The sequence below is a fragment of the Lepisma saccharinum genome, unplaced genomic scaffold, assembly GCF_977018435.1.
Source record: "Lepisma saccharinum unplaced genomic scaffold, izLepSacc3.1 HAP1_SCAFFOLD_639, whole genome shotgun sequence".
NCBI lineage: Eukaryota > Metazoa > Arthropoda > Insecta > Zygentoma > Lepismatidae > Lepisma > Lepisma saccharinum.
Genome location: NW_028143310.1, coordinates 1 through 139,000, shown reverse-complemented (window position 1 = coordinate 139,000; position 139,000 = coordinate 1). Strand labels below are relative to the sequence as shown.

The 139,000-nt window shown below is 37.4% G+C and overlaps 7 protein-coding genes across 8 annotated transcripts; 1 reads left to right on the top strand and 6 right to left on the bottom strand.

Annotated features, from left to right (window-relative positions):
• Positions 1–50,162: 50,162 nt before the first annotated feature.
• Positions 50,163–58,524, bottom strand: LOC145983092 (uncharacterized). The gene is made up of 2 exons (XM_083116365.1): positions 58,396–58,524; positions 50,163–51,737 (listed from the first exon to the last, which is right to left on the bottom strand). The coding sequence occupies exon 2, from the start codon at positions 51,717–51,719 to the stop codon at positions 50,460–50,462; it is 1,260 nt and encodes a 419-aa protein (XP_082972491.1). The 5' UTR covers positions 51,720–51,737; positions 58,396–58,524; the 3' UTR covers positions 50,163–50,459.
• A 7,645-nt stretch (positions 58,525–66,169) lies between these two features.
• Positions 66,170–90,581, bottom strand: LOC145983089 (uncharacterized). The gene is made up of 2 exons (XM_083116361.1): positions 90,459–90,581; positions 66,170–67,478 (listed from the first exon to the last, which is right to left on the bottom strand). Exon 2 carries the CDS (start codon positions 67,436–67,438, stop codon positions 66,170–66,172), a length of 1,269 nt encoding a protein of 422 aa, XP_082972487.1. The 5' UTR covers positions 67,439–67,478; positions 90,459–90,581.
• On the bottom strand, positions 78,812–90,698 carry LOC145983090 (uncharacterized). The gene is made up of 2 exons (XM_083116362.1): positions 90,570–90,698; positions 78,812–80,148 (listed from the first exon to the last, which is right to left on the bottom strand). Exons 1-2 carry the CDS (start codon positions 90,578–90,580, stop codon positions 78,858–78,860), a joined length of 1,302 nt encoding a protein of 433 aa, XP_082972488.1. The 5' UTR covers positions 90,581–90,698; the 3' UTR covers positions 78,812–78,857.
• LOC145983091 (uncharacterized) lies at positions 86,909–107,579 on the bottom strand. 2 transcript variants are annotated; one of them, XM_083116364.1, is made up of 2 exons: positions 107,487–107,554; positions 86,909–91,893 (listed from the first exon to the last, which is right to left on the bottom strand). In XM_083116364.1, exon 2 carries the CDS (start codon positions 91,866–91,868, stop codon positions 90,603–90,605), a length of 1,266 nt encoding a protein of 421 aa, XP_082972490.1. In that variant the 5' UTR covers positions 91,869–91,893; positions 107,487–107,554; the 3' UTR covers positions 86,909–90,602. The 2 variants fall into 2 exon arrangements, with proteins under 2 accessions (XP_082972490.1, XP_082972489.1); XM_083116363.1 differs by lacking the exon at positions 86,909–91,893 and adding an exon at positions 99,478–101,371 and having other exon boundaries at positions 107,487–107,579.
• A 4,886-nt stretch (positions 107,580–112,465) lies between these two features.
• LOC145983088 (uncharacterized) lies at positions 112,466–113,197 on the top strand. The gene has a single exon (XM_083116360.1). It carries the CDS (start codon positions 112,466–112,468, stop codon positions 113,195–113,197), a length of 732 nt encoding a protein of 243 aa, XP_082972486.1.
• A 2,142-nt stretch (positions 113,198–115,339) lies between these two features.
• Positions 115,340–136,985, bottom strand: LOC145983086 (uncharacterized). The gene is made up of 2 exons (XM_083116358.1): positions 136,885–136,985; positions 115,340–119,642 (listed from the first exon to the last, which is right to left on the bottom strand). Exon 2 carries the CDS (start codon positions 119,630–119,632, stop codon positions 118,367–118,369), a length of 1,266 nt encoding a protein of 421 aa, XP_082972484.1. The 5' UTR covers positions 119,633–119,642; positions 136,885–136,985; the 3' UTR covers positions 115,340–118,366.
• LOC145983087 (uncharacterized) lies at positions 134,123–134,752 on the bottom strand. The gene has a single exon (XM_083116359.1). It carries the CDS (start codon positions 134,750–134,752, stop codon positions 134,123–134,125), a length of 630 nt encoding a protein of 209 aa, XP_082972485.1.
• Positions 136,986–139,000: the final 2,015 nt, after the last annotated feature.

The following is a 139,000-nucleotide window of genomic DNA, read 5'->3' as shown; positions in this document are numbered from 1 at the left end:
TTCGATATTTTAGACGCAGGGAAATATGCCATATGCAATTGCTTATTAACCCGATAATAGTGTTGCCCCCTCAAGAAACACCACTTGAATTCGAAATTATCGCATTCCTGCATCCCCATTATAATAATTAATGTAAATTACTATGACTGGAATCAAATTATACGTGTGAAATATATACTTTTAGCTGACATTCGTTTTCCAAAGGGGAGAGGTGGCCATCCTCGCCCCCCTTCCAGATTTCCATGCCCCTATATTATTATACTTTAATTAAGACATTTAGGATAGAGGCATCATATCGCCGGTTATTAAACGATATTATGCTCTTGAAGAAAATGAAGTATTTTGTAGCCGATGAAAGTTCACAAATGAACAACGGCGGAAGAAGGTGCAGTGGCACAACCACAGGGGGCAGGGGAGATTAGCCTCAAACTTGTACAGAAATCAATTCTAGGAGGTAAGGAAGGCAAACATTGGACTATAGAAAGAAAGGTTGCAGAATCTAAGAGTAGCAAAACAAAAGGATACTCAAGATGGATTTAGTTTTCACGTCTTTCGTGCACTATTTCTTCCAGACGGCCAAGAGCACCTGCAAGGGGGTACAGAGGGGCAATTGCCCCCTCTCGATTTCTATCTTTATACCAATTTAAATAAAGTTATATAAACTTGGACAGTTGCTGCTGATTACGGTGTAAGTTTTGCCCGTGTAAGGTAATAAATAGATTTATTATTAATTTTTGAAGCCGCACCGTTCATTTATAAACACACTGTATGTGAGCCATTGTGAATTCGAGTCAATTTAAACATGTTGCGGTGTTGCGAGATTATCTATTAGGATAAAATTTGGACATAAATAATCTAAGTAGAAAAAGTGCAACTTGTATATCAAAATTGCCACGTCCATCTGATCTCCGAAAGTAGTGTTTAGCACGTCACATTTCAAGTATATGATTGATTGATTTGGTGTCTTGAGTCCACTTTATGCACAGTAAGGCTAATCGGGACTGGACCTTCAGTTTGAAGTGGAATCCGAACCACTTGTGCCTCCACCGGGTATCGAACCCGGGACCCCTTGATTACTAGGCGACGACGCAACCACTGCGCCATCGGGGAGGCCATTTCAAGTATAGTCCATGATTGTATCTAGTATATGAACGAGATGTGTCCCTCCTCTCAAACAATTCGTGGCTTGTCCCCACCGAACGAAGTGTGTCACTTATAAATTAAGTTTCCGAAAGCAGGCATTATGCATGAACAGAACAAAAAATACTCCTGAGAAATTACAAAAATTATAAGCCAGTTCGTGACCGGGAGTTACTGACGGTCTCCCCCCCCCCCAACCTATCCGCTTTAGGTTCCGGGTTCGAGTCCTGGTCTGTAAATATCTTTTTTAGGTGTATCTTCATTAATTTCATCTATTTATCATCCATCTTCATAGTTTCGATTAATTATAAAAGTGACATAAAAGCGAAGCAAAATAAGAACAAATAAAAATAATTGCAAAATGATTACAATGTCAGAACTACATTTGAAAAATAAAATGCGAACAGAAGATTCATTTTCAAACAGGTATTTGGGTAGAATTGTGTAGACAGACAGCATGCTCCCGAAAGTTGCCAATCCACGTGTAGCATGACCTTCGATACTGGGGTTGCGCTTTTTCAGGAAAGTTTTCTCGACCCTCCTCAAGCGTCTTATCAAGAATGCCTCGGTGTTCGCAGCATTGCCAACTTATTTTCCGTCGGAAAAAGTATTTTTCCTCCTATTTAATCTGCGGTTGGCTCTACAATACATCATATTAAACAAGATACAACAACTGAATTACGGCGAAGTAGGTTAGAAACCCTGCGTGCTGAAGAGCAGCTTCGATAAGGCACCTGAATTGTTTCGAGCTGAACCAGGAAATGGGCGATCTTTATTCCCGAAGGCCATTCCGTAAAACTAATGCCACAAGAATTTTTCTGTGTGGATTTGAGAGCATGAAATTGTAGGTTGATGATAGTACTATACCGCGTTTGTTACAACCTGTCCCCTTTCCCGCGCTAGGGAGCGCTCGACAGTTTCGGTGCCAATGAGAAACGAGGAAAAAATCGTCTGCTGGACAGCGAGGAGCGAATGGAAGCCAGAAGAGAGGCGCTTACGTAGACGCTGTTGCGACGTTGCGTATTTTAATTGGCTGCCTGGCTTTGACTCTCCCCAGCACCGAGAAAAGCCAGGGAGCAACTAGCGCGGGAACCGGGACAGGTTGTAACAAACGCGGTATACAAGACGTCAAGTGGATTTTTTTTCTGTTTCGTTATTTTATATAGCTTTGCTACCTATATAGTTTGAATAACTAATCAATCATTTGATGAGCAGACAAACACGAAGAAGCCGATTCCGTGGCAAATTACTTAGCGTAATACACTGCGAAGTCTAATGTCGGATTAGAAAATATGGATGGGTCATTTGTCTTTATACCACTTCCATCACCTATCACATCCTTTATCATCGCGATTAACCGAAAGTGGTAGACGCGAAATAAAAATAGAACCTTTGCATGAATGTCCGAAAAAGAGGCAAGGACACGACCCAGCTGGAAAAGGAAAGTCAACCAAAAATTATATATATCGCGCAATTGCATTTTAGCTATAATAATAATGTTAATTATTGCATGAACATGATAACTTCAAATTAAAGCAATGGCTTTTGAGGAGACAACACTGTTATGGGGGAACATGCACCTTGTTTGCCCCCCCTGGAAAAAAAACTACCTTGCTTGCCCCTCCCTGGAAAAAAAAATCCTGCAGACGTCCATGAACCTTTGGTATCGACTTCGGAGTATAAAGCTGCAACGTGCCACCATTCGTAACTCCAGGGTATGCCGAATTGGCAACACACCGCTCCTTGCTCCGGCTGGTCAGTTGGGAGCACCAGTTCTCACCCAGGGATCGGGATTAAGACGATCCACCCTTCCTCCAGGAAGGAAACCACCGAATTGCGACACGTAACAGTAAATAAAATTCCAAATACTTTATAATTAAAATGTCCAAAATCTTTAATCACGAATCGCGCGCGTACATACTGATTCGCACAAGTTAAAAGTTATAATTTATTGGGTCATGCACGCTCGCAGGCAGTCATAAGCAATTTATTTAACACGAGAGTCCGCGCACCGCCTTCACAGTTAATAGCAAGACCTCAACTGCTACCTCAAGCGCGAGGCGCAGCATAACAGATTGTTCTAACTTACAATACAAACTCATAACATAAAATAACACAAGAAAAACTGATAATTTATATAACACATCAATGTTAATTAGCGATAGTAAGCTAAAGTTAAGGTTGGCAACAATTAAAAATGCCAACGTGGAAGTTTTTACATCGCCAAGAACACGAAACGTGGTTCCCCTACTCCTAACATAAACAGCCAATAGGAAAACGATATTTTATTGAAAACGAGGGAGAAATACTTTGCTATAATATTACAATATTAAACTATATAGAAATAACTAAACTGATTTTATCAAATAAATCATATTTGCCCTTGTACATAAAAAAATGATTAAATAAAGATTTAGTTTTTAAGGAAGACAAATTACTTCAATCTTGTACATTTTGAACAAAAATCGATATTAAGAAGAAATGTATTTAACTTGTGCTTCAAAAACAATGAAAACGTTGCATATATTATTTGGGATCCTATAAATTCTGAACAAATGTTGCAAAAATACGCGAAAAAGAAAGTAAAAAAAAAAAATACGTGAATAATATTATAAAATATAAAGAAACGTAATATATACATGAATTATAAAAACAATTAACTATAAATAATTTAATCCAAGTTCTTAACTTGAAAATATACGAATAAGACAAATGCCAATATACAACTGAAATCTGCCCAACATGGCGGTCATTAGAAAGCATTGTTTCTTCAATGTATAGCGCGGCAATAGACCGCGACAGCCTCTTATTTGCCAGGAAATATCAACACGAGAACAGGGATAGGAATTCCTCTTATTTTAGATTTTCTCAAGCTAATGGAGTGCATACATTGCTCTAAGCAGGATGCTCTCTACCTTATGATGGGAGCAATGTATGCGCTCGAAACATTGGACGCTAACGCCGATTTACGCTGGCTCGCAAGCCGAGAACACTGTTCGAATCTCCACAGGAATATAATAAAAATGTATCATACCCAAATGCCACATCTGGTGTAATACCTAACGTGCCAAATTTTGGAAAATAGGAGCTGGTAGCGCCACTTCCCCAGGATTATTATCCTTGGCCTGCAAGCAAGGTTCTTGTATGTGTGACTTTTCTGTTTCTCAGACTACGTGTGACTACCTACACATTATGTGAAACAATAACAAACAACTTCCCGACCGATTTCCAAGGCTCGTTTCACCCTAGCTACAAACTACCACTTCGATCACTGCATGCACGAGTGAGTAGTGGTATTCGCGTGTCTTCCCATCTATCAATATTCCTTGGAGATATGAACGTAAATTTGCTGAAAGATGACAAAGACTCAGATACATTAATGGAAACGTTATCAGTCCTAGGACACAAACAACTCGTTACTCTGCCTACAAGAATTACGTGGACATCCGAATCGTTAATCGACCACATTTATTCCTCGAACCCTCACTTGCACACAGTCACACGAACTGTCTATGAGGACATGAGTGACCATTTTCTCGTTTACACCACACTCAAAATTAATATAACGCGCACGCCAAGGAAGCTAATTACTACCCGTAAAATTCATAAAATATACGAACCTGATTTTTTCACCTTCGCGTCGTCTCTTCCGTTCCACGCAAGTACATCTCCCGACTTAACCGTGGACGACAAGGTCAGTCATCTGCAGTCTCTCATTTCGACTGCACTCGGCGAATTTGCTCCCTTGAAAACTCTCAGGGTGAGAGAAAGCAGGAAGCCCTGGATCACCCCTCAAATTATTAAATTAATTTCACAGAAGAACCGCTTTTTCAAGAAAGCGGTGGATCCTTCTTGTGACTATACGTGGGAGCAATACAAATCTTTTAGAAATCATTGCACAACAATTACTAGGCAGGCAAAAGTAAACTACTACAGAGATATGGTGAACCAGACCACTAGCAATAACAACTGCAAATGGAAGGTTATCAATGAGATCACGGGTAGAGAATCAAAAACTACAATTAATCATTTACTAGTCGACAATGTCCTCTTAACGAGCCCGTCCGACATAGCTCATTATTTAAATATTCATTTTTCTAATATATGCAAAGCATCGGCGCACGTTAATCCTCGCAATTCGAACATAAATATTCTAAGAAAAGACCCCAATTCAGCTGTTGTCCAACAAATTGAAGAGTTCTCATTAAAATCTGTTACGGTCGATGAAGTTTTGGTAATTCTTAATAAATTAAACGTAAAAAAGGCAGGAGGTTCGGACGGCATTCCCAACAGCGTTCTGGTGGTGTTGGCCCCACTTATAGCGGAGCCCCTCGCCGACATAATAAACACGTCCTTCAAACGTGGCCAATTTCCAACGAGCTGGAAGCACTCTATAATAACTCCAATTCACAAATCTGGATCTCCTACCCTAGCGTGTAACTACAGGCCGATTTCCTTAACCCCAACATTAAGCCGAGTTATGGAAAAATTAATAGAGAAGCAACTGACAACTTTCCTGGAAGCCAACAATCTGATGTCTGATCGACAGTATGGATTCAGGAAGGATGTATCCTCGGAATTATTATTACTTAGTTTAATTAATGAATGGCGCGAGACACTGGACAAAAAAAGCAATTCCCTAGTTGGATTAATTTCCCTGGACGTATGCAAAGCCTTCGATACCGTTGATCACAATTTGCTAATAGAAAAATTAAAGAACAGATTTGGTTTCAATAGCAAAACAATTCTCTGGATGGAAAGTTTTCTCGCAAATAGAAAAATCTCAACGAAAGTAGGATGTTCACTTTCCACCGAGCAGTCAGTGTCTGCAGGCATTCCACAAGGCTCTATACTTGGCCCAAAATTATTCAACCTATTTATTGACGATATCACACTAATAAATTCTGATTTGTCGATTACTCTGTACGCAGATGACTGCCTTCTCGTCCATGTTGGAGATACGTACCAGGATGTAAAGGAGAAAATGGAAAACTCATTCCCCAAAGTATTAACGTGGTACAACATGAACAACCTGAAACTTAACGTTGCAAAGACGAAGGCCATGGTGCTTCACACCGGTAAGGGAATCCCTGCTAACACGATAGATATTACCCTTAATGACGCCAGAGTACCTTTGAGCAATCATTTAAAATATCTCGGAATCATTATCGACCCTCAGCTAAATTTTAATTATCAAATAAATAACTATATTCGTAGAATTTATCACCATATTTACATATTTCGAAAAATTCGTAAATATCTCAATAGAAATCTGAGTAGACATTTCTACCTTTCATTTATTCGTCCCGTATTCGAGTATGGTGCTAGTCTTATTTTTGGCGGTAACATAACTCATCTGAAGAAACTTGAAACTATCCAAAACAATTGCTTAAGAATCATACACATGCACCCCCAAGAATATAATTCCCAACAATTGCGCAAGATTTACAATATACCTACAGTCACTTCGAGAATACATTACATCTACTTGAATAAGGTATTCCATAGCATACATAACAAATCATCTCCATTGCATCATAGGATTAAGCTCCGCTCAGAGTTCAGCACCCGAAACACCAGATCGTCCTTACATAGAGACCTTGTAATCCCCAAACCCAACAAAAGCAGATTTGGTCAGAAGTCTTTCTCGTACTTAGCAGCGGTAACCTGGAATTCACTCCCGACGAAGATCAAACTCAGTACCAGCAAAGTGCAGTTCTGTCGTCTTCTACGTCCACATGTCTATCAATTCTAACTCCAGTAATATTATTTTCAGTGCTTACCCACCCCCCTCCTCACCATCCCCCACCCACACACATATATTTTAAAATTTTCATCCTTGTACTTCGAACAGCAATTCCATACACACTCATATCCAAACCCACACACCTTTACACTTTCTTTTCTTCTAAATGTGTATAACTCTCAAACTTTCTTTATTTCATTGCTACTATAGAACACTATATATACTAATGTAAATTCATCACATTTTCCTTAGATGTATCTTTGCATCTTTTTTTTTACTATATAGGGCATCAAGTCACTATTTGTATTAATTTTGTTCAAAATGAAATGTTGTATGGCTTAATTGTAACCCTATGGAAATAATAAATAATAATAATAATAATAATAATAATAATGCAAAACCACAATTTGCTCCACAGCATGCTAAGATTTTCGAAAGCAATACTTGTGTGTTAATTTAAATTTTGCCCTATTCATTCATCTATACAGTATTTACTACTTCCAAATTTGTGTGCCTGTCTTGAGTTTGCATTCTCGTGGCTGCTGCCATATTGCGTAGATGAACGAAAAACACACTCAATATACCAAATTGCTTGTATGTAGACATCAGACGATAAGAGATGAAACAATTGCAGCCTACAATTTCCCTCAATCAACTACAATTGCCATTTGAGTATGAGAAACCACTTGCATTCTAACCGGGTTCGATTCCTGGTGGAGGCACAGTGGTTCATTTCTCACTTTAAACTGTAGGCCCACTCCCAATTAGCTTATCTGTGCATATAAGTGAACTTAAAACAAGACAAACTTTCATTTTAACCTCAGTCAATTGTGGGAGCTGCTTAGAAGTAGTAGTGTTGCTGGCATGGTGGACTTCGGTTCTTACTTTTGCTTTTAACATAGATACATTTTGAATAATAGTGAAATCAAAGTAATCGATTATTTTACCGAATGACAAAGTTATAATGGAATTGTGTTATCTCCATTACAGAACAACTACCTAATCTCATTCAATTCCAGTGTTCTATCTGGTAGATAGATATATCAACCTTTGCAATGATGTAAACTTTCAGTGCAATGGCGACAAAGGTCCAATAACTATAATGTCAAACTTTCAAGATTTCCTGACAAAATAAAAAATGGACAGATCATTTACATTCTCAATGGACATGTTGAAAAAAAGACATATTCATTTTTTAATTTTTTTTTTAGCGTAGGTAAAAGGAAGTCACTTGAATAAAATGGGAATATAATCAAAATGTCCATCAGGTATTCATTGATTTAAAAAAAGCATATGATTCGGTCAAAAGAGATAAATTATATAATATATTAATCGAATTTGGAATACCTAAGAAGCTTGTTAATATGATAAAAGTATGCGCCAGTGAAACAGAAAGTAAAATTCGTGTGGGTATTTATGTGTCTGACAAATTTACAATTCATGATGGGTTGAAACAAGGAGATGCATTATATCCATTGCTCTTTAATTTGGCCTTAGAATATGCTGTTAGGAAGGTAACAGAAACTAACGAAGGACTAAAATTAAATGGTGTGACTCAGTTGTTAGCATATGCAGATGATGTAGACTTATTAGGGGATGATATAAATACAATTAAGAATAATGCTAAAATACTTTTCAAAACTGCTAAAGACATAGGTTTGGAAGTTAACAAAGAGAAAACTAAATATATGCTTACAGGCCAAAACCAAGGGTTAGGTAATAATCAAAATCTAATTATTGATAACAACTCGTTTGAACCAATTTCCAAATTCAAATACTTAGGAGTAATATTAACCAATGAAAATTATATTAAAGAGGAAATAAAAAGTAGGCTTAATTCAGGAAATGCATGTTACTTCTCTCTTCATAAACTTTTGTCTTCTAGTTTAATAACTAAGAAACTAAAAGTTAAAATATACAAAACAGTAATTTTGTATGTAGTACTCGTATTATATGGGTGTGAAACTTGGTCCCTTACATTGAAAGAGGAACATAAATTGAGAGTATTTGAAAATAAGATCCTTAGGAAAATATTTGGAGGGATGAGGAGACAGGTGAGTGGAGAAGGTTACATAATTTAGAACTACATAATTTGTATTCATGTCCAGATGTTATTAGACTAATTAAATCAAGAAGACTTAGGTGGGCAGGCCATATGGCACGAATGGGAGAGGAAAGAGGATTTGGTTTGAGTTGCTGTTTTAAGTCCACTTTATGCACAGTAAGGCTAATCGGGACTGGACCTACAGTTTAAAGTGGGATCCGAACCACTTGTGCCTCCACCGGGTATCGAACCCGGGATCCCTTGATTACAAGGCAATGACGCTACCACTGCGCTATGGGGGAAGCCCGAGAGGAAAGAGGAGTTTATAGGATTCTTGTTGGGAATCCTGATGGTAAGAGACCTATAGGAAGGCCAAGACCAAGATGGAGGGACAACGTTGAGATGGACCTAAAGGAAATCGGTAGGGATGGAAAAGAGTATATAGATCTTGGTCAATATAGGGACAGATGGAAGGCCTGTGTTGCTGCAGTCATGAACCTTCGGGTTTAAGAAAGCTAGAGAGTTAGTTAGTTAGTTAGTTTAAAAGAAAGTAGCTAAAAATGAGTAAATAAAAATATTACTTGGAAGAGTGGTTAGCACAGCGCACTACGACGCCAGGGGTCCGGTTTCGAATCCCGACCTGCACATGAGTGTTCTCTGTGTGTGTTCCTTCATCAGTTTCAGCATTCGTCGCTCATGCTCATCTTCGCTTTCTGAACCGCCAGGTGTACAGCACGTGGCGTAGCGTTTCGCTTCCGAATTCCAGGAACAGGCAACTTACGGTTACCTGACCAAGTAGCGTTTCGTCCGAGGGCTACCAAAGCAAACTCTTGCTAACACTCTTAAATGCTCCATCCAAGAAAATATCTTTTTGTTGTTTTAATATTTCTTTCCCTCTGGAAATTGCAAATCTCACCTTCATAGTTGTCAGATAGTAAGAAAGTGTTGCCATCTGACATGACTAAAATTTCTAGATCCAAGTTCACTTCCTCTCGACGATTTGTTTTGATTTGATTTGTTGTTTTAAGTCCACTTTATGCACATTAAGGCTAATAGGGATTGGACCTACAGTTTAAAGTGGGATCCGAACCACTTGTGCGTCCACCGGGTATCGAACCCGGGACCTCTCTCTGGACAATTTGTCTTGAGTCTGCACTGCGCTGTCTATGCAAATTAGTTCTAAAAGTTGTAAACCGAGGTATACTAGTCACCAATTCCATCGCTGCGAGTGGTTAGTCAAGGTGTGACTCATCATCAGCCAGGCTCGAACGAAACGCAACTCATTAAACCGTCGCAGACGAACTGTAGCATTTTTCCAGAAATGTCGCTTTCGGACGAAACGCTACTGAACCGTACAGCAGTCCCAATGCCTGCTCCAAGTTGCACAGCTGCTTTCGGAGCTCTTGGTTTGGAAAGGGGGTGGGGATGAGGAAAGGGTCTTGATTTTTTATACTGAAGCTCGTTCATTTCGTTCTCCTATTTCTCTTGGTTGAATTTTCTGAGATACGGAATCTACCTCATTTTGCTTTTCATTACGTTTTATTGCATCACCCACGGTACGCTTACATGTACTACTTAACATTTTCAATTTCCCTGTACCCTTTGGTTAGGTACGGTAAACATAAATAGCTGTCATTCGTCAAATGTTGTATTTTTGTTTTTGTTACCCATTTTTCTCGTACTTCAGTCAGGGAGCAATGCTGCTACTGGTAACAAATGTAGTCAGGAAGTAGCATCAATTGTTCCTTCCCCGCACTGTAGTTCACCAGTAAAAAAAAACTATGTAAAGCCTCGTTTCTATTACCACAAATTTGCCGTGCAACATGACGCGCGGCATGCGACGCTGCATGTGCCAAGCATTTGTTGAAATGGAAACTGTCTGCAACATGCCGCGGCGCAAGTGCCGGGGACAAAATTGCCCCAAACGATTAAGACGCACAACTTGCGCCGCGGACAATGGAAACAGCCTGCAGCAAGTTCCTGGGGCATGCGCACTAGAGTAGAAACAGACGACGCGACTACCATCTGTGGTCCAACAAGATTTAATAACAATGCAAAATCACTTACAGTCATTCTTACAAAGTTTTCGTATCCCCTTTGAAGACGTAAGTCTCTCATCAACGAGTTATACGCTCCTTCCGAATTTCTTTTCGCTAGAAAACTTCTAATCCACCATCTAGGTCATTTTCGCCTCTTTTTTTTTTTACAAGTTCATGGTACGCGCCTGCCATAACCACAAAACCCGCCATAGTTGTATTGTTCATCTTTACACAAGTTAAATCACTACCAAATTATTACAATACAAGAGAAGAAACACTGACTACTCTAAAGTACAATGGAACAACGCTACACTCAAGTCCTGCACTCCGGTGTTGTTGCGGGCGTATTTTCCAGAAGTAGTTTTTTATTGGAAACAGTGCACTAAATGACGCGCAACATGCGCCGGCACATGTTGCGCGTCATGGGTCTGGAACTTGTCAGAATGGTAACGTAGCTTAACAGAAACAGAAGGCTTTCACGATTTGTCTGAATATTAAAGTGACCTCTTTTTTCACACACAAACATAAATAACTATTTTCAGATTTGAAAACGTAACAGGGGTGTAAGGGTTGGTGACCTTCCACGTATTATATCCAATCCTCAACTTCATTCCACGTAGTACACCCTGGACTGCTCTTTGCAGACTAACGAGACTCTGGCGACTGGCCCTATGGCCAGTATAATTCTGTGTGTTCTCCTGCTTTCTGTCATATGCGCTGAGTGCCTCTTTACGGCCTCAGCTTTTAACCTGTCAGAATATTTTAATATTTCAGTTATGCGACATTACAGTTATGTTATTTGTTATGGTAAGGGGCTGCACCCCGTATAACGTGGCGGGTGCAAAATAGCCTAAGTGCTGACGCACCCAAAATTTTTAAAAAAAAGTTACATATAACTTTAAGAAATGAGTATAAATATTTCACCATCGTTTATATTTATGTACATGTTGTTAATTTTCAAATATTGTGAAGAAATGCAGCAAGATGCTACGTATTTGATTACTAATGTGAGCCACTGTATATGTTATGTTTTTATTTCATGAACAATGTATGGTCAAACATTACTTTGAGCTCCGTGGCGGAGTGGTTAGCACAGTGCAATACGACGCCACAGGTTCCGAGTTCGGATCACAGCCTGTGCATTATTTTCTTTGTGATGTCTTTTCATCAATTTTGTCATTTCATCACCCATCCTCGTCTTCGCGATTAGCCAAAAGTGGCATAAAACCAAAGTTAAATATAACAAATCAAAATCAAACATTACTTGGCATGACAAGAATGGATAGGTTATTTTGAAGCTGCTGTTATTAAAAGCAAATTGTATGTAGCTTTCCTAGACAGAAGTTTCACACACAGAAACTGATTGATCGGATAACGGCTGCGGATTCCTACTCGAGCAGAAAATATATATATTTCCATTTATTACTTACAACAATAGCAGACTGATTTCATGCTAAATGAAAGAAAATGTGCATTCACAGTTACAAATTGACGTGTTGAATGAAGTTAACTACAGATTTCTCTCACTCCAATTCTGATTAATCGAACAGCACACCACAACGTGGGTCATTATATATTTCCAACTTACTCTCGAGTTCCTCAACTAAAAATATATTGACTGCGAGACAAAAACTCCTCTCCGATAACACATTATATGCAGAGTATACGTAAGTTGAAATTCCATCATAATAATAATTTGAATTCTTCAAGTAGTAGCTAAAAATATAATTTTTCATACATATATTTTGTTAGCAAAATATGAAGTTCCTCACTTCACAAGGATAACATATACACAGTATTTCACAAGAGTTTTTAGTTCGAGCTAGTCGTAGGCCTAATATGAGTATGAACGTCACTTCATTACTTAGTTTAAAAAAAAGTGCCAGGCAATCAGAATTCGAGGGTATGCCTGAAATTATTTGCAGTATCTCATGTATCAAGGGGGCTTTTTAAGTAAAATGAAGGATACATACCACATGCTTTGGTCAATTCAGAGTAGTAGAAACGTAATTATACTGCATGTTGCAACTGAAACCGTAGCCTCGAAGGCCGAAGTCGTTTAGTGATCCACTCATACACTCAGTACCAAACATTTCAAGTTCGAGTAGACATCTGGGATTGGCTGTTTTTTTTTTTTTTGTAAGCATCCCTTCAGAGATTTAATATGATCATCATTCATCTTCATCGTCGTGATTATCTACAAGTGGCAGAAAAGCGATATAAAACATGAATAATACAAAAGTATAACAAACAAAAGAGGATAAAAGGATGAACTGAGTTAATGATAGGAAGTTTTATAAAATTACTGTTTCTTGAATAATCTTGTCCTTTGTTCCGATTGTATTTCTCAGTCACACGTTGCTCAATGTCCATGTCGACTGCCGTTCTTGCGTTCTTGAAAATTACTTTCTTGTCTGTCTATGCCCTTCTTTCAAACGTGGTAGGTAGGCGGGCGTTCTGTCTGTTTCTACACCAAAAAGTTTAATGCACCTCCTGTCCAAGAAGACAAGAATTACTGAAAGTAATTTTCAAAATTGTAAGCGGATGAGGGCCCTTGTAAATGATAAATATACTGTCCTTTTATTCGCTTAGTTTTGAGAATCACTTTCCATACAATTCTTGCCTTCTTGAGAGTCCAATGGCCCTGTCTAGCTACAGACCAGTTGCACAAACGCGGTGTCGTTTGTTTCGTACAACAATTACATCTAACATTTCGTTTCTACGCATTTTCTACTTGCCAAAAGTGCCTTTCATATAGCCCCAAGGCGTTGTCTACTCGGATGCTTCGTGATCGAAGGTCACGTGTACAAAGTTTCAGGATTCAGATTTTCCGATTTTGCGTGGTGCTGCTGCTATCAGTTCTGTTCGCCTTCTCAAGGTCGCGCAGCAAGCAATTATGTTTCGTCTTCCGATAGGAGAAAGCTTGCCTCTCGCTTAGGTGGACGAACGCGTGGCACGGATGATTTTTGGCTCGACCATGGTTGAGAGAGAGAGAGAGAGAGAGAGAGAGAGATAGATAGATAGATAGATAGATATAAACGTTTTCCCTCAACAAACGTTTGCTTTGCTATCGTATAAAGTGAACGTACATGTTAAAATTCATCTAGCATAAATAATCAAATTAGAACAAATTCACATAAAGCGATGTAAATAAATATATTTGTGATAAATACATAGTTAATAAGTAAATTCCAATAACCAGAACTTTAGTCACGCCGAATCTTGTTTACGGATGTTTTCAAACGTTTTGTTTTACAATTTAATTTTTTCACTGACATCCAAAACGAAAATACGTATTATAACTTAGTGACTTTCAAGGGGTCAAAGTACTGTAATGTTAGTATGCTGCCGATCATAATTATGAGGCTTCTTCGAAAACGCCTTCGATAACGGTATTTGCTATTCGTAACGGACATGTGTATCACTTTTTCGAAACAGACTTTTGTGGAGGAAAAGAACTGTAACGTTAGTAGTATAAAAGTATATACTATTGGCGCGATAAATGATGAACCCCCCTCAGGCACATTTGGCTACACTTAAAACTTGCTCAACATGCCCATATGAGCTTTTTGCTCAAGTGTGGAACCCTGTCTAATCCAAGATTTTTGTAAAAATGCCCTCGGGAATTTCCCGTGAAATGATGACCCCTCTCAGATTGATTTGCCTACACTTATAAAAGGCACTTCTGTGAGATTGTTGTCCATAAATTTGTTAAAAATATGCCCCTCTTGATATTTTTTTTGGATACACTTAAAACTAAGCCAAACGTATTAACACACCCACATACACCCACACCCACCCACACCCACCCACACACACACACACACACATACACACACACACACACCCACACCCACACACACACCCACACACACACACACACACACATTTACTTCCGGTCCACTTCCGGTCCACTTCCGGACCACTTCCGGTCCACTTCCAGTTCACTTCCGGTCCACTTCCGGTTTACTTCCGGCCCACTTCCGGTTTGCCTACATCCTGTCCACTTCCGGTTTGCCTACTTCCGGTCCACTTCCGGTCCACTTGTGGCCTATTTCTGGTTTATTTCTATTGCATCATGTTTTGCAACAAATTATTACCCAATATTATGCAATAAATTATTAGGGATGTGTTGTTTTCTGATTGGTTGGTTATGACATAAAATTGATGATGTGTTATATTCTGATTGGGTTATTGTTTCAGATGTTTTCAATGCGGTCCGTGCTTAGGCTATATAAAGAGATTTTGCATTACATATCAGCCAGTATTGTGAGAGTTGTTGAAGAGTACAGATGTGTTGTTGCAGTGCTTCTCATATTTTTTAAACACAAAAATATAGCAGATTTGTATAAATTGAATTACAAATCTATTTGATTTAATATACAGAATTTTTGACAACCTGTCATAGGTTTATTAAGTATAGAGTTTTGATTTGAACCCCAAGAAATTTTATATAAATACCAAAGCCAAAAATATTAACACACATACACACATACACACACACACTAAATATACAAAACACACTGCTGAACCCAACTGATATTTTTATTAAGCATAGAATTTTGATTTAAACCCCAGGAAATCTTATATAATAAACAACAACAAAAATGCCAAATCAAAAATATTGTAATCAATGCAATAAGAATATAACCAGCCCCAATTGGGCCAGGCATCAAAGGAATTGTAATCCAGACAAATGCAGAACTCCCACAAAAATATGCCCTAAATGCCATAGAAAATATAGCATGGAATACTTCACTTATAAACATAAAGGTACTTGCTCTGCACAGTCATCAACATTGCCCCCTCAACCATCTACATCTGGTCTGAAAAGGAAGCATTAAGCACCTGTTAATGCTAGAGCAGCAAAGCAGCCACGCTATGAACCCATCCATAGCAGTTTTAATGGCCAATTAAGGGATCACCGTTTTGTATCAGAGCCAAGATGTGACATTAAGAATTTTTTGAACAGTATAAATCCAGATGTGCAGGCAATTCTAAATGCACAAAATGGCTCTTATAAGCTGTCCCTCAAATTGTTTACACAATATAAGAAGCCAAATGGCACAAAATTTACACAGCCCCACATAACAGAAACTGTACCGGTATATTCAAATGCAAATTCAGACAAAATAATAAGCAGTTTGATAGATCAATTGAATATTAAACACTCTGAATTTGCTGGAAAAGAGTCTTGATGGAGCCTATGCGGATCTTCACACAAGTTATATGTTAATATTTCTGAATTCAACCCATTACAAGGATCTACATATTTGCCTTTACCTGCCAATATTAAAAACAAAAGAGCCGTGGTTAACATAGAAAATAATGATGAGAAATGCTTTTTGTGGTGTATTTTAGCTGCTTTGTATCCAGTTTCAAGGCATCCTGAGAGAATAAGTTATTATAAACAGCATGAAAATGATTTTGATGAAGCAATGGAGGGTTTAGAATATCCAATGTCTGTTCAGAATATTGATAAATTTGAAAAAAAGGCCAGGGATATTAATGGTAAACAATTATCTATTAATGTATTTATTTGTTCTACTGGCCATGGCAATTGCTTGATAGCACCTCTCAGAATCAGTACATTTGATGATGATTCTGCTACTCCAATTGATCTGCTCTTAATTGAAGGGGATGATACACACCATTATACTCTGATACATAATCTTGAAGCTTTAGTCAGAACACAACTAGACAAAACTCATAGAATATTCAAGTTGTGCAGAAGATGTTTGTCTGTATTTGATGGTAAAAAAATAATAAATGGGGTTCGGGAAGTGAATGCAGAAATTGCTAAAAACAAGTTAATTGAGCATCTGAAATACTGTGGCAACCATAAACCTGTTCATATGCTTATGCCTAACCCAAATGAAAATGCCAAATTCAAAAAAATTGAAGCCTTGTTGGAACACCCAGCATGTATAGTCTGTGATTTTGAATCAAACCTCAAACCCCTTGCATTCTGTAGCCCAGATCCTGATGAACCTTCAATTACATCATACCAGTTACATGAACCTTCTAGTTTTTATTATGTGGTTGTACAGGATGGGGTTGTTAGTAAAAAAGATTTATACATGGGAGCAGATGCCATCAAAGAATTTGCACTTACAATAGAAAATGAGTGCCATGACATAGCATCTAATGTCTTATTAAAATCAAAACCCATGTTGCCTTTAACGCAGAAACAGATTGAAGATTTCAACAATGCAGAAAAATGCCCGGTATGTGATTCTGAATTTTCAGATACAAATATCAAGGTTCATCACCATTCTCATACAGATGGTAAATTCTTAATGGCCCTGTGTAATAGCTTTAATATTAAGATCCAGAGACCAAATTTTGTCCCCATATTTTGCCATGGTGCATCCAATTATGATTTTCATCATCTGATCAGGTACGAGGGGTTTGACAAGCAGAATTTAAATATTTTAGCTGAAAATAATGAAAAATATATTGCCATTAGCAAAATAATTAAAGTTAATGGTGTTCCTATTCACTTAAGATTTCTTGATTCATACAGAATTCTGTCTGATAGCCTGGCTACACTGGCCACTCAATTATCTGATGATGAATTCAAAATCACATGTGCTTTGTTTCCAAATCAGGAGCTGAAATTAATTAGGCGGAAGGGTGTATATCCATATGATTATGTTACAGATTTTTCTAAATTTGATGAGTGTTCTCTGCCACCACAACAAGAGTTTTACAGCAAAATCAGAGCATCTGGAATCACTGATGATGATTATCACCATGCCCAGTTGATGTGGAACAATTTAAAATGCCAGACATTTGGTGATTATCACAAGGCATATTTAAAACTTGATGTGACCCTCTTAGCTGATATACTGCAGGCATTTAAAAAATCTTCCATGCAAAATTATAAGCTGGATCCAATGTATTTTTACAGTGCTCCGGGCCTAGCATGGTCTGCAATGTTTTTAAACACTAAAATGCAATTGGATCTGATCCAGGATCAAGATATGTATCTGTTTATGGAACAATGTATAAGAGGAGGCATGGTGCAATGTTCTCAGAGATATGCCAGAGCAAATAACAAATATATTCCTGATTATGATCCAGCACTGCCATCAAATTATATACTGTATGTAGATGCCAACAGCCTCTATGGTTATGCTATGATGGATAAATTGCCATATGCAGGGCTTGAGTGGGTTGAAGATTTTAATATTGAAGATCTTCAGGATTTTGATGACAGTAACTATGGCCTGTTCTTAGAGGTTGATCTGACAATTCCTGATGATTTACACAACACATTTTCTGATCTGCCACCAATTCCCGAGGTTAAGTGTTCACCTGGCTCTAAACAGAAGAAATTGATGATGACTCTAGAGCCGAAACAGGATTATGTCATATATTACAAAAACCTCCAGTTCCTCATGAAACATGGTGTTCAAGTGACCAAAGTTGGAAAAGTTTTGAGGTTCAGGCACTCAAGATGGTTGAAACCATATATTGATACAAACACAGAGCTTCGAACATCTGCAATGAGCCAATTTGATAAGACCTTGTTTAAATTGATGGTCAATTCTGTGTATGGCAAAACAATAGAAAATGTCAGAAAACATATTGATATTAAAATAATTACTGACCTCAGCCGGAGCAAAAAATTGATTGCAAAGCCCAACTTCAATTACAGAAGAATTTATGATGAGAATATGGCACTTTTCAACATGAAAAAAACAAAGATTAAGTTTGATAAGCCTATTTATGTAGGAATTGGCCAAATTACCCTTGTTAAAATTGTTTTATAATGTGTTGAAGCCTTTTTATAAGGATCGTGTAAAACTGATGTACATGGACACAGATAGTTTTGTTCTTGATATTCAAACAGAAGATGTTTATCAAGATATGGCACAGCCTGAATTGTTTAAATATTTTGATACCACTGAACATTCAAAAATTAAACACCACAACAAAAAGGTGCCTGGCAAGTTAAAAGATGAGACACTTGGTGATGTTATTGTGGCATTTGCTGGGTTAAGGGCCAAGATGTACAGTTTTGAAACATGTAGTGGCGCTGTTGCCAAAAAGGCCAAGGGCATTGGCAGAGTAATTGTTGACAAAGAGCTTGAATTTGAAGATTACAAAAATTGCCTCAAATTATGTAGCACAATCAGAACATCAGAATCCAGAATTCAGAGTGTGGATCACTTGTTGACTAGCAATATTGTAAGAAAAGTGGCTCTGGACCCACATGATGATAAGAGATGCATTTTGTCATGTGGCATACATAATTTACCATGGGGTCATTGTGATTTGAAAAGTGGCAAACAATGCCCAATTACAGAGCATGATTTGAAATAAATAAACATGCCTATGAACTTATTTGGGTTCAAAAAAACAGGCTATTATGGACCTGCCAACACCACAACCCTCTTCTGATATGATATCTAAACTAAGTGCTTTGTTAATTATTCATCTGAACAGCATATTTACAGATGTTGATGATGAAACAGGTAAAACATTGTACATATTTAACAATAATTTAAATCATTACCAATTACCTCTAGGTGGTCAATTGCAATTTATTACAACCCCTGAGGGTAATGTCAAGATTTCAGTAGGGAGAAATATTTATAGAATTAAGCACTCAAACATGATTTCTGGCACTGTATATACTGTTTCTGCTGGTGACTGCTTATATATTGAGGTCCCTGGGTCATATGACAAGCTTATACCTTTTTTTATAGAATTAAGAATCAGATATTCAATAATAAATAACCACTAAAACAAAAATGCCTAATGATATATTTGGCCATACAAGACATGAAGATCACAGTGATGAGATTCTAATGCTTGATGTCAGAGTCAAGAAATTAAGAAGTGATTTCAAAGCTTTACAAACCACACTCAATGCCAGTCTTCAACTAGAAATTACAAATTTACAATCACAATGCATGGACCCTCTTCTTAAAATTGACTCAGAACTCAAAGTGCTGCTTCAGAAATATACTGATTTGGCCACATTAGATAATTTTCAAAGTTTAGAAGAAGCTGTAGCAGCTCTTCAAGCCAAATTTAAGATCCAGGCCACCAACTCTGAGCAATTCAAACAGCAATTGGAAGAGCAGATAAATAATGTCCAGACACAGCTCCAAACAATTGTCAAAAGCATAATATCACAAGAAGATTTTGATCTAGTGATTTCCACTCTAAAGGAACAGATTCAATCACTCCAAATACCTAATCTGGACCCTCTGAACAATGCCATAGCCGAGGTTAAAGAAAAAATTGAGACACTTGAAAATTTTATGAACAACTTGCCATCTTCTGATGCTTTGAGTGCAATAACTCGGAGTGTTGCCAACATTAAGCTGCAACTTGAAACATATGAAGATTTTGGAAAAATTCAAAGTACCATAACCCATCTTGAGGGTACAATATCAGCAGTGCAAAGTGATTTGACAAATGTACAAGAATCTATAGAATCCCGCCTGCCTGGTATTGTAGACACACTTGTCAGTGTCCAGCAACAGATCACAAAGCTTGAAAACCTCAACACTGAATCTGAGCTATGTCATTTTCATCACTTGATCGATGATATCCAAACAAAACTTGAAATTTTACAACAATCAACACCCACTCAGGCAGATATAGCTCTGCTCCAAAATGCTATGCAAAATGTGGCTGATGCTTCTGAATTAAATAATGTGAAATTGGCACTTGAATCTTTGCAAAATACTGTAACAAATCTGCCTACATCACAGGAACTTAAAAATATTAAGAGAGCAGTGAATCGCATATTGAAATCAGAAGATATCAAGAATATCCAGACAGAGATCAAACAACTTACTCAGACAGTGGCCACTCTACCAACTAATCAACATATTAATGAACTGCATGCCCTGTTTGAGGATATCAGAAGACAGGTCCATGATCTTACTGCTCAAAATTCAAAATTGGCAGTTATTGAAAATTTGCAACAAATTGTAGCTAATATCAAGCAACAGCTAGGGACCATGGAATCCAATCAAGCAAATGCTCTGTCTGTTTTTGCCACCCAGCTACAAGAAATTGTGCAACAATACAAAAAACTTGTTGTGGACATAAAAATCAAGCCAGGCCATGATGATGTTGTTAGGACCATCAATGAGCACCTTGAATCTGTAACAAGCAGATTGCTTACAGCAGAAAAAGAAATAACCGGCATAATTGAGAATCCAAAACATACAGTAATTCTTGAATTGTACAGCATCCCCAACAAAGAATATGATTCACCATTTAGACCAGGTGGCAAAATATATATGCTGTCCCCTGCTCAATTTTATTACCAGTTTTTTGTTGGGGGCACACTGAGACCAATCAAGATCAAATATTGGCTTCAACCACAGGCACACCACTACCCCACCTTATCAGTAACAAATGCTGACAACAAACCAAAAATCGCCAGTGTAGAGTTAGAGGATTTTACAGATCCCAATACATTAGAAACATCTTTTGCTGAAGATGATGGCTCTCTGGAATTTCATATACAAATAGGAGACAAATTATATTTAGAAAATCCTGTAGTATCAGCTGCTGAACACCCCATAGTTGCAATATTCTTGTTTTCATATTATGTCTAGACAAATTATTGTTGATGAATTACACAGACAAGCCAGACATAATTATAAGAGACTGCCAGTAGTCACAAAAGACATAGATGATTTATGGCAGTGCGACTTGATTGAGATGGCAAGTGGACAGCTGAAAAACTTAGACAAAATCAACAAGGGCTACAAGTATCTACTTACTGTAATAGACACATTTTCAAAATTTGCCTGGGCTGTGCCACTCAAATCCAAGACTGGAAAATGTGTTACAGAAGCCATCAGGACAATCATCAATCAGAGTGGAAGATCACCGCGCTATTTGCAAACAGATAATGGCAAAGAATTTTATAATTCTGTGTTCCAACAATTTATTAAAAGCCAGTCAATACAACATTATTCGAGTTACAGTGATCTCAAGGCCTCAATTGTAGAGAGATTCAACAAAACCCTAAAAAATCTTATGTATAAACAATTTACACTTCAAGGTAATTATAAATGGATTAATATTCTTCCAGAACTTCTACATAAATATAACAACTCGGTTCATTCCACAATCAACATGAAACCCTCTGAAGTAACTTCATTTGATGAGCAAAAATTGATCAGGACTGTTTATTATCCTAGATACCAGCCAACAACAAGAAAGGCCAAATACAAGGTGGGTGATCAAGTAAGAATCAGCAAATATAAGCACTTATTCAAAAGAGGCTTTACAAGAAACTGGAGCACTGAATTATTTACAGTGGTTCAAGTTAAACCTGGGACCCTTAACACATATATAATAAAAGACCACCGAGGAGAAATTCTCAAAGGCAGATTCTATGAAGAAGAACTCAGCAAAACTAAACAGCCTGACACATATCTCATAGAAAAAATCATCCGCAGAAAAGGCAACAAGTTATTTGTCAAATGGCTAGGACTTCCAGAACACAGCTGGATCGATGCAGACAAAGTGATAATATGAGCACCTGGGATGTTTTAAAAAGGCTGCCAGAACCTGAACAGCAGATTAAGAGAAATGGCAAGTTGCTGCCTGAAATTATTAGATGTCTTATTGTTGGGCCATCGGCTTGTGGTAAAACTACACTAATGATTGATAATTTTTTATTGGCACCCAACTGGTTAGACTGGAAAAACAGGCACTTGTATGTTTTCTCTAAGAGCTTGGAACAATTAAAATATCAGCAGCTGATGAAGCTATATGATGGATTGGATATAGCCACTTTTGAACCAGATGTTAAGCCACTCCATGAATGTTTCGATAATTCTGTTGTTGTGTTTGATGACATTATACTGGATAATCAAAACAAGGTTAGAAATTTCTTTACACAGGGGCGGCACAAAAACATAGATTGCTTCTACCTGGCACAGACTTTTTCAAAAATACCGAAGCAGCTGATCCGAGACAACAGCAATTTTATATGTGTGTTTCATCAAGATCATACCAACCTCAAACACATACATGATGAATATGTAGGTGGGGACTTGAGCTACAATAATTTTTCCAAGTTTTGCAGTGGGTGCTGGAACCAGGACAGTTATGGGTTTGTCACAATTGATATGACAAGAAAACCCAATAGTGGCAAATACAGAAATAAAATCAACAATTTTCTAGATATTGAAACATATATAAATAACCATGAAAAGGCCAATCATTGATGATCTTAAATTAAGAGATTATCTTGTAAAAAGATTTAAGGGATGGAAATCACAGAACCGAGGAATTTATGAACAACACAAACAAACAGAACAGCCTATTATTGATGCTATTAGTGAATTAGGTAAAAATATCAAAACTGTTACAGAGCAAAATCAAAATTTTATCACAGAGCTTGTACCTGTAGCTGCAAGGAACATATTAGATTATCCAATCACCCCATTTTCCAGTATTCATACACCTAGTCCTGTTGCTCCTCGAAGAATTGAAGCTACTCTGGATCCTATTGAATTGGGTCTTCTTGCTCAAAAATATTTAAGCACACCTAAAGACAATAAAGATGAGTTCTTTGGCTTATATGCTGACACAGAGCGTGATGGTAGCATCATACATAGAATTGGCAATTTCAGAGTAACATTTATGGGAGATGATCTCATTGTATATTCAGAATCTCATCTTGAACAAAGAGGTGGTTTTGTTAAATATCCCGGCACACCTGGGTTGTGGGAACTGATGACTAGGAAGAGACCTGGCAGCTATACAGATGAAGATTATGAGCATTACAAAGAAGTATTAATAAAATCAGATGCTCTATACCAGAACAATGATCCCACACAAAAAAGAGTCAAGTCTAGCAGTGGAGCAAAATACAACAATTTAATCAAGCCCATATGGTCACAAATTAAGACAGGCAGTGGAATCAAACAATACAACACCCTGCCTAAAGAATTTGTCTGGGTTGATGATGTCAGGAAACTTGTAGATAGGTTATTGGTGATAGCTGGGGAGGAAAATGCTGGCAACCACAATTTTTACAATGAAAATGTTGGAATTATGGACATGATAAGCACCAAATTGTCTAATTTTATAGTAAATGACACTAAGGGGATTGGATATCTTATAAAAATTATTAATACTCTACCACCTAAATTTTGGAATATTTCTGAGGGTCGGGGGTTGGTTAATGACATTATAAACAAGCTGCCATTTGAACTACACATTGCAGGCTATCAGTATTGTGGTCCAGGCACAAAATTGGACCATAGATTAAACAGAGGTGATCCTGGTGTTAATCCCCTAGATGCTGCTTGTAGAGACCATGACATAGCATACAACACACATTCTGATCTAGACAAGAGACATGTTGCAGACAAGAAATTAGAAGAGGCTGCATTTGGTAGATTTGTAAGCAAAGATGCTTCTTTAAGTGAAAGAATAGCAGCATTGGGGACCACCATAGCTATGAACACCAAACAAAAACTGGGGTGGAGGCTGTGAATATGTATATAATAAACCTACAATGAAGGCCAAGGGTGTTATGTATCAAATACCTTATGCAGGTCTTAAATCTCTTAAAACTATTGATAGTCTTTTAACCAAAAAGCAGCGCAAGAAAAAAAATTCTTGTATTGCCAAGGGCCATGGTATGAAATTGTTGCTTAGTACCCCCCAATTAAAAAAATTACAACAATCTAGAAAAAAATCACATGTGGGGGTTTCATATTTACTATCCCGGCCATCTTAGCAGCACTTGGGGCTGTTGGGAGCTTGGCTTGGGGATCAGCTGCCATAGCAAAAACAGTAATAGATGCCAAAAAAAATAAAGCAGAATTAGATGAATTGAAGCGCCATAACCTGGACATGGAGAAACAAGGCAAAGGTGTTAAGAGAGCCATGAATAAGTTTAAAAAAACAAGAGCCGCTTACAAACCAAGATATTGAAGCTTTAATCAAGCCACTGGGCATCAAAAATTTTAGAGGAGTGTACATGTCTGATTCTTTACCAGAGCAACCACTCAACAAAGAGTGTGGCATTGTTAATTTGGATAAGTACAAAAATCAGGGCACTCACTGGATCTGTTATCTTAAATATTTAAAAAATGAGGCATTTGTGTTTGATTCATTTGGAGGTGTTCCACCTGAAAATTTAATAAAATATCTAAAATCAACTAATCTTTATTACAATAATGCCCGTGTTCAAAATTTCAAAGATGTTAATTGTGGACATTTGTGTTTATCTTTTCTTAGATATCTGTCTCAAATAAATAAACCATCAATTGAAAATTTTCAAAAAGCCTTGTGGTATTTAAAACATCATGGGGGTATTCCATCTCACCAGCCAAAATTCAATATTGAAACTCAAATTACATGATGATATAGTGTATCCCAAAACAATAGCTCTCAGAGCATTTTATGGCATGTACTTGATCCCTAATATTACACACCACAACAACAAAATTGCAGTAGGGGATCAAAAAATTGTCATCACTCCAGGGCAGTATAATCTGTCCACTCTAAATGCTCAATTACCCAGAGGTATAGTCTTAACTCAAAATTCTGTCACTCACAGAGTAGAGATTGTATCTGCTACAGAAACAGTGGATCTGGGTACTATAGGAGAGCTGTTAGGCTTTGAGAACAACACAAAACTTGAACCAGCCATCAAACACACTGCTATTAATATACCTAAATTCTTAGCCATAGAGACTCTGAATATTCACTGTAATGTGGCTGAGGGTATGATCACCAAATCAAATGGCATAGGCACTCACAAACAAACTGGCATCCTTGCAACATTTTAACCTAATTCTGAATTTATGGAGCCAATCATCTACACTCCATCCCCAACATTATATTTTCCTGTGTGCCATAATAGAATAGATAACATTGAATTGATGGTCACTAATGAAAAAGAAGAATTAGTTGATTTTGCTGGAGCCACAACAAGTGCAATCATAGAGATTAATATTTAAATAAAAATACATACAAAAAAAATAATGGAAAATATTGAGAGTTATGAGCTACAATCATTCCCCCCAAACAGGAGGACATTTGCAAATTTAAATCAACCCAACACAGAGATTGAGGTTGATCTTGATGTAGGGGATGGCTTTATACACCCCCACAGAGCAGATCTATACATCAAATTTGATGTTGTAAAGCTCGATGGAACAGATTATCCGGCAAATTCAAATATAAGATTGGTAGACAATTTTGTGCCGCATCTGTTCTCTGAAATTGAGATCAGAAAGCATGGTGTTGTTATAAACAGAATAGATTATCCCGGCATTACCTCCACAGCTTTGGCCACACTAAAATTATCCAAAACCGAGGCTTCTTACTACAAAATAGGTGGATTTGAGGCTGGTGATAAAATTATATCTAAGAGCCACACAGTATTGTTTCCTATGCGCCTGTTGCCAGGATTCTTCTCAGATTACAAAGATATTATGTGGAAGGGTGGTTTAAGAATCACATTTAGAAGAGCTGCCAATGATAATAATGCTTTGATGAGGTACAGCACATTAAACTCTACAGGGGAAGCTCTGCCCAATACCCTACCTGATGAAGGCAAATGCATTATTCAGACTATGGAGCTAAGAATCCCAGTTGTTGAATATGAAGCCAGTTATGCTCTTAAATACAAAGCAGATATAATAAAAAATCCACAGATTCCTTTACAATTTTATACATATCAATGTGTACAGAAGCCTGCCGCTGGTACTTATTATGAGTTTCATGCTACAAATTCATTCTCCAGTATACAATACGACATGCCGGATTTTGTGGTGGTTCTGTTTCAGACTGGAAGACACAATAATCAGGAAAAAAATTCAAGTAGATTTGATAACTGCAACATCAAGAACATATATCTTAAAAATGGCAGAAATGAGGTATTTCCCAGAGAAAATTATAATTTAGACATGTCCAAGGATGATTTCCTTAAATTATATGAAGCATTTACAGCATACAGAAGGGCCACTACTGGCAATACTGACATGTATTACACACCAGATGAATTCAAAGCACAGAGACCCATGTTTGTAATCAACACTTCAAAAAGGAAACAAGTTGTGGTTAATGACAGGACAAACATTAAAATTATCTGTGAATTCCACGATACACTCCCTGATGACACCATATGTAGTGTTATTCTTATAGGTGAAAAATCATATGTTTATGATGTAAGAAATGAGAGAGTCACAGAGCAATTCTAGAAAATTTACATTATCTTAATACTAGATATACAAGTTGAGCCTGGTGCCCAATTGAACTTAAACCGGAAGTAAATATGTGTGTTTGTGTGTGTGTGTGTGTGTGTGTGTGTGTGTTAATACGTTTGGCCTAGTTTTAAGTGTAGCCAAAAAAAAATATCAAGAGGGGCATATTTTTAACAAATTTATGGACAACAATCTCACAGAAGTGCCTTTTATAAGTGTAGGCAAATCAATCTGAGGGGGGTCATACTTTCACGGGAAATTTCCGAGGGCATTTTTACAAAAATCTTGGATTAGACAGGGTTCCACACTTGAGCAAAAAGCTCATATGGGCATGTTGAGCTTGTTTTAAGTGTAGGCAAATCTGCCTGAGGGGGGTTCATACTTTCTCGTGCTGGTTGTAGTATCAATTACACTACTAACGTTACAAAAGTAACGAGCACAATTATACGAGAGACCTATGTTATTCTCTCCGGAACACGGCATCGGGCACGGTATTGCACATCGGAACGTCTGTATCATACCAGCTATAAATAACGTTGTTGCTTTAAAAAAAGGAGTGTAACGTTTCTACAACCGTGACCTCAATTAAGTTACTGGTTAATTGTAACGTTACTATCACTTTGCACACACACTAAAGTTACTAGTCAATACTAGTCAATACGTGACGAACCTCTTTTTACCCTGTAACGTTACTGGTTGCCGGCAATGGATGTAACGTTAAAGTGTCACGTGAAGACCTACTCCTTTAGAGATCAGTTATGGTTCGGTACCGTTATGCACACCTGTAACGTAATGTTCATATACCTGAGGTAACGTTTCTGTTCACGAAAAAAGTTATTCTGTTTCTGGTTGTAACGTAACGGAAACCGTAATTGAAAATACCGTTCCATTTCGTTACGTTACGACTCCCTGCCCTCGAAGCCTCCACTGGAGGGTATGGGCTTATGTCCTGGCGCCTTTAAATAAACCAGGACGTCAGTTGCTCCGAATTTATAAGGTTCCCCCGCCTTTTTCCTTTCTTTAAATTCTTTATTTATAATATACAATTACTTATATGTATATTACCAAAGTTAAGAAAATGGAAAAATATGTTACACACATAATTTAGTTATGATATATTTTATGTTATAATAAAGATGTATTAATATCAAGAGTCATTTTGGTATACAGAATAAGTCTTCTCTGTTAGCTCTGGCGTCCGCAGAGAGGGGGGCTGAAGCAGTGGCGCAACCACAGGGTGGCAAACCTTCGACGGTAGTAGCAGGAATAATAATAATAATGCCATTAATGTTTTTGTTGTTATTATTATTATTGTAACATTATAATATATATATATAAATGCCATTATTAATGTTATTATTATTATTATTATTATTATTATTATTATTGGTATGTTTATCCTGGTACTTGCTCCCCTCAGACAAAAATTTGTGGTTGCGCCTCTGGGATGAAGGGGTTACAGCCCCCTTCGAAATTTGGAGAAAATCAACATTTTCAAATTAAAGGAGTGAAGAACTCTGGGGGGGGGGGGAATGCAGAGTGGCAAATGCAAAGCCTCCTTTAAAGACTGCCGTTGCCATTCTGAAAGAGGAAAATTCTACAAATATGAAATATCGTACTGTGTATGCAACCTCCCCCAGAATGCACCCCCACCGTTACAATTTCAGCGTACGCCAGTGTCTGTTAACGTATGGATAGTTTGGATATTTCAGTTTCGTGATATGGGGAAGTCCAGACATACTGTTACAAAGTGATTTTATTTAGGGTTAGTTATTGTATGTATGTTATTTTACGTTATGTTTTAAATTTTATTCTTTGGGGTGTTGGGAATAAGTAAATTGAAATAAAACCATTCAAGGATCCGGAACAGTTGTAAATATGTTGTGAGGGTTGCAATTGAATGAATATGTGGTACTAGGTCCGGTGATATGGTAATTGTTTATTAGTTGGGTTATGTGAATTGAGATTCGTTGGTATTACACTTTGCGACAGGGTATTTGAACCACTCTGGTTTCCAGAGCAGGTCGAGATTTTAAACAAAAGTGAAAAAAGGCGACGTAAATAATGAAGATAAATATACAAATGGGATGCTTTCATTGTACATACAAACAACACCAAGGTGTCCAGAGTTCGATATCCGGTGGAGACACATTTCGCGGTGGTTCGGATCCCATTTTAATCCGTAGACTCGGTTCTGATTAGCTTGTCTGTGCATAAAGTGGACTTAAAACCAAAGGCAAAGCCAATCGAAAGCATACTGACCTTAACTTACCCCTGCCGTACGAGAAACTTACTTACGTGAGTGGGGGGAGGGCTCACAGACCCACACTTTTTTATCACTAAAATTCAAGAAACCATTTTGTTATTGAATCACCGCTTCCTTTGTTCATTACGTATGTGGAGTTATTTATTAATTATTATAATTACAAAAATTAACATTCATTAATAAAGAAAATAACAAATTATTCCATGAGTGTCGACACACATACCTTGCCATTCACTACAACTCACAAATATAATAATTATTCAATAGTGCTATTTCTGTTTATAAAGGTTCAATTATTTATTAATTATGGTCACTGACATGAGTGTTTTGAATTACATGCATTCAAATATGGGGCCTGATAGGCCACCAAGTGCATTTGCCTCCTATTTACATTAAATTTATGTTTTTATTACAGCGTCTTGAATGACGTAGTGTGGAAAACGGCACGGTTCTGCGCTCTCTGGCTGGATCCACTCGAAAATGATCCGCTAGAGGCGCTGGTGTTGGACCCGGTGCTTGGCATTATGGAGTTTTCACTGCAACGTCTGATTCTTTTACATGAAGCATTTCTATGAATGTGATAATTGCTATGATATTTGGTACAGTGATCGCGAAGATATTAACGAACATTCTAGACAGTCGACAATGTCCTGTTATCGTCATACTTTCGTTAATAATACAGGAGAAAAAAATACGCGTGCAATGCTCTTGGCAACTAAATTTTTGTGTATGAATTAGGTTCATTATTTTTATCATCATTCATTTTAAAGATATACACACTGAAGCATTTGTATTTTTTATATTTACTGTCTCTTTCTTCCGCTTTAAACTAATCGCGGCGATGATGATAATGATGATTGCATGAAACGACAAGGGGAACCTCACAAAACTTTCTTAGTGCCATCGACATGAGTGTAAGGAAACTTTCAAACCAATGGGACAAGCGACACGGGATGTTCACACTGTCACACTAGTGACACACACTTCCAGACTGTAAAATAGCATTCATTGCACATGAGGGTCCAAACAGCAAACGATACGTTCATATGGCGTATTCGCGTGCTACTTGTTACTTCGGTCGGAAAGCACCTTAAAGAAAGGGTGCTGAGACCGAAGCGACGCGCTACAGGGGGAGTTCCCAACTAAGTGACAATCGACATGGTGCCTTCAGTCTATTAGCAAGCGTTCGCTGCTAATTGTGCGAACAACAGATAGGCGACACGATAAACCGCACATTACAACAACAGATCTAGTCGACACGATAAGCCACACGTGTCGCTTTATCGCTTGTGCGTCGCTCAAACTGGGCCATTTCCTCAATAGCTTGCAACATGTTACCGTGGTTTGTTGTTCGTGCATACGCGATGCAATGAGTGTCTTGCTTTAGTGAGATTGCGCACCAAAGCGACAAGCGGCACGCGACACTTATCGCTTGAGGATTTCACCAACCGAACGCTAGCCTGTGCTTCCCGTCATGCCGCTACGATGTGAAATGTTGCTCTTGATTGGCTCCTTTCCAAGCAACATATGTCGCTTCGGTATGAAAGTTGCCTTGGACCGAATGACCCGTGTCGCTTTGGTGTGAAATCCTCGTATCGTTTGTCGCGTGTCGCTTTGGTCTAAAATCTCCTTGAGGAAACGGTGCAGTCAGAGCTTTTGTCCCTACGGTTCGAAAGGCTGCATTGATTTCCGACTGCTCGCTTTCAAGCGACACTTGTGGTTTGTTGCCTCGGTATGAAATATCTCTCAGGATACTATTTATTAGGGATGTGACGAAGCTGAAAATTTACCGATGCCGATGTACTCACCGATAATTTTTGGAACCGATACCGATGCCGATATTTAACCGATTCCGATACATAAGATTATTAAACAGAAATAGGATGTTATTTTCTGCAGACAAAAATAAATTTGCTATGTACATTTCTATTGCATATCATATGTATATACATATATATTCTCAAGAGATGCGAATGTACATTTGCATCTACAAAACGTTATGTGAACCTAGAGATTTAACATTAGTACACAAACAGTTCTTTGACATGCAAAATGAATTCATGTTCTGCCAGATTCAACTTCAGAAATACGAGATTTGGAAGCACTTCAGTAAGTAACCTACTTATTCTCTTATCGCTAATCTGTTCAGCAACACTGAACACTCAATCACTGAATACTGATGCAGCAGGTATGCTCAAGTATTTTCTCAGCACTTGCTTCATGTTTGAATACTCATTTTTGAATTTCCAACACAACAGCAGATCCTGGTTCAGCAATGTACTGTCTTATTTCCGATTTATAGTTAGGTTGATCCTCTGAATGAGTTTGCAATAATTTTATTACAAAAACTCTACAATAATGACGAATCATAACCAAATTTTCAATAAATCTTACAAAACTAGAATATAAAAGAAGGTAAAACTCTAGTATAATCTGTACCGGTTTAAATATCGGATTTTTGCCGATTCCGATACCGATGCCGATATGTCAATTTCGGCCGATTTTCATTCATCTGTAATCGGCTTCGGCACATTCCTACTATTAATATTCTAATAACATAGAAAAATAAACTCTAATACACAGTCCAAGACCTGACGTCCGGAATCACATTGCGATGTTTCTTCTTGTGTTACGCACGCATGCTATTTATTTATTCATTTTATTTTTCTTTTCTTTCCAAATTAATGCCATTTCGAGACTGCAAATCACTCCACAAATATAACTGTTTCCATCAATTCACGTACCGCCTTTCAAGACAAACAAATCTACATAATATATTCAAAAAAACTAACTAAGCCGCATTACTTCCATAAGAAAATTAGCACCGACATTGATCGCACTGCCATCTATGTTTCTCATCCGTCTGGGGAACCAGTTTCTTGGGTCGTTTTCCACACTACGTTATTCAAGGCGCAGTAGTTTTTATAAACAAAAGTAGTACAGAAATATTGGGAACACCCTATTGAACAATGTCATTTATTTTCAATTTTTTTAATAAAAAAATTCACAGTTGAAAATTCGTAAAGGTGGTGAGCCTATATAAAGGATATATATATATATATATATATATATATATACTTACTGCTCAGGGACAGATGGTATTCCACTTGTTAATTGGCTTCATTTTGTGCTGTTATTGCTAATTTATAGGTTACTGTTTCCATAATTTTAGCTGCGTTCGTGGGTACGAGATGTGGGCGTGTTGTGAAACTTTTGTGTTAACCAAATTAATGAAGGGGGAAAAACGACGAATGTGGGGAATGTTCGAGAAAAAAATCATTACTTATAATATTTTATGAGAATGACTGTGAGTTAGAGGCAATGGCGGCGATTACGGGGACTTGGGGGCAATTACCCCAAACTTTATGCCACTTTTTTGCCTCGCACCGTGGCCTCTTAATGCAAAGTCTCGTCTAGTAAGAAAATTAACTGCCCTTTCCCCCCATCCCCCCAATGTTAGGCAACCAATCGCTGCTACTAGTTAGCAGTCTTAAAATATTCCAGAATCAAACGATAGTGTTATACATATATAGTAATATTGGGTAATGTTTGTTAGAAGTTTTAATTTAAATTGTAGATGAACTGAATACTTAATACTATATTTATATTTATAAAATTACTGGACAAATGACAAATATACAAAATTTTATTGTTGGAATGAGCTTTAATTTATATGACTGAAAATGTAAGAAGATAACCATCAACATAACTTTCAGCACGCAGTTATTCTCAGAAAATGCTTTAAAAAAATGAGTATTTCACAAAATAATCGTTTATTTTTTAAAAATAGATTTATTGATTTAGTGTGAAAGTTTATACTACTTGAGTAGAAGTTGAATACGCTAAGGCCGGTCGCTATTTAATATTCGCAATTCATTTGCACGTACTTATAACTAATTTGCACGGGTTTTAATTAATTCGCATGTACTTAGAATTCATTTGCACGTAGTTAGAATACTTTACATTTATGTATTTGCATGTTTATAACTTTTTATGAATATATAATTATTTGTTTTATGAAAAATATGTATATAGAAGGTAATTAGAGGTACTAAACGCTATACATATGGTTTTATATTCATTACTGCAAAGTATGAAATGTATCAATCGATAATATTAATGTTTATAGTATTGAAAATAAGAGTTTATGGTTTATGAACCGCTATGAAAGGTGGTAATGGGTGTAGATACAGGTCCAATTACGAAAGAAGATGGTCCCGGTACTCGAACCCGCGATATGTAATGTTATTAATTAGTACTATGTAATAATGTTATATGTTATAAAAGACGATGGTACGAAATGCCCGACAGAATACTGTCTCCGAATCTCGACTCCGCTCTGATGCCAGACAGAGAGAATGAATTAATATTCCGCGCAGGTAGAGGAGAAAGGAATTTGGGGAGTGTGCGTTCAAGGTCAAATGACGTCAGAACGTCAGAATAAAGGAAGAACCTGATTGACCAATCAGAGAACGCGTCGGTAGGTTTTCAGAACCGGTTTTTTCAAGGTTAACCAGTACGCAAGAACAGGGGAAAGCTATGCAATACTGTAGGGCAGGGGAGGGATTCAATCAGACAACAAAGGATGTCTGAGAATGCGCAGCAAGGGTCAAATCTCTGAAGCTATGCGGTTTCCGCCGCCAATTAATATTCCGCTCAGGTTTGCCTCCAAGGCACAGGACGCTTTAGCGCAGGGTTTTTTTATCTGTACTATGAAGAAGGGAGAGCTATTAGGGACGGGGCCTACAGTTTTCACCATTTGCTTTTATCACGGGGTAACGAACCTAGGACCCTTTGATTATTGATTTAGGTAGTAAATGTATGTTACTGTGTGCTATTTAACTTAATTTTGAGTTTATTTTTTACCAAACTTTGACTTTGTCAAACATTTTCACAGCTTATCCTTATTTTTACAAAAATATCACTATTTGTACGATTCAGGCAACATTTTCTATTAAATTTTGGACTCACAAAGACATTTTTTCAACTTTTAATTTATTATTTTACAACTTGATATTAATTTTTTACAAAAATAACACTATTTGTACTATTCAGGAAAGACTTTTAGTTACATTTTCGACACACTAAGTGTGTGTTCTCAATTTCTATCTGTTTATTAGGCTTATTATTACTCAAATAACACTATTTATACTATTCAGGCAACAATTTTTATTAAATCTTGGACTCGCAAAGACATTTTTTCAAATTTTAATTTATTATTTTACAATTTTATGTTAATTTTTTACCAAAATAACACTATTTATACTATTCAGGCAACATTTTTTATTACATTTTGGACTCTCAAAGATATTTTTACAACTTTTTAACTTATTATTTTACAATTTTATACCTATTTTTAACCTAAATAACACTATTTATACTATTAAGGAAAGATTTTTAGTTATATTTTCGACACACAAAGTGTGTGTTCTCAACTTTTATCTGTTTATTTCACAAGTTTAGGCTTATTTTTACCAAAATAACACAATTCAATCTGTTCAGGAAAGACTTTTAGTTACATTTTCGACACACTAAGTGTGTGTTTTCAACTTCTATGTGTTTATTAGGCTTATTATTACTCAAATAACACAATTTCAGCTGTTCAGGCAACATTTTTTATGAAATTTTGGACTCACAAAGACATTTTTTTCAACTTTTAACCTATTATTTTACAACTTTGTTAATTTTTTACCAAAATAACACAATTTCATCTGTTCAGGAAATACTTTTTATTACATTTTGGACATACACACACACACACCACCACACACACACACACACAGAAAGAAAGAGAGAGAGAGAGAGAGAGAGAGATTTTCCAAGTTTACAGGATTATTCTCCACGTTTACTCAAATAACACAATTTAAATGTGTTTTGAATTAAATTTTGTACACACGAAGTGTGTTTCGTCAAGTTTTACCCTTTTATTTTACAAGTTTAGGCTTAATATTACTCAAATAACACAATTTAATCCAGTCAGGAAGGATTTGTTATTATATTTTGGATGCAAAAGTATGTTTTGGCAAGTTCTACCCTTTTATTTTTCAAGTTTAGGCTTATTATTACTCAAATAACAAGGAAAGTTTGTTTATTTTAGAGTTTGCTGAGTATTTTGTTACTGTTGTACTAGGTAAACGTTTTCTAAATATATCAGATGGGGCTCTGTATATTTTTGTTTTTGCTATTTTGGAGATGATGCGATCAGCACCACTCTCCATCTGCTTTTTTATTTTATGTACCCTAATATTATTATTTTGAGGCTTAGTAAATTCTAGAGCCTATTTATGCAGGAGAGAGGGCATGAAAATTTTGATCTCAGATAACCACAACTATTTGTCAGAGTATTTTAAACGATATTTTATATTTATTATGTGCCACTAGAATATCTAAGCTTGCTTAATTTTAATGCCTGTAACGCTGTTATTGTATTTCTAGCTAAGGCTTATTGGATAAAGTACACGAAATGTTTAACATTTCGACTATTTGCCAAATTTTTTAGTGTAACGAAAATTATTGTGTGTCTATAAAGACTGAAATCCCTTTACCGATGGGTCCATAACTGGACGCTTACCAACATTGTTTCTTTTTTAAATATAACCATTTATCAATATATTGACAATTCACAGGACAAGACGAAGTTCAAAGACAACTGACTATATGGACCATAGGTTCACTTGCTAAACTTTTTTCTATGCTAGAAGAATAATTTAGCCTTATAGCCTTTTTCAAGGTATTTTTGAAGTATTACTGGTTTTTTGGGTGCATCAACACTTGGGTTATTTCCATTTGGTTTATTATACGAGGCTACAATCACTATCTGAACACTGAAATCCTCTGATTGAAACTAAAAGCTTAGGCTGTAACTAGGGATTTAGTATGTATATCGACAATTTATAGGACAACACGAATTTTACAAAGGATTGTAGGTGATGTAAGCCCACACGCCAGAGGTTTGTTAATCTGCAAGAAGCTCTTACAGCTAATATTACGAGGAAATGAGGTTGATTTTTTACTGTTTCACAAGAATGCTATTTTTTATACACCCAATATTTGATTTTTCAAGTAACTACATGTACCAGAAGTATTTACAGGCCAACTCTAACTAGACTTCGATTTATATAAATGTGGCAAGAACTATATTTCTGAGGAAGTACGCAAAAGCAGATTACCCGATTAAAGTATCTGAAAAACAGATTTTTCTATGTAAGTATATTATTATGGACTGGATTATTTAACAGATCAAACAGGAGGACTGCAAAATTAATTAAATGTAGTTCTATTGTATAGGTGGTTTCAGAGATATAAAAAAAATATATATAAGATTTCGCTTTTTTTGCTTCTGAGGCTAATTGCGACGCTAAGGGTAAATGGCGAGGAAATGTAACGGAGGAGAAACAGTCCCAAAAGTTATGGGCTGCATGTAAGTTAATACCACAGAGATATTACAGTAGGTGTAGGTTCTACCACCAGAACATTTCTATTATAATAATACTGGTTATGCTGTACTGTTAGCTAAAGATGCTTATATTTGAGAAACTTAAAAGCTTTTTGCAAAATTTTAGATAAATACTAATCTGTTAGACTGTAAACATATTTTATATCCATTCTGCAAAAGATCCGATGAAAAAATTTAAAAATTGTTATCGCCCAGACATGGACTCGAACCCTGGACAGATAGGTTAAAAGCCTAACGCTATACCAACTAAGCTATATGGGCACAAGGTATTATTTTCTTGAAAAGTTAGTTATGTTAAGAAATATATTGAAACATTTGAGAACACTCTTGGTCTGGTTCGACAGAGAAGGAGACAACATTTCCAAATTTTTACAGACTAGGTGTATTTTTCCACTATAGAGGCCTTCACTATATGTAATTCGAAACGCTAAAGTTCAGCTAACTTCCAAAATTGAGGTAAAGATTGTGTTTGGCGAGATTAACAAGTTACAATTATATCCAGTTACGGACAAATAAAGCTAAAACTCTCAGATTTACTGTACTAGCCAAGTTTTAGTAACATTTTCCTTCACTATAGTACTAATACCAAAGAAATAGATATATTTTATTTATAATTTGACCAAATGTACTAGTATGTAATTCACAAAGTTAGGTAAAAAACAGTATTTTTTTAAAATATTGTCGCTGCCTTCAAATTTTATGTTATTTAGCCACTAACAACTGGTTTACACTGTTTAACATCCTTTAAATAGCAAAAGAAGGAATTATTTGTTTAGTATTTATACTACTTTATATTTATTTAAGAAAACAATTCTACAGTTTAACTTAATTTTTAACAAATTGTTACTAATTTATATATCAAAGTTATGTTATTTAGAGTGTATGAAGGCGTATAAAGTTAATATTTGTACTTATCAGTGCAACTAACAATTATATTTTACACACAAAAGATAATGTATACAGTTAAATCACTTGAATCAGAGAATAATATTTTACAGTAATGGATTCATTCAGCACTAGTCAGTACTTTTATGCATCAGAAAGTTTTTTTTTTAATTTTCTATTATGCATCCTATTTTGGGCTTTTCTTAAAATGTATTTCTAGGGCAAACTGGTTTAATTTTCTGCTTATAATGCAAAGTTGACAGTTTTCGCACAATGCATTGTACATTTGCTATATTCTCTACTTACAATCCAAATATTATGCTTATTTAATGTATAACTAACTAACTCTCTAGCCTTCTTAAACCCGAATGTTCATGGCTGCAGCAACACATGCCTTTCATCTGTCCATGTCCTGAGCAAGATCCATATACTCCTTTCCTTCCCTACCAATTTCCTTTAGGTCCATCTCTACATTATCCCTCTATTTTTGGTTTGGTCTTCCTATTGGTCTTTTATCATCAGGTTTCCCAACAAGAATCCTGTATACTTTTCTTTTCTCTCCCATTCGTACCACATGATCTACACACCTAAGTCTTCTTGATTTAATCATTCTAATAATATCTGGACATGAATACAAATTATGTACTTCTAAATTATGTAATTTTCTCCACTCATCTGTCTCCTCATCTGTTTTAGGCCCAAATATTTTCCTAAGGATTTTATTTTCAAATACTCTCAATTTATGTTCTTTTTTCAATGTAAGGGACCAGGTATATTTACTGTATTTAACTTTTATTTTTTGTAATTAACAAAAATTAAAAGCTTATGTTGTAGTTATTATATCTTTTTCTATCAGCTTATTTTGAAATTAATATTATTAGGTATAGTCTTTGATTTATAACTATATTGCTTTTTTATCAATTTATCTAAGAGTACACGCAGACAAACACATGTGTACACACTTTTATGTAAATAGTTATGCCTTTTTTCAATATTTTAGTATGAATATTGCACTTTAACTATTCAAGCAAGGGTAGGAAAGGTAGGATTTCTGAGAATTTGTTGCAGGATTTTGTTGTCCAAGTATAGATGAGAACTGAGCTGGGAGGCTGTTTTGAACCTTTTCATGAGAGTTTGCATGTGAACTGTATGCAAATTGAGCACTATTGACTGTGCATGCTTCTAAGTTTTGCTGTTATTTTACATCAACTCTGTGAGACTGTAGAGAGTTTTTCCTTTTCAAGTAGTTTTTATTTGATTGTATTTGTATATGTTTTGGGGACTTAGCAGTTTTATGTTATGAGGCAGTTTGTTGTAGAATATTTTCACTGGATTCTTTGAGATATTGAGTGTCTGCTGTTTTACTTGTAATTATTTTCCTTCTTGTGTTGTGTATTTGACTATATTTTGTCCAAGTTTGTAGTATTTAGAATAATTGTTATTGACTTGTAGATGTAGGGAGTAATAATCCTTTGCAGGATGCCCTATACTTTAGTCTGAACATTATTCTTAGTGTTCACTTTTGAAGCCTTAGTATTCTGGTAGTAATTCATTTGTAATGTAGGCATTTTTCTGATAAATTATACTCACTTAGTTGTTTCAGCAGGTAGAAATTGCATGATGGTTTACTGCTGATGATGCTAATTTGCTCTTCTTATGTACTACGTACGATGTAGCTTATTTGAGTAATTGGAATTTTGTACTGAAAATAAGATTGCTTGTCTATTTTATTCCTATGTTTTTACTCTACCCTATGCCTTGGAAGAATCTAGATATATTTTGTTTGCAGTTTTATGTTTCTCTAAGGTTTCAGCTATGTAGTTTTTTTAAACTGTGCTATGGGTGTGACTATTGATTTCTCTTTCTGGATGCCATGTTGGTTTCTGTGTATTCCTTTTGCTGCTTGAATTTGACTTAGGTTGTTTGCTTTTTCTTTGTTCAGTATTTTTTACTTTTTTGAATTTTAATTATTTTAATTTTACATTAACTAACATATTTTACTTTAACAACAAAAAATTACTCTATTATAAGAACTTCTACTAACAAAAATATACTATTATAACTTTTAATTTTAGAAAATTGTATTTTTAAAAGTTTAACTTTGAAAAATTGAATTTTAATTACTTTAATTTTACATTAACTAACATATTTCACATTAACAACAAAATAATTTACCCTAGTATAAAAACTTTTACTAACAAAAATGTACTATTATAACTTTTAATTTTAGAAAATTGTATTTTTAAAACTTTAACTTTGAAAAATTGAATTTTAACACACTTTGACTTTAACAATGTACTTTGAATTTTTTATGTAAAAGAATATTAAAAAAGTAAAAAATACTGAACAAAGAAAAAGCAAACAACCTAAGTCAAATTCAAGCAGCAAAAGGAATACACAGAAACCAACATGGCATCCAGAAAGAGAAATCAATAGTCACACCCATAGCACAGTTTAAAAAAACTACATAGCTGAAACCTTAGAGAAACATAAAACTGCAAACAAAATATATCTAGATTCTTCCAAGGCATAGGGTAGAGTAAAAACATAGGAATAAAATAGACAAGCAATCTTATTTTCAGTACAAAATTCCAATTACTCAAATAAGCTACATCGTACGTAGTACATAAGAAGAGCAAATTAGCATCATCAGCAGTAAACCATCATGCAATTTCTACCTGCTGAAACAACTAAGTGAGTATAATTTATCAGAAAAATGCCTACATTACAAATGAATTACTACCAGAATACTAAGGCTTCAAAAGTGAACACTAAGAATAATGTTCAGACTAAAGTATAGGGCATCCTGCAAAGGATTATTACTCCCTACATCTACAAGTCAATAACAATTATTCTAAATACTACAAACTTGGACAAAATATAGTCAAATACACAACACAAGAAGGAAAATAATTACAAGTAAAACAGCAGACACTCAATATCTCAAAGAATCCAGTGAAAATATTCTACAACAAACTGCCTCATAACATAAAACTGCTAAGTCCCCAAAACATATACAAATACAATCAAATAAAAACTACTTGAAAAGGAAAAACTCTCTACAGTCTCACAGAGTTGATGTAAAATAACAGCAAAACTTAGAAGCATGCACAGTCAATAGTGCTCAATTTGCATACAGTTCACATGCAAACTCTCATGAAAAGGTTCAAAACAGCCTCCCAGCTCAGTTCTCATCTATACTTGGACAACAAAATCCTGCAACAAATTCTCAGAAATCCTACCTTTCCTACCCTTGCTTGAATAGTTAAAGTGCAATATTCATACTAAAATATTGAAAAAAGGCATAACTATTTACATAAAAGTGTGTACACATGTGTTTGTCTGCGTGTACTCTTAGATAAATTGATAAAAAAGCAATATAGTTATAAATCAAAGACTATACCTAATAATATTAATTTCAAAATAAGCTGATAGAAAAAGATATAATAACTACAACATAAGCTTTTAATTTTTGTTAATTACAAAAAATAAAAGTTAAATACAGTAAATATACCTGGTCCCTTACATTGAAAAAAGAACATAAATTGAGAGTATTTGAAAATAAAATCCTTAGGAAAATATTTGGGCCTAAAACAGATGAGGAGACAGATGAGTGGAGAAAATTACATAATTTAGAAGTACATAATTTGTATTCATGTCCAGATATTATTAGAATGATTAAATCAAGAAGACTTAGGTGTGTAGATCATGTGGTACGAATGGGAGAGAAAAGAAAAGTATACAGGATTCTTGTTGGGAAACCTGATGATAAAAGACCAATAGGAAGACCAAACCAAAAATAGAGGATAATGTAGAGATGGACCTAAAGGAAATTGGTAGGGAAGGAAAGGAGTATATGGATCTTGCTCAGGACATGGACAGATGAAAGGCATGTGTTGCTGCAGCCATGAACATTCGGGTTTAAGAAGGCTAGAGAGTTAGTTAGTTATACATTAAATAAGCATAATATTTGGATTGTAAGTAGAGAATATAGCAAATGTACAATGCATTGTGCGAAAACTGTCAACTTTGCATTATAAGCAGAAAATTAAACCAGTTTGCCCTAGAAATACATTTTAAGAAAAGCCCAAAATAGGATGCATAATAGAAAATTAAAAAAAAAACTTTCTGATGCATAAAAGTACTGACTAGTGCTGAATGAATCCATTACTGTAAAATATTATTCTCTGATTCAAGTGATTTAACTGTATACATTATCTTTTGTGTGTAAAATATAATTGTTAGTTGCACTGATAAGTACAAATATTAACTTTATACGCCTTCATACACTCTAAATAACATAACTTTGATATATAAATTAGTAACAATTTGTTAAAAATTAAGTTAAACTGTAGAATTGTTTTCTTAAATAAATATAAAGTAGTATAAATACTAAACAAATAATTCCTTCTTTTGCTATTTAAAGGATGTTAAACAGTGTAAACCAGTTGTTAGTGGCTAAATAACATAAAATTTGAAGGCAGCGACAATATTTAAAAAAAATACTGTTTTTTACCTAACTTTGTGAATTACATACTAGTACATTTGGTCAAATTATAAATAAAATATATCTATTTCTTTGGTATTAGTACTATAGTGAAGGAAAATGTTACTAAAACTTGGCTAGTACAGTAAATCTGAGAGTTTTAGCTTTATTTGTCCGTAACTGGATATAATTGTAACTTGTTAATCTCGCCAAACACAATCTTTACCTCAATTTTGGAAGTTAGCTGAACTTTAGCGTTTCGAATTACATATAGTGAAGGCCTCTATAGTGGAAAAATACACCTAGTCTGTAAAAATTTGGAAATGTTGTCTCCTTCTCTGTCGAACCAGACCAAGAGTGTTCTCAAATGTTTCAATATATTTCTTAACATAACTAACTTTTCAAGAAAACCTTGTGCCCAGATAGCTTAGTTGGTATAGCGTTAGGCTTTTAACCTATCTGTCCAGGGTTCGAGTCCCTGTCTGGGCGATTACAATTTTTAAATTTTGTCATCGGATCTTGTGCAACAGTAAGTCGTAAGTAAGCTTTTAAGTTTCTCAAATATCAGCATCTTTAGCTAACAGTACAGCATAACCAGTATTATTATAATAGAAAAGTTCTGGTGGTAGAACCTACACCTACTGTAATATCTCTGTGGTATTAACTTACATGCAGCCCATAACTTTTGGGACTGTTTCTCCTCCGTTACATTTCCTGGCCATTTACCCTTTGCGTCGCGATTAGCCTCAGAAGCAAAAAAAAGCGAAATCTTATATTTGTTCTTTTTATATCTCTGAAACCACCTATACTATAGAACTACATTTAATGAATTTTGCAGTCTTCCTGTTTGATCTGTTAAATAATCCAGTCAATAAAAATATACTTGCATAGAAAAATATGTTTTTCAGATACTTTAATCGGGTAATCTGCTTTTGTGTACTTCCTCAGAAATATACACAATCATAGTTCTTTATAAATTTAGCACCTGATATAGAATAAGTCGAAGTCTAGTTAGAGTTGGCCTGTAAGTGCTTCTGGTACATGTAGTTACTTGAAAAAGCAAATATTGGTTGTGTAAAAAATAGCCTCCTTGTGAAACAATGAAAAATTAACATTATATCCTCATAGCATTAGTTGCAACTCCTTCTTGCAGGTTAACAAAGCTCTGGCGTGTGGTCCTACGTCACCTACAATCCTTTGTAAGGTTCGTGTTGTCCTATAAATTGTCGATATACATACTAAATCCCTAGTTACAGCCTAAGCTTTTAGTTTCAATCAGAGGATTTCAGTGTTCAGACAGTGATTGTGGCCTCGTATAATAAACCAAATGGAAATAACCCAAGTGTTGATGCACCCAAAAAAAAAACAGTAATACTTCAAAAATACTTTGAAAAAGGCTATAAGGCTAAATTATTCTTCTAGCATAGAAAAAAGTTTAGCAAGTGGACCTATGGTTCATATATGTAGTCAGTCGTCTGTGAACTTCGTCTTGTCCTGTGAATTGAGAATATATTGATAAATGGTTATATATATATTTTTTAAAAAAAGAAACAATGTTGGTAAGCGTCCAGTTATGGACCCATCGGTAAAGGGACTTCAGTCTTTATAGACACACAATAATTTTCGTTACACTAAAAATTTGGCCTCGTATAAAAGTAAATAGTCGAAATGATAAACATTTCGTGTACTTTATCCAGTAAGGCTTAGCTAGAAATACAATAACAGCGTTACAGACATAAAAATTAAGCAAGGTTTGATATTCTAGTGGCACATAATAAATATAAAATATCCTTTAAAATACTCTGACAAATAGTTGTGGGTTATCTGAGATCAAAATTTTCAAGCCCTCTCTCTGCATAAATAGGCTCTAGAATTCACTAAGCCTCAAAATAATATTGGGTACATAAAATAAAAAGCAGATGGAGAGTGATGCTGATCGCATCATCTCCAAACAGCAAAAACAAAAGTATATAGATGGAGCTCTACCTGATATATTTAGAAAACTTTACCTAGTATAAAAGTAACAAAATACTCAGCAAACTCTAAAATAAACAAACTTTCCTACGTAGCAGGCGTAACCTGACCTAAATAAATACATATAGAAATACAGAACCAAAAATAGCATAGTGGAAATCAGTAAACCCTAATAATAATAATAATAATAATAATAATATATTCTGTGGCTTACATTTTAGCTAAAAGTACTTTTTCTTTAGTGTTTTTGAAAAAAAATGAAATAAATACTAAACTCTAAATTAAAAATTTGTAAATGTATATATGATACGAAACAAAATAAATACAAATTAATACATACCCTGCAAAAAATCAGTAAAAAAGTTGAAAACATCTCTTTGTGCATCCAAAATATAATAACAAATCCTTCCTGACTGGATTAAATTGTGTTATTTGAGTAATAATAAGCCTAAACTTGTAAAATAAAAGGGTAGAACTTGTCAAAACATACTTTTGCATCCAAAATATAATTCAAAACACATCTAAATTGTGTTATTTGAGTAAACTAGAGAATAATCCTGTAAACTTGGAAAAAATCTCTCTCTCTCTCTCTCTCTGTGTGTGTGTGTGTGTGTGTGTGTCTTTGAAAGTCCAAAATGTAATAAAAATGGTGCCTGAATAATATAAATAGTGTCATTTGAGTAAATATTAGGCTAAACTTGTAAAATAAACAAATAAAAGTTGAGAACACACACTTTGTGTGTCGAAAATGTAACTAAAAATCTTTCCTGAAAAGATAGAATTGTGTTATTTGAGTAATAATAAGCCTAAAGTTGTGAAATAAACAGATAGAAGTTGAGAACACACACTTTGTGTGTCGAAAATGCGACTAAAAGTCTTTCCTGAACAGATTGAATTGTATTATTTTGGTAATAATAAGCCTAAACTTGTGAAATAAACAGATAGAAGTTGAGAACACACACTTTGTGTGTCGAAAATATAACTAAAAGTCTTTCCTTAATAGTATAAATAGTGTTATTTAGGTTAAAAATAGGTATAAACTTGTAAATAATAAGTTAAAAAGTTGTAAAAAAATATCTTTGTAAATACAAAATTTAATAAAAAATGTTGCCTGAATAGTACAAATAGTGTTATTTTGGTAAAAATTAACATAAAGTTGTAAAATAATAAGTTAAAAATTGAAAAATATCTTTCTGAGTCCAAAATTTAATAAAAAAATGTTGCCTGAATAGTATAAATAATGTTATTTGAGTAATAATAAGCCTAATAAACAGATAGAAGTTGAGAACACACACTTTGTGTGTCGAAAATGCGACTAAAAGTCTTTCCTGAACAGATTGAATTGTATTATTTTGGTAATAATAAGCCTAAACTTGTAAAATAATAAGTTAAAAGTTGAAAAATGTTTTTTGTGAGTGCAAAATTTAATAAAAAATGTTGCCTGAATAGTACAAATAGTGTTATTTTGGTAAAAAAATTAACATAAAATTGTAAAATAATAAGTTAAAAGTTGAAAAAATGTCTTTGCGAGTCCAACATTTAATAAAAAATGTTGCTTGAATAGTACAAATAGTGTTATTTTGGTAAAAAATTAATATAAAGTTGTAAAATAATAAGTTAAACGTAGAAAAAAATGTCTTTGTGAGTCCAAAATTTAATAAAAAATGTTGCTTGAATAGTACAAATAGTGTTATTTTGGTAAAAAATTAACTTAAAGTTGTAAAATAATAAGTTAAAAGTTGAAAAAATGTCTTTGTGAGTCCAAAATTTAATAAAAAATCTTGCTGATTAGTACAAATAGTGTTATTTTGGTAAAAAATTAATATAAAGTTGTAAAATAATAAGTTAAACGTTGAAAAAAATGTCTTTGTGAGTCCAAAATTTAATAAAAGTGTTGCCTGAATAGTACAAATAGTGTTATTTTGGTAAAAATAAGGATAAGCTGTGAAAATGTTTGACATAAAGTCAAAGTTTGGTAAAAAATAAACTCAAAATTAAGTTAAATAGCACACAGTGACATACATTTACTACCTAAATCAATAATCAAAGGGTCCTAGGTTCGTTACCCCGTGATAAAAGAAAATGGTGAAAACTGTAGGCCCCGTCCCTAATAGCTCTCCCTTCTTCATAGTACAGATAAAAAAAACCTGCGCTAAAGCGTCCTGTGCCTTGAAGGCAAACCTGAGCGGAATATTAATTGGCGGCGGAAACCGCATAGCTTCAGAGATTTGACCCTTGCTGCGCATTCTCAGACATCCTTTGTTGTCTGGTTGAATACCTCCCCTGCCCTACAGTATTGCATAGCTTTCCCCTGTTCTTGCGTACTGGTTAACCTTGAAAAAACCGGTTCTGAAAATCTACCGACGCGTTCTCTGATTGGTGAATCAGCTTCTTCCTTTGTTCTGACGTTCTGACGTCATTTGACCTTGACCGCTCTTCCCCCAAATTCCTTTCTCCTCTACCTGCGGAGTTCACAGTCTCCTGTCTGGCGTCTGAGATCATCGTCTTTCATACCATAATAACATACATTATTACATAGTACTAATTAATAATATTACATATCGCGGGTTCGAGCACCGGGACCGTCCCCAATCGTAATTGAACCTGTACCTACACCCATTACCACCGTTCATAGCGGTTCATAAACCATAGAAAACTTATTTTCAATATTATAAACATTAATATTATCGATTGATACGTTACATACTTTGCAGTAATGAATATAAAAACATATGCATAGCGTTTAGTACCTCTAATTACCTTCTATATACATATTTTTCATAAAATAAATAATTATATATTCATAAAAGTTATAAACATGCAAATACATAAATGTAAAGTATTCTAATGATATGCAAATTTATTCATATTATGCAAATTAGTTCTTAATTATATGCAAATAAAAGACCACCCATGGAGAAAACAGGCCTTGGCGCGTTCCGATACTACTGGTACCGACTAGGGAAAATATCATCCTCCTACAGGTCGATCTTGTTACGAGGATCGAGGGGCATGATTCACATCAACGTTTACACCAAGGTTTATTGGCACTTTATTGCCTGTTCTAGATGTCTAGGGAAGGAGGTGATCGCTCCCATAATCTCCCCACGTTTAGTTGCGTGTGATTTTCCGGTTAGAATGACGTAAGTGTTCCTTTAAGTGTAATAATAGGATCTGCGGTTACTGTTTGTAAACAGCTAATTCATGTCCTCAAATATTTTCACGAAACCTAACGCGATATTTGAACATTTGCAGACACAATAAGTTTGAAATATTATTATACTACTGTCGGATTAAAAATTATAGATACTAGAGTTTGGGCTGCAATTAAAAATTAACCAGTAGACCTACATAGAAACCAGTTACATCAGAATTTAACTTATTCAATTCTGCGTTAATCTATGCTAACCAAATTCTTTTTGGAGTATGGCTCCCATTTTTATTGGCGCGAGAACAAAATAAAAGGGGGGGTTATGTTATTTTCATTTTGCAAATGATCGCTCTTTTTTGAAATTCTATAAATGAAAAAGGGGTTGTCCGATCGTAATGAAATTTTAGTATGGTGCAGGCAGAAAGGTTTCGAATACAAACAGTAATTTTCAAATTTTCAAAATGTCGAAAAACCGTTTTCATCAATTTTGCGAAAAAAAAACTTGGGTAGTCTAGTCCTATAAATACAATATTGGTCTTGCTTTGAAGTTCTTGGCATCGGTTTTTAAAAAGCGCTATCATTGTCAATTCACATTGCGAAATTCATTTTATACAGATTTTTAATCAGCGGAGTAAATGTGTATGCAGAACGTGGCAACGCGTCACACAGCGTTGTCCGTTGAACCGTGAAAACTGGAGGCTGGCGCTGCGAGTCAGTTCTTGTAGTGTTGCCATCTTCCATGTACACAGTTACTCCGCTGAATAAAAATCCATATAAAATCGATTTCGCAATGTGAATTGACAATAATAGTGCATTTTAAAAACAGATGCAAAAGAGCTTCAAAGCAAGATCAATATTGTATTTGTAGGACTACCCAATACTAAGAAAAAGTTGATTCGCAAAATTTATGATAATGGTTCTTTGACACATTTTAAAAATCTCAAAATTACGATTTGTGTTCAAAACCTTTCTATCTGTACCATACTAAAATTCAATTACGATCGGGCAACCCTTTTTGTATTTATAGAATTTAAAAAGAGCGATCGTTTCCAAAACTCAAAATAACCGGCCTTTTTTTTGTTCTCGCGACGACAAAAAATAGAAGGCATCCTCAAAAAAGAATTTGGTTAGCATACGTACACTAACGCAGAATTGTATAAGATAAATTGTGATGTAACTCGTTTTTATGTAGCCGGCCCCCGTGGCGGAGTGGTTAGAACATCGCGCTGCGACTCCAGGGGTCCTGGGTTCGAATCCTGGCTTGGGCATGTACGTTTGTGATGTCTATTCATCAATTTCATCATGTCATTACTCATCCCCATCTTCGCAAATTAGCCAAAAGTGGCACAAAAGGCGAAATAAAATAAAGCAAATTAAATCAAATGAAATCCTTTTTATGTAGGTTTAACTAACTAACTCCCTAGCCTTCTTAAACCCGAAGGTTCGTGGCTGCAGCAACACAGGCCTTCCATCTTTCCCTATCTTGAGCAAGTTCTATATACTCTTTTCCATCCCTACCGATTTCCCTTAGGTCCATCTCAACGTTGTCCCTCCATCTTCGTCTTGGCCTTCCTACAGGTCTCTTACCATCAGGTTTCCCAACAAGAATCCTGTAAACTCCTCTTTCCTCTCCCATTCGTCCCATTTATGTAGGTCTACTGGTTAATTTTTAATTGCAGTCTAAACTGGAGTATCTATAATTCTTAATCCGATAGTAGGCAATAGGTGATAGGCACGGTGGCATATGTCGGCGAAAAGACGAGAACGTCGACCAGACAGATACCATGTGTTGTTGCATTCCAAGGCCGTGTCTATCACCTATTGTCTAACATAACAATATTCCAAACTTTTTGTGTGAAGTGTATTATGTATTATCAGATCAATTGACTTGCATGCATCATAAGTGATCTCAAATTCTATTCCAAACCAACAAGACAGTACAACAGCAAAATTGAAAAATAGTTCACATTCCTAAGGTCAAAAACAACTTTACATCTTTGCAGAAACTGCTGCATATAAATATGATCGAATAATGTGTTAAGAAGAATAGCTAGGCATATTAAGTCCTTTTGTAGTAAGTGGGTATATTCTGGTCTTTTCCCCAATTTTTCTTCCTTTCTAACCTGCCTACTTGGATAGTTTTTTAGTGCCTACAAATCCGTGCTCTGTTGATCACGTAACATAAATTGCGAGTCTAAGAAGATTGTAATCGATACAGCACCTCCTCTCAAAATGCCGTGTATTCTACAGGATGGCTTACAAACCCAGTCCGAATGCAGGGTTTCATTTTGAGAGATGCAAGGGTCGACAACAGTCTGCCTCGGAACGTTGACACCTCAGACACGAATCGCTGCAGTGGAAACTTGTAGTAAAATAACTTGTCAGCTTATTGCTATTGCCAATTAACGCAGTGTGCGCCATTGGCTTTAAAGCAATAAATATATGGAAGTTTGCTTTTCGACATATAAAGTGTGACCTTCAGTCTTTCTTTTACCATACTTACACATACATCACACTGCACGAATCTATTTTGCCATTATATTCAAAATATTAGAACTAACTAGCATTGAAAGTAACAATTTGAAAATACAGTAGTCTTGCGTTAAAAAGAAAATGCATCGTATCTACTTAGCTAAAAAAATAAATATTTACACATAAGAAATAAATATTTCTAACATAACACACACAACGTTTAATATATCAATGACTTTCTTTTTTAAATAATATATAATGTTTTCAAAAATAATTTTAATGTATGTAATTTTTTAGCGCTACTGTACATATAAATGATTGAAAATGAAACAACCTTGATTAAATAACAAAATCGGAGATATTGTACATGATCGACAAGAATATGTTTATTAAATACATTCTAGGAGATTCCGTCTCAATCAATACACTCTCTCCATTATTCTAACACTGCAGAACAGAAAGTTCGATAAACATGACAATGCGCTAATTACAGAGGTAAAGCAGAAACTAAAAGAAATTAATCTTAAAACTTACAAATAATGATAGTGTATCAATACAATATTATATTTGCATGACATTGAAATTAAAACTTTACTCTACCATCTAACTCGCATACAATGTCCCTAAGTCTGACTTTCAATTCTTCATTTTTGAAAAATGAATCAAATTTTTCATTGTCTGGATGTTTCAAATCTTCTTCCGTCAGGGAATCGAAATCAGGAACATCTTCTGGATTTGTTATCACAACAGGAAGAATGGTGCAAGCTGTTACAAAACCAAACAAAAGCTTCTTTTCGATATCTTGCTTCAAATCTTGAAGGGAGAATTCGACAACGAAACCCAGTTCTTCTACAGTGTGCACAAATGTGTTGTAGTACGTTCTGAGTAGTTCTTCCAAGTGATTATCTCTCAGCTGCTTAGTTGTGCTTGTGTAGATGAAATACAGAAGGTCCAACGCTGGCGACGCGTAGCGGGCGATTTGAAAATCTAGGAGCATTGTTTTCCTAGGGATTGCACCGTCTTCTTTATTCTCGTATAGAAACAACATGTTGTTTACCCAGAAATCACCATGACCAATAACAGACAGTGGTTCCTCAGGCTGACAGATTTCTATAATCATGTCAAACATGTTTTCCTTGATACCGTCCATTTTCCTGACAAACTTTTCACACTCCGGTAGAGACTCAAGAAGCGACAACGACATCTGAATCTGTCGGTCTGTGAAAGGAGAATACATCTCCTTATTCTTCTCACAGTATACAGATTCCTTAAAACGTTCTGCCTTTTCTTTGAAATTCTCGAAGTCATCACATTTCATTGCGTAAGAAAGAGCATGAAACTTGGCTAAGTCACTCAGCACCAAGCGGCAGTGCTTGTAGTCCAGTCCCTTCCTCCTGTCAGCCATCTTGTACCCCTGGACAGCTAGATCGTGAAAAACCAGACAGTCCCTCTCATTGTCTAGAACAGTGTAGTAACAATGTGGAACAGAGGAGAATAATTCCTTGCCAATCCTCTCTTTCTGAAACCTCAAGAACTCTGGAAATATTACATTATACATTTCAATTTCTTTCAGAAATAAGCTCATGTCATCGACGAACCCTTTTCTCACCTCATTCTTTGGAACGCACTTCACCACTAGCTTATATTTCCTCTTCCCATTTGTCGCCTGAACCTCGACGGTTGCCCTGTACACGATACTAATGTAATTGTCTCCGACATTTGTCCCAACATGAACGTCACAGTTGATAACTTCCAAATATGGGTCCGATTCTCCATGACGCAAAGCGGCTGTGAAGAATTCCTCATTTAACCATGAGTGATCATTTGGTGGGTTCCCTGTCATCCCGAAGAATTGTTTCGCCTGTAATGATATCGAATTTAGCTGTAAATATTGATATAATTAATTATAAAATATTTACTTAAAGAGGATTGCATATACGAGAGAAACTAAAATTAGACAAATAATTTGGTTATCAAGAGGCAATGAATATTGATTTGTCATCGATACTAGTAGGATGCTGCTCCATTTCCCCAGTTAGTCCTGAGTAAGATGTCGATGATTGATTATGATTCGGTTTAATTTACATCGCCTTACTGCCACATTGGCTAATAACGACGATGGGGATGAATGGTGGTAGTATCAAAGGGATGAAGCGACACATGTTGACAACACAACACAAACTCCCACAGAAGCCTGTACTGACTGTGGGATCCAGGCCCTAAGCTATGATGGAGCGGAAGCTAATATTTCCTGCGTCTTTAGCGCTAGGACGCCAGGGGTCCCGGCCTGGGCATGGTCGTTTGTGAGTGTTCATTCATCAATTTCATCATATCATCACTCATCCTCATCTTAGCAATTCGCCAAAAGTAGCAGAAAAGAGAAGTGAAACAAACTGAATCAATCAATCAATCCAGCCTCATTACTCCATCGAAAGCTATTTTACAAAATGCAACATCAGAGCACATAGGTTCACTATTAACTTAGTGTCTTGAAAGAGGATAACAGGATTTGTATGACGTTACATACAAATTTGAAGGACACTTTTGAATTTTATTTAGCTCTCAACTAATTGAATGAACACACACAGATTTATTTTTATGTCTCGATAAAAAGAAATCAATAATTAAGATCCTGAGTCATTGTCTTGAGGAGATAAACGCTCAGAAATACCCTAGAAATAATAGCATTGATAGTAATCCATTATGAAGTACCCAGAACCTTGACTGTAACCGAAAGCATATTCATGATGTTCCTCTAATGTAAACAACAGGCAGGCACAGAAGGTTGAAGAATTTCATCTACTGGGAATTTTCAGATGGCTTGATAAGCTTTGAAATCCTCATCCTGATAGTTGAATATACCCAGCAACCTTGGGCATATTTGTATGTGCTAGCAACCAGATATATGGTGAAAAAGTACACACAGAAAAGTAAACGTTACATAATACAAATTCGTTCACACAAAGTGCAAAACACATTAAGCGAAAAAGCTGGAGAATGTATTGAGAAAGTTAACTATATTATTTTGGTTGCTTCTAAATGGTCGCTTCTAATTTGCAGAATTTCATTGCTACTGCATCCAACGGAGTGCTAGCTGAACACACAGTTTTTAGTGCATTTCTTTATTTTGTTTCTCCCTACGACATCTTATTATTAGGGATGGTACAGTCACGGACACTTCTGGGTTGTAATGACCCCATTGAATTTCAGTGTAATTGTTGTAATCCAGAAATGTCCATGACTGTACTATAAGGGAAAGTTTACAAATATCGTACTATATGTCTGAAATATGACACATCACGTTTCACCTGGTTTCAACTCATCTTCTTTAGAGAATCAGGCGGGTTAAAGTATTTCAGTGTGAAAATGAATGAATTAACTGTGGTAGCACTTTGGTTCGCTATACTGGGCCCCTAATAAGTGTTCATGTTTCAAAAATGCACCTGAATTGAGTTTTAAACTGTTACTTCTGCTCTTTAAACCCTTAACGGAACAGGCTTGTTTTTGCTGACATTCTTTCGAGATTTAAGGCTTTAAAGCGCTCCCTTTTTTTTAAAAAAAAATATTTCAACAGGCTCTTGGGGTATGTGGATATCTGGGGCTTACAACATCGTGAGCCATCCGTATAACGGTCAAATATTGAGTGACAAGTAATTAATCTAATTGCCCGTTAGTAGGAATTAATTGCAATTGGTATTATTAATATCCGTCGCGAATACAGGTGTCTAGCGAACTGCCTTAGCCAACACTAGATTGCTCAACCACCGTTTTTCGCCCGAATTCGGATTTACATGCATTCTTATGGGAATAACAAGAAAAATGCAACTTCTAAACCAATGGACCGAATTGGATAAGATTTTAACCAGCGGAAGACCACATCATGAAAGTACTGATTCCAAGATTTGAGCCTAATCAGAACAGAACTACGGGAGTTATGAATTATTAAAGATTCAACGCTGAATTGAAAGGGAGAAGCTACCCTACTGAGATGTCCTTGCTTTTCGTGACTGACTACAATGGAGAAAGAGTTAGCCTAATCTCTGCGCGAGGGGCTGCTACCAAAGGTTAAGGACCGGAGTGAGCATTGACCAGGATAGGAGGACAACGGTCAAAGCACCAGAAACAATAAACAAGCACCTGATCATAGAGGGTAGCGCGTCACTACGTTCAAATCTGGAATAAAAGGGATGATTTGAAACAGTTTTACACAGTTTGCCTACAATCGCCACCGGAGTGTGAGCTACGCGCGACCGAGCTGCGAGTTGCAAGCAGACTCGAGGTCTGGATTTGTTTTCCTCGAGTGAGTGTTTCAGAGCCATGGAGTAGAGCAGAATAGAACCAGGGGGTCCTTCTCCCCCTCGCCGTTTACGCATCCGTGCACATACGTGTGGTTATGTGAGAATAACGCCAGACACGTCCACCCGTGTCAATCGTCCGAAACAACGTCCTAAGTAGTGAAAGTTAATAACATTTGATATCCATGTGAAACCGCGAATGGCTCATCGCGTATGTTCGTCTCATCGCCCAAGTCACGTATCTGTACTTACGAGTGACCGCGAAGAACTGACCTATTATTGCGCAAGTTGTCGTATGGAGTCGACAGTGAACGAGTGAAGCCAGGATCCGATGAGGCCAGATGGAGCTGCCGACTGATCCACTTTCGCCAACCAGGATAACCGCGAGGTGCAACGATGGAGTGTGGGGAGGCCTTCCAAAACTGTAGGACCACTTTCACCCAACCCAGGTCAGAGGGAATGCAGCGAAGGTAAGATCCAACCATGTGCGTGTGTGAGAGAGATGACGACAATCTATCGCGAATCTGCGTAAATCAAATCATTGCTTAACTTAAATCAGTGCTATGGCATCCCTAGACATCTGTTTTCCGGCGGAGTAATCAAATGTTAAAGATGAGAGTTTATGTTAGCCGCAAACGACAGTTCATTGAATATATTTATACCTTCAGAAAAGATAGAAGGGGTTCGCACAAGGAACAATTATTCACTTTATGCTTAAAATCCTAAACGATAAATTGTAAAAGGCAATGTAGCCAGACATAACAAGAGTATGGTCAAAGTAGTAATTAATCTAACCTTTGTAATTGTCATATTGTCGCCATATGCCATGGAATGAGAGTATGAATGTGAGATCGAGTGAAAGAGGGCAAGATGTACTGTGTTTTTATCTGTGCTTTAATATATGTGTATATTCAGAAACACCGTAGTATTATGTAACGTCATTTCAGGTATTTAAAATCAAATCCTCCTAGGTTTATTCTCGGTAACTCCGACTGTTAGGCACTTATCCTGACCGTATTATATTTCATGTAATGTTTAATTCGCCCAGCAGGTGAGGCGAGAGATTCTTCTTCGTTGTTGCGTTGCTAAGCTCAGCTCAGTTGAGTTCAGTTGAGTTAATTAGTTATTTATTAAATTAGCAGCCCGTGACATCCGCCTCCCTAGACAGTTAATGTATGGTACATTCCAGCAGAATGTCGACAGGACATTAAAATGTTGGTACATAAATAATAATTAGATGACCCGTGTATGGTTGCAACAATCCAGAAACAGGTGGTAGGTAATACCATAGACCACGTCACGTGATATGTCAGTCATATGGTTCGTTGAAGGAAACGCGTACACAGTTACCCCGACAACGCTCTAAATTTTTTCACCAGGTCCGTAGCGAGGGCTGAAGTCTAAGGCGACATTAAAAGTTTTTTAATTTACTTTTCAAAATGTTTTTATAGAGAGACAATGAAGTCAGAATATGCGACGTGAAACTTACACTTTGGGAGAGGTGTTACTCAACCCTTGTTCCCACTGTGTATTTTTCAAGTGATGAAGTAACTTCCCTCTGGGTGATCACTACCTGAAAATACATTCAACTTGGTACAAGATGTTGTTCCCTATTCAACCACAAAAGGATCTCTATCATATATCCTTTTCGATTTATCAGGTTGATAAGGGGTTCCCCGAAAGTGCAGTGGTAACATCGTCGCCTTGTAATCAAGAGGTACCGAGTCGATACCCTGTGGAGCCACTTGGCACAGTGCTTTTGCATCACACTTTAAACTGTAGCTCCAGTCACGATTAACCTTTTTGTGCATAAAGTGGACTTAAAAGGGCAAACCAAAATCAACGGAAAGTTACAGGGTGTTACCAGAATCCTAAACCTAGAAGTAAACAAGATGTTTTTATTTTTCGCAAAGGGATCTACGTTTTTAAAAATGTTCTTGCGTCCGTTACAGGCTTTTAAATATTTGCCAACGCAGAATGTGTTTGACCTTCTACAGACACAAGATTAGAGCACAATACACACAGGAAATGTAATCTTTCCTTAGGGCTACACATAATATGTCCAATATAGGTTACGTCATTACGAGAAATTTTATATTCCTAGTGCACAATTCAAATTGTAACCACACATATTTCAGAAAATGAACACCCTGTTTCGGTCTACAGTTAAGTAAATTTTTATTACCAATCTTGCATGGAGGCCAGAAATCATATGTGTGCTTCCCTAATCATGGACCTCCGCAGATTTTTTTCACGATGGGAAAAGCAAGATCTTTTTTTCACGGGGCATATTACCCCGATAATAGTGTTGCTCCCTCAAGAAACACAACTTGAATTTGAAATTATCGCATTAATGTAAATTACTATGACTGAAATCAAATTATACGTGTTAAATATGTAATTTTAGGTTGGCATTCGATTTCTAAAGGGGAGATGTGGCCATCCTTGCCATCCATCCTCATCCCCCTTCAAATACTACTCTCTACTTCAAATTATTATTAATAATAGGGCCTCAATGACAGAGTGGTCAACGTCAATCTAGAAGCCCCAGTTCGAACCATGGTGAAGACATACCTTTACTGTTTTCATCGTCGCGTTAACCCAAGAAGTAGAAAAACGACGTAAATAATAGAAAGAGAAGAATAAGTAATAAAGTAAAATAAAGCTCCTTCAGGTGATATTTTATATGTTTAGTACATTTACAATGCATATTATTTTGTCTATTTTGCGGCCCTTTTCAAAGCAATTTTCCTCCAGCCCCTTTGCAGCCGGAAGCCTTACGCTCTGTCCGAAAGGTATATGTATGTTTGGTGTATGGTCACGTGGTGCGTGCTAACTAATCAAATGACCGTTTAAAGTAGCAGACAGGCCTTTGCTGAATCTTCTGAACTTGAACACCGCTTTCCGTCTAGTTGGTTGAACCTAATTTCCTTGCACCACCCTGACATTGGATACACCTGCACTACACCGAGTCTCAAAAAGTGCAGCCAACTATACGGGGCTAGTACGTACTTGGAGTATGGTCTTGGCGGAAGTGACGTCACCTAGTACAGTTCGAAAGCGTCAAGTTCACGAGGTATCAAGACCACAGTGAAGAGCACGCGAAGGTTGCATGCTCGGTCACGTGACAAGCGGACTTGTTGTTCATTTGTTTGAAATCGCGGAAGTAGAAAGCCAGAAAGTTGTTTGTTGTAGTTCTGTGGAAATGTATGTATAAGTGCATTTGCAAATACTATGTGATTTCTGTGGTGAAAAACAAGTGTTTTAAACGTGGAAAACCAATATGTCCTGGGTTATATCTACTGATCGTATTTGGCGCTGCAGTCGAAGTGCAGTTCGAAAGATCTTCACTCCCAGTCCACGACTTCCAGACCGCACTGCGAGACCATTCTTGAAGTATGGTCGCTTCAAGGACGGTCTTGCACCTTTCGGACACGGCCTGAGTTCGTACCCCCAACTTCCTCCCAAAGTCTGGACCTGTGTATTACATAGTCACGTATGATCCTCTGTATCCCCCTAAAAGTAAAGAAAAAATGTATTGTTTAAGATGATTATTTTGTTTGTTTCCTGTTGTCTTTAGCTGGCGGAGCTGTGTGATGGTGAACTTACAGGATACCTCTGTTTCTCTAACCTCAAGCAGCACAGCGCCTGAGCAAAGTCTTTGCGCAAGTGAATATAGCACCGAAAACGACAATCCAAGACAACACCAGACAGGACGTTGCCTACAGATTCATAAACATGAAGGACTGAAAACTTACGAAACCAAAATAGAAATGAAACTATCGTTAGGAGTGTTAGATTTATTGCCGTTCGTAATTATACGTTGTTAGGTTATGATTATGAATGTTAGTTTTGACGCTCATAGAAATTTTTTCGAGGTTTTTACTAGGTTAGAAGTGCTACGTTTGATGACGTTATCATTTGGACGTGTTTGTACGCTATTTGAGTGTGCATACAATCAGTTCTTACGAATAGAAAAGGGCCAAAGTACTCTGAGATAGGCGGTCTTTTTTTTTACTTACTCGGCCCGTACTTTGGGATCAAATATCTCTGTTATCTATGCTTTCATTGCACTAAACACATTTTTTATTACATAAAACTTCGAAATCTATCAATTAAAAACAAATGGGACATAATTCTCGAGGAGGTACAGTCAAGTGGTTTTGGAATTACTTTTAAGGGAATTTACATATCCTTAGACTGCAATATTTAAGAAAAACTTACCCGTAGACCAGTGAGTAATGAAATGACACACAAGAAGCTCCTGCCTTCCTATCGTGGAATTCCAACAGATAATGCGATTAAGCGCTTGGTGCTTCAAATAGCTTCATACCTCAACTGCAGATGGCAGCACGAACGTCGACTTTTATCCCGTCTAGTAATTTGTTCCTCAGGGCTAAGTCCGTGATTGCTGTTATTACGTGATGTTACGTAATAACTTTTTGTCGGCACGATAGATGGGGAACGGTATAGAACAGTGGAAATATTTCGCAAGAGGAGAGACAGCTGAAAACACAATGTAACTTTGCAGACAAATGCAAAATTTACTTTAGGTTTTTTTTTTTTTGTTGTTGGAACCAGGGCCGGGTGTGAGGCAGCGAGTGTAAGGAAACGTTGGTAAAAACTAATGTTACGGCATGTGTGAACCTTAATAGGCGTCATTAATACTACTGCAACTTTGTGAAGATATTCAATGTGTTTAAAAAGTATCTTCCGGTTTCCAATGGTATATCACGCCTTACAAGTTATCTATACGACCTCCCCACCTCCCCTAGTTAAGCGAATGACATCAAGGTGATGGAGGAATTTTTCCATTACTCTCTCCAATATGTCCGTTATCGCTGACTTCTCAGAAGTTCAGATGCGATTTTGTAGCTTATCTGGAGAGTATTGGGCAACAGTAGCGGATACACGGCATCATTAATATTACCAGAAGATAATGATCCGCTGACTTAGAAGGCCAACATCAAATCTGTCGATCTGTCTTTCGAGATCGGAGTTCACTATATAGGCGTCGATTCCCTCAGACATTTGGGGGGGGGGGGGAGCTAAGCAAAGCGTAAAGACAGATTTCTTTCCGTTTGCGGGAGGGGTAGTAATTTTTATTTTATTTTAAAGAATCCGAAAGAGAGACCTAAGAATATACACACTTGATTCAACATTTGAATCTTTGTAATTACAATTACTAGCTCAAACAACAACTACCTATCAAGGTACAGGGTGTTTCAATAAAAATATAACTAAAAGTATCCAAAACACTCCTTATTCAGTTACCATTTTATTGAAACACATTGTACATAGAACTTTATGAGCTAGACAAAAAAAGTCTCAACATTGTGATTACATAGTTATGTAACAATATTTTATCTGCAACTTTTGATTGAGAATTTTATTATCATATACCTATTGTTTACATATTGTACTTCTTCCCACAATCCTTTATGGGAGTTTAATATCTTCGCACATGCTCACACATATACACACAAACATATTTTTTATCGTTGGTTACGCATTATATAAGTGACACTAGCTACAGTAATGCAGTATGAAGTAGCACACATATGTTTACAGGCATCTTGACACAGTGCCACAAAGTTGAGACGCTTCTGTGTCATCATGCTTCGTAAATAGTTCTTGAGGCGATGCAAAGAACAAACTACTTTCAGCCTCGCAAGAAAAATATAGCGTAAAAGCAAGCACACTAGTCTTTCTGCTTTTCTTAAATAGTAGCAGTGAGTATTTGCTACTAGGCTACAGCGTGGGGGCCGCAAGACCAGGGGTTGCACAAAAATGAGACGCTGAAGAAGCAGAAGTGACAAGCAGCGGCGGCGCCAGGATTAATCATGTAGGGGTGCTGAGGGGATGCGGAAAGAAATTTAGGGGGTGCGATGCTGAAAATAAGGAAAACATGAAACACGGATGCAACCTTTCAAAACTGGGAGAGCAAGGTGCCAAAACCCGGGGGGAGGGGGGGGGGGGCAAGGACAGTTTGCTTTTCCTTGGTAGATAAGGTTTAGCATAGTGCGGGGGAAAAAATAGCAAGAGCGGGGGGCAACTTCATCCCTATTCGGGGAGCGGGTGTGAAGGAAAGGACCGGTCCATTTGCAGATTTTAGGGGTAGCAGAAAGTCTTCCGCTCCGGCTTTTCAAAGTGCGTGGGAGTTGATTTGCGTCAAGCACGCAGAGCGTGTGTTCGCAGCAACAGTTTGCTGCTTTTCCTTCAGTGGCCAGAATACTTTTGTATTGCTTATCCTGTGCATTATTTAGACTGTATTTCAAATAATTTTAAAAAAATATACGGCAACGACTTTAGGGTTACCAAATGACAAACTTTAAAAAAGAAGGCATTTTTAGATTGCAAAATGTTGTTAACTTTAGACGAAGACACACGTTTTGTGCTTACTGGTGTTTTGGAGGGCTTATAGATCACACACCCCTGTAAAATAATTTTACTCCTTTTCCGTATAACTAATAATAGGCCTCATTGTAGGCAAATGTCTTAATATTCTAATATTTATTCAGTATGCTCCTAATATTATACGGTTGTGAAGCTTGGTCTCTTACTTTAAAAAAATGGCATAAATTGACGTTCTGCCTCGGAGTTTTTTTTCTTCCAGGCCTAAAGTCAGGAAACCGCTTTTGTAAGACGTCACTAAAAACACATTTGCATTTTGGCATGGTTCAGATTACTGATCGACAGAATTTCACTACTCCACTGCCATGGAACAACAATGTACGGCAGTTAAAAAATACTGTTTATTTCTGAATTCTGCCATGAAAGTCAAATCAATTTAAGCCGCGGCGAATTGCATATTCTTACCTATTGTCAGAAACTTGCTGCTCACCAAGAGCCGCGGTAGATGTCACAAATGCTTTGGAATCAAAACCTCACGAGGCGCGGCGGTGACAACAGAAGAGACGCAAAGGTCCAACAATTTTTCTTTGTTGCAAGAAAAGTTTATTTTCTTTGCGCTTGCAACTGAGAGTGTTGTATTTCTTTACTTTGAAATTGAAAACGGAAACAATATTAATAATTGTTTACAAATAACATTTTGTTACTAATCTTAAGCAGCTGTCTATACCCCAAAAAATAGGATATTTCCAAATTTTCCTAAAAACCCGCCCGGAACATTTATAGTACCCGAAAAACAGGATTTGTCCGGGTAAAAGAGAACCCAGAGAACGTCTGGTAACCCTAAACGACTTGCGTCGCTGCACACGTGTTTTTCACTCAGGGTGCACACCCCCGACCCTAATAGTGGAGTCGCCTGCTGCTACGTCACTTCACTTCCGTCAGGGATCTTCTCCTGAGCGGTCAGCTGCAAGTCTTGGGTCAGCTGTACATAGTACATTAATATGTACCTTCCGTCTGCCACTTCAGGACAAAACGCGAAGTGCACAGCAACTTCGTCTTCGATAAAATCCCTTCTGCCGCACTAGCTCAACGAACTGTAAAATTTATTCGTGAACATACGTATTAACAAGAAAACTACCCTTCACGTTACAACTCGCATTAAATACAATTTCCCGAGCACGACCTCGTGATACCAAATGTATATAGAGGATATCTTTGATAGCAGCTGAAATTTTTGCTTCGGTGCGAGGAAGAACAAGCAGGCGGAAAAGAAACCGTTTATCAACAATGCCAAAACGCAAAAAAACATAACTCACATTAAGTTATAGGCAATTATCGAAAACGAAACACACCACTTGAAGAAACAAAAGAGGAAATATGCTGATCTTATAGATGCAGCTGCCAGTACAAGAAAGTATGTATATTGGAATCTCTTTCAGTGCTTGCCTGTTGCATCAGTACCTAACATTCGGCGTTCAATATGTTTCAGTTGAACTTAGGAGGTGCGAAAGAAAATTAAGGGGTGCGCAATCCCCTCGCGACAAGGACCATCGATTATTGAAATTCCTTAAATTTGTAATAATAGCAAAATAAATCAACATTTCAAGTCCTTTTACTTGCTTTTCCATGAAAAAGGTAGAAGGGATGGTTTTTAGCATTTAAATAACTTATCTTTTCAGTATGGCATTTTAACCCATACAAGTCTAAACTCAAGTCAAATTTTTACTCAGATGTGTGTATATTTTAAAGCTTAAAAGTGTTATTAATACAGAGCATGCAATTAATGGAAATAATGATGATAATGCCCAAAACAAAGAATAGCCTAAAGGCCCTATAGGGGCCTAAATTTTATAAATAACCTCCTGAATAGTTGCTCTAACTATGCACCATGAGTACTGATCGGAACATGCATATCGTTTATAGATTTCTTCCGAACCAAATGAGTATAATATTATAATAAATTAAAAACATGTACTACCTTTCGTTATTAATTTTACCGTCCTTGTTCGATAATTAGTAGTTCAATTTAGATAATTAATGTTCCACGAAATTGTTACTTTTTGGTATTTCCACAAAATACTTTTATTTCTCTGAGATTGGGACATGATTAAGCCATTTTAATGCCATTAGCAGGCGCGAAACCATGCTCCTTGTCTCAAAGACAAGGACAGTCTCTTTTTTTATTGTAGTTATGTATCCCCATATCAGCCACGTACTGTAGGCAAGGCACGTTCTCACTCAAGAACGCGAGGACTACAGTATTCCCATGTTTCTTTCTATATTCTGGTACCTAATCATAATATACCTTGCGTTTTCTTTAATTAACTGTGTATTTGGAAAACTAAATACTGAGTTAGAGCAAAACGTCCGTTTCAGAGCAGAATCCTACGTAATTTCCCACAGAGCCCTCAAATAATGAATTTATGAAATTTCCATCATGCAAATAATATTTTGTTACAAAGTGAAATCGTGTTGAAAGTTATACCACAGATATATCTTTATCTGTGGTTATACATTGAACCCCTTATAGGGTGGGGGCCCAACAGAGAACTGGGGGGGGAGCTCGTCCCCACCCCGGGTTTCGGCGCCCCTGGTGCATTGCTTTCAAGTAGCTTCCCAATTTTCCTCACGATGCAGGGTCAACACCGAAATTTTACAGCTCCCACCGTGACCACTCGCACTAAAGTGTGAATTTTAACAATTTGGCTACGCAGGAACCTTAGACAATACATCACCTTCACACTTTTGCTGGGCGAATTTCATTCTAGCAAACACATTGCGTTTGCTTTGGCTGACATGCAAATTCAACTATAACGACACAAATTCTAACCAGAGCTAACATTGTACTATGTTATCTGCCTAGGGCGAGATAATCCTTGCTTTCTGGTACGTATTTTTAATTGATTTACGATGGAACAGTACGATAAAAATAAAGAACGTCCATACAAATAACACGATTGCATTTAGTTTCCACTTGTGCTTACCTTCTCTTTTATGCACCTATGTAGTTGCCCAGTGGAAACCTAAGTACAACCGTGTACTAACTAACTAACTCTCTAGCCTTCTTAAACCCGAAGGTTTATGGCGGTAGCAACACAAGACAACCATCTGTCCCTCTCCTGGGCAAGATCAATCCAATCTTTTCCATCTTTGCCGATTTCCAATTATCTCAACGTTATTCCTCCATCTTCGTATTTGCCTTCCTACTGGTCTCTAACCATTAGGTTTCCCAACAAGAATCCTGTAAACTCTTCTGTCCTCTTCCATTCGTGCCACTTGGCCTGCCCACCTAAGTCTTCTTAATTTAATTATTCTAATAATGTCTGTAGATGAATACAATAAATAGTACACATCCGTGTACTATAATCATGAATAATAAATGGTCCCTACTCACAGTGGCGTACGCAAGGGGGAGGGTTACGGGGTTTAAACCCCCTCCCCCTTGAGCTTGTGAAATATTATGAAAAATGCTGTGGGGAAAAAAATGGTCAATTTTTCAGTCAAAGATCTGGGACAATAATATTACTATTACTACTTCTACTACTACTACTACTACTACTATTAATAATAATAATAATAATAATAATAATAATAATTTGAATTATTATTTCCATGCAGCATGGAGAAAAGCACAGCATTCCAAACACACGCGTCTTTCAGAGTGATGCCTTGAAAATAAACACGAGTTTATGAGGTTAGGTTAGGGTAACTATGATTTAAAAGAGAAAAAAAGTTGTTTTGTATCTCAGTTGCAACAATGTTCAATACACTGGCGTACGAATAATTATTTTTTTTCGGGAGGGGCTGGGATAGTAAATGTGGATAACACATGGCTTCGTTTTGGAGGACAGGATGCATAATAAAATATTTCGTATTTTTGGAGCTTTTCAGTCTATTAAAATTGTATTCAAAGACAAAATCGGGATTCACTTTAAAAGAGGTTTCGCATTTACACATTTTGATTTTTTAAAGTTCTTAACGGATTTTTATTTGAAAATTCTGATTTTCTCAAAATTTCGGTATGGGCTGGAACACCATCGGCCATCCCTCTACGTACGCCAGTGTTCAACGAACATGTATTTTTTTGTGTGTGAACAATGAGAATTAACTAAATAAAGTTATTGGTACATTGTAAGAGTCTAATGTATAGACAAAGGCTAGGCGGACAAGAATACAGTCACGAATTCGCCTTCCCATTATATTGTTTACCGCAGCACGTTTGAACGTCTCTCTTTAAAATATCTCACCTTGTTGACTAGACAATTATTCAAACGACAATAAGCTTAACTATTGTAAAATGTTTTGTTGGTAAGAACAGCGAGATATACCAGATGTCAATTATCGGGAACATTTATGCGGGGCAAAAGCCGGAAAAATTCCAACCAATTTCGGGAATCGAATCTGGATCTCCCGTGTGATTGTCACTTGTGAGACGCTCTACCGACGAGATCACCGCAGCTACTTGGATGAGTTCCATACTTTGATTATATCAATTTATTTTAATATATTTTCTTGTATTTATCGATCTTCTTCACCCTTGAAATGTCTCACCTCGTTGACCAGAAAATTATTTCGTAACAAAGAAACAAAAAAAATGCTCCCAGGATTTGATAAAAATCGAATGACTAGAAAGTAATTTCGTTCTTCTTTTTTTTTTTTTTTCATAAATACTATATTTATGTAGATCTCTACTACTTAATAGTAGCAGTAGTGGTATTAGTAGTATTATTAGTATTAATTCAGCTAATTGATTAATTATAAGTATTATTAATTAATTGTGATTATTATTTAATTAAAGTATAATACAACAATGGTAATGTGAATTTGGAAAAAAAGTTTTAGAAATAACACCCCCTTGATGAAATCCTGCGTACGCTACTACCTACTCATGCATAGCTACTACATACATGCATTTGGTAAAATATATAATTCTATTTATTACTTCTTGCTTTGCGTTTCAACACAACCGACACTCCAGGACAAGGGTGAAATCGAGAGCGAACTAAGTGACACCCTCATTTAGGTCAACATCATCTTCGTGCATATAAACCTTGGTTTGTAGTGTTCATACTAATACACTGGCCTTGGGAGACCTTGTGCACAAAATACCACAAATTAAAATATGCGCAAGAACTTGTTTTTATTTACACTTAATACTGAAATATTTGTGTGCAAATTAGGTTAATTATTGTTACTGTACAGTTATAATAATATAAATATTCAGCAATTCAGCATAAACGTATGATTATTATATACACATCATATATAAAATTGAGCACCATAGACCATTTGCAATGCTTCAGTGAAATACTTTACAGTTCATTTTTGTCTTATACTCTCATCTAATACAAAATTACAAAAGCTATGAATACAAAGACACATTATTAGAAAACTTTGATTTTGTACATCTCAATCATTACAAAAAATAAATGTAGATCATGTACATCAAAAACTACAAAAACAATATCAACTGTGAAAAGATTCTTTCCAATCTTCATCTAATCTAATCTAATACAATATTACACAATTTATAAAATATAAAGACACATTATTTGAAGAAAACTTTGATTACGTACATCTCAAGCTTGCAAAAAAGAAAGAAATCAATGTTAAACATGCACATCAAAACACTACAAACACAATATTAACTGTCAAAAGCTCCTTTCAAATCTAACTCGCATATAATATCCCTAAGCCTTATAATTAATTCATTGCTTTTGTAGATAGAATTAAATTTCTCACTGTCTGGATTCTTCAAGTCCTCTTCTGTCAAGCTATTGTAGCCAGGGACATCTTCTGGATTTGTCATCACAGCAGGAAGAATGGTACAAGCTGTTGCAAAACCGTACAAAAGCTTCTTTTGAATTTCCTGTTTCAAAATGTCAAAGGAGAATTCAACAGTAAATCCCAGTTCTTCTACAGTGTAGACAAAGGTGTTGTAGTAAGTTCTGAGCAGCTCTTCCAAGTGATTATCTCTCAGCTGCTTAGTAGTGCTTGTGTAGATGAAGTACAGAAGATCCAACGCTGGCGACGCGTAGCGGGCCATTTGAAAATCTAGGAGCATTGTTTTTGTTGGGATTGCACCATCTTCTCTATTTTCGTATGAAAACAGCATGTTGTTTACCCAGAAATCACCGTGATTGAGGACTGACACTGGCTCTTCTGATTCAAATAATACAAGAATCTTTTCAAACATGTTTTTCTTTTCGTTCAAAGGAACAACCTTTTCAACAATCATTTGGCATTCGGGTAAAGATTTTACTAAACTCAATGCTTTGTCAATCTGTTCCCTCAAGTAACGTGGGAATATCTCAGAGTTTTTAGCAGTGAAAGTAGATTCCTTAAAGCAGTCCATCTTTTCTTTGAAATTCGACAAATCATCACATTTCATAGCGTAAGAGGAAGCGTGGAACTTGGCTAACTCGTTCAGCACCAGCCGGCAGTGTGAGTAGTCCAGTCCTTTCTTCCTGTCGGCCATCTTGTATCCATAAACAGCCAAGTCGTCCAGAACCACGCAGTCTCCCTCCTTGTCTAGGACAGTGTAATAACAGCGAGGAATAGAAGAAAGAAGTCCCTTGCCACTTCTCTTCTTTTGTAACTTCATAAACTCCGGAAAAATGACATTATACATTTCAATTTCTTTCAAGAACAAGTTCATATTATATACAAAGCTCTTTCTCACTTCATTGCTTGGAACGCATTTCACCACTAACTTGTACCTCTTCTTTCCATTGGTCGTCTCGGCGTCAACAGATGCTCTGTACACAACACTGATGTAATTGTCTCCGACGTTTGTCCCGAGATATACGTCGCAGTCCACGACTTCCAAATTAGGATCACCTGCTCCATGTCGCATTGCTGTTCTGAAGAATTCCCTGTTCAACCACGAATGTTCATTAGTTGTTTCTGCCATTTCAGCGACGTAGACTGGTTTTCGTTGGCTGTCCAAGTTTCTGAAATGAAATGAAGATATAATTATCCATAAACGTTTCATTAATTATGACATCATAAAGCACCCATGACAGACTAGAACCAGAAGTTTGTCTTGTCTGAAAATATGGGACACTGAGAAACGTTTCATGGTCTCATTTTGCTCTAGACTTTCCCTCTTAATATCTTACTTTTGAATGTACAGGGAAATACACATTCTCCATTCCATTATCTTCAAATTATCAGTAACAAAGTATATTGCTGGTTTACTACTATTGTAATACATACTTTTTCTGTTATTATGACAGAATAGTTGTTTGAGTTTTTTAGGTTCACTTACACACAGAGACAGTGGCGGCGATTGGGTTCCAAAACTAGAGGGCAAGGTACCCAAACTGGGGGGAGGCAAAAACAGTTTATTTTCCCTCGAAGATAAAGTTTAGCGTAGTGCAGGGGCAAAGTGGCAAAAAGTTGGGGAGGGGTCAACTCACCCCCACGCCCCCCCTAATCGCCGCCACTGCACAGAGGCTAATCGGGACTGGACTTGCAGTTTAAAGTGCAATCTGAACTATTTTGCACACAGAAATGGTTAGTATAGACGTAATCATGGGCGTAGGACAGACTGTAACGTAAACGAATGGCTGTTGACTTATAGTTGATTTCTGGTTAAAGTGCTACTATCTGAGCCTTCTGTGTCGTATATAAGGAGTATAATAGGGGTAGAGAGCCGTGAAATAAAGTACGTGTAGCTACAGTGGTTAGAAGTCTCCCTCCATTCACCTAAGTGAGCACACAGAACCTTTCCTGAAGAAGGGCGTGCGCAAGAATTCCAGAAGGGCGCTATGGCTTCTTTTGAAAAATTGTGATATAAAGGATTTTACGAACTTTTCCTGTACTTCACCATCTTTTTGTTGAGTAAAGCTGGCTTGAAAATATTAATACATCCACTATTTTTCAATTAAATATTATTTTCCATGCTATTCCAGTATATTTCACCTTGCAATGACAATACTCAATGATTCGAAATTGTTACTCGCACATTATTGATTTTGGCCATACTAGGGATGATGTGTTCAGCACCAAGCTCCGATAGCTTTTAAGCCCCTCTCCCCGCAGGTACCCCTTATTACAGGCAAGATAAACGCTATATCTGCAATCACCTGAGATTACCCACCCCCTGGAATCGACCTCTGGCCTCCTGCGTGACAGTTACATGCCCTACCGATTGCATTATTGTCTTGACTATTATTATCCGTACCAATTGCCAAATATAACAAATTCAAATGAATTCTTCGCTCTTACAGGTTACAAGATAAGATGAGAAGGTGGAGGTCCTAGAAAACCTGAACAAATATGGAAAAACAAAATTACAGGAACATGGCATGCTCAAGAAGGACTGACATAGCTGAACTGACCAAAGGTAAGAAGAAATGAAAATGTTCACAACATCAATTTCTTTGTTATTTTACTTGTTGTTTTTTCTTTGTTCTCAAATTATTTCTAGCTGTGTGACTCAGTACTAAAGATTTCCCTTAGTGTTTCAGAGAATGAAATAATAATCAGAACTTATATCACGATAACCGCGAAGTTTAAGAAATTTTCGGACGAAAAGCCTGGTGGAAAAGTTACCTGTCGAAAGAAACGAAAAAATGTATCTGCCATTTCCAAGGGCTGTGTGTTTACATTTTCAAATTCCCCTGAAATTTTACTATATTCTCTTCTCCCTTTTCACCAAAAGCACCTGAATTTGACTGCGCCCGGGGAAAATTCATTCATGTTGCAACACTGATCAGAGGTTTCTATACGCTGGTAAAGTAAATGTCACTTCCGGCGCTGTCGCTCCCCGTAATTTCCCCATGCAGTTAATATGGAAACGGATTGCGAGGGATATATTTTGTTGTAGGCTAAGTGACAGCGTTTATCAAAGAAAATTGTAATATGTATCTTACACCATTGGAAAGATTAGACTCAGAAGAATACGTAGATAAAATACAGGTTGCTTACAGGCGACAAGTTTAAGAAGAAATGGAGAAACAAAGCAGGCATTTATCAAGAAAGTGAACGACAAACAATTGGCCGGAACTTACGATTTCTTCTGTTTAGCTACCATAGGCTTGCTGGCGAGTAAAGGAACGTGAAGTCACATTGTTCTTTGTCTGCGGTCAGACATGTATTTCTGCTTTGTGTGTGATTGCAAACATTAGGCACATTTCCTGCCTTCTATACCACTGGGCATTCAAATATAGTACAATCCATTTTCTCGCTCAGAAGAATATATGTGTAGGCCTATATTAGTCCATCATAGTCAATGGATATCCCTAGAAAAACTACTAGTAGTAGTACTAGTAGCAACACAGACAAAGAACATATACTTGTTTGTCTATGGTAGTAGTATTAGCAGTGTTTAAAGTGGTTTCATTCAACAACCTGAACGCGAACCACAATGAATAGACACGACTACTGCCGCTACTATTAATAATAACAACAATAATAAATGCATATTGAGGTAACAACGGTATTATTATTAGCATTAGTACTCCATTCAAAGTAAATACACGTACACACAAGCTCTGTCACGTCTGTCGTTTCACGAAATTTGGTTCCCATTTACATCTTAAAGGAATAGCATTTACCAAAATATAAGTCGCAAATAAGCGAATAGTGACCAGAAATATTTACTTCCATTTCTAAGTGATGTCATTTATCAAAGTACTCAACTGACAATGTTAAACTGACAGCAATAAGAAATAATTCTCCTCAAGAACCTTATCTTCTCGCTTCTGGGAAATTCACCCCCTCTTCCAAGGTATGCATATCGTTTTGGGCATTTCAGGACTATCCAAGGAAAGATTAAACATGTGAAAAACCTGTCGCCCTGAAATACTGGCTCCTGGAACCTACTGACTGCTCACAGACAGCAGACAAATTTAATACATGAACTGTTTCTGTTCCTCTTCCTCTATTGTTTACAATAGGAATTCACGTCATAAAAGATTGACTTTTGTACAGTTATTAAAAAAATAAAACAAATCTACAATGCCGCAGCAGGAACTGATTTACCGGAACGGAGTTACGATGTATTCCGGTGCCCTGAGCATAGGCGTAGCTACGGGGTGTGCCGGGTGTGCCTAGGCACACCCTAATGGGCTGCTTTATCAAAGAGAATTAAAGACAGCTATTTCAATAAGAGAGGAAATAAGCGGCAGTTTGTACGAAGTTGAAAATGTCATTACTTGGTACAAACGTGTGCATTATAGCTGATGAAACGAGTGTCTATAGTTTTTCGATTTTTTTATGTCATTGGAGAAAGAAGATATTTACTGGATTCTACTCTGTACTCCAGCGCTTTTCTTCTATACCTGTCACAAGCTGCACGTGTGAGAGAGCTTTCTCCAAGCTTACCCAAGTTAAAACTAAATTAAGAGCAACTCAGAAGCAGGATACATTGGAAGCCCTGCTCTTGCTATTTGTGGAACAGGAAAAAGCTTGTCTATTGATGTAAATGAAGTTATTGATGAGTTTTATAACATTGTACCCTTTGACAGACGTCTCTTGTTATAGATGACGTGTTTTTTTATGTATTTGTTTGTAACATTTATGAACATTTTGTATGTGTGTGTATTTTCTATGCAATTTGATTTTTTCTACTACATATATTCAGAAATTTCCAACACTGTCATTTATCGAATTTATATTCCTTTACAAACATCAGTGCAGTTAAAGAGCTAAGTGATTGTGTTGCAAAATACGCTATTAAAAAGGTGCAAAACCTCATTTTTCCTTTATGCACACCCAAATATAAAGTTCTAACTACGCCTATGGCCCTGAGTATTACTAATAATTATTATTATTACGGTTATAATTGTTATTATACAAGGACTATTATAAACTCATGGATATGAACCAATTCTATTCAATAACAATAATAATAATAAATATTATTATTATATCCTTCGGAAGATTTTTCTACTCGATCCAGCAGATAAGTGAATAACTAGCACAAATGTTTTTCATTTTTTTTCACATTTCATGTAGTTGGTGTACTGAAATGCGTAGTTATTCTAGATTGTTACTAAATTTGAATCCTAAAGCTTGTGTGACATCTCATATAAAACTCTAATTTTTGGAAGCTGAGAAACCATTTATTCCTTGAATGAAATTGTAGAATGAGAAAACGTAACCTGGTTTCTGTATTTTTCCAACTCAATGCAGTTTTTACTTTGGTTATTCTGCTCTCTATTTTTCTTATTAACAATAACCTTTCTGCTTTTTTTTCCTTACTTGAAATGAACTGTGTCAATTTCGATGGGTGTCCAAGAACCGATTCGACTCCCCTTCCCGACACCCATAATTCATGCTAATGTCATTTTTTTAAGTCTAGCAATTTCGTTCGCTCTATTTATTTATTTATTTACCAGAGAATTCCAAATACAGCGTTGGGCATTTTACATTGGAATGTAAAGACAATGGAAATAACAGCAAAAACAACAATGGAAGTAACAATATAGAATAGTAACATAAACTAATATATGTAGACTATATACGAGATAAAGTGAATTATATGTTGCAACCACCATAGCAACCGGTTGTATACAGCCAACATGGCCGCACCCACGCGCGGGACTAGCAGACGACTTTACCAGCGTATAGAACAAATTTTTCAATTCACGACGGCTTCGGACTTAAAATTATGCCAAGATCCTATTCCTGCTTCACTAACCGCCATGTTTCAAACAGAAGGGACAGTATTAGTGGCGCAACCACAGTGGGGGGCGGCAGAGAGGGCATTGCCCCTCTGATCTTGGACGGAAATCAGTTCTATAGAGGGCAAGGGGGGTAAACATTGACAGCCATAGGCACTTGCAGGGGGCACAGAGAGGCAATTGCCCCCCCTCCCGATTTCAAACTTGATGCAAATAAAAATGGGTTTCGTAAGATTTTCTTTGCTCGCTTCGCTCTCATTGTCTGCTTTTCTTACAGTCTCATCAAGTTCAGAGCTGTAGCTAAGGGTCAGCAGGAGTCGGACCTGGGCACAGATCGATCTAAATTAATAAAGTTGTAAAAGAGAGAATGCCATGGCGTCCCGTGAAATTATTTGCGCCCTATTAAATCAATATTGTTTTCAGTTTGCAAACATTGGATATAAAAATTTTCTTCCTCGCTTCGCTCCCAATTTCATTCTTTTCTCTAATACAGTGTGAATTACTAGAGAGAGAAGCATGACCAAATATGTGCTTCAGACTGTTGCTGTTAAACAGTTTTGTTTTAAATGTATGAACAATTGTTTTGAGGAAAAGCAACACACATGTGAGAGACAGTTTATATCATTTTTGCTGTTGGTGTGTTATGAGGTGGATGAATTGATTATGTAATGTATAAAGAAACATTCAATACGTGCACAATTTAGTGATAGCATGTTGCATATGTATTTTCTTATTTTACGTTGCTCCATGTTGCATATGTGAAAAACATGTTCTACCGAAAATTACACATGTTACATGTATACAAATACAATTATATTAATCATTCTTGTGTTTCAAAAATACAGTTTGTGTGCTTGTTTTCCATTATTAGCTAATGTGAAATTGAACGTGTTGAAAAATCTCAGGAAGAATGCCAATAATAATAATATTCCTATTATTATTATTGTTAAATTTTATAAGTATCTTATAAGTATAGTAAATACCGTAATCAACAATGAAAGTTCAAAACTCCAAGATTAGAAGCATAAATTGAGCATAAAACTAGTCATAAGAAAATACGAATTATTATTAATATTACAAAATATTAACAACAATAATAGATCCTAGGACAATTTAGCGGCATTGAGCATAATTTCATAGTTTAAGTAGCACTTCTTCTTATTGGGAGGTTGGCAATACTGCTTCCGTGCAGGTTTTCGGTTCGCCATAGTGGGCGATGTGCTTTAAAACATTCAGAAGATAGGCTGTAAATGTCAGACGATTTTACAAGAATCTATGGCAGGAATCTCTTCGCTCATATTTGTACATCCAGAGTCAAATTATAGTTTAGTTTTAGCGAATACTTCCTTCTGTAATTAACTACACTTACCTACTAAAATCAGCAACGACAAGCGAAGCAAAATACACACACTTTCTCTCACCACACCGAGCATCACTGATAAACAAGCTTTTCAAGTTTGAAAACTTAACTACAGGTGGCAGCACCGACAACAATCTTTTGCTTTTCGTTTCCAGATTACACCAGTGGATGGGCTGGTGCACCGCTGACGCACGCTTCGGTGTTCCGTATTTCACCGATGCGCACCAAAGCTTTCACCAGGTTAAATCATGACGTCATCAATCCACACCGGCCTCCAGGGCTGGTGAATCAAAATGGCGTCGTCTGCACTGAAACTTGTTCTGATTCAAGATAGATGTTCTGTAGCAGTAGCGAAGCGTAGTCTTACGAAGGAGGCAAGCAATGTTTCAGTACAACAAACCTTTAGTACAACGACATGCCGAGGGGAAAGATTCAAGGTTTATAGCCTCATTTACCCAGTCGCTGGATTTGTCAAAATATCGTAATAAAGTGACTGTACTAAAAATAAACCATATGATCCGCAAACGTCACATTTACTTTTTAAAAAAAATCCAGGTAACGTTATTCATATGATATTAAACGTTTTGCATATGCGAACTTTCCGCATACGACTAAAGGGAGACGGAATTTCTTACTTACTTATTAGTACCTTTATTTGTTCATTATTATTTAATATGGTCAAACGGTGACCAAACCGATTTAGATAAAAAAAAAATGGGAATCATTTGTTTATTTTACGCTGCATGATGTAATTTAGTATTTTTGGGCACCCTAAAAACCGCATTGGAGTAACTTAAACACTAAATAAAAAGTTAAACACAAACAATAAAAAATTCATTTCAAAGCAAAGAAACACATGCATAGGCGATGTACTCACCACAATAAATTTCAAACTCTTGGTGTTGGTCGACCCCCTTCCACGATTTTCATTTTAACACTTATCTCTCTCGAGCTAAACGAAGCAATTTTCAATTGCTCAATAATACACCCGCACTTCACATCCACCGTTCCTAAATACGCGTTCATTCCGATAAATTCACAGCACAAAACACGAAGCAACAAACACTCACACTATCCCACGCGCTTTCCACAACTGCAAATGCAAACATCCACACAAGATCACTTTGAAAATCTCTGAAACAACAGAAAGTGATACCAACCTATTTCCTTAATTTTATCCGTCACAAAGGAAAGATATATCAGTTTGGAGATAAAAATTACGCGGAGGAATCAGAATCATTTCAGCAGAACGAGTATGTACATTAATATTTAAGTAATAAAGTGTCATTCAATGGCGTGCCCGGGGCGAAGGGGGGGGGTGGATGGTAGACATAACCCCCTTTTGGCCCAGTATATCTAAGAAAAAACGTCAAAGGAAGGAAAAGATGACAAAATGGGGACCGTAAAAAGACCCTGGGAACACCACTTGCGTCATAATAATAGAACTTAAAACATATTTGGGCCTCCCCGATGGCGCAGTGGTAGTGTCGTCGCCTTGTAATCAAGGAGTTCCGGGTTCGATACCCGGTGGAGGCACAAGTGTTTCAGATCCCATTTTAAACTGTAGGTCCAGTCCCGATTAGCCTTACTGTGCATAAAGTGGACTTAAAACAACAAATCAATCAATCAATCATTAAAACATATTCTTGTGCTCATAATATGCAGAATGTATACGATTTACTTCTATGCCATGTACAAATATCAGTAGATAGTTCTTTCTCAGATAGCTTTATTTTCACCCCAAGTTTTATTCAAAAGCAGTCAATTTATTGATTGTAAAATTTGTGAAAGAGCTCACTTGAATTACTGCGTAAATAATTTGGCAGTTGCAAACACTGGTAGCGGTCAACACTTCTGGCGTAATTTGAGCTGGACCGACCAGGAAGCAGGGTGCAGGACCAAGGTCCGTCCAATCTTCCCTCCCTCCCTGAGAAAACTCTTCACGGGGGTGCAGAAATTCCACTGCCCCAACTCCCAATGTCAACTTTTTTTACGCGTTTTACATTTCGCGAAATCTAAAATAATTTGTAATATAATATGATATATATATGGAATTTAGAACAGTGATAATAACTTCTTTTAGTTATTTTATGACTAACAATTATTATTATATTTGCGATCTTGTTTACGTGTTCATGAAGACAAATATTCATTACTAGTTTTTGCTGGCAACGTACCCATAGATGAATCCTTCTGCTTTCGGTTGAACTCGGCTATTTTCGGGAATCACGCAAGCTCGGAAAGCACAGCTTTTTGTAGAACCTTTGTGGACGGGTTCCACCAGAATTTCACGCTTCGCCATGTGACTCCTTCGGAGGCCTTATTTTCCCGCAGAACGGCTGCAAGCATTGAGGCTGGTGCTTGCTACAGAGCTGCTGGGGGAGTTTGCGGCCGCATTTTTTCGCGAAATCGAGTGCGATGGAAACTAAATACGGTTAGAACATTAAGTACATTAAATGATATTCGAATTATGCAAGCAGTGCTTGCATTGCTTGTACTATATCTTCGCCTCTGTTCTGTAGGCAATACCCCGCAATAGTACGGAATGTTACGCCGATTTTGTTGCACGGAGGGAGAATAAATTGCTTGCAGGCATAAACTGTCGACATTTTTAATACTACTACTCCTTCACTTGCACGCAAAGTAAAATAAAATATACTACCGATGCATCAAAACATGCGTCCGTCTTCTGCTGTAACATTCAGGAAAGCATCCATTTGCAATATTCGATACTTTTACAAAAGAATACCACCTAAATTCATACTGCACATGCAAAATAAGATGTTAAGTGAAAATATATAATAGGTCATGAAATATCTTCTTTGATTTAGTCACCATTCGTGACTTTTTCCTAATAAACACGAATATGCACCCGCATTCTGAATCTAGCCTTCATTTGTTTCAGTATGAAGCTTTCCGGATTTTACCGAATTTGACGTCATTTTTGGTACACCAGTCTGATGCACGCTGGTGAATTCTGGAAAGCTCGGTTTATCTTCTTGTCGGTCAATACCCTCCTGCAGAACAAAGCTTTTCTTCCTGAGATATCATTGCATTATGCAACTTTGCTGTGGAAAGTACTGCGTGTCAGGTCACGATACCACAAATTCACTTGGACTAAAAAAGGAAGAAAGCAATGGTCTAGTTTAATGCACAAATTTAATGTGTTATCGTATTTATTCGTTATTCGTATTATTTGTGTTGGTTATTTACAGGGCTCGAAAAATCCCGGTCGCCAGGTCGCTATGGCGACTATAAATTTCAGCCTGACGACTGTGATCTTTTGCTGTATGTACGAAATTTTGAAGATTGTAAGTTCAAATTGCAGTACAGCGTACGTTAGGATTTTTTTTTATATATCAACGTTGTGAACATTCCACAGAATCAGTAACAATTTCTTACACATTGTCCCCAATTTCCTGTTTTCTCAAATGATTTAGCAATGTTTTGAATACCGTGATGCTCAGCTTCTTATACAGAATGTTTCAAAAGTCGCACAACCCAAACTTTGAAAATGTATATCATGAAAACAGTAAGAGATATTTACACTGGTTTTCTGCATTATAAAGCAGAATATCCATTGAGATATTTTTCAGTGCATAAAATTATCAGTTTACGCCATACAGAAAATTAGATAAATTAATAACTGACGGAAGGCAGCGTTAAAATTTTTGCAGAAATGCACTTTTGAGTGAGAGAAATATGTATTAAATTACCGAAGGATCATAATTAGATGTCTGATGCCATGCCAATCTGTCACTTACGACCAATATTGGTCATGTGCAACATTTGATGGATTTTTGACTTGACGATTTTATGGTTTGAGTGAAAAAGTAACATTTTTGGGACATATCTCTGTAGATGGCAACACTAGCAGGTTGAAATATTGTCAAAATACGCACGCAACATGTGCATAAGTATTGGCCATACATTTACATGAAAAATCATAAATCAAGATTTTGTGCCGAAATTTAACTCTTGAGAGAATCCTAGACTGCCCCTGGTTATCCTGAATTCTCTTCACTCACTTTCGCCGCTACTGTGCCTGTTTTTTTTATTATTATTGATTCAGCATGGCGTATTTATTGGAGCAGTGCGTGTGCATTGCTAAAGACTATTTTACTACCCATTGTTACACTCATGTGCAAGAAGTTTTCCAATAAAAATGCCCTCCTTCTGCTGTACCTCACAAAGCAACTGCTTTACAACCAGTCAAACACCAACAAATGATTCCTAAAAATTGTTTAAGAGTTGGTATTTATTGTTGAAAATCAGTTCCCAGATGTTTTCAGCAAATCTACAATGTTTTTTTTTTTTAATAATGTAATTGTCTTTATTTGGATAAAAGCTAACATAAATTTATTAACCCAGTGATAGCCTACATGATCAGTTCAGTGCAGAAAACCTGGTGTAAATATCTCCTACGGTTTTCATGATATACATTTTCAAAGTTTGGGTTGCGCGACTTCTGAACCACTCTGTAGTATGCACAATTGCTAGTTGGTGGTTTCCTGGCGCCTGATTTTTAGAGCTGGCGCCTAGCTTTGAAGAAAATTTTTCGAGCACTGGTTATTTATAACCCTCAACGTTGACAGGCGGGACCAAGGGCGGGTTTTAGTGAGTCATGCCCCAGCCTTTGTTTATCTATTTCACAGATTTATTGAAATATTTGAAAAGAGTTTTACCTTTGAAATACAGTTGGACCAAGATTATTAGAACAATAGTGCTCTTTCTAATTGATATTTTTTGGGGGATGTGCTGTGTGTAATTTTGCAAAGCAGTATAGCATTTGGTGTCATTTTATTTGCTAGAAAGAGAAAAGAAACGGTATATGCTCAGAACCTACGATGGAGAGAGAAGCTAAATCCCTAACATTTGGATTGATTCATTGATTTAGTGTTTTAAGTCCACTTTATGTACATTACGGCAAATCGGGACTGGACCTACAGTTTTAAACGTAAGACTTTGTGCCTCCACCGGAAATCGAACCCTAAAATTTGGAGAAAAAAATATGAATTGAAAAGGCGCCTAAATGGCCGCCATATTTGTTGCAAGATGGTCGAAAAAAGGAAATACATTTCTAGTTTATAATTATAGAAACAAAGAATGGCAAAACACCAGCCAAAATTGTCTGCTTGTTCACTGCAATTGTTTTTTAACTTACATATACATTTTGGAGAAGCTATTTAATTTTTTCACGTTCTATCTTAATCTTTATCACTAATACTCGTAACATCTTCCATTGTCCCATATTACAAGCATAATTTGGAAAAGTATTGATCATTCTGAAAGAAACAGGTTTATGGAACGTACCAGTCTAGCATCAAGCGACGTTAGCATTAACAGTCGAAAGCTCTTTTGAGATCCAATTCACATATGATATCCTTCAGTCTCGTTTTTAACTCGTCGTTTTTGTACATGGAACTAAATTTTTCTGGGTCTGGATTTTGCACATCGTCTTCAGTCAAGGAATCCATGTCTGGGGCATTTTCTGGATTTGTTATCACAGCGGGAAGAATGGTACAGGATGTTACAAAACCAAACAAAAGCTTCTTCTCGATTTCCTGTTTCAAAGCATCAAAAGAGAATTTCACAACGAAGCCAAGTTCTTCCACAGTGTGGACAAAGGTGTTGTAGTACATTCTGAGCAGTTCTTCCAAATGTTTATCTCTCAACTCCTTCGTAGTGCTTGTGTAGATGAAGTACAGAAGATCCAACGCTGGCGACGCATAGCGGGCGATTTGGAAATCTAGTAGCTTGATTTTCGTGGGGATAGCACCATCCTCTTTGTTCTCATATGAGAATAGCATGTTGTTCACCCAGAAATCACCGTGACACAGGACAGACACGGGTTCTTCAGGCACACATAACACAAAAATATTTTCAAACATGTTTTCGTTCAATTGATCAATCTTTTGAAGAATCTTCTCACATTCGGGCATTGATCTCAATGGGTTCATTGCCATGTTAATTTGTTCCTTCAAGAAACGTGGGTACATCTCCCTGTTCTTATCACAAAATACAGATTCCTTAAAGCAGTCCATCTTCTCTTTGAAAGACTCAAAATCATCGCATTTCATTGCATAAGAGAATGCGTGGAACTTGGCTAATTCACTGAGCACCAGGCGGCAGTGTGGATAATCCAATCCTTTCTTCCTGTCGGCCATTTTGTATCCATAAACAGCCAAGTCGTCCAGAACCAGACAGTCCCTCTCCTTGTCTAGGACAGTGTAGTAACAGTGAGGAGCGGATGTCAGAAGTTCTTTTCCACATTTCTTCTCTTGAAGTTTAAGGAAGTCTGGAAATATTACATTGTACATTTCAATTTCCTTCATGAACAAACCTAGTTCATCAACAAACTTCTTTCGCACTTCGTTCTTTGGAACGCACTTGATCACCAACTTGTATGTCTTCTTTCCATTGGTCGTCTTGACCTCGACAGTTGCCCTGTACACAACACTCATGTAATTGTCCCCAACATTTGTCCCTAGATACACGTCGCAGTCCACAACTTCCAAGCCAGGGTCCCCTTCTCCATGTCGCAAAGCAGTTGTGAAGAATTTCATGTTCAACCACGAATGGTCAATTGATGGATCTTCCGTCATTGTAGCGACGTGGCTTTGCAGGTTCCTGAAACGATAGGAAGAGGTATTTTCCTATGAACGTTTTCATTTATATGGACATTACTACGTATAAATCATATCTGAGACTTGGTTCTGGAATTTTTAGTTTGAATTCATTAAGAGAAATATATTATGAGCTTTTTACCTTAGGAAGTGGAACATAGGGTGAGTGTAACGTAAATCTTAAAGGAGAGTCTAAACCTTAGTCCTTGAAAGTCATATTTTTTTCCTTCGTAGTATAGGAATGACTGTTCCTAGGGGCAATAGTATCAACTTCGGGTGGGCTGAACCATGTTTTATAATTTTCTGCAATTAGGTATATCACATGTAGGCTTCTCCCCCTACTTATTTTGAAAGATTTTAGTGCGTATCTTCATCCTGAAAAGTAGGGGAAGAGGGACAAATATGAAATAGGGGTACAAATATGGAATACCATTATATCTCGCCTGGTAAGTGCTGCACTCTAGCAAGAACTACGTGAAAAGCTGGGCAGTGTTCCTCACCATCACAGGAAGCAGTTGAACAGGGCGCGTTAGAACGATTGTTGTGGTTCCCGCCCAAAGTGAAAGTTTGGAGGTAAATACCTTTTTGCCTTGTGCTTCTTATTAGTACACAGAATGAAAATACATGGTATACAGTTTTGTAGCATATCAATCAGGCTTTATTCTGGTATCATAAAGCACCCAGGACAGACTAGAACCAAAAGTTTGTCTTGTCTGAAAATATGGGACACAGAGAAACGTTTCGTGGTCTCATTTTGCTCTAGACTTTCCCTCTTAATATCTTACTTTTGAATGTACAGGGAAATACACATTCTCCATTCCATTATCTTCAAATTATCAGTAACAAAGTATATTGCTGGTTTACTACTATTGTAATACATACTTTTTCTGTTATTATGACAGAATAGTTGTTTGAGTTTTTTTAGGTTCACTTACACACAGAGACAGTGGCGGCGATTGGGTTCCAAAACTAGAAGGGCAAGATAAAGTTTAGCGTAGTGCAGGGGCAAAGTGGCAAGAAGTTGGGGAGGGGGCAACTCACCCCCACGCGCCCCCCTAATCACCGCCACTGCACAGAGGCTAATCGGGACTGGACTTGTAGTTTAAAGTGCAATCTGAACTACTATGCACGTCCACCGGGCGAATAGTTGGTGGTAATCGTACCTTGTTTCGAAGTTTATTAGGTAAAAAAAAAAAAAGGTAAAGTGCTCCCCTGTGCATAGCACTACGCCATGAAGGCGTATAGGGGGTGTGGAGGTAACGCCCCACACTTTCTTGATCCGGTCATGAGTGGGGGTGATGTGATCAAAGTTTATTAGACTTATCGTTATGAGAAAATATGACTTTACTCTTCACAAAGCAATTTGCATTACGCTAGTGTACCAGTTCAGTTAAAAACAACAATAACAAATCATAATTTTCGGGCATATTCTGCTTCTTTAAATGCAATTAAATTTAATAAACAAGGCCTCACCGATGACGTAGCGGTAACATCGTCGCACGGTGGAGACACATAGTGATTCGGATCCCACTTTCAACTGTTGGTCCAGTCCCGATTAGACAATCTGTGCGTAAAGTCGACTAAAAAGTAAAACTCAAAGAAGCAAACAAATGTTATGAACTCGCCTTCTAGAGGGAGATTTGTGTGATCTAGGCCAGCCTATATTCACGTGTAGAAGACGGATCTCTTGATAATACATTGACATATGTACATGATAGTTCTTAGGAACGTGTGGCAATGTTTGTATTGTAAATAAAATAATTATTTTGCACACAAAAATGGTTAGTATAGACGTAATCATGGGCGTAGGACAGACTGTAACGTAATTTAACGAATGGCTGTTGACTTATAGTTGATTTCTGCTTAAAGTACTACTATCTGAGCCTTCTGTGTCGTATATAAGAAGTATAATAGGGGTAGAGACCCGTGAAATAAAGTACGTGGTTAGAAGTCTCCCTCCATTCACCTAAGTGAGCACACAGAACCTTTTCTGAAGAAGGGCGTGCGCAAGAATTTCAGAAGGGCGCTATGGCTTCTTTTGAAAAATTGTGATATATAAAGGATTTTACGAACTTTTCCTGTACTTCACCATCTTTTTGTTGAGTAAAGCTGGCTTGAAAATACTAATACCATCCACTATTTTTCAATTAAATATTATTTTCCATGCTATTCCAGTATATTGCACCTTGCAATGACAATACTCAATGATTCGAAATTGTTACTCGCACATTATTGATTTTGGCCATACTAGGGATGATGTGTTCAGCACCAAGCTCCGATAGCTTTTAAGCCCCTCTCCCCGCAGGTATCCCTTATTACAGGCAAGATAAACGCTATATCTGCAATCACCTGAGATTACCCACCCCCTGGAATCGACCTCTGGCCTCCTGCGTGACAGTTACATGCCCTACCGATTGCATTATTGTCTTCACTATTATTATCCGTACCAATTGCCAAATATAACAAATTCAAATTAATTCTTCGCTCTTACAGGTTACAAGATAAGATGAGAAGGTGGAGGTCCTAGAAAACCTGAACAAATATGGAAAAACAAAATTACAGGAACGTGGCATGCTCAAGAAGGACTGGCATCGCTGAACTGACCAAAGGTAAGAAGAAATGAATATGTTCACAACATCAATTTCTTTGTTATTTTACTTGTTGTTTTTTCTTTGTTCTCAAATTATTTCTAGCTGTGTGACTCAGTACTAAAAATTTCCCTTAGTGTTTCAGAGAATGAAATAATAATCAGAACTTATATCACGATAACCGCGAAGTTTAAGAAATTTTCGGACGAAAAGCCTGGTGGAAAAGTTACCTGTCGAAAGAAACGAAAAAATGTATCTGCCATTTCCAAGGGCTGTGTGTCTACATTTTCAAATTCCCCTGAAATTTTACTATATTCTCTTCTCCCTTTTCACCAAAAGCACCTGAATTTGACTGCGCCCGGGGAAAATTCATTCATGTGGCAACACTGATCGTCACAAACGTCACTTCCGGCGCTGTCGCTCCCCGTACTTTCGCCGTGCAGTTAGTATGGAAACGGATCGTGAGGGATACATTTTGTTGTAAGTGATAGCGTTTATCAAAGAAAATTGTAATGTGTATCTTGCACTATTGGAAAGATTACATTCAGAAGAATACGTAGATAAAATACAGGTTGCTTACAGGCGACAAGTTTAAGAAGAAATGGAGAAACAAAGCAGGCATTTATCAAGAAAGTGACCGACAAACAATTGACTGGAACTTACGATTTCTTCGGTTTAGCTACCATAGGCTTGCTGGCGAGTAAAGGAACGTGAAGTCACATTGTTCTTTGTCTGCGGTCAGACATGTATTTCTGCTTTGTGTGTGATTGCAAACATTAGGCACATTTCCTGCCTTCTATACCACTGGGCATTCAAATATAGTACAATCCATTTTCTCGCTCAGAAGAATATATGTGTAGGCCTATATTAGTCCATCATAGTCAATGGATATCCCTAGAAAAACTACTAGTAGTAGTACTAGTAGCAACACAGACAAAGAACATATACTTGTTTGTCTATGGTAGTAGTATTAGCAGTGTTTAAAGTGGTTTCATTCAACAACCTGAACGCGAACCACAATGAATAGACACGACTACTGCCGCTACTATTAATAATAACAACAATAATAAATGCATATTGAGGTAACAACGGTATTATTATTAGCATTAGTACTCCATTCAAAGTAAATACACGTACACACAAGCTCTGTCACGTCTGTCGTTTCACGAAATTTGGTTCCCATTTACATCTTAAAGGAATAGCATTTACCAAAATATAAGTCGCAAATAAGCGAATAGTGACCAGAAATATTTACTTCCATTTCTAAGTGATGTCATTTATCAAAGTACTCAACTGACAATGTTAAACTGACAGCAATAAGAAATAATTCTCCTCAAGAACCTTATCTTCTCGCTTCTGGGAAATTCACCCCCTCTTCCAAGGTATGCATATCGTTTTGGGCATTTCAGGACTATCCAAGGAAAGATTAAACATGTGAAAAACCTGTCGCCCTGAAATACTGGCTCCTGGAACCTACTGACTGCTCACAGACAGCAGACAAATTTAATACATGAACTGTTTCTGTTCCTCTTCCTCTATTGTTTACAATAGGAATTCACGTCATAAAAGATTGACTTTTGTACAGTTATTAAAAAAATAAAACAAATCTACAATGCCGCAGCAGGAACTGATTTACCGGAACGGAGTTACGATGTATTCCGGTGCCCTGAGCATAGGCGTAGCTACGGGGTGTGCCGGGTGTGCCTAGGCACACCCTAATGGGCTGCTTTATCAAAGAGAATTAAAGACAGCTATTTCAATAAGAGAGAAAATAAGCGGCAGTTTGTACGAAGTTGAAAATGTCATTACTTGGTACAAACGTGTGCATTATAGCTGATGAAACGAGTGTCTATAGTTTTTCGATTTTTTTTATGTCATTGGAGAAAGAAGATATTTACTGGATTCTACTCTGTACTCCAGCGCTTTTCTTCTATACCTGTCACAAGCTGCACGTGTGAGAGAGCTTTCTCCAAGCTTACCCAAGTTAAAACTAAATTAAGAGCAACTCAGAAGCCGGATACATTGGAAGCCCTGCTCTTGCTATTTGTGGAACAGGAAAAAGCTTGTTTATTGATGTAAATGAAGTTATTGATGAGTTTTATAACATTGTACCCTTTGACAGACGTCTCTTGTTATAGATGACGTGTTTTTTTATGTATTTGTTTGTAACATTTATGAACATTTTGTATGTGTGTGTATTTTCTATGCAATTTGATTTTTTCTACTACATATATTCAGAAATTTCCAACACTGTCATTTATCGAATTTATATTCCTTTACAAACATCAGTGCAGTTAAAGAGCTAAGTGATTGTGTTGCAAAATACGCTATTAAAAAGGTGCAAAACCTCATTTTTCCTTTATGCACACCCAAATATAAAGTTCTAACTACGCCTATGGCCCTGAGTATTACTAATAATTATTATTATTACGGTTATAATTGTTATTATACAAGGACTATTATAAACTCATGGATATGAACCAATTCTATTCAATAACAATAATAATAATAAATATTATTATTATATCCTTCGGAAGATTTTTCTACTCGATCCAGCAGATAAGTGAATAACTAGCACAAATGTTTTTCATTTTTTTTCACATTTCATGTAGTTGGTGTACTGAAATGCGTAGTTATTCTAGATTGTTACTAAATTTGAATCCTAAAGTTTGTGTGACCTCTCATATAAAACTCTAATTTTTGGAAGCTGAGAAACCATTTATTCCTTGAATGAAATTGTAGAATGAGAAAACGTAACCTGGTTTCTGTATTTTTCCAACCCAATACAGATTTTACTTTGGTTATTCTGCTCTCTATTTTTCTTATTAACAATAACCTTTCTGCTTTTTTTTTTCCTTACTTGAAATGAACTGTGTCAATTTCGATGGGTGTCCAAGAACCGATTCGACTCCCCTTTCCGACGCCCATAATTCATGCTAATGTCATTTTTTTTAGTCTAGCAATTTCGTTCGCTCTATTTATTTATTTATTTACCAGAGAATTCCAAATACAGCGTTGGGCATTTTACATTGGAATGTAAAGACAATGGAAATACGTAAATAGCTTTACCAGCGTATAGACCAAATTTTTCAATTTACGACGCCTTCGAACTTAAAATTATGCCAAGATCCTATTCCTGCTTCACTAACCGACATGTTTCAAACAGAAGGGACAGTATTAGTGGCGCAACCACAGTGGGGAGCGGCAGAGAGGGCATTGCCCCTCTGATCTTGGACGGAAATCAATTCTATGGAGGGCAAACATTGACAGCCATGGGCACTTGCAGGAGGCACAGAGAGACAATTGCCTCCCCACCCCTCGATTTCAAACTTGATGCAAATAAAAATACGTTTCGTAAAATATTCTTGCTCGCTTCGCTCGCATTGTCTGCTTTTCTTACAGTCTCATCAAGTTTGCAAAAATTGGATCAAAAAATTTTCTTCCTCGCTTCGCTCCCAATTTGATTCTTTTCTCTAATACATTGCGAATTACTAGAGAGAGAAGCATGACCAAATATGTGCTTCAGACTGCTGCTGCTAAAGAGTTTTGTTTTAAATGTATGTACAATTATTTTGAGGAAAAGCAGCACACATGTGAGATACAGTTTATATCATTTTTGCTGTTGGTGTGTTATGAGGTGGATGAATTGATTATGTAATGTATAAAGAAACATTGAATACGTGCACAATTTAGTGTTAGCATGTTGCATATGTATTTTCTTATTTTACGTTGCTCCATGTTGCATATGTGAAAAACATATGTTCTACCGAAAATTACACGTTACATGTATACTAATACAATTATATTAATCATTTATTAATCATTCTTGTGTTTCAAAAATACAGTTTGTGTGCTTGTTTTCCATTACTAGCTAATGTGAAATTGAACGTGTTGAAGAAATTCCAGGAAGAATGCCAATAATAATAATATTCCTATTATTATTATTGTTGGCATTATTATTATTATTATTGGCATGTTTATTTTCCTGGTACTTGCCCCCCCAGACAAAAATTCGTGGTTGAGCCTCTGGACAGTATACGTGTGTGTGTATTCCACGTTCCGGTTCTCTTCTCTAAATATTTATTTTTAGTTTCCCCAATTTAGCGCGAGGAAATTTTATGGCAAGAAATAGGTAGAAATTTGGGATCACAAATAAAACGAACGCAATATGTTCGTAGTCGTTGAATTTTCTCAAACTTTTACAAGTCCAATATTCAGTCTTTTTTATTGGTTGAAGCGTACGTAATTAATTTTATGGAATAAACTACCAACATCATATAAGTATAGTACATACCGTAATCAACAATGAAAGTTCAAAACTCCAAAATTAGAAGCATAAATTGAGCATAAAACTACAGTCATAAGAAAATACAAATTATTATTAATATTACAAAATATTAACAACAATAACAGATCCTAGGACAATTTAGCGGCATTGAGCATAATTTCATAGTTTAAATAGCACTTCTTCTTATTGGGAGGTTGGCAATACTGCTTCCGTGCAGGTTTTCGGTTCGCCATAGTGGGCGATGTACTTTAAAACATTCAGAAGATAGGCTGTAGATGTCAGACGATTTTACAAGAATCTCTGGCAGGAATCTCTTCGCTCATATTTGTACATCCAGAGTCAAATTATAGTTTAGTTTTAGCGAATACTTCCTTCTGTAATTAACTACACTTACCTACTAAAATCAGCAACGACAAGCGAAGCAAAATACACACACTTTCTCTCACCGCACCGAGCGTCACTGATGAATAAGCTTTTCAAGTTTGAATACTTAACTACAGGTGGCAGCACCGACAACAATATTTTGCTTTTCGTTTCCAGATTCCACCAGTGCACCGCACCGCTGACGCACGCTTCGGCGTTCCGTATTTCACCGAATGCGCACCAAAGCTTTCACCAGGTTAAACCATGACGTCATCAATCTACACCGGCCTCCAGGGCTGGTGAATCAAAATGGCGTCGTCTGCACTGAAACTTGTTCTGATTCAAGGTAGATGTTCTGTAGGCAATACCCCGCAATAGTAAGGAATGTTACGCCGATTTTGTTGCACGGAGGGAGAATAAATTGCTTGCAGGCATAAACTGTCGGCATTTTTAATACTACTGCTCCTTCACTTGCACGCAAAGTAAAATAAAGTATGCCGATGCATCAAAACATGCGTCCGTCTTCTGCTGCAACATTCAGCAAAGCATCCATTCGCAATATTCGATACTTTTACAAAATAATACCACCTCTGCACATGCAAAATAAGATGTTAAGTGAAAATATATAATAGGTCATGAAATATCTTCTTTGATTTAGTCACCATCAGTGACTTTTTCCTAATAAACACGAATATGCACGCGCATTCTGAATCTAGCCTTCATTTGTTTCAGTATGAAGCTTTCCGGATTTTACCGAATTTGACGTCATTTTTGGTACACCAGTCTGATGCACGCTGGTGAATTCTGGAAAGCGCGGTTTATCTTCTTGTCGATCAATACCCTCCTGCAGAACAAAGCTTTTCTTCCTGAGATATCATTGCATTATGCAACTTTGCTGTGGAAAGTACTGCGTGTCATGTCACGATACCACAAATTCACTCTCACTAAAAAGGAAGAAAGCAATGGTCTAGTTTAATGCACAAATTTAATGTGTTATCGTATTTATTCGTTATTCGTATTATTTGTGTTGGTTATTTACAGGGCTCGAAAAATCTCGGTCGCCAGGTCGCTATGGCGACTAAAAATTTCAGCCTGGCGGCTGTGATCTTTTGCTGCAATATGTACGAAATTTTGAAGATTCTAAGTTCAAATTGCAGTACAGCGTACGTTAGCAATGTTTTTTATATATCAACGTTGTGAACATTCCACAGAATCAGTAACAATTTCTTACACTTTGTCCCCAATTTCCTGCTTTCTCAAATGATTTAGCGATGTTTTGAATACCGTGATGCTCAGCTTCTTATACAGAATGTTTCAAAAATCGCACAACCCAAACTTTGAAAATGTAGCCTATATCATGAAAACAGTAAGAGATATTTACACCGGGTTTTCTGCATTATAAAGCAGAATATCCATTGAGATATTTTTCAATGCATAAAACTATCAGTTTACACTATACAGAAAATTAGATAAATTAATAACTGACGGAAGGCAGCGTTAAAATTTTTGCAGAAATGCACTTTTGAGTGAGAGAAATATGTAAGAAATTACCGAAGGATCATAATTAGATGTCTGATGCCATGCCAATCTGTCACTTACGACCAATATTGGTCATGTGCAACATTTGATGGATTTTTGACGATTTTATGGTTTGAGTGAAAAAGTAACATTTTTGGGACATATCTCCGTAGATGGCAACACTAGCAGGTTGAAATATTGTCAAAATACGCACGCAACATGTGCATAAGTATTGGCCATACATTTACATGAAAAATCATAAATCAAGATTTTGTGCCGAAATTTAACTCTTGAGAGAATCCTAGACTACCCCTGGTTATCCTGAATTCTCTTCACTCACTTTCGCCGCTACTGTGCCTGTTTTTTTTTTGTTTTTTTTTTATTGATTCACCATGGCGTATTTATTGGAGCAGTGCGTGTGCATTGCTAAAGAGTATTTATTTTACTACTCATGTGCAAGAAGTTTTCCAATACAAATGCCCTCCTCCTGCTGTACCGCACAAAGCAACTGTTTTATAACCAGTCAAACACCATCAAAAGATCCCTAAAAAATGTTTGAGAGTTGGTATTTATTGTTGAAAATCAGTTCTCAGATGTTTTCAGCAAATTTACAATGTTTTTTTAAATAATGTAATTGTTTTATTTGGATAAAAGCTAACATAAATTTATTAACCCAGTGATAGCCTACATGATCAGTTCAGTGCAGAAAACCCGGTGTAAATATCTATTACGGTTTTCATGATATACATTTTCAAAGTTTGTGTTGCGCGACTTTTGAACCACTCTGTAGTATGCACAATTGCTAGTTGGTGGTTTCCTGCCGCCTGATTTTCAGAGCTGGCGCCTAGCTTTGAAGAAAATTTTTCGAGCACTGGTTATTTATAACCCTCAACGTTGACAGGCGGGACCAAGGGCGGGTTTTAGTGGGTCATGACCCAGCCTTTGTTTATCTATTTCACAGATTTATTGAAATATTTGAAAAAAGTTTTACCTTTGAAATACAGTTGGACCAAGATTATTAGAACAATAGTGCTCTTTCCAATTGATATTTCTTGGGGGATGTGCTGTGTGTAATTTTGCAAAGCAGTATAGCATTTGGTGTCATTTTATTTGCTGGAAAGAGAAAAGAAACAGTATATGCTCCGAACCTGCGATGGAGAGAGAAGCTAAATCCCTACTGGACTGGACCTACAGTTTTAAACGTGAGACTTTGTGCCTCCACCGGGAATCGAACCCTAAAATTTGGAGAAAAAATATGAATTGAAAAGGCGCCTAAATGGCGGCCATATTTGTTGCAAGATGGTCGAAAAATAGGAAATAAATTTCTAGTTTATAATTATAGAAACAAAGAATGGCAAAACACCAGCCAAAATTGTCTGCTTGTTCACTGCAGTTGTTTTTAACTTACATATACATTTTGGAGAAGCTATTTAATTTTTTCACGTTCTATCTTATTCTTTATCACTAATACTCGTAACATCTTCCATTGTCCCATATTACAAGCATAATTTGGAAAAGTATTGATCATTCTGAAAGAAACAGGTTTATGGAACGTACCAGTCTAGCATGGAATATCAATCGACGTTAGCATCTTCCATTGTCCCATATTACAAGCATAATTTGGAAAAGTATTGATCATTCTGAAAGAAACAGGTTTATGGAACGTACCAGTCTAGCATGGAATATCAATCGACGTTAGCATTAACAGTCGAAAGCTCTTTTGAGATCCAATTCACATATGATATCCTTCAGTCTCGTTTTTAACTCGTCGTTTTTGTACATGGAACTAAATTTTTCTGGGTCTGGATTTTGCACATCCTCTTCAGTCAAGGAATCCATGTCTGGGGCATTTTCTGGATTTGTTATCACAGCGGGAAGAATGGTACAGGATGTTACAAAACCAAACAAAAGCTTCTTCTCGATTTCCTGTTTCAAAGCATCAAAAGAGAATTTCACAACGAAGCCAAGTTCTTCCACAGTGTGGACAAAGGTGTTGTAGTACATTCTGAGCAGTTCTTCCAAATGATTATCTCTCAACTCCTTCGTAGTGCTTGTGTAGATGAAGTACAGAAGATCCAACGCTGGCGACGCGTAGCGGGCGATTTGAAAATCTAGTAGCTTGATTTTCGTGGGGATAGCACCATCCTCTTTATTCTCATATGAGAATAGCATGTTGTTCACCCAGAAATCACCGTGACACAAGACAGACACTGGTTCTTCAGGCACACATAACACAAAAATATTTTCAAACATGTTTTCGTTCAATCGATCAATCTTTTGAAGAATCTTCTCACATTCGGGCATTGATCTCAATGGGTTCATTGCCATGTTAATTTGTTCCTTCAAGAAACGTGGGTACATCTCCCTGTTCTTATCACAAAACACAGATTCCTTAAAGCATTCCATCTTCTCTTTGAAAGACTCAAAATCATCGCATTTCATTGCATAAGAGAAGGCGTGGAACTTGGCTAATTCACTGAGCACCAGGCGGCAGTGTGGATAATCCAATCCTTTCTTCCTGTCGGCCATTTTGTATCCATAAACAGCCAAGTCGTCCAGAACCAGACAGTCCCTCTCCTTGTCTAGGACAGTGTAGTAACAGTGAGGAGCGGATGTCAGAAGTTCTTTTCCACATTTCTTCTCTTGAAGTTTAAGGAAGTCTGGAAATATTACATTGTACATTTCAATTTCCTTCATGAACAAACCTAGTTCATCAACAAACTTCTTTCGCACTTCGTTCTTTGGAACGCACTTGATCACCAACTTGTACTTCTTCTTTCCATTGGTCGTCTCGACCTCAACAGTTGCCCTGTACACAACACTCATGTAATTGTCCCCTACATTTGTCCCTAGATACACGTCGCAGTCCACAACTTCCAAGTCGATGTCCCCTTCTCCACGTCGCAGAGCATTTGTGAAGAATTTAATGTTCAACCACGAATGGTCAATTGATGGATCTTCCGTCATTGTAGCGACGTGGCTTTGCAGGTTCCTGAAACGATAGGAAGAGGTATTTTCCTATGAACGTTTTCATTTACTTGGACATTACTACATATAAATCATATCTGAGACTTGGTTCTGGAATTTATGGTTTGAATTCAGTTAGAGAAATATATTATGAGCTTTTTTACCTTTGGAAGTGGAACATAGGGTGAGTGTAACGTAAATCTTAAAGGAGAGTCTAAACCTTAGTCTTTGAAAGTCATATTTTTTTTCCTTCGTAGTATAGGAATGACTGTTCCTAGGGGCAATAGTATCAACTTCGGGTGGGCTGAACCATGTTTTATAATTTTCTGCAATTAGGTATATCACATGTAGGCTTTTCCCCCCTACTTATTTTGAGAGATTTTAGTGCCTATCTTCATCCTGAAAAGTATCAAATTATTATGAAATATTTAGATACGTCAGTAATGAAGTTGTGAGAATTTTTTACATGTATAATGATCAAACATTGCTTTCTAGAAACTGCGAGAACATTATTTACACAATAAAACCTAAAAACAGCAAAATTATTGGGTGGGCTCGAGCCCCACAGGGATATAAGTTGGCGCCAATCCCTAGAGCACAATATTTCTACCATGGTCATAGTGCTATGGACACAGACTTAGTGTGAATGCCTTAATTGTATCTTTTTTACTGTAATGAACACTGTGTAACTATGAAAGATGACCTTATAGCGTTGTACAACTAAACATTCACATTTTACACATCTTTAAAGCGGAACCAAGCAATAGACTTATATTCTCGTTTATATTTATAAAGCATTACAAGTATGTATTTATTTCTCATTCTCGTCATTAACACAGGATTTCTCTACTCTTCCGGTATTATAATTTCTGTATGGATTTCAGAGCACGTTTTCTTCGACACATATATTTTTCTGTACAAGTGATCTTTGGTGGTTGATTCTTGATGGACGCTTTGGACTTTTAACCTCTGTACGTGGTGTTTTATATTCCTTAAGGAGACTCTCCAACTGTGCTTTAACTAGCTAACGTACACTCGAGGAACAGTGCACCGTGCGGTGACAACCATTCAAAACCCGATAATTGCATGTAACAGAAAATGGAAGAGATTACACGCATATTTGAAGTTGATTACTCTAACCCTGACACGGCGAAGCATTGGCCATCCCAAAAAAATAATCCGTTTTTCTTTCTGTTTTCACCAATAACTTAATTTTAATTTGCCTTCAAGACACTAAAGCAAGTTATCTTGCTCAGACTAATAGGCAAGGTTAGAACGTAGACCACCGCTACATAATACTTCCAGGCATTCCGCTTTGCACTTCTCATATTGACAATTTTCCCAAACATGTCCTGTGTTCGGGAACTATAGCGACAAATGACCACATGTGTGAGTGTGTATGTGATAAACCAAGTGCAGTGGTTTAAAGTTCAAACAATTCATCATGGATCGCTCTAGTTTGATAAGTTTACAATGTTTAAAATTAAGTTTCACTTTATGGTCACGCCGATCCATGAAGCTTCCAATGTCATATTGTAGTTCTACAGCATCGATATTATTTGTTACACTCCTATAAACTTTTAAACCATCTGCAAATAAAATTTGTATCAGAATGTCAGAAACTTTCTGAACAACAATCAGTGCAACAATTGCAATATTATCACAAAAACCAACAGTGGGGCCAGGTTTGAAACAGTTCTGGAATTCAACTGCCGTACTTAACATATTGTTTGTGGTCTGTATGGTACGGGAACTTAAGTTATAAAAGCAAGTAAGAAAGGTCAGATTAATATTTTGTCACCGGTGTAGCATGATCACACGCTTTTGAAACCTCTGCTTAGATTACGTCCACCTGGCATTTCTTGCCTAATATTGAACAAATAAAATAAGAAATTTCTACTAGGTTCGTTACAATCAACAAGCTAGAAATAAATCCATGCTGATAAGAGATAACTGAATAAATAAATCTGGAAATAATATATTGACACGGAATTTTTTTCGAAGAGTTTACGAGAGCCCGAGATAAGAGGTGGCAATCTGCCGTTGTTGTATTTTAAGAAGTCTTACGGATGCAGCGTCGGACAGGAGCAATATTTAGTTTGTGCACTTTTGTTAAACCAACTATGATCAGGAGCGAACAAAGATAATATTTTTATTTTCACTCTAAATTGTTTATTTTTTGTTGAAAAGAGGTTTTCAAGTGTAATGAAAATTTGTTATGAATCCATTTCTGTCATAGCCTTTGTGATATTAAATAAGCTTTCTTAAATAAGTCTTCTCTTTGCAAATTTAGTACCGGTTCTGAGCAAAGTATTTTTTATCTGTCTCCCGTCCAGCTTGTAGTCTTATTAGACTTCAATGTAAATGTAATATCCACAGTCTTGAACAACAAGTCGCTAATCACCCTACCCACTACCGCGTATAAATTAGCTTCTATAATTCCAGGAATTCTAAGAACTTAACTTTTTCTTAAGGAAGAATAATAAAGCCGAAATCTCTACCAATGTTCTATCTAATTCCCCGTGTTTGTTGACGCACAGTGCCAGAATGTAATATCGTTTAGTAGAATAAAGACGTAAGGAACCCCTTTGTAATGCTTGAGGTACTGATAGACCTGCAGTTGTAAATATTTATGAAGACATCTGTTCACTATACCTACTGCTCACTTGTTATGCAAAATCTGCTACTATACATCTGTTTGACTTGGATGCTTTTTATTGAGCCCAGAAACCGCGTGGAGAATTATGAATTACCCTGTATAACAATTTCAGTAACATTTTCTAGTTCGAATCGTGGGCATATCATGGATGTGCTGCAAAGTTTCTTAGGGGTTTTCATTTGATGTGATACGCGACGGAGGTTATGCATAGGAACCAGCAGTGGCATGCACAGAATTTTCGAAAGGGTGTTACTTATACGTTTTTAGTAGTCAACCCTCATTTTGTCATCTTTTCCCAAAGGGGGGAGGTTATGTACACACCAACCCCCTCTTGGACACGCCACTGTGAACCAGTCCTATATCTTACATTATTCGACTTTATTAACTTTATTAACCTTTTGATAAGTATTCTAAAAGCATTCGCCTACGTTCCTAAACTGGAGATAGGCTTGAAAGTAATGTCGGATAACATTAAGTCATTAACTGAATGACTTTTCGATCCCTCTTCACAAAATTCGAAAGAACTGTTTTCCAACGAATGCTTTGACACCAAAAGTAAAATTTAGATTTGCTAACTAGTGTAATGAGGTAAAAACTCGCGTATTAAAATCCGCAACTCCAATTGGAGATGCGAAGCAAGCAAAATGTTTTCTCTCTCTCTCGGCGAACTTGGCACCAACTAACTAACTCATCGTGATAAAAAAGGTAATCGTTCTGGTCTGAATGGCTTGATTACTCGCCAGCAGATGGCAGCAGCGAGAATGTTTTATTCTTTCTTCTTCTTGTCAGTCGTCATTGCTTCAACTGGAACTTCTGTTCGCACTAATTCATCATTGCATTACGTAATTCACGCAGAAATGGATACAGAATTTGCAGAGAAAATGATAAGGATACATACAGGGTGCGGCAACGTAACTTCCTTTTTTGAAATGCACGCCATGCAGCCTGTACAGGTCGTAGCGGGGCGGGAGTGGTCTCATTCGACAGGCGCGAGTCTAAAGTTTCGTTTGCGTCCCGGCCAGTCGCCATCATGCGTTGGAACAGTGAGGGGCGTGAGTTTGCCGTCGAGGCCTACTTTACGAACGGATGTTCTGTTATTGAAGTCGCCAGCCTGCTCTCCCGATATGGCCCCTTGCGATTTTTTTTGTGTTTTTTTTTTTAAATCCCGTGTTTATGTTACCCGTCCAAGGACCCTCCAAGACCTGAAGGCCAACATCCGTCAAGAAATTGCCAACATTCCCGCTGATATGCTGGTTCGGCATAAAGCCAGAAATCGGCTTCTTCAGTGTATGGAAAATGGGGGGCGTCAACTCCCTGATATGATTTTCAAAACTGTGTGAAACATAACTTTGGATATGTACCTACAGTGTAAGGAAAATGGGGGGCGTCAACTCCCTGATATGATTTTCAAAACTGTGTGAAACATAACTTTGGATATGTACCTACAGTGTAAAAAAAAACATTAAACAATTCTAATTCATCAGATGGGTTTTATTGCGTTCTGAAATAAGGAAGTCATGTTGCCGCACCCCGTACAAAGGCGCCCTCAGAATTTTTCCTCAGAGGGGGCATTTATAGAAACTTTTATTATTATTATTGCTATTATTTTTGTAGTTATTATTATTATTACTACTAGTATTGTTATTATTACCACTACTACTACTACTACTTATGTATACAAATGTATACATTTATAATTTCCACATTCTGTGTATTTATATAGAATTTGCATAACTGGATATTTAACATATTAATTCATGTAGGGCAAAAAGCTGTTTTTATAGATAAGTGTAAAATACACTGTAAACTTAAATGTAACCCTACTTAATAATAATAATAATAGTTGCTGTAACTTATTTCCTCTAAGTCACAGAAAACAATATTTTTTGTTACAACTTTTTTTGTTTCTGGTCCTACCTAATCACACATGCATTATTAGAACTAAGCGGAATTGTAGGTTAGGAATTGGGAGGCCAGGAGAACAAGCCATTGACATTTATGCATTTATGTATACATTTTTAAAATATATGACATTTTAACAGTTTTCACATAATTCAACGTCCACGAAAATGTAACACCACCTTCCATGTTTATCACGGCCGAAAGAATAAACACATGTTCTACTTCGACAGAAGGTCAACATATTGAATCCTAAGTAATATTTTTTGTAAGTTACGATCTTAAGTGTTTCTATGGGTATGGCCAGTGGCCGAATTGGAAATAAGTTACTGCCGGTATGCTCAGACATGTCTTTTGATACAATCTTTTATTTATTTGTGATTTCTTATATATATATATATATATATATATATATATATATATATATATATATATATATATATATATATATACTATATAAATTCTCATTGTCAGAATTTTTTCAGTATTTGCTTTTTTTATCACTTTGAAGTTCAACTTCAGTTGTATCGCGTTTCTTGGAAGGTGTACGTTTCAGCCACAAATCTAAACTCATTTTTCACTTGTGACACTCGCCCGCAAAATGAATATGTCGCACAAATCAGCCCTTTACACCAAATGGACGAAAAACACACACTTTGTACAGTACATACAATAAGAACTTAAGCTTTTGTTTTAACATTTCAATCCACGACCAAAAGAATCGATATCAGGAACTGAAAATGCGCGTGGGTAGTTATGATAAGTAAACGGATATTCCACATAATTGTACATTTTTTCGTGCAACATTTTAAATATTTGGATCAATGAAATAAAGAGACAAATAGTTAATGCTATAATTTTAATTCTCCTGTGCAAAATTCGACGTTTACATCATCAGCCCTTGTTTAAATTACTATTTTATTGCAGACGTTATTGTTGCGTTTCTCAGTCATGACTAGACTTCGGATTTTTGGTTTATAACCCATTTTTTTCCTTTACAGAGTATGTAAGAAATAACACAGAGGTATTTGCTTTGTTTAGTCACGAAAAAATTCAATAACGAACGTGTTTGAAACGTACTCTCTGCCGATTTCCTTTCCTCCAAGTCCATGCTGATTTCTCAAAGCTCTAAACAAAGCAAAATGTCTTATATCACCAGTGGCGAAGCGTGACATATTCACGTAGTCATCGCAAGATTTACTAAACGTCAGGGTCGATCTTTCAAAGGGGGGTACAATATTTCTCTGCGATAAACTCCAAGGTCATTCTCCATTCAACGTAAAAGCTCATACCACAGATCTTAGTCTACAAAATACACATTTCTATCCCATATATTGTGTTGTCGTCTTGTAATCCAGGGGTCCCAGGTTCAATTCCCGGTGGAGGCACATAGTAGTTCCGATCCCACTTTAAACGGTAGGTCCAGTCCCGATTAGCCATGCTGTGCATAAAGTGGACTTAAAACACTAAATCAACATCAACAACAACAAACCTACAATCGCATGAAAAATCAATGCAGAGTTACATAAACTCGCCCACTTCTTAGTTAATTCGGATCGACCTGAAGATGTTTCTAGCTTGACATACCATTATTATTTACAACAAATTGTTTTCATTCGAATGTTTCTTGCTTAAAAGAGCGTGATAAATTGGAATAAGAACGACAAAATAGTTACGAATAGAGGGAACGGCACATATTGTGTTCAACCCTTTTGTCCTCGTGATTACCTCGAAACAAAGGAATACAGACCACAGTGGTTAAATAATAATTAATCTGGCTCCCGTAAACATATCTTCGCTCACACACAAAGTCATTATTAAGAAAACTGCTGTAGACATTTCGAATAAGTGCTAGTCGCAATATGTGCAACATCATCTGAGTAGCACTTTGCTTAATATCATATTATTTTTCTTTCATGCTACTTTGCACCTTCCTTCGAAGACACCTTCTCATCTTACGTGCTAACTCCCCCTTCTTCATTGTTTTCGGCTCATCTTTCCAAGCTGCACCAATAGCGTTTCCCTTTGTTGGCGGCTTAGCAACCACCATAGAAATCGGTTGTATACAGTTAACATGTCTGCACCCATGAGCGAGACTAGCAGACGACTTTATCAACGAATTTCTTGCGTATTTCAAGCTGTTTCATGCTGTTGCTAAGCTTATTTCGCACAAATATGCGAATATCCTCACTTATTATTATTTTTAGTTCTTCTCTAAAATATTTAAAATGCAATATTTTTAGTATTTTGCTTGGTCAACACCACATCTCCCGATGACCGGACGCCTCGCCTCTGGATACCACTGATACTTTTACAATCGAAAGTGCAAACTTCTGATAGTGGTCTTGCTCACTTTCACGTTACTTCGGTGGTTTGTAGCATTCACGCCTTGCAAACTAACATTTCAACATTGAAGTTTGCACCACTGACTATGTTTTTGTTGAAAGATTATTTTCAGCATATACGATGATCCTAACAGATAAAATTGTGGAGTTTGACTGTGGATAACATGAAAAAGGATTGTTGCCTAACTATACGTCGAGGAGTGGATTTTAATAGCAAATTATCAATGGTAAGTTCTGCCATCACCGTAGGGTTAGGCAACACACATAACGTTATGCAAGATACTGCGTATTTCAGGATATAGGTGTCCCATTTTCATTACCGGTGACTACACCTAATCAGTATTTTTCAGGAATTTTGAACTATTTTAAGCTTTTTTGAACCTACTTCAGGATTTTTCGAGCCTAACAAGATTTTTAGGACCTAGTTTAGGGTTTTTGGAACCTATTTTAGGATTTTTAGGACCTATTTTAGGATTTTTAGAACCTAGTTTAGGGTTTTTCGGACCTATTTTAGTATTTTTAGAACCTATTTTAGGATTTTTAGGACCTATTTTAGGATTTTTAGAACCTAGTTTAGGGTTTTTCGAACCTATTTTAGGATTTTTAGAGCCTATTTTAGGAACCTAAAAGCACACTTTTTAGAACCTAAAAATCCGAGGTATAGTCATGACATATGGTCGACAAGGAGCGCTCGGCCATGGGGAAGAGTGCAGAGTGCTGTACGATAGAACTCAAACGAGAAAGAGAGAGAAATGAGCGAGTACAATGTTGGTCATTGCGTAGCTACTTGTGTGTTCAGCTCCAATAAATAAGTGCCAATTTTAAGAATTTACTGCTGTTATGTTTTTGGCATTTTAATTTACTACCCGTATGCCATACCGGCCCAATTCGACCACTGGGTATGGCACATACCTGTGCCAAACAGCATGCTTCTAATGTCAAATGCAGTAATTACAGCAAAATTCTTCTGTAAAGTAGTATATCATTGGTTTGATTTGATATAAATACGGCAAACAGTCAGCAGGTATGTGTAATTCATGTACTTTTATTTGTTAGATATTAGTCATGACACATATAAATCAGATTTGATTTACTCAAGATATCGACCATTATAGAGGCTATTTAAATTGTTTTAGAGAATTTTGTTAAAGTTCATATCTTGTCATTAATGTCTATTTTGTGTGATATTAGCCCAAAGCATAATTAAAAAAATAAAACATGAATTTTCAATGAAATTTGGATCATGTAAATCTCAATCAAAAACGATTTCCCAAATACATTCAAATTGTGCACTAACAGTCAAAAGTTCCTTTGGCATCCATGTCACATATAATATCTCTAAGCCTTATTTTCAATTCGTCGCTATTGTAAAAAGAACTAAATTTTTCTGGGTCTGGAGTTTTAATATCCTCTTCAGTCAAGGAATCCATGTCTGGGATATTTTCTGGATTTGCTAGCACAACGGGAAGAATGGTACAAGATGTTACAAAACCAAACAAAAGCTTCTTTTCGATCTCTTGCTTCAAATCTTCAAGGGAGAATTTCACATCGAAGCCAAGTTCTTCCACAGTGTGGACAAAAGTGTTGTAGTACATTCTGAGCAGTTCTTCCAAATGATTATCTCTCAACTCCTTCGTAGTGCTTGTGTAGATGAAGTACAGAAGATCCAACGCAGGCGACGCGTAGCGGGCGATTTGAAAATCTAGTAGCTTGATTTTCGTGGGGATAGCACCATGCTCTTTGTTCTCATATGAGAATAGCATGTTGTTCACCCAGAAATCACCGTGACACAGGACAGAGACGGGTTCTTCAGGCACACACAAAGCAAGAATCTTGTCAAATATCTGTGTGTTTTCGTTCAAAACTTCAATTTTCTTAAGAATTTTCTCGCATTCAGGTAAAGATCTTACTGAATTCATTGCCATGTTAACTTGTTCCTTCAAGAAACATGAGTACATCTCCCTATTATTATCAGAAAATAGTGATTCCTTAAAGCATTCTATCTTCTCTTTGAAAGACTCAAAATCATCGCATTTCATTGCATAAGAGAAGGCGTGGAACTTAGCTAATTCACTGAGAACCAGGCGGCAGTGTGGGTAATCCAATCCTTTCTTCCTGTCGGCCATTTTGTATCCATAAACAGCCAAGTCGTCCAGAACCAGACAGTCCCTTTCCTTGTCTAGGACAGTGTAGTAACAGTGAGGAGCGGAAGTCAGAATTCCCTTGCCACATTTCCTTTCTTGGAATTTAAGGAACTCTGGAAAAATTACATTGTACATTTCAATTTCCTTCAGGAACAAATCTAGTTCATCAACGAAGTTCTTTCGCGCTTCGTTCTTTGGAACGCACTTGATCACCAACTTGTACTTCTTCTTTCCATTGGTCGTCTCGACCTCGACAGTTGCCCTGTACACAACACTAACGTAATTGTCCCCAACGCTTGTCCCTAGATACACGTCGCAGTCCACAATTTCCAAGTTAGGGTCCCCTTCTCCATGTCGCAGAGCAGTTGTGAAGAATTCTTTGTTCAACCACGAATGGTCAATTGATGGATGTTCCGTCATTTTAGATCTAGCTTGATACAATGGCTCTTCAGGTTCCTGAAACGATAGGAACAGATATTTTCCGTTAACACTTTCATTTTCTTAGACATTACTACTAGCATGTCATATCAAACGACGAATTGAGGCTGAAGTACCGTAATAAACAATCTGTCTCTGTTCCCAGCACTTTTAATAATCTGTGATTTAACTTGGAAGTGAATTCTGGTCTCCGATCTGGCATGTCCTTGAAATACAGATAGACTTTGCTGGATTTTTAAAATTTTCCGTAACCACTGTTCGCCATCCAGTTCCATCTACAAAGTATCCCCAAAACTTCCATCCATCTGAATATGCTGAATACCCACTCTCTCCACGAAATACAAACTGGCAGATCACATATTCGTACATAAAATAGCCAATGGCAACATCAGAAGCAAGTGACAGCTCCAGGAAATTTCCTTTCGAGTGCCAGCTCGCAATACATGAAGCTCTCTACTTTTGACAGAAACCTATATTATGCATCATCCAGTGTTCCCTGATCCACAGAGTACCCACCTAATTACCAAACCAAAAGGACATATTAAAAAATTAGGCACGTTTTAGATGAATCTTGTGCAAAAACTTCTCATTTTACAGCATGTAATTTTAGCTTATATTGTTATTTTCCTCTTGGTAGTATACATTCCAATATGAAACAACTAATGCTGTATTTGGAATCCTCTGTTAAATAAACACTTGGTTCTGGAATTTCTGCTAATCAGGACCATATTCAGAACATTTTATGGAGAAATATATCATGGTTTTATTAAATGTACATTAATTATTGGGGAAGCAGCCACAGAAAAATCAAGAAACTCAAGAATATTTACGGTCTTTCTACCTTCAAAACAAATATCTTTAATAAGTAGCTATTTGAAGGTGGAAGGTGGAAGGTGGAAGGTGTCCTTGCAAACTCTTTATAAAAATGTCCTTTGCTTTCAATGTTTGCAAAAGATTTTTCAAACGATCACGCTCCTGCATTGTTATTCTTCTTTAAAAAAAATCATAGTTTTTGCATCTCCACTGTGCTCTAAAGCTTTTAATTGTAATTTAAAAAAATGCTTCGATGATCTGTCTCAACGCTGGCAATGACATTGACATTGCTACAAAAAAAATCCCTGTACGTAGATGTTGAACCGTACAGTTTGAAACACTACGGTAGCTACATCAGCAGACCTATGCATTTCATTTCCATTTTCATTTCTTTCTTCCCCTGGGTCTGGAGTGTTAGGCGAAATACACAGATGTTATGTTAAATCGACACGAGATTTTGCCAAGAGTTTTCATCTCAAAAATGAACCTACTGGGTGGACTACAAGGTCATTCCTTTCAGATGGTAGAAAATAATTATAGGGGAAAAAATTTAGTAAAAATAAAGTATTTTGGAACTGAAATAATGTGGGCCAGCACTGCTGGCCTTGTTGTACTGAAATGCACGTGCACGATATACGGTATATGTGCTATTTTACCATATAAAACGGAACTTCTGCTAAATCCATGGATTCTGTAGCTTCTTGCTAAGATCACATCATTTCAACTACGGCCGAGATCAAGAATATGTGGAGCTCTCTACCTCCACATCACCTCGTATGCCTTCATGGCATGTGTGCACACGCACAGGGGTACCTTCACTTTACTTTTACTTGTTACTTTCATTCAGCATAATTACGACAATGACAATAACAACACCAGAAATAATTGTTCCTGATATTTCAAAGTAATATATTTTGCCCTTCTACTTCATATACATTCTTCTAGTGCAGAAAAGCAAAGTAAAATAAATGTCTTGTAGAAATGAATTCATAAATACTGGGAAGGTTAAAATTTATTCATAGACAACCAACCCGCTCTCAGCTATTTGACACTGATAGTACATATACACGCTTATTGCATGTAAATGATTGTACCTAGGAACATGAGACAACGTTTCTGCCGTGGATACGAACGGTGGCAGCTAACAGAATGTACTGTTATGACTTGTCTTGTAGGCCTCCATGGGGGAGTGGTTAGCACATGGTGCTACTATCCCATGGGGTCCCGAGTTCGAATCCCGGCCTGGACATGAGCGTTCCTTGTTAGTGTCCGTTCATCAATTTCATTATCATCACTACTTTCCATCTTCGCGATTAGTCAAAAGTGGCAGAAAAGCGAAGTAAAATAAACCAAATCATATTATGTCTTATCTTGTGCACCTGAAGTGCATTTTCCAAAGTTTTGATAAGGTTAGTTGTAATCGTCTTGACTGATTTTTAAAGTAGCAATTCAAAGTGTATGGCTCCTATGAATGTTTAAGATCAAAATATGATTTGACGCACCCCTTGTTTCCTACCCCCAACCACGAAATAAAATTGAAAATTTTGAAACTTAAGGTATTCCCTAAAATTGATACTAAGCGCATATCTTAATGTAGACCGGACAGAGATTCGAAAATATCAAGAAAATTTGGGCCTTTTTTATTCTTCCTTTTCTTAATTCTAAAATTAGGCTCTAATGACATTCGACACAAAATCTTGACGAGTATACCAAAGTTCACTTAGTATCACAAAGCGAACGACAGCGTGCTGCTATGAAACACGTGACGTCAGATGACTTATAACGTGAGGAAAATGTGGGGGAAACCTTTAATTCATCATAAGGATTTATTTTGTGCGAGCGCGCCACCATCCGTACAAACTCGTATGTCCAAGAGTTTTAATAGATAAGGTAGAACGTCATTTGCCTTGTTTCTTATGTTATTTCCTTGTTTTTTCACCCTTCACTACAAAGCGACAGCATTACCTCTACTCCAACGGGGTCATATATATATATATATATATATCATTTATCATCGTGATAGTTAAAAGCGGTAGAAGAGCGACGTACAGTTAACAATAAGAGCGATAATTTATTTAACCGTAAACATTTTAAGAAAGCATAAAATGACCGAAACCATAGGCGTAATTAGGCCCAAGTTTATCCCTGCCCCTCAAAATTAGGCCCAAGTTTAATTCTACCCAATCAAAATTAGGCCCTGTTTGATTTTACCCCTTCAAAATTAGGCCCAGTTTAATTCTGCCCCCAAGTTATGCCCATGACCGAAACCCCACACACACATGTACGCATACAAGATTAAGCTGAGGTAGAGAGTAAGGTCACTGGACGTTTTGCAATGTGATAACAACTGCTTTGAGAATGATAAAAGGATTTCAGAACGAACGATTCCAAACTTCCCCTCTTTCGTGAAGTATTCTGAACTTTGTCACTCCCATCTAAACAAAATGGCATTTAATAGATAAGTACTTCTTATCGTCCATATTTATTTACCCTGCTTATCAACATGTTTCCTTTAAACAAACTACTCTTCTAGGCCTATTGAATCAATCAGTTCGAATGAGTTTGGAATAACATATTAACTATCAAATTGCCATCATTGTCGGAAAGTACAAAATTGGAACAAACATATGCTCGAGAAATGTGTAGGGTAACTCTCTCAGGGCTTGCGCAGACATTAATTCATTATTCATTATGAAATTATGTCATTTTCAATTTATTATTTTGTTATTATTATTGTTATGAATGTTAACAATATGCATTTACCTCTCCCAAACAGAGAATGTGCAACGTGTTGTGTATACACAGCTGATTCCACCAGGCGATCGAATCCCCCACCACCCGAAAGCAAAAAAAACAACAAACAAACAAAAAAACAGCAATTTATTATCCGTTTAGAAACTATTAACTTGTTACAACGCACACATATATATATATAGCTATATACAGGGTGTCCGGCTTAGACCTTTAACATTAAAAATGAGCATAATTTTGCAGAGAAACCCAATTTTATTACCAAAATATTCATTTTGGTAGAAAAACTCATGCATTTTTTTGTCCCAGCACCAGCACTTCACACAACCTCGATATGAGCCCCCCCTGTGGCACGGCAGATGTCGAACCGATATTCCAATTCCTTCCAGGTATTCACTACCATTTGAGGGGTCACATCGTTAATCGCCTGACGAATTCTGATACGCGGATCTTCCAAGTTCTCGACGGGCATACTGCAGACTTGGTCCTTGATGAACCCCCAAATGAAAGAGTCTAGGGGGGGGGGGGAGATCTGGCGAGCGCGGAGGCCAAGTAAGTGGTTTAGAACATCTTCCTATCCATCTTCTTGGAAAATGCTCATTGAGAAATTCTCGTATAATGATAGCAAAATATGCCGGGGCTCCGTCTTGTTGGAAAATGGTTTCTGGAGGCATTTGAGGCACAGCGTAATGCTGAAGCATGTCTAAATAATTCGTTCCTCTCACTGTTTCTTCAGCAAAGAAGAACGGGCCTATTATCTTCTCTTTCATTAAACCACACATTAACTTTTGGCGATTCTCTCATAATTTCTCGAAACTCATGAGGAATGTCACTTCTCCAAATACGGCAATTTTGCTTGTTAACTTTGCCACACGTGTGGAATGCAGCTTCAGCAGAAAAGCACACCTTGTCCACAAAAGCATTGTTGTTGTCAATTTCGGTTAACATTTTGCCCGAAAACGTCTGTCTTTTAGGCTTATCATCAGGATTAATTCCTTGTTGTAACTGGATCTTGTACGCCCGTAGACGTAACCTTTTGTACAATTCGTCATGGATAGTAGACCGAGGAATGTTGAGCTCTTAACTTGTATGTTTTATTGATTTTCTTGGACTTCTTGTGCATGCAGTGCGAATCACTTCAATGTTTTCCTCTGATACCTTCCGCTTCGCGTACTTCACGCCCACTGACACAACACTTCCAGTTTCTCTTAGTTATTTATCCCACTTAGCAATACTCAAATAGGAAGGAACATTGTCGTGACGTTGAAGATTGAATTCACGCCGAAAAGCACGTTCAACAAGCTTCACAGATTTGTTTTCTGCCAGTGAAAGAACGCAGAACACTTTCTGCTGAACCGTCAACTCCGCCATCTTGGAATTTATGCGTTACACGCGCATGCGCTTCATGTCAACTCGAAGTACTGGTGATTCTCAAAAATGGCCACAGTTGCCAGTCCCATACAAACAATAAGTTTCATTTGAAATTGAATGTAACTAAAGTTATACTGTTTTGTAACGTTAAAGGTCAAAGCCGGACACCCTGTGTATATATATACACACACACACACACACCCACACACACACACACACACACACACACACACATATATATATATATATATATATATATATATATATATATATATATATATATATATATATATATATGGGGCCTCCCCGATGACGTACTCGTAACTTTAGTTAAGGTGTTCAGATTCGACACACGGTGGAACAATATACTGATTTGGATTCCACGTAGGTCTAATCGCAATTAGCCTATCTGTGAAAAAAGTCGACTTGAAACACAAACACTCATTCACAGACATCCTAGCCAAGAATCACTGGGATTTTCCGATCTTGTTCAGATCAAAAACCCTATTAAAACTGGAATTTCTGTAAAGTCCAGAGGGTTCAATTTAGTCAAATCCCCTCTCCTCACGCCCGTGTTGGTGTCATTTGTTTCATCCAAGATGCGACAGAGAGAGGTTTGCAGAAAGTAAGGGAAGCTACCACACTTTTCCTCCCTAGAAAAACTGCAACCGAAGTCATTATTTAATATTTCAAAGGTAAAAGATTCCAGACTGAAATTCTGGGATGGACACGCTATGACAGTGGTCAACATTAGCAAAGAGAGAACGTCGATGTCTGGAATGTGGAATGTCAAGACACTCTTGCCAGGTAGTTGGAAACTTAAGGCTGGAGGAGGTAAGAAATTGTCCCGGGTGGGAAGTTTTCTCACAATGTCCCTGCATAGAGCGAGTCTGGAGATCACCCAGCCTCTAATCAATGAAGAACTGTGGTCAACTCTGTAGGGTAAAGGCGACCTTGAACGTGGTGCTGATCACATCACCTTCTGTATGGCAGTGATGCAATACAAAAGAGAACAATACCGTCACAACAAAAAATGGTCGTTAACATTCAGCACATAAATCGAGTGGTGTTCCACGTAACTGTGTTTGTTACCAAACCCAGAAGTACTTTTGATAAAACTAATGTCTATGTATCCAGAGACAGAACTTTACTTTGAGGTTTATGTACTACTTCCATCTGCAATTAATTGACAACTTACCTTTTAAAATCAGCAACTGTAATACTAGAAGCGAAATAAAGTACAGCCTTTCTCTCCCCGAACTTCACACCAAGTCATTGCAATAAAAAGAACGTTATCATTCTGAGCTCAACAGCTTAAGGATTTATCTGCAGATGGCAGCACAGAAAATGTTTTTTTCTTCCTCTTTTATCTTCTCACAGATTATTCCGCCAAGCCACGATTCTCTTCCCAGCATATCATTGCATTATGTAACTCGCACTAAGTACAATGAAGGATTATTTGAAGAGCCATTATTAAGTGCCATGCCATATATGGAGAAATTCTCACCGTGAAAAGAAAAGGAAGAAATGTCCACCTTCGTGATGTGCGATGAAAGGCAAGTTGGCTTCTTTCCATACGCTCCTTCGCTAAGGTCTTCACGCTAACTTCCTGAGCGTCAAATGGACTTAAACAAAATTGTTCATCAACATACGTGGCAGAAGTCTTAAAAATCGCATGTTATGAACAAATTATATGAAAATTTTGTATATTGTGTAACGTTTTGATTTACATTGAGTATAACCGCACACAAACTAATATAAATTCACTTAGATTATTAGAAATTAAAAGTAGTTTTCCCGTGGGTCATATGCTGTCTCGTGTGGCAAGGGTCACATAGGTCAGATGAGCAGTTCTCTTCTCCCGCTCCTGACTTGTCAGAATCATGCAATTTCTTCGGTTTAAGATGCGTTGATGTCATTAATTGGAGCTTTCAGTTTTTCAACTATATAGTCTTCAATTACCATATTTGCCAACATTTTCTCCGAGGCCTTTTTAGCCTCAGACTTTCCTACCTGTATTTTTAAGTGATTGATTTCATAATTCAGAACGAGCATGGGACATGGTCACATTGGATCAGCTTTGAAACGAAATTTTACTCTGCCTTTTGACATTCTAGTGATGTGGTTGTCATATTTCATCCGGAAAATTGTCAGTGTTTCGGTGTAGAGTTTGATGTCCAGAATGTATTGAGGTGGCACTCACTGTTGCAAAATCCTTTATTGTAAATAAATATTGTAGAATGAAAGCCCACTTTTGGCTTATAGCGAAGATGAGAATGAGTGATGATTTGGTGATATTGATGAAGGGACACTCACAGAGAACCCCCATGCAACCCGAGAACACTTTCACCGTAGTGCGCTGCGATAATAACTTTGCCACAGAGGCCGGGTATCTGCTTATTAGCTTACTACTTTTGGTGATCATGTATCATTCTTGATCACAGAACATCATAGAACATCTCTGACACAGCGGAAAGGAAAATTGTTAACACCTCTGTCAACATACGATTATAGAGGCGATATTTTAGGGTTTGCATCCTGGCATGGGTGTGGGTTTTTCCTTACGAGTGTAATCACTTCAACCTGATTGATTGATTGATTTGCTTTATGTTACTTCGATTTTTGTGCCACTTTTGGCAAAATTGCGAAGATGGGAATGATGAATAGACACTCACAAGCATCCATGCCCAGGCCGGGATTCGAACTCAGGGCCCATGGCGTCGTAGCGCGATGTGCTAACCACTCGGCCACGGGGTCCGGCTTCAACCTCATTGCCACGATCAGCCGATGTGATGAAAGAAAGGAGAATGGGGTTAATTTAGTTCGCATATTTTTCTAGGTCAGGATAACATGGTACATTCACAAATACGGCCATTGTACGTACCACTTGACAAGAAAAGCCGCTAAGGGAAGTTTCATATCAACGTGACAAGCGACATGGGTTCCTTCGGTATTTGTTGCGCATGTGCGACCGATACGACAAGATGCACGCTATTGAGAAAACGACCAGTCCAAGCGACACGCAAGCGACAAGCGTCACTTTGGTACGAAAGGTTGCCGACACATGTCGCTTCGGTCTGAAAGCTCCCTGTGAGCTATTCATTTGCCCTGATTTCTGCGTAAGAGTTTTTTTCTCCTGTGTGTCCAGAATTGACTATGTCATCTGGAACCTCAACGAGGCGAACGTGGGCGAGTGGGCAAGGGTTGGCTCTAGCCCACCAGCCAGTCCACCCTAATACCATATCTGTGAATTTTCAGAGAGTAGAACATAATATGTGGCATTAGGAGTGAGAATGAGATAGAGATAATTATATATAGAAATAAAATGAAAGAGATGAACAGAGGAAGAGAAAGGATGAGGAACAGGGAGAAAGAGAATGAAAGTAATAAAGAAACAGAGAGAGAGAGAGAGAGAGAGAGAGAGAGAGAGAGAGAGAGAGAAAAGAATGAAAGAGAAAAGGAGACATGGAAGATGAAGAAAGAGAAAAAAATGACAGTGAAATGAAAATAGAGAACAAAAGGGGAAGAGAGATACGATGGATGACATAAACAGAAAGCTAGAAAGAGAGAGAAAGAAAGAATGAAAGAAATAGAAAAACAGAGAGAGAGAAATACAGAAGAACATAATATTGAATCAAAGGAAAGACAAAGAGATAGATAGAACGTTTAGAAGAAAGAAGTGATAGAGAGAGAAAGAGAGAAGGCAGGGAAGCCATCCGGAGAAAATTATCTGGTGACGTCACTGTACTGGACAGATATCACCAAACGTAGAGATAAAAGCTGAATGAAGGGGTTCTCTATACTTATCTACTGTCTTTCTTCTCGTTTTTCTGTATGACTCGCTTCCCTTCATTTTCTATCATTGCCTTTCTTTTTCTTTATGGCTCACATCTCTCTTTCCCTCTCTTCTCTATCTCATGTACAGCTATTCACTTCCGCCTTGTATGATTTCGCTTCCTTCTGGGTACACGCCGAATCAATAAACGGGCATTGTTATGCAACAAAAGACAAACATACCAGCACAATAATCGCATCCTTACACATTGTCATTTGTGAAAACACCAGAGTCACATTTCTTCTCAATATTTTGTCTTCGATAGGGGTACCGGGTTCGAATCCCGGCCTGGGCATGGGTGATCTTTCATTAATTTCGTCTTAAGCAAATCAAATCAGTAACCATGTTCAGTCTCAAACAGCCTGAGAAGATCATCCACGACACGTTCCAATATCTCAAAAGAAATTGTGCCGATTTTCACATACATGTTTTTCAGCTCCTCAATGATCTGTGGCCGACATGCAAAAGCCTTGCTTATCAGGCCTCCACATAGGAAACAATTAAATCAGGTGTCTCTACAGCAACCAGACAGGCAAGCAGCTAGGGGTTGGGCTCGGGGGACTGAAGCCTCGCCCGCCCTGCATAAAATAGTGAATAGGAACATTAGAGGGATATTATTGGAACTTGAAATAGAAGAAGAAGACAAATTAAGCTACCTAGATATATTGATGCAAAGGAAGAGAGGACAAGAAATTGAAACCACTTGGCATCAGAAGAAGTGTGCAGCAGGGGTATTCTGCCACAAAAGAAGTGATGTAAGTGAGGTGACAAAAATAAATTTTATAAAGAATATGGAGGACAGAATCAAGAAAATATGCATGAAAGAATGTGAAAAAGAAGGCAAAATAAATAGCCGCCTATGGAAACAGCTGGAAAAGAATGGCTATGAGATGCAGGATAGACTGGACATAAACAGAAGAAGGAAGAAAAGAGGAAGGGGAGAATTGGAAGAGAAAGAAAAAGAGGAGAGAAGGTTTGGAATAAAGAGTATGGGGAAGACCACAGAAATGATATGCAAAGTGTTTAGGAAAGCAGGAATTAAAACTTATAGGAAGGGAGGGAGAAGCATCTTAGGAATAGCGAAGAATGCAAGCAAGAAAAAGGAGAACAGAGAAGAGGAAGAGGAAGGGATTATCTACGAAGTGAAATGTAAAGAATGTCAGAGTGTGTACATAGGAGAAACGAAAAAAAGGCTGAAAGACAGGTTGAAACAACATAGGGATGATGTACGACTTAAGAGAGAGAGAAATGCAATATTTAAACACACGAGAGAAACAGGACATGACATAGAGTGGGATGAGGCTAAGCAGATAGGAAGGGAGAAGAGAATGCCAGTGAGAAAATGGAAGGAAGCCAAGGAAATAGAGAAGAGAGGTGAAGAAGACATAATGAACTGGAATGGGGGACTTAAGTTAAACAAAGAATGGAAGAAGGTGTTAGAAAGAGTGGAAAGGACAAGAGAGAAAGAGGAGAGGAGAAGGGAGAAAAATGAAGGAAAAAGAGCGTGAGATATTCTATATGAATATCTATTCACATTCTATATGAAAGTAATTATGTTTAGCCTTTTAGGTGAAAGTTCAGTTGGAAAGTGAAAGCCACCTGCTAGAAAGTTCCTAACAACTTTCTAATAGTCTGGAGGGAGCAATGTTTGTGTATATATAATGCCCTTTTTTGTGTATCTTGTTACTTTTGTACTTGATACAGAGTCTGATGAAGACCTTGCTAGAAGGTTGAAACGTTACGTTTTAGTTTATGTTTTTAATAAAATTAAATTACTGCCTTGGTCAGCATATTTAGTTTTTCATAATCATGGAAACAAGGCTTAATGGTGTTATAATTAATACGTAAGTGCTGCCAATGCAGCGATGGAAAATTTCCCGCAGCAAACAAGAATGACCTTTTTATTGAAGCACTCTTCATGTCTTGAAACACAAGTATTTAATTTCATCACGTAAGTTTGTCGTTTCCAATTGATTATAACTAGATATGCTATAGAAAATTATAGTTTGGCTCTTGAAGATATACCGGTTGTCCATAAAATCCCTTTACAACTTCAAAAATTCACTACAAATGCAAATGATGAGATATTTGAGTGAAATTTTTTTAATTGTACTCGTTTACTATTAAAGTTTCTACTAATAGTAAATTTGTGTATTTTAAGTAACATTGTCAAGAAAGAGAGGTCCTCGAAAGAAAAATGGCTACTTCGCAAGAAAAGGCACAATGTGTGGCGTGGTTCATTGAAACAAAATCTGACACTCAGACTCAGCGAAACTTCAGGACTAGGTATGGGAAACAACCACCAGCACGTCCATTAAATTTGTGAATGGCACAGGAAATTCATGGAGACCGGTACAATTTTGGATAAAGCAAGAAGTGGAAGGAAACGAGTATCAGAGGAAGACATCGAACGTGTAAGACAAGGCTTTGTTAATTCTCCAAAGAAATCCATTCGCACTGCTGCCAGACAGTTACAGCTACCACAATCAACAGTGCACAAGGTCCTACACCACAACCTGCGATTGTATGCGTATAAAGTGCAACTGTTGCATGCCATCGAGCCCAATGATAAACCGAAACGCAAAATGTTTGCAGTGGACATGCTTCATCGAATATCGGAGGATGCAATGTTCCTCAAACGAGTGTGTTTTACTGATGAGGCAACATTTCATGTTTCCGGTAAACTGAACACGTACAATGCGAGAATTTGGGGCTCAGAAAACCCCCATGCGACATTGGACCTCAAACGAGACAGTCCAAAGTTGAATGTCTGGTGTGGACTGATGTTCAATCGAATCATTGGTCCATTTTTCTTTGCGGAGCAAACAATTACTGTAAATGTTTACCTTGACCTTTTGACTGAATATGTGACACCACAACTGGCTGATCTTCAACCAACCGTCTTTTACCAACAGGATGGTGCACCACCACATTGGGAATTAAATGTCCGTGACTTCCTGGACCAAACATTTCCCGGTAGGTGGATTGGACGGGATGACTCTATTCCCTGGCCACCTCATTCACCAGACATAATGCCCCTAGAATTCGGGAACAAAGGCATGGAACATTACTGACCTCAAGCAAAGGATCACCAATGCCATAGCCACCATTGATGAAGCTATGCTAGAGCGGACATGGCGCGAAATCGATTTTCGCCTTGACGTCCTTCGTGCAAACAATGGTGCCCATATTGAGGTTTATTATGTTATGAAAAGAAAACTTGAACATATTCTGCTACTATGTGACAAATTTAATTTAATTATCTCTTCATATGTGTTTGGAATAAAAGCTTCAAGTTGTAAAGAGAGTTTATGGGCAGTACTTTTCTGTACGTAAAACTCTTAAGGGGGAATATTCCGTTGCTTATCAGATAGCAAGAGGTTATGAAAGTTCATATCCGGGACAATGTTTAACTGAAGTGGCATTTATCTTTTTTGAGATTGTTTTCCATAGAAAACCTACATAACAACAGTGTAATCAGATAAACAAGAAAAATGATTTGTCAAAATTGTGGTCGCTTATCAATAACTTCTTTTCTGGTTAATCAGCTGTCTTAGAAGCACATTTCTTGTCTATCTGCTTACATAATACGTGACATATTTTCCTAGATTTGAAACATCTCACTCTTTCATAGTAGAAGAACTATCTTTAGATATGGATATTTCCGATATGTCATAGTTTTACAAAAGCAAAGACCAAACATGGAAAATCCTGGTTTCGATTCTAAGCCTTGACATACATCCTCCCCTTTCGTGTTATTTCATTAATAGCATTTTCCCCATTGTCATAGTAACCTAAAATGGTGGAAAAGCTACGTAAAAAGGACAAAATATAAACACAAATCGTTATTTACTACGAATCAATGCTCATCATCGAAATTCCTAGGTGTGTGTGTGTGTGTGTGTGTTGATCTAGATTTGGATGGTTGAATGATTGGCTGATTTGAAGTGACGTTGACACACGTTTTCTGAAATGGCATGTTTGTATAGTTCAATATGGGGACAACCAGGGTAGTATTTGAAGGGGGGTGAGGTGGAATGCACTCTCTGGTTTCTGCATCCCCCATTTGGTTGCTAATTTTTGGCACTTACATTCAATATCCTCATGATGTAAGATTGGTTGCTGTAATCGGAACTGAATCAAGAATTACATTTTTAAAATAAACTTTAAGTTTATTAATGCAAAATGCATTAAAATTTTTCCAGGCCATCATAGATACAAATTTTTCTTTAAGTATGCATTGTAAAATTTGTCCCCACCTTTGTCAGGAAAATTTTCGAAGGCAGGTGAGGACATACTACTTACACAGATTTTCATAACTGGAACAATGTTATCCTCTTCGGCCCCCTTCCCCGCTCCAGCGGATTTGAAGTTCACAGTGTATAATTTGATATTTTTTTAATGTAAATTAAATAATAGGGATTTATGTTTAAATATGTCCAGTTAAAGTCATGTCAGATGGCACAGTTAAACAAGAGGACAGTGTGGAAGTGGTTTTTTTTTGTAATATCGTTAACTCGTGGTTGTTTGTTTATTTTTTTAACAACTAGAATTGGATGCCATTTTATTGACACTGTGACTTAGTTATGAACTTGAAACTCAAAGAATTTGGCGGTGCCTTATTCTTTTCAGAGGAACCTGTTTGGGGGGGGGGGCATCAGCGTGGGATCTATTATGCTTGTATTTAGATTTAGTATGTTATCTTGAGGCAATATCTGGGGAATACAAACTATTGCTTCAAATATATTGAATATTATGTTAAGAGGGAAAATAATATAATTTTATCCACAAATATACCCTGGACCTACAGTTTAAAGTGGGATCCGAACCACTATGTGCCTCCACCGCCTTGATTACAAGGCGACGAAGCTACCACTTTAGCATTCTCGAGTTTCGTCGATGCCCTGCGGGACCTACAAAAATTTCGACGTCCACTCAGCATCGCGATGCGGTTCCGGTGTAGGAAACCAGAAAATAAGGGCGACGGAACTCGAACTTACCAACTGAAAAGCCACTTGGCAGACAGAATAGGCTATATATCAATTCCCTTGACGACAACTATCATACACATTCACGAAGATTTGTCTGTGACAAAATTAAGTATAGACTGTGCATAATTTACTTTACTTTCAATCAGCATGTAATAAATTAAGACTTGGCTTTGAGATATTGCAAAGGCAAGTAAAGCTAGGAAACCTTCGATACATAGTATTTTTATTTCACACATAAATATAATACATGTTAATATATTTGTAACAAATTTCACACTTATCGTCTGCACTTTTAAAAGTGAGACTTTATTAGCTATATTAGCTATACTGTAGAACCTATAGAACTTCCATAGCACAAATAAAAATGGTAATATAATAAACATATTAACAAAATATTACAAGTGTGACTTAGAAAGACCTTTTTCAAATTTACAAAGTACTCTGATTATAACCTTTATGATATATGGAAAGAAATTTGCATTTCAATCGTGTCAAAACTCTAATAGATGAGTTATCAAGCCAAGCCCTACCTGTATAATCACAGATTCCATTAGCGTACTGTCACATAGGATCAGGTTTCGGTCAAACTTTTACACTTCTGTGTTCGACTGACGGACGTTCTGACGATGTAGTCACAGTGCACATTACATAAGAAATATCGTCAGGTTCGTGGTAGAGTGTTTGGTATGTATAATGCACCGAAATGGCCTATGAAATGTTAACATTGAAAAACTTTTTGCTGGAAATATCATTGGAGAGATGATAGGAGTGAGTTATTGAGATTTTTGGAAGGTTTTTTATTATTTGTGTGTATTTGTAATAACGAAAAAATCGTATTTATTGTTTTGCTCTTGGCTCCAAACTGTGGTTATGGATTGATGTGTAACAAGTCAATAAACCTCAGTTGTCCAATATTGACATGCAAATAACGCAAGAGGCCAGGTACAAAGGCTGTCGCAGAGAAGGTGAGACAGATTTTTTCCTGCTTTGGCAACACTGACTATGGTTTCGGCACTAGTCGCGTCGTGTAGGATGATTCATTCGGTTTCCGTAGCAATTTGTCACATGTTGCGAAACCACGTTAGTGAGCAGCTGTGTTGATTTACGTGGAACGTGTTTCGTTTACCCCTCCAGGTTTTTGTGTATAACATTGCTTTTCGCGATGAGTATTCAAGATGAACAGCGACATGCCATAAAATTTTGTTGGCGTTTAGGGAAAAGTGCTACGGAAACACATGCAATGTTTCAACAGGCACATGCCGATCAAGACAGACTGAGTAGAGCCACACTATTACCAAGCAGTCATTGAGAGTCTGAGCAAGCACGTAGCAAAAAAGAGGCCGCATTTGAAGAAGTCCTGCATATTGCATCACGATAACGCATGCCCGCATACCGCGCGAGCTTTTCGGGATTACGCGACGAAGAGAAAAATAGAAATTTTCCCGCATCCAACATACGGCCCGGGCCTTGCACCCTGTGACTTTTGGCTATTTCCACTTTTAAAGGCCGCTTTACGTGGTCGTCATTTCATGACGAACAAAGAAATGATCACCGCAGCGCAAGTTTTCTTCAGTTCGCTACCTGACGACGAGTTTTCAAAGACATTCGCAAAGTGGCAGGAGCATATGGACGCTTGCTTAGCTGTGAATGGTGCCTATTTTGAAAAAGATGTACGGCTACTCGATATGGCTGATTCTGAACAAAAATTTTGTTGTTTGTAATTTTTTTTTCTTTCTTTTTAATGATTCTTGGAGGGGTTCATGTACATGCTTGTCTTTTAACTGCTACGCAGTCACGACTTTTTGACCTATTGCGCTCATTTTGGTCTCAATCGGCAGCTAATGAACCAAATTTTCACCCTAGTATATTTGCTAGCCAATGGAGGTCGCTGTTTTCCTATACAGGAATTAGTCTCACCTTCTCTGCGACAGCCTTTGTATAAATAGTGCAAGGGCTATTTCTGGCGAATTTGCTTGTGAGAAAGTAAAAACGAAACCACTTAGTTAAATTCTGTGGACGGTGAAACAGTCCCGTTCACACCCGAGTTGCTCGTAACCAGTGTGATTGCTCACATATTTTTGCATGGTGTTGTTCGATCTGCCTTGTACACTAACTTAAAAGCTTGACCGAAACGGGTTCCAATGCGACAATACCCTTACTGAAAATGTCTGTGATTTCTGTTCAATCTGACACAACACATGTAAAATTAAGTTGATTTTGGTCAAATACAGCCTTATGAACTGGGAACGTATTTATATGCAGGAAAAACTGATGGATCAAATATGGAATTAAATATGGACTCGCAATTGTGAAAAATAGTAATTTTACTTTCATCAGACGAGCGGCTGGCTCATCCAGATAAATAATATGCATTAGACTTAGATGACATTAGTTGTAATACAACATCAAATACAAAATATACTCTAATTTCTGTTAACCAAACAAAGGATTACCAAACCAGCCATTTTTGTTACCAAAATAATGGATTACAAAACTAGGTGTAAGTGACATCAGGGTGCGCGAATTTAAACATTAGATTCATGTACGGTAATTAAAAAAATATTGTATTTAATTTCTGATGGACTTATACTTTTAAATATTAGGAATTTGTTTATCAAAATATGTAATCATGCATTACCTAACCTTCTCTACCCTACCCTAAATCTAACGTAACTACGGATCCCATTGGCGTCCCATTTTCAAATTTTGTACAGTTATTGAGTAATAGTTTATGTATGACTTATAATTTTTTTTGAAGAAACTTAAGAAACCCGTTTTTGAAAAAATGGCACCTTCAATTGTTTACCCTGACATGGATATGCAATATCTGGTGTGAAAGAGCCATTCATGACCTTTCCAACGCCTTCCCAATAACTTCTATAGGTTCCCTCATTGCCGAAATATTGCAATTTAAAGTTAACAAGATGTTGGAAAAATGGTAAAAAATCGCATAGTTTGCAAAACTGTAATTTCAAAAATACAAATGCTTGGATCTTCAACTTTGCATATTTTACGACCTTCGTGGCGGACGGTGAAAACAGTCTGCTTCAGGGGTCTCAAATCCCAGCCTGGGCATGTTCTTTCTGAGTGTCACTTATCCTAATTTTTGCGATTGGCCAATAGTGGCATAAAAGCGAAGTAAAATAAACAAAATCAATCAACCTCGATATTATAATACATCATCTGACTAGATCATCATCATCACGTACCAATGTATAAAGACACATCGTCGTGAAGATCATTGAAATCAGTCTACAACAAAAATTTTCCTCCAATCTCGTCCAACATATCTTTCAGTGCAGAATGAAGCTTAGGATTTGCGTTCAAGCGGGACGTCTTGAATATCTCCTCCATGTTTTCTTCGGTTATAGAATCAATATCAGGAACAGCGTTCTCTGCAGCAAGAATCATTGGCAACATGCAAAAACCCGTAATTACACCGAAGAGCAATTTAGATTCCAGCTCCTTCTCCACAACTTGCAGCGTGATCTCATCGCAAGTCGAACCAAGAGCCTTCACGGACTCAGTGAAACTCTGGTGGTAGATCTTGAGAAGATCCTTCTGGTGTTCGTCCCTCAGCTGCTTGGTGGTACTAGTGAAGAGGAAATAGACCAGGTCAAGTGCGAAAGAGGCGTAACGAGACATTTGGAAGTCCAGCAGTTTCAGTTCCTTGGGACTGTCCTGAGCGTCGTATGAGAACAACATGTTGTTCAACCAACAGTCTCCATGTATAAGGAGAGCAGTTGGTTCCTGAGGTTGACAATATTCTATAAACCTATCAAAAACCGTCGTCTTCAACTCCTCAAGCTTCGGAAGATATTTCTCATAGCCAGCGAAGGTCTTCGCCGTCGTCACGATGGTATCCATTTGCGCCGATAGAAGTGGTTCCACCATTGGCTTATTCGCTTTGATGTACATGGTTTCCTTAAAGAGCTTGAAATTTTCTTGAAATTCTTCAAAGTTCTCTTTCTTCATTGCAAAGGACAATGCGTGGAACTTTCCCAGCGCGCTGAAAACCAGTTTGCAGTGATCTAAATCCAGACCCATCTTCCCTTTGCTCATCTTGAACCCAAGCGCAGCCAGGTCCCTCAGGACAAGCGCCTCCTTGTCCTCCTCCATTGTGGAGAAGGTGCAACTTGGCACGTAAGAGAGCAGAGACTTGGTAACACCTTTGCTCATCTGGAACTCCAGGAACGTTGGGAATACCGTATCGTACATTTGCGTTTCTTTCGGAAACACGTTCATATTCTTAACAATCGCTTTCCTGAATTCATTTTCTGGAATACACTTAATCACAAATTTGTATTCCTGGTCTCCCTGCTTCGTCCTGGCAACCACTGTCGCCCGGTACACAGTGGTGGAGTAATTGTCCCCTGCAGCTGTCCCAGGATACACTTGATAGCTCTTCACCACAAGATCAGGATCGTTTTCGGCATCCCGCAATCCTCTCTGGAAGAAATCCTTATCCAACCAGGAGTGGGCAGAACGGACATCAGAATCGGACTGTGTTTCAGACATGGTGGTTAATCTGGAAGACAAAATAAGGAAAAAGGACCATGAGATAAAATCTCCAGTGGTTATGAATGAAACTGAAAGGCCACTCATTTTTCAAGATTTTGGAACAAGTAGCATGTTATGCCTGAAAGGTTTGATTGATTGATTGATTTGATGTTTTAAATCCACTTTATGCACAGTAAGGCTAATCGGGACTGGACCTACAGTTTAAAGTGGGATCCGAACCACTTGTGCCTCCACCGGATATCGAACCCGGGATCCCTTTATTACAAGGCGACGGCGCTACCACTGCGCCATCGGGGAGGCAATATGCCTGAAAGGAATGGAAACTGCTCAAGCAGGGAGAACTTGCTCGCGGGTAGTATGATACGAATAGAACTGAAGATGTTCTAAATTGATGTTGCACAGTTTGAAAATTGTAGAGCAGCTCATGAAGATTCTCAGATTGGGTGAACACCGTAGCTATTAATTTTCTGAATGTTAATCACAATGGTTCTACATTAGCATTCAATGTTAATTAAACATTATCCTTTGTCTAGTGCTTTAAACCATACTTATTCTAACACTACGTATCGAGAGAGAACCTCTTCTCCCGTCTTGACGTGAAATTTATTTTGCAGGTTGTAGAAATTGAACCTATGACAGAGCTGGAATTTTTACTACAAATCCGTTGCTTTAGACAACTACTAATCATTAGTACATATTAAAGCATTGATGTAACCTTTCCCTCTACGTGGAGACGCTTTGTTGCAACGAAGCTTATCAGAGTATGATGGCATCTATGTTGACTTTATCTATTTGTAGCTTATGATTTTCGTTTTTACTATTTTATTTGTAAATTATTTGTCGCTTATTGTGGATTCCATTGTTCTGTCAGTATACCAATGGTAAAATTCCAAGTCAGTCAAATAATAAAAGATCAAAAAAATCCAGAAGGCTTGTACGCGACTGGCGGACGTACACCGAGCGCAAAAGGAAATTTCATACATCCAGCGCACACTTCCTGAATGATCTTTAAACGACCGTACAACGAGCGCACACATATTTTTCTACCTTTGTGATTAAATGTCAACCTTTCCTCACACTTTTTTCCAGACTTTTGACTGGACAATGTGTAATCTAATACACAATGGTGGTTTAAAGGTTGTTGTCTATTAGCAACGGCTTCGTCAGATTTTTTAGGATTAATACTTTTTAATTCAGCACTCAGCTTCGTCAAAACCTTTCACAATAATGTTTTCAATCGGCAATAGCCTCGTCACATAAGGTTAATGGCTTTCAACCAAATTTGGACACATACGATAGAGCTCTCAGGCAGTGAAGCAAGTCTTTTGTTTCACCATATTTTTCTAGAATGGCTTGTATGCGTCTGTCCGTTTCAATGTAATTGCGTCTCCTCTTCCTGCTTTGGATTCCCAAGCCTTCAGTCATTATACTAGTGTAAGTTAAGGGGTTCAACGCATACTTTGTAGGTATCCCCTATTTCTATGGATTTAGCCTCAGTTGTATCATATTATGACGATTTTTTTGTGGATTTTATAGCGTTCGACGACGTTCCAGTAAAATTTTTACCGCAACTCGTTTTTTTTACCTCATACTGTAGGTATGCTACGATCTTACGTGATATAACTTAACCTATTCACTTTTTTACGAGTTAGGTAACATATTCACTTCAGTTGTGACCTGTCATGAGGATTTTTTTCTTACAGCTTTTCACGATCTTACATGATATAACTTAACGTATTCATTTTGTTACGACCTTTCACGAGGATATACTATATATCTTTACAATCTTTTACGAACTTACCTAATCTACATGGGAAACAGTTGACCTATACGTTAGCATATTTTTTTCTAATTCGCAAAAACAGATGTTGACTAAGTGTAATCGTTTCCGGTCGCCCTTTTCAATTTCTTCCAGTCAGGGAGAACATCGAGAGACGATGCAAACACACCAAACCTGAACTCTCCGCGACCATCCGTTCGGAAGTTACGAGCAATGAAAAAAAAGTGGCAATTGGTGTTTGGACCAAACACCCCTCCTCCTTATACTTAGGACCACCAAAATTGGTATGCGTACTCTACATCACCAAAATCGACAAGTGGTACCTAACCTAACGGTACCCAACGGGGAGATTTTTCGATTTATTTTTGCCCTATCTTCACCATTTTTGAGATATGCAATTTTAGGTTTTTTAGCACGGACTTGGAAAATTTTCAGAGGGGGTAAATTTGGTTCCATGACGACCTACACCAATTTTGGTAGGGGAGGACAGAGGACACCGAGACGATGCTAACGCAAAAAACAACATGTTTCTACGATCGTCCCTTCTATAGTTACGAGCGATCGAAAAAAAATTGGCAATTGTCCTACCCCTTGACCTCAGGACCACCAAATTTTACACTCGTACTCTATATCACCAAAATCGATAAGAGGCTAAACGGGGGAGATTTTTGGAGTTATTTTCGCGATATCTCTTACCGATTTCGAGATACGTCCACTTCCGGTCGCCATTTTTGTGATTTTCGGAATATTTTTTCGTAAGGGTCGAGGAATTTTGATAGGCGACGACAGAGCAAAACTCGGATGGTGGAATTTTGATAGGCGACGACATAGCCATCTTCGAGCAAAACGTTGAAACTCTCGGATGTTGGAATTTTCTGTCAACTTTTTTCAGTACGTCGACATTTTTTCTTTTTCTTAGCGAATGGGTTAGGTGATTTGCAACGACGAAGGCCTTCTAGCAACAGGAACTTAGCTTATGCCAGCGTATTTCACTAAAATATGTCTTTAACTATTGTCATTTAGGAACCGCCATCTCCTTGTGGTAAATTTGGTTATGGCCAATTTGAAAATTGAGCAAAAATAACAATGGAGATGGCAATTAAAAGTTCGGAAATGACAATAGTTAGAGGTTTCCCCAATCTAGTTAGATAAGTTGGTTGAAATTTCCAAGGCATATTTTGTATTTTTTTAAAAAATATATAAACACGTTAGAAATTGAATTGTCTGGACCAGACGTGTTACGTCCCCGAGAAATTCTATATAAATAACATACCTGAAAATTCTATCGTATTTGCGACCATAGTCCTTTAACTTGTTTTAAAGCTATATTTGACAAATTATTTCAAGTTTAAAGAGTTTTTTAGAAGGTGTTTCGGGTGTTTCCTAGTGTTTTCGACCACATTGAATTTTTTACATGATCGGATTTTACTTGTTGCCCCCGAGAAATTCTATATAAATAACATACCTGAAAATTCTATCGTTCTTTACTTGACTTTTTTATTCTCTTTGATTTGTGTAAAAGCGTATTAAAAAATGACATCCACCAGTTTCACTCGTCAAAATGATAAAACCAAATGCGTTACTTGTGAGAAGCTAATCTCAAGAAACAATTTATCAGTACATAGAGCAAGGTGTAGTGAAACAGGTTCAAGAATAAATAGTTTGTTACCTTCTAAGCTCTGTCCACAATGCGGAATGATAATTAGCATTCCTAATCTAAATAAGCGTCTGAAAATTTGCAAACAATCGACCGGACAAGTACTGAAAAGGAAAATTCATATTCCAGGAACTGAAGCTTCTACTTCTAAACAAATTAAGTTATCAAATGAACATAAACCAAGTAGGTCTGCATTTAATGGCCAGCTCAAGGATCACCGTTTTACGTCGGAACCAGGCTGTGACATTCCTAGTTTCCTGGGTGAAATAGAAACATCTATAATAAATATTCTGAAAGATAAACTGGAAAACAATTCCATTAAAGTATATGTTGATCTATTTTCTGAATACGAGAAACACGATGGCACAACGAATATTTTTTATCACAGAACAAAAAAACAGGTTCTTCATTTGGTAGACATCGATAATTTCGACGAATTCTATTTTAATGTTTGCAACGAACTTGTTAAGCAAATCGATGATTTCGAGGCTAAGGAATCAGGATGGTCATTATGTGGGAGCCCTCACAAATTAATTGTTTATGTAAACCAATTCGCACCTCTTTCGGCTTCCAGCTACGTGTCTCTTCCACCGGACAACATAAGAGGACTGTGCTGAACATTCAAAACATAGATAACAAATGCATTCTTTGGTGCATCTTGGCGGCTCTGTACCCGGTTGATCAATCAAATCATCCAGGGCAGATTTCGCATTATACGCAGTATGTTGATGAGATTAAATATGCTGTGGCGGGTATCGACTATCCAGTTGCTCTTTAAAGATATATCAAAATTTGAGTCGCGTACACAAGATGCAGAAGGAAAACGCTTAGCCATAAATGTGTATGGCTACACACCGGACAAGCATGTCGTACATCCCGTCAGAATAAGCAATATTGATGAAGACAATGCCCGCGCAATAAATCTTCTTGTCATTTCCAACGAGCATTGTCGTCATCACTACTGTCTCATTCGCTCACTTTCACGCTTGGTCAGAAGTCAAACAACTAAGTACGAATAAAACTCATGTCGAGTTTTGTCCAAGGTGCTTAACCGTGTTCAGGGGCCTCCCCGATGGCGCAGTGGTAGCGTCGTTTCCTTGTAATCAAGAGGTTCCGGGTTCGAACCCGGTGGAGGCACATAGTGGTTCGGATCCCACCTTAAACTGTAGGTCCAGTCCAGATTAGCCTTACTGTGCATAAAGTTGACTTAAAACACCAAATCAATCAAATCAATCAATCAATCTTAACCGTGTTCGACGATCAAAATCAACTCAACTACCGAAAATACACTGGACGCCAAATTGCTGCTCAAAAAACTTACCGAACATAAAATATATTGTGGGGTCAACAGACCAGCTCGAATGTTAATGACAAAATCGATAGAGGTCGAAGAATTCAAAATTCACAGGGCCTTGTTGGAACACCCGACAATAATTACTGCAGATTTTGAGGCATTTCTCAAACCGCTGTCCTACTGCGAGCCAGATCCTTAAATTTCATCCACAACGCCGTATCAGCTTCATGAACCAAATAGTTTTGGTTACGTTGTCGAGTGGCAGGATAGAATAGATGAACCATACATATACCGTGGGCCCGATGCTGCCGAACGTTTCCTGGAAAAAATGGTTGAGGAGTTGATGACATTGGTAGTGTGTTTCATAAATCGAAACCAATGCTTCCATTATGTACCACAGAGTTGCAAAGTCACAAAGCTGCCGTTGTCTGTCCTTTGCGTTATCAACACTTCACAGATGAAAACTGGAAAATATTCCACCAGGATTATTTCACCGGAAACTACATGAGTCCATTATGCAATGTTTGTAACCTAAAAACTCAAAAACCTAAATTTGTCCCCATATTTTTTCACAACGGCAGCGGCTACGATTTTCACCACTTGGTCAGGCATCTTGGTTATGATAGAAAACTTATAGGTGTCTTGGCCCAGAATGAGGAAAGATATATCAGTCTCAGCAAGCAAGTGTCGATTCCAGGAAAGAAAAATACAAACGAAATGAGTTTTCTCGACTCGTATAGATTTATTTCGGCTAGGCTCGACGCCCTCACAAGCAAACTCACCGATGATCAATTGAAAATAACAAGAGCTAGTTTTCCCAACGTAGATATAGAACTTATTAGACGTAAAGGCATTTATCCATATCAATATGTAACTGATAAATCTAAATTTAATGACAACACTCTCCCACCTCAAAGAGAATTCTACAGCAGACTCAGAGAGACAGGCATCACAAACGAAGAATATGAGCACGCGAAATTAATGTGGGATAAACTGGAATGCAATACTCTCGGGGATTATCACGACTCATACTTGAAATTAGACGTAACAATACTCGCAGATGTTTTTTTCAGGCATTCAGGAAAACGGCAGTGAATATTTACAAGTTGGACCCTGCACATTTTTACAGCCTGCCTGGTTTGGGGTGGTCGCCCATGTTGTTCCAAACTCACATCAAGCTGGAACTTATCTCCGACGTAGACATGGTGCTTTTTATAGAGAGGGGGATACGGGGTGGAATGGTTCAATGTTCGCAGAGACACGCATAGGCAAATAACATTCATATGTCTGCGAATCAATACGATCCAAACCGTTCTTCCAATTACATATTTTACGTTGATGTAAATAATATGTATGGGCATTCTATGATGCAGAAACTACCTTATGGTGGTTTTGAATGGATTGATCCTGCTTCGGTAGATCTGTCCATTTCGACGATAGGGAATATGGTTCCTTCGCAGAGGTAGATCTTCATTTCCCAGACCATCTGCACGATCTGTTCAGCGATCTACCCCAGGTAACCCAATTCAAATGTCCACCTGAATCTAATGAATGTAAGCTTTTATTAACTCTGGAGAGAAAAGAGAGATCGTTTGTCCACTGCAAAAGTCTACGGTCTTTGATTAGGAAGGGAGTTCAGATAGTAAATGTCAGAAGAATACTCAAGTTAAAACATTCCGATTGGCTGAGACCGTACATCGAGACCAACACGCGACATAGAACCCTCGCCACTTCCGACCTGGAAAAAGATTTTTATAAGTTGATAAATAATGCGGTGTTCGGAAAAACAATGGAGATCGTGCGGAATCGTGTGGACGTGAGGTTGGTCTCCGATGCCAGGAAGTGTCGGAAGTTGATAGCAACTTCAACTTTCAAGTTGCGAAAAATTTATCACCAACAACTGGCACTGATCCCCATGGAGAAAAAAAAATGATTTGTTTCATTAAGCCCATATATGTAGGAACTACGGTTCTCGACTTGTCGAAGCTTCACGTGTTGGAGCTCCACTATCATGCTGTGAAACCTCTCTTATAACGATCATATCTCTCTGCTCTACATGGACACCGACAGCTTCATCTACCACATCCAAACGCCTAACCTCTATGCAGACGGAAAAAATCCATCCATGTTCGAGTATTTTGATACTTCTTCCTACTCCCAACCAAACAGGTTCAACATTCCTTCTTCCCGTAACAAAAAAAAATACCTGGCTAATTGAAAGATGAGAAAAATGGTGACATCATCCCGAGTTTGCCGGCTTGCGTTCAAAAATGTAGGCAATAAGAACAGAGAGTAGCATTACTAAGAAAGCTAAAGGAGTCGGTAAAAATACAGTAAAAAACAAACATTTATTTCAAGATTATATTGATTGTCTCTACTCACAGTCGACAATGCTACGATTAGAAAAAATGATTCAAAGCGTTGACCACATCCTCACCATAAACAAAGTTAGAAAAGTTGCACTAGATGCTCGTGATGATGAAAGATGCATCCTGTCGGGCGGTATTCACACATTGCCTTGGGGTCATTATCGTTTGAAAGATGGAAAGAAATGTATTGAATGTTCATAACCAAACAAACAAAAACAACAAAAGACTGTCTCAAATTATCGCATGAATTAAAATAACCATGCCTATGAACTTGTTCGGTTTCAGAAAGCAAATTACCATTGAAGTATCTATTCAAATTGCATCGCCGAGCTTGGATCTCTTGTCTTCAGTATTATCTAAACTCAACGGTTTATTGATTATTCCCTTAAACGGCTTTTGGACGAAATACGATGACGAAGTTGGTAAAACTTTTACGTCTTCAACAACAACCTAAATTTCTACAAGATTCCGATCGGCGGGAAACTTCAGATAACCGTAAATCCAGAGAACGTGGGCGAAACATTTGCCGAATCAAACACGATTAGATGGACACCACCACCACGTACGACGTTTCTGCCGACGATTGCCTGTACGTCGAGCTTTTGGGAGATTACAACAAACTCATTACTCTCTTCAAAGAATTGAGAATCACGTATCCGATAATAAATAAATAAATAACCATCACCAAAATGCCTAATGATATTTTGGGTGGTCAAAAACCCAATCATTGTCATGTTCCTGTTTTTGTATCATGTCTAGAGACCATCGTTGACGAAAAAACTTAACGTCGCAATTACAACCGTTTAGCGGTGGTGACAAAAGGCATTGAGGATTTGTGGCAATGTGCCCTCGTCGAAATGAGCAGGGGTAATTTTATGAATTTACATAAAATCAACAAGGGCAACAAGTACCTCCTAACCGTCATCGACACATTTTCAAAATTCGCAAAATGTGACCCTCATGGTCAAAGCGGTAACATGTGTAGTGGAAGCATTCAAAACAATTTTCACAGAAAGTGGTAGACAACCACGTTTTCTGCAAACAGACAACGGAAAAGAATTGTACAACTCCGTTCTCCGGCAATTAATTCAAAAGCACGACATTCGTAATTATTCGACCTTCAGTAACATAAAAGCCAGCATTGAAACGTGCATGTGGAAACGGTTTACGCTTTAGGGAAATTACAAATGGGTCGACATCCTGCAGGAACTCGTAAACAATTACAATCATAAACGACATCGCACAATCGGTTTGAAACCAGCTGACGTTACTAAATCTGACGAGCGGCGTTTAATTTCTACGGTTTATTGTCCAAAGTACAGTCCCACGACCAAAAATCCTAGGAGACCAGGTGAAGATCAGCAAATTCAAACGTACATTCGAGAAGGGATTCACTAGAAATTGGAGTACGGAACTTTTTACTGTAGTTCGAGTTCTACCCGGAAACCGTCACACGTATATAATAAAGGATAGTAGGAACGAGATTTTGAAAGGTCGCTTTTACGAAGAGGAGCTCTCTAAAACTAAATACCCCGACACGTATCTCATCGAGAAAGTATTGCGTAAAAAATATAACAAACTGTTTGTCAAATTGTTGGGACTTCCGGAAAAGAGTTGGATCAATGCAAACGAAGTAATTCTATGAGTACGTGGAACGTGGTGAAGCGCCTACCAGCTATCAAATTTCAAACTAAAAGAAAAAAACGGCGAGTTGCTACCCGATAACATTCGTTGTCTTATTGTTGGTCCTTCCGATTGTGGAAAAACTACGTTACTGGTGGACAATTTTCTGCTTGCACATAATTGGTTAGATTGGAAGAATAGACACCAGTACGTGTTGTCAAAAATTTTGGAGCAAACAAAGTATCAGCAACCTACGAAACTGTACGAGGGACTGGGCATAGAAACTTTTGAATCCAAAATAAAACACTCGACTGTTGTCACGAAAATTCAGTCGTGGTCTTCGGCGATGTAATTTTAGAAAATCAAAATGAAATTCTCAACTTTTTCACTCAAGGTTTTCACAGGAGAATAGATTGCTTTTACTTAGCTCAAACTTTTTCCTAAATTCCCAAACAGTTACTACGCGACAATGCTAATTTTATTTGTTTGTTTCGTCAAAATCACACTAAACTCAAGCATGTCTATGATGACTACGTAGGAGAAGATTTAAACTACAATAAATTTTCGAAATTCTGCTCTTTTTGTTGCAACAGTGACGATTTTGGATTTGTACAATCGATATGACTCGAAAACCGAACGACGGAAAATTCAGAAACAAAATCAACAACTTTGTGAATGTCGCAACGTCACACGACGTTTAAAATATCTCCGTATCAAAAAAATATTTAAAAAATGACAAAACGATAAATCGAAGACAACTTGAAATTGCGCGATTACCTTGCAAAACGATTCAAAGGTTGGAAATCCGAGAATCGTGGATTCTACGAATAGAACAAGCGCAAAGGTCAAACTCTCATCGACGCCATCAGCGGTCTCGGTAAGGAAATTAAAAATGTTACAGAACAAAACAAGGATCTTATCACGGAACTCGTACCTCTTGCCCCTCGAAATTGTGGATTTTCCATCCACGCCTCTTTCTAGCATTCACACTCCTCTCGAACTCGGACAAGCTTCCAAACCTCAAGCCATAGGAAGCACTTCATCCTCTTCGGATAAGATCGACTTAGGTCCATTACCTGAGCGGCGGGAAATTCAACAAGGATGAGGTGTTTGAATTGTACCCGACCATGGAAAATAACGAAGGAGTGATTTGGAAAATTGAAAAATCGAACGTTACCTTCGAAGGAGACGACGTAAAAGTTAATTTAGGTGAAGAAAATAGTTGGGCCAGGTACGGTGGGACTGTGGGAACTCATTACCAAGAAATATCCGAAAGATTACACGGACGAAGATTATCAAAGTTAGACGGACATTTTAATATTGTCAGATGCTCTGTACCAAAACAAAGACGCCACTCAGAACCGAGTGAAATCCAGCAGCGGAGAAAAATACAGGAATCTCATCAAACCTATTGGGAACAATATATAAAGTGGAAGCGGTGTCAAACGCTACAACACATTGCCAAAGGAATTCGTGTGGGTGGACGATTTTAGGAAACTCGTGGATCGTTTACTTGTCATAGCAGGCGAAGAAAATGCAGGTAACCGTAACTTTCACAACGAAAAGGTAGGCATCGTGGACATAATCAGCACCAAACTCTCCAACTTCATCGTGAACGACAATAAAGGAATAGGTTACCTGATCAAAATAAGCAACACTCTTCCACCAAAATTTTGGAACGTGGCTGAAGGCAAAAGTCTCGTGAACGATATCATAAACAAATCACCTTTCTAAATGCATATCCCAGGTTAGCAGTACTGCGGACCGAGTACCAAACTTGAACAAAGATTGGAAAAAGCAGACAGGGGAGTGAATCCGTTGGACGCTGCATGCAAGGATCACGACATCGCTTACAACACTCAAACAAATCTAGAAGCACGTCACGAAGCAGATAGAAAATTGGAACATGCAGCATTCTGGAGACTTATCAACAGGGACGTTTCTCTGGGTGAGCGGGTTGCAGCTTTGAGCACAACCATCGCCATGAACACAAAACGGAAATTGAGATGGGGTCTATAAATAACTCCACATAAAAAAATGACACAGATTCAAATAACACAACTTCCTCCCGAGCTGTTGCATAAAATATTTACGAATACGTTCGACGGAGGTGACGAGGATTTCGATTTGATTGAAGTAACATCAGAATTTCGACCACTATGCAAAATACGAACTTTCTTCTTCGACACCTGCGATATATAAATAACATAGCATCATCATGAAGCCCAAGTGTGACGTGTACCAAGTACAGTACTCGAATATAAAAAATCTGGGTGCCCTCGACGGGTTACTCACCAAAAAACAACGCGAGAAGAAACGTTCTTGCCAAAGGTCACGGAATAAAATTGTTGCTCAGCACTCCTCAATTGAAAAGATTGCAGCGTTCGTGGAAAAAATCTCACACGGGAGGTTTCATATTCAGCATTCCAGCAATTTTAGAAGCTTTGGGTTCAGTGGGAAGTTTGGCGGATGGTAGCGCAACTATAGCAAAAACCGTAATCCACCCGAAAAAGAACAAGGTGGAATTGGAACAACAACCTGGAAATGGAAAAAAAGGAAAGGTCCCAAGAAGTACGCTTTGAGCAAGTTTTAATAACAGAAGAACCACTCAGTAACCGCGACATTGAATCTCTGATCGAACCGTTGTTTGAGTTGGTGTTTTAAGTCCACTTTATGCACAGTAAGGCTAATCGGGACTGTTTACACTACACTTTAAAGTGGGATCGGAACCACTTGTGCCTCCACCGGGTATCGAACCCGTGACCACTTGATTACAAGTCGGCGTAGCTACCACTGCACTATCTGGGAGGCCCGATCGAACCGTTGGGAGTAAAACACTTCCGGGGAGTTTACATGTCAGATTCTTTACCCTCTACAATTAAAAGAATAGAGTGTGGAGTCGTCAACTGGGACAATTACGAAAATCCAGGGACGCATTGGATATGTTATCTCAAACATTCAAATACCGCTTTCGTTTTCGATTCTTTCGGAGGTGTTCCACCGTCGAGTTTAGTAAAATATCTCAAAGCTTCCAATCTCTACTACAATGACGAGAGAATCCAAGGTTTCGAGGAAGTGAACTGCGGTCATCTTTGCGTTTCCATGCTCGCCTTTTTGTATCAAATAAATAACCCATCAATTCAAGAATTCCAGAAAGCATTGTGGAACCTGAAACATCATGGGAGTGTTCCATCTCACAAGCGAAACTTCGGTCTTGAAACTCACGTTGCACGACGATATCGTCTATCCTAAATCCATCGCTCTTCGTGCATTCTACAGCATGTACCTGATTCCAAAGAAAATATCAACATCATACCGGGACAGTACAATTTGTCTACTTTGCAAGTCGAATTACCAAAAGGAGTATTTCTCTCTCAAAATTCCGTGACCCACAGAGTTGAGTTGGTATCTGCAACAGAAACCGTGGACCTGGGTACTATCGGAGCTTTTGGGTTTCGAGAACAACACCAAACTCGAACCTGACATCAAACACTTCGGCGCCAACATTCCTAAATTTCTGTTCATCGAGACTTTGAACATGCATTGCAACGTGGCAGAAGGCATTTTCACAAAAGCAGACAATATCGGTAGTTACAAACAAACGGGACTCATCGCGACGTTCAAACCAAATTCAGAATTCATGGCACCGATCATCTTCACACCTTCGTCACCGATATACTTTCCGGTGTGTCGCAACAGAATCGATCATATAGAATTGGTGGTGACCAACGAAAAAGGTGATGATGTGGATTTCGCAGGAGCCACATTAACGGCCATCGTTGAGATCAACATATAAATAACTACAATGAAGCAAATCGAAAGTTACGAATTGCAATCTTTCCCTCCCAACCGTCGCAAGTTCGCCAATCTCAACGAACCGACCCGAGAAATAGAGGTGGACATCGATGTTGGAGACGGATTCGTACATCCTCACAGAGCAGACCTTTACGTTAAATTCGACGTGGTGAAAAAGGAAAACGGAGAAGCATTCCCGAACAACGCAAATTTGAAACTCGTAGACAACTTCGTGCCTCACCTGTTCTTGCAAGTTGAAGTTAGAAAACACGGAACGATCATCGATAGAGTTGACTACCCCGGGATCACTTCCACAGTAGTGGGAACATTAAAACTATCGAAAACAGATGCCACTTACTACCAAGCAGGAGGATTCGAAGCAGGAACAAAAATCTTGACAAAAAATCAAACGGTACTGTTTCCCATGCGCCTACTTCCGGGTTTCTTCTCAAACTACAAGGAGATCATATGGAAAGCAGGTTTGAAAATCACTTTTCCAGATCCTCGAACGACAACAATGTTTTGATGCGATACAGTAACTTGAACGCCGACGGCACGCAACTACCCAACACCCTACCCTAAGCATCCAAATGCGTCATTCAGAGCATTGAGTTGAGAATTCCAGTGGTAGAATACGAAACCAACTACGCGCTCAAGTACAAAGCGGAAATCTTGAAAAATCCACAAGTACCCATTCAGTTTTACAGTTACCAGTGCGTGAAGAAACCCGCTTCGGGCAACCATTACGAATTCGACGCCACGACGCAGTTCAACATGCCAGATTTCGTTGTTGTGCTTTTTCAGACTGGACGCGATAACAACCAGGAAAAAGATTCCAGCAAATTCGACAACTGCAAAATCAAGAACGTCTATCTCAAGAACAGAAGAAACGAAGTTTTACCGCGTGAGAATTACAACCTAGATATTAACACCACCGATTATCTCAAGCTTTACGAAGCGTACACCGCATACAAAAGGGTAAACACGGGTAACGTGGACATGTACTACACTCCAAGCGAATTCAAAGCAGAGAGACCCATGTTCGTAATCAACACATAGAAGCAAAACAGGTAGTGGCCAACGATCGCACCAACATCAGAATAGTGTGTGAATTTCACAATCCACTTCCTGACGACACCGTGTGCAGCGTAATCCTGGTGGCAGAGAAGTCATTCGTCCAAGATGCCAAAAATGAGGGTCACGGAACAGTTTTAACGCCAAGAAGTTTCAAAATTAAGAGAAACTATCACCGTTTTAGAAATCATAAAAATTCGAATAAAAATTATCAAAAATTCAAAATACTAAAAAAAGAAATGTTGATGAACTTAAAAAAAAATTCCAACATCCGAGTTTTTGCTCTGTCGTCGCCTATCAAAATTCCTCGATCCTTCCGGAAAAATTTCCGAAAATCATAAAAATGGCGACCGGAAGTGGACGTATCTCAAAAACGGTAAGAGATATTGCGAAAATAGCTGAAAGAAATTGAAAATGGCGACCGGAAGTGAATGTATCTCGAAAACGGTTACAGTTAGTCAACATCTGTTTTTGCGAATTAGAAAAAATATGCATACGTATAGGTCAACTGTTTCCCATGTAGGTTAGATAAGTCCGTTAAAGATTATATATATATATATATATATATATATATATATATATATCCTCGTGAAAGGTCGTAAAAATGAATAGGTTAGTTATATCACGTAAAATCGTAGCATACTTACAAAGTATGAGGTGAAAAAAAACTGAGTTACGGTAAAAATTGTACTGGAACGTCGTCGAACGTTATAAAATCCACAAAAAATGGTCATAATATGATACAACTGAGGCTAAATTTATAGAAATAGAGGGCACCTACAAAGTATTGCCTTGAACCCCTTAACTTACAATACTTATTATCCTGCCGCTTATCTCATCCGCTTCTTCTTTCATTTTCTGGAGAAGTAGGTAAACGTTCGGATTCGATCTCCAACTATCCTTTTGAACTTGTTATTCCATCCTTCAACCGGATTATTTGTCCGGTGTCTTTGGCCGGAAACATTCCAATATTCTCGTTGTTCAACCACTGCTCCACAAAATAGTCCAGGAATTTTGTTAATTTTAGATGCTGTGGCGTGCGCTTCATAATCCCGATCCAGGCTTCTTCGACCTTTTCTGTCGGTATGAACGCCAAAGCAGCACACATCCTACGTGTTTTCCTAATCTCCTCGTTTTCTTTGTACTCCTTTGCTAAGCCTAGTTGCTGTATCTGCCTCCACAGACACTGGTTAAAATGATAATTATAACCGGACACGAAAGTCTGTGGGAACACATCTCTGATCGCTTGTATCACCGCTACCTCAAACTCCAATTTAACGGTTTTCGGAGACCAACCCCGACGTTTTAACGATTCAAAAAGTTGCACGTACGTCGATTTCTTCTTATCCTCCAATAAGACGTACACCGCTTGAAAAAATGTTGTTTCTTTTTCTGAACTTCCACAATCAGCATGGATTGTATAAATCTGTTGAAACTGTTTAGAACAGCTTTTGAATGTGCCGTCTAAGAAGAAAGAGTCTCTGGATTCTAATAACTTTCTGCCACTGTCACTTCCAAATATCATGCATTTCTTTCCATTATCCAGAGTTATGTCGAACATAAGGAAGCTCGTCCTGTCGGAAAGTCGCAGCATCTCATCATCGAATGAAATTTCGGAACTGTCGGCAGATTTTGCATAGTCCCCAGAGCTTTTCTGCGTTCTTGGCACAGATTGCCTTTCACTTTCTCGTATCTAGGAACTTCGGTCACCAATTCGTATCCCCTGTTGAACAGTTTACCAAACTCTTGCTTGTAGATGGCGTTGACTGGCGTCGAAAGGTCCTCTCTGGCTCTTTTCCTGCATTTATACTTGGCTTTCTCTACTTCCGACTCGACAACGTTTGACACACATTGGTGAGGAGTCGATTCCAAAACATCTTTGTTCGATGACGTTTTCACCGAACCCTTGCACTTGAGTTTCCGTTCCTTCACACACCGCAAGTGGATAATGTTCTCAGTCTGACGGCCAACACGGTACCGATATCCGTCGAGCAGAAGACTAGGTTTACTCTTGTAAGTGGTGATTATTTCCATTTAAAAACCTACACAATAACAAAGCGCTCTGAACCACGACTTTCTCACTACAAATACTTTGCAAAGAATGAACCCAATTTACAAATTTCAATCTCCTCCTCGCCTGCACCACCTGCACCTTGGATATGCTAGGTTGACTCAGTTATGTGACCTTCACGTGCGCTTGATGAACGGCTTCCCTTCTGTGTGCGCTCCAAATACCGTAAGCTCTTGGGTCCAGATTTCCTGAATTGCTGCCACTGAATGTATTTGATATTATTTCATGTTTATGCCAATATTTTAATGTTAAATGTATTAATTGTAATGCAGCGCATCATTTCAGTATAGTTATCTCCTCGCTCTAGTAACCAGGGACAAAAAAGACAACTCTATGTTAACGAAAATAAAACGTTTCGTTTCACAAAATTTCCATTTCGACCCCTAATTTTTAAGCCAAGTTATGCAAGATGATTAGTTATATTTTGATACTATTACCACAAGTATAATATTCTGTTATATGGCTGGCCCCCTGATAGCGTAGTGGTAACGTCGTTGTCTTGTAATCAAAGGGCCACGGATTCGATACCCAGTGGGGGCACATAGTGGTTCGCGTCCAACTTGAAACTGTAGGTCCAGTCTCGATAAGCCTTTCTGTGAGTAAAACAAAAACTCAAAGTCTTTATCATGCGGCCTTTTTAAAGAATTTTTTCTCCAGTGAAGACTCGGAACCGCAGGCCCCCTCCAAACATCCTAAATGCAGGCCTGTTAATACCCCATATAATTTTGCCATATAATAAAACCGACGTCTGGCTACAGCATATAATCACGGAAGTGTTCATTAGATCACAATTTTTGTTTCAATAGCTCGTTCACTCTCCAATAACAAAGTAAAGCTGAATTTAGAGAGTTGAAAGAAAATCTTAAATTATTTTCATTCAACGCTATATTTATTACAATTTACGTAAACTTACTCACTAAACGAATGTTTGGTTAAAGAACAGCAAAGCTTTTTATGGGATGATAACTTGTGAACTTGTAGCGACAATATTCACAAGCAAAATATTAATGGATGAAATAGCAGAACATTATTATTTATTGAATCATTCACATTTTCCTAAAGTATTTATATTTATTGAATTTGTCCGCTTGGGTAGAGTAATTTTGGGTTGGGCGACATAGGAACCAGTCTTATATTTTACATTGGCCTCCCCGATGGCGCAGTGGTATCACCTTCGCCTTGTAATCAAGGGGTGCCAGGTTCGATACCCGGTGGAAGAACACAGTGGTTCGAAGCCCAGTTAAAACTGTAGGTCCAGTCCCGAGTAGTCTTTCTGTGCATAAAGTGGACTTAAAAATACCAACTCAATCAATTACATTTTACATTATTCCACTTTTTAACCTTTTGATAAATACTGTTAAAGAAGCATTCACCTATGTTCCTACACTGGAGGTAGCCTGTAAGATAATGTCAGATAACAGGGCTACGTAATACATCAAGAACTGAATGACTTTTCATAGGTGTATTTCAATATTCCATCAAATTCGAAAGAACGGTTTTCCAACTAATGCTTTTACATCAAAAGAAAGATTTTAATCTTTCGATTTGTTTAAGTAGTTAACTAGTCTAATGAGGTAGCAACTCACCTATTAAAATCTGGAACAACTCGAGAAGCGAAGCAAAGTGACGTCTCTCTCTGATCGATCTCAGCACCAAGTCATAATGATAAGTTATCGTTCTAAGCTTGATTACTCAACAGTAGATGGCAGCACCGAGAGTGTGTTGTTCTTTTGTCTACTTATCAGTTGTTCATGCGGATCTCACTTATCATACACACAGTATTGAGCGCTGCACTGACCTTCGTCTGTCTCACGTCAGAATAAATACTGTAGTTGTTAGGTTAGGCATGCTAAGTTTTGGGTTCTTAGCATAAATAATACTTTTTCGATGAAGTACTTTAAATCAAACTTCTGTTCTTACTAATTTATTGCATTACGTAATTTCACACAGAATAGGGCATTGAATTATTTACAGAGCAGAGGATTCATACCATTACCAGACATTAGAGGAAGTTTCGCAGTGAACGAAAGGAAATTATATTTCAAGTTGACGTTCATGTATCTACTTAGTGATGGGAGAAATATTTCCTTTGTACAGTAATTGTTTATTACTATTTGGACTAATTTCAGAACACGCACATCACCATAAATCCAGACAATCAACAAAGAAATAAAGAGGAACAAAAGATTCGTGTATTTACAGAATCGTGTGTGAAACAACGCTCTGTTGTTATTAAACTATCTTCGTGCTTAGCGTATTACGAAATTAGGCAAAGTAAAAAGTCAAGTACAAAAAAAATGTACTCACCATCAAGCTACGCTGTAAAAATGAAACAATTTCAAGACGTTTTTGCAAAATCTAACTTCATTGAGCTTTGAGAAATACAACAGTGTGGCATCAGCTATTATCATGTCCTCGAGTGTTACAAAAGTGTTACAAGAGCGTCTGCAAGTTGTCGAGTTTAATGTTCATTGGCACTATTCTAACAGGGAAAACCGTCATTTTGGACGGCTGCTCAGAGGCAATGTTAGTCTCCAGTACACTAAAGCTGAAGGAAGTTATGCAATCAATGAACAACTTTGCAATTTTCTAGACGTTTGCCAACGTTAAACAAACTGTTTGTACAATGATGAGTTGAATACTACGGGATTCATTGGTCTTTTGTTAGTCAGTATTCGAATTGAAGAGAAAGAAGTCAGGGAATACCCACCCTCACACACACAGAGACTATATCTCGAAATTCGTTCCCAATCAATCCCGTGTTCGAATCCCAGCTCGGGCATTGGTGTTCTTTGTGAGTGTCCTTTCATCAATTTCATCCCTCATCCTCATCTTCGCGATTAGCCAAAAGTGGCAGAAAAGAGAAGTAAAATAAAAGCAATTCAATCAATTAAATCAATCGTTCTGAACCATGTTGATAAATTTTTCCACCCCCTGGGAATATATGCACTACCATAGATATTGGTTGGGCCCGGGATACGGGACGCGCAGGTCCGAGTCTCCTGCGGGAAGGAGGGGTGGTATTTTGGTATCTCGAGATCTAGGGTGCAAAAAGTATTCCATTCAAGCTGTCGGGCGCAGGCCCGTAGCTAGAATTGATCTCGGAAGGGGGGGGGGGGTTCACAGGTTGTCAGGGGGGCTTTGTAAACAAAGTCCATTTTTCAAAACTTTAACAGTGTTAAATGAAGGTGAATTTTGTGCGTGTGGGGGGTCATAAAGTTACATAAAATTTAGAAATATACAAAAACTTCGCTTCGCTTGAAGTGTTAATTGACTGCTATTGAAATCATCTCTTACTACACAATCCATACTACTTTTGATGATACAGATATTTATAATCACACAAAAATGTATAATATTTAATCATATTGCTTACAGTACATTCTACCCCTGGCCGAAGCAATGAAACTCCTCTTCGTTCCCAAAACTTGGGATCTGTTGACCTTTGACGCAGATGAGGAGGGAACTTGGATGATGACGTCAAAGTCACAGATTTCTGTCTAAAAGGGAGGTCGCAACAGTGGGAGCAAAGGTACAGATAAATAATGTAATAGCTGCTGTTCATGTTTTGTGAATTTAGCCTTCACCAAAGTTGTGAGCAAAATAATATCTGCTGTCTACATTTTCACCCTTCACTGCAAACAAATTATACAAAATAGTTTTACCTAATGTCAAGGGGGCTGAAGGCAGTGCCAGGGGGGC

Coding starts and splice junctions, on each gene's coding strand:
- LOC145983092 (XM_083116365.1), bottom strand. CDS start 51,719: ATGACAGGGAACCCACCAAATGATCACTCATGGTTAAATGAGGAATTC.
- LOC145983089 (XM_083116361.1), bottom strand. CDS start 67,438: ATGGCAGAAACAACTAATGAACATTCGTGGTTGAACAGGGAATTCTTC.
- LOC145983091 (XM_083116363.1), bottom strand. CDS start 101,335: ATGACGGAACATCCATCAATTGACCATTCGTGGTTGAACAAAGAATTC.
- LOC145983088 (XM_083116360.1), top strand. CDS start 112,466: ATGGAGACCGGTACAATTTTGGATAAAGCAAGAAGTGGAAGGAAACGA.
- LOC145983086 (XM_083116358.1), bottom strand. CDS start 119,632: ATGTCTGAAACACAGTCCGATTCTGATGTCCGTTCTGCCCACTCCTGG.
- LOC145983087 (XM_083116359.1), bottom strand. CDS start 134,752: ATGATATTTGGAAGTGACAGTGGCAGAAAGTTATTAGAATCCAGAGAC.